The 118406-nt window shown below is 49.1% G+C and overlaps 2 protein-coding genes across 3 annotated transcripts; both read right to left on the bottom strand.

Moving 5' to 3' along the window:
* Window positions 1-11469: 11469 nt before the first annotated feature.
* Window positions 11470-24789, bottom strand: TRIM8 (tripartite motif containing 8). Its single transcript, XM_081157576.1, has 6 exons — window positions 23565-24789; window positions 14755-14850; window positions 14201-14434; window positions 13383-13414; window positions 13134-13249; window positions 11470-12789 (listed from the first exon to the last, which is right to left on the bottom strand). Exons 1-6 carry the CDS (start codon window positions 24132-24134, stop codon window positions 12182-12184), a joined length of 1656 nt encoding a protein of 551 aa, XP_081013702.1. The 5' UTR covers window positions 24135-24789; the 3' UTR covers window positions 11470-12181.
* A 6556-nt stretch (window positions 24790-31345) lies between these two features.
* SUFU (SUFU negative regulator of hedgehog signaling) lies at window positions 31346-118189 on the bottom strand. Of its 2 annotated transcripts, none has more exons than XM_081158849.1 (12): window positions 117803-118189; window positions 113243-113377; window positions 94257-94393; window positions 69073-69215; window positions 68090-68175; window positions 67762-67834; window positions 64769-64922; window positions 62843-62954; window positions 48185-48319; window positions 46361-46499; window positions 37032-37100; window positions 31346-34573 (listed from the first exon to the last, which is right to left on the bottom strand). In XM_081158849.1, exons 1-12 carry the CDS (start codon window positions 117982-117984, stop codon window positions 34484-34486), a joined length of 1455 nt encoding a protein of 484 aa, XP_081014975.1. In that variant the 5' UTR covers window positions 117985-118189; the 3' UTR covers window positions 31346-34483. The 2 variants fall into 2 exon arrangements, with proteins under 2 accessions (XP_081014975.1, XP_081014974.1); XM_081158848.1 differs by having other exon boundaries at window positions 64769-64925; window positions 117803-118178.
* Between the last annotated feature and the right edge of the window lie 217 nt (window positions 118190-118406).

Below are 118406 nucleotides of genomic sequence, written 5' to 3'. Positions count from 1 at the left end.
GAACTCTCCCGGGGGCTCACGGGGTAGATGAGAGAAGCCTGAAAAATGCAGACTTTGAAAGCTCCCATTTGTAAAAACAAAATACTTCTAAAGTTCTCTTTCCTCTCCCCACCCCCACCCCCACCCCACCCCCTCCCCCTGTGGCCAAGACCAGAAGATAGAATTTGAAGCTAGAAAGGGGATACCGGGTTTTCCACCCTCCCGCCCCCGGCGCTGGGTGAGACTCGCTCCGGGTGCGACAGCCTGTGAAAGTGCGGGGGAGAGGGCGGGGCGGAGGCGGCAGGGCCCCGGCGGGCCCCAGGATGTGCGCTCGACCGGCGGTGAGAAAAACTCCCTTCCCCTCCCGCCGCCCTTCCCCGCGGCTCCTTCGGGTGGACCCCCGCGCCCAGGGCATCGCACCCTTTCCCCTTCACTCTCCCTTGGTTACTATGGAAACCAGGGTGTCATCGATGTGGGCTGAGCCGGGGAACACGTCGGCGGGCGCAGCTGAAAGTCAGCGATGCTGCCGGCGGGTAGCAACGTGCGGGGTGAAGTCCGCAGCCCCCGAAACTGCTGGAAGGACAGTCCCGCCCCCTCCCTTCCTCTCCGCTCCTCTCCCTCCTGGCTTTTGACAAATTTCTTTATTCCCCTCTGGGCTAAAGTGGTGGCTATTTTTGTGCCACTCTGTGCCCCACCCTCACTGTGGGCCGCTCCTTATCCGGGCCTGGCCTGGAGGGTGACACCATGTCACCCTCGCCAGGACTCGTCCCTTGATTCCCGTCAGAGTTTGCTTTGATTTCTCTTTCCTTCTCAGGGGCCAGTTCTTACTTCCTTTTATTTTTAGCTCTGCACTCCATGTGGTTTCAGGGTTCAGTCTGATCCATTGAAAGTTTCTTTTTTTATAGTCCCTTTTGAGAATGATAAAGAAATGGACATGGTATTTGGTCATGTGGAAAATTCAATGTATAATTTAGACGTCTGTCAAAAATCCAACAAATAAAATTTAGCTGAAATGAAAGCCGCCTGGAATGTGTTGTGCTTTTTGCTGGAGCTCCGAGAGGGCCTGAAATCCGTTTGTTATTTCACAGGTTAACATTCGTCAAGGTGCTCTTTTCCAGAAGGATGTAATATTAACATCACCAATAACAAAAATAAAAATAACCCTTTAGTAAGCTCCTCCTACCTACTAGGCAAACATCATGGGGCAGCATTAGCCCTACATTACAGTTGAGGAAACTGACGCCCTTCCCTGGGGTAAGGATTTTGCCCAAGATCACAGAGCCTTTAGTGCAGGAGGGGCCTGGAACCTGGGTCTGAATGCTACAGCTGCCACCTCTGGGGGATAAAGACAGTGACAGCCCATTTCCCAGTAGCCTGAGCCCCTGGCCTTCCAAGCACACACCATGGCTCTCCTCTGACCAGCACTGCTCCCTTGGCAGTTTCTGTCCCAGGTGTTGGGTATCCTCTGTCCTCACAGCAGCACAACCGTGTATTTTGTACCGTCCTTTGCATAGACGGGAAAAAGGGAGAAGACATTGGGAAAGTTAGGGCTAACGAGGATGTTTGCAATTACCTAGTACCTGATACCGGGCCTTCCTTTTAGAGAGGGTTAACAGGGGTTTCAGACTTGCCCAAAGTCACACAGTAGGTGGCAGGGTAGGCACTGGTCCAGGGTTCTGACCTCTGGAGCAGAGGAGCTTATCTTTCCCTCTGGCAGCCTCACTTCCTCGGTCTGGAGACACCAGCATGGCTGGTCCCAAGGGCCCACCTTTAAATGTAAGCTGTTGGCAAAATAGAGGGGAGGGAGCTTGAGGCAGGAGAAGAGAAGGTCTAGTGTTGCCAGATAAATGGCAGAACGTTCAGTTAAACTTCAGTTTCAAATCAACAAGGAATCATTTTTAGCATAAGTATATCCCAGGCAATATTTGGGATATACTTATAATACTAAAAAAAAAAAGTTATTGTTTATCTGAAATTCAAATTTTAACTGGCTATCCCTGTTTTGGGTTTTTGTTGTTTTGCTAAATCTGGCAACTCTATCCAGAATGCCCTGCTCTGCTACAATTTAAAAGTTCTCTGAAGTTAGACTCAGGGCTCAATCCTTGCTCATCTGTAAGTCAGCTCTGTGATCTTGGTTACCCTGCAAGTTGGTTACTCTCTTGGAGTCTTGACTCTCCATCTGTGGAATGGGACTTAAGTGGTAGAGAGATTGAAAAGAGATGAAATGTAAATAAAATACCTGGACCTGGGACAATAGCGAGAGTGTAGTAGGGACACTCTGGGCCTCCATTTCTTATCTGTAAAATGAGGTAATAGTCATCTACCTCATGGCATTCTCCAGAGGGTTAGGTGAAGTTATGGATGTCCAGAGTGTAGTAGGTGCTAAGTCACTGGCAGCTATTATAACTGGAAGAAATTCTGGAGTCTGGGCCTTCCCAGACCCTGAAGGCCTCTGCCCTGCCACCTCCCCTCCCACTTGGCTCACTTTCCAGGCAACAAGCAAGCTTGGGCCAGCAGCCTTCCCGGAGATGCTGGCAGCCCCCTCCTGCTGAGGCTCCCAGGGCCACCCCAGCCACACCTCCTGCAATTAGATTTGTAAGTGGGAACTTGCTCTTGTTAGAGGCTTCTGATTGGCTCGGGGCAAAAACACAGTTTAGCGCTCAGTCAAGCTGCATTTTAGGGCCTCTGTCTCCCTCTCCCCCTTTTCCCCCCTTAATTGCAATCTGTTCGGTAATTTCCTTTTCCAACACTGCAGAACACAGAGAAGCTTCAGCACCAGGAGCTGGGCAGGGAGGAAGGGAAGAGAAAGAGCTCCAGCTCCCTGCAGGGAATCTGCTGGTCCAGCACTGTGTCAGGGTGTGTGTGTGTGTGTGTCCCCAGAACCAGCCACACACGTGGGCATGTGGAGATATGACCAACCCCCCAGGGTCAGTCAGACCAGAGCCAATTGTAAAGGGGGCACCCACTTGTGACAAGGTACTTCACAGTTGTCATTTAATCCTTGCAACACCATTTCTTTTTTTAAATCCTGCTTTTCAAAGAGAGTGAAAGGGGAAGAGAGAGAGAGAGAGAGAGAGAGAGAGAGAGAGAGAGAAACTGGTTTCATACACACACACCTACCTGGGCTGAGGATCGAGCCTGCAACCCAGGTACGTGCCCTTGGCCAGAAACGAACCCGGGACCCTTCAGCCTGCAGGCCGATGCTCTAACCACTGAGAAACTGGCTAGGCCATTGCGACACTATTAACTGTACTACCTGCAGGTATTATCACTCACAGTTTGGAGATAGGGCTCACAGAATTTGATTCACTTGCTCAAGATCACACAGGAAGAACGAGGTAGAGCCAGGTTTTGAACCCAGGCCTGTTTGACTGCTGGGCTTCACGTTCATACCATGAAACCTTTTCCCCTTTAGGCTTCTAAGCCCAGAAAAGGAGCTAAGGAATCCTCCTGCACAAAGGAACATGGAGAGCTTCTGTTCCCAGAGTTAACAGCAGTGTCGTAGGGACAAAAAGCCTTTGCTAAAGAAATGAAATATTAATGACAGAATTGCAATGAGCACGCTGAGTCAAGGAGGGGCAGGGTTTACAGGAGAACTTGCTTGGCTACCTGAAGCTGAAAGCCAGAAGGGTTGGAGGCAGGACCCCCACTTAGCTAAGCAAACTGCTACTCCTGCTAGTCATTGGCTGGTGTGATCCTTCAATTGGCCCTACAGATAACCATTCAAGGCCCTCAAAGGTTGTCACTTGCTTGGAATCACACAGCTAGGAACTGGCTTGGCTGAGGCCACTTTTTTCTCTGGGGTGCCATCTTGACTAAACATGGCCATGAGCTTCTGGGAGAGGGGCTCCAGGAAACAGGGAGGGGGAATGGGTGAGCCATCCCCCTCTTCACGATCCACAGGACCCTTCCCAGAGGTGGCTGCTGCTCTGGAGGCCACCAGCAGAGGGGGCAGAGGGGTCTGGCCCCACCCTGACAACAAAGGAAAGAGGCTGGATGGCTTTTGCTCTTTGGGCCCTGACCTGGCTCCATCCAGCCCTTGGAGCCCACAGAGACTACTGCAGGGGAACGAGAAACAGCCCACCCTCAGTCTTTCATTGCCTTGTTAATGGTATTCACGTTCCTGAGACTAGACAGACCTGTCACCTGGGCCACTGCTGACCCATTAGAGAGGATGCCCACACCAGGGTACAAGGCTTGGCACTAGCCAAGGACCCCTCAGCAGCATGTCCCTGTGCAGGGCAAAAGCTGCACAGCCATACTTGGCACATCAGCCAGACCCCATCCTGGGCCTGGCTCTCAACACTCCCTGCCCCACCCCCCCAACCCAGTCCTCACTCTCACCTGGGTGACCTGCTCTAGGGAGTTGGAGCCCAGCGGTTGCTGCCAAGATGTCAGAATCACAGAAAATCATGCTGGCACCACCCCCTGCCCCCCATGCCCTTGGAATCTGTCCGGGGGCACAGATCTGATCTAAGGCTTTTGAACATGAATAGCGCCTCCCTGGAGCCTCCAGATGACAGGACCAAAACATTTTTCCTGCCTGGATGCTACAGATGGCTTTTAGAAAGAAGGGGATAAGGAGCTTTGGTTTGTAAGCAACATCCCATCCTGGGGCCAGGGGATGCAGTCTAGCCCAACTCTCCCTTCAACTCCTCCAGCTCCTGTAGGGATTCAGCCAACTCCCTAGGCCTTTTTCCCACCCTGAGACTCCCAGATCTGCCAGAGCGGTGAGTTGGAAGGAAGAAAAAGGGGGAGGAAGGGGCACTGAGGGGCTGGGATGCTGATCCAGGCAGGGGGGAGGTGTCTGCACAGCTGCAGGCAGTCCCCTACCCCCAGTCTGTGAATGGGCACATTACCCCCTCCCACCCGCCTGCCACTGCTCCTGAAACAGTTGGTCCTAATGAACGCAAAGCAGGCAGGGCAGCTGTGTGCATTATCCATATGCATGGGGAGGTGTATATTTATCCTCATGTCCCACCCTACCCTGCAGCTGCTATCAGCCCCTATGCCAGGAGGGTGAGTGGGCACAAGCACCCAGGCTGCTCCCAGCCCTGGGCCTCCTCTCCTTCCAGCCCTCCCTCCCCAGCCCACGCCCACAGCCTTCACTTGACCCATTTCGGAGGCAGAAGTGTGTGTGTGTGTGTGTGTGTTTGAGAGAGAAAGAGAGAGTGCACACTTCATTTCCCCAGTTGGTGCTTTTGATTTCCTCTGAAGTATCTTGATTGCGGACATACAATGGCATCTTGCTGCCAGTGCTCCCTCAGCAGCTTCTGGCTCTGAGCCGCCTCCTCCCCAGGGCCAGAGTTTTCTGCTGACTCCAGGGCCCATGGCTGGCTGGCAGGGAAGGAGAAGGCCTGATCTGGGCTTCCATCCCCTGGCCTGAGCAGCAGAACCTGCCACAGTCCTTCCTGGTCCTTGGGCTGGAGCCAGGCTGCCCCTGCACCCCTACCTCCTCCCGCACTTGGACCTACTGCTGCCTCCTAGCTGCCACTTTGTCCCCTCCTGCCTGGCCGCTCACCTCCTTTGTTCTGAAATGCAGTTCTCCCACTCAGATGCCTTCGGAGGCCCTGCTGTTATGGGACACTTAAGGCCAAACTGTTTATTCTGTCATTCAAGGTCCCTCTGATCTGACCCCAAACCTTTTTATAGACCTGTCAATCGTGGACTCTCATACATACCCTGAGCTTCACATCAGCTATCCTCACTGTCCCCCAACCTCACCCCACAATTTTATTTCCCCACCTGTGCTCATAGCCACATCCTCCCTGGGGTGTCTCCCTCCTCTTTTGTGCTTTTCTGACCCCTTCTTCAGGCCATGATTCAAGTTCTGTCTCCCCAGGAAGATGGCCTGGTATCCTCTAGCCCACAGGGCTCCCTATGAAGCTCCCAGAGCCCTGACAGCCTAGGCATTCGGCATTCATTCATTGTTCATTCACTCATTTATTCAGCAAATCTCTCTTGAGCAGAGACAAAGCACTTGCAATGCCTATGTCCTGGCCCAGTTCCCTCATGCCTTTCTGACCTCATCACTTACTGCTCTGCCCCTTACTCACCTTTTCCATCCACACCCACCGTCTTGCTGTTCCTGAAACAAGCATCATCTGCCTCAGGCAACACTTGTTCCCTCTTCCTGGAACACTCCTGCTCCAAAGAGCCCTAGCCCTTGCCTCTTCTCATTCTGGAGTCTCTGCTTAATACCACTTCCCTGACCACTTCCCTATAGAAAAACTGCCATGCCCCCTCTCTCCTACTGACATGCCCTAGCCCCCCTTGCTGTACTTTCCTCCATAGTATTATGGCCAACTCGCATTTATTGATTTATTGTTTGTCATCTGTCTCTTCCTCACTAAATTATCAGCCCCAAGAAGGCAGAGAATTTGTCATTTTGTTCACCAAAGTATCCCCAACTTTGAACACTGCCCAGCATTAGATGGACCTCAATAATTATTTGTCAAATGAATGGCTGAGCAAATGAATGAAGTGGGCACTGTGCTAGGCTCTAAAAAAATCAAAGATGACTAACATTTCATGTCCTTCAGGGACACACAGGCTAGCTGGACATGTAAGCTCTGCAGTTAGTTTAAGCAGTTAGTTAAGAACATTATGTACATGGGAGTGTGGTTGGCTCAGAAGAACATAAATATTGTGATAACTATCAATGCCTGAAAGCAGACCATGCCAGCACCAGACCTGGCCCTTTATATGTTCATTTCATTACTCCTCACTCTGGAGAGGTTGGAGAGGGGTGCACAGGGGAGGCGAGACAGTCTAGGTAGACAACCAGGCAGAGGGATCAGAAGAGCCAGGGGGCCTGAAACCACAGGGGCTGCTGGAGGACTGACTGTAAGCACACAATTTTGATGGGTGGAGCCCAGGGATCTGCAGCGGGTAGGGGTGACATTTGGTGTGGCCGGAGAGTTCCTATCTGTTAGGCCTTGAGCTGCCCTTTTGCATCCATGCTCCCTCCCACCTCAGTGCCCAGCAACATGGAGAGTGTCTGATGACAACACCCAGTTCACAATCAGGGAGCCAGTGCATCCATATGTCAAGTGACTCACTGCCACTTGTTCGAGGTACACCAGAAGTCCACACACCCTTAACACACAATTTTTGGAAGCCTGCTCCCTAGTTTCACTTTGTACCTGAAGTTTTGAGATGTTACCTGTGCCACCTCTAACCCTCCATCCTACAAGCTGTTAAAAACTATACCACACACCACTTCACACATCACCCTCTTCTTGCCTGAATGTAAGTAATAAAAAATAACTTATGGCATTGAGCAGATGGGTTTTCTCTCAAGAAATATCCAATTATTAAAGATCTAGTGCAAGGAGAAATAAATATCCCAGTTGAGAGAAATTAACCACAAAGCATTTTTTAAAAACGGTCACCCATGGAGGCAACATTCAGACTCCCAGTGCAGAACTCTGGGTAAAGTCCATTGCCAAGTCCCTGCATCACAGACACCAAGGACAGGGGGTTTTAGGGAAGAGGCCCTGGGCTTTTGAAGGCTTCCTTCACTCAGGGGTATGATTCCCATACATCATGGAAATTATGGTAGAGGCCAAAGCTCTATCCACCGGATTTCTGTTTGTTATTTGTCAAAGCTTTCGCTGTAGAAAGAGCGCCTTGAGGTTGTAAGTTCTCTGTCACTGGAGGAATTGAAGCAGAGGGTGAACACATCTTCCCCTCGAGGGAAGAAAGCCTTTGGGGTGCCGGTGGAAAGAGCGGAGTGTTGGGAGCAGAAATAGGGAAGCTGAAGGAAGAAGCCGAAGTTCCTAAGGCCGGCCCCTGCTGGGCCAGGTCTCTGACCTCTCCCTATGAGCCTCCCAACCCTCACAGCCTCTGCCCCACACTCTGATCTGTTTCCCATCCCCGCAGCCTCCAGTGAAGTTTCTGGGATCTCAGCCTGAATCCCAGGTCCTTGCCTCAGCACTTTTTCACAGAGTAGGGAAGGGGCAATCCAAGCGTGCCCTTGATTTCATTCCTTGCCCCTTTAACTCACAGGAAAAGGACTCCCAGGGTTCTAGAACCAGCACCACGACCCCAGTTTCTAGAGACCACTGTTTCTAAGCAACTCCAAGTAAGGGTTTTCCAAAGCCCTACAGGGAGACTCTCGCTTTAGAAGAGGGCCTAAGATGCGGTGGGGTCTGCCCGGGGGCACCCAGGAATCATTTCCCACTTCCCTTTACCCCCGCAACCCTAGTAAGAGCAACATGTCCCCTTTCTTTGTAGGCCTAGAGCTGGGTCGAGTAAGGACATGACATGACCTAGACACCCCACCACCACCCTGGAATTTACACGCTGAAGAGGTGGGGTAGGGAATCCCCCTAGGAGCCAGGTCTGGTCCTGAAAGTGTTCATCGGTTCTTCCCCACCCTCAGATGGGAGAAAATGAAGGTGTCTGAGGAAAGGGCATGGTGACAACATAGGGGCTGAGTGGGTGGGTGTGAATAGGGCCTGGAAGAATCCAGAAGTGAGGTTAGAACGTGGGGTCTCGGCTCGGAGAGGGGGCCCGGGGCACTGACTCAGCGGCTTCACTGCTCAGGGTGTTCCCGGCCGCCCCGCCCGCCGCCGCTGCCCCCAGGGTGCCCTTTGAAGCCGGGAGGGGCTTTGATCTGGGGCCTGCCCGGCTCTCAGCTGGCCCGGCCAGATGCGCTGGGGGAGGGGAGGAGACGACCAGCCCCCAGGCCTTGCCCTCCCCTGGCCCCCTGCACCGCGTCCTGGGCACGGAGACCGTTTCCGGCTGTTGCAGGGGGCACCCGAGTACCCCCCCCCCCCCCCGGGCCTTGCAGCTGTTCCTCAGCTGCCCAGCCCCACCCCAAAGACAGCTGGGAGAGAGGCTGGGGGCGGGGAGCGGGGTGCAGCTGCTCCGCTCGGGGCTGGGACCGGGGAGGGCAGCGACATGAAAGAGCTGGGGCTGGCGGGGGTGGCTGGCTCAGGAAACCCCCCGGTGGTCGCCTCCCCGCGGGCCCCCGCACATCTGGGCCACAGGAGTCGGCCCCCCAACCCCCCCTCGGTGGGGTGGGGTAGACACGCTCCCAACACCCAGCCCTTCCGGGAAAGGCTCCTCTCCGGGGAAGGCGGGAGGGCACCGCCGGGGGTGTGAAAGCGGGTGTCTTTGAGTCGTCAGCGGAGAGAGGCACAGGGTGTGCCTGTGGGTGCAAGAGGTGCCTGAGAGTGCACACCAGTGCAGGGTGTGGAAGTCCCCCCAACACACACACATACCTTCTCCAGCAGGCCCTGTGTCGCCGGGCAGCTCCAGCTCTTTCTGGGCCTCCTCTGCCCCTGACCCTTTTGGGAGGTGGGTGACAGCTGCTCCTACAAAGCCAGGGCCAGCTGGGTAGTTGGAGACAGCTGGATGGGGTTAGCTCTCCCTGCTTCCCTGGCTGCCCAGGCACCCCCAGGCCGCACTCCAGGCAGCTGGCTGTTTTGCTTGCCCACAGCCTGGGTAACTGTGTGGGGTAGGCTTTCAGAGCTGGGACACAGGTGGGGGGGCTCAAGCCCATCCCACAGCCACCTGAGTTTCCTTCTATATCCTAACCTGATTGATGTACCTGGAGAAAGGACCCTCCCATCATCTAAAACAAAACCAGGCCAAGCAGGAAAGAAACTGGGCAGCTTTCTGTCTTGGCTTCCAGCTCTTGGCACAGAAGATGTCCCAGGGTTCCTGACAACTAGAGAAAGGCACAGGGAGACAGGAACAGATGTGAGTGGAGTTAAACCTCTATCTGTCCACCACCACCTGCCCTCAGGCATCCTTCTACCCTTGGCTGGAGGGGTACTGTGCTCCAGCCATCTGCCCCCTCTCTTTAGCCCTAAACAGGTGCAGGGGAAGAGAAGGGGGCAGGCCAGCTGTTGTCAGCCTGCTCCTGGCTCTGGCTCTCTGCCAAAGTAGAAAAGGGGGAGCAATGAAACAGTGTACACCCACTCCACACTGAGTCATCTTCTACTCCCACAGGGCAGGAGGACCGAGGTACTTAGCAGGACCAAGACTGGTTTGGTTTGGCCAGCCCAACTGGCCTGACCATGTCCACCAATCCAGGTCTTTTTTTTTCTAAGAGGAGTGACTAGAGGCTCATGAGGCTCAGACCCCCGGCACAGGACTTACACACGGCTTGCTCCAGGCTTCCTGGGCAGGGGGCACTCAGGCCCTGATTCTACCCCAGAACTATATGGAAGGGTACAGGCTGCTTTACAACATTTGAGGGCCCTGATTCTACCCCGGAAACTCTATGGAAGGGTATAGGCTGCTTTACAACATAAACAGATCCATGTATTAGGCAACAAACCAGAGATCCTTTTTAAATAGGTCAGCTCCCCTGCAAAGGATGAAGACCTTTGGTGTGTCCCACCACCCCCTTCCACCCCAGGGGTCACTGTGACAAGCAGGACCCTGGACAGTCCCTCATGGCTGCACTTTTGAAACCTGGGGATGTGTCAGAATTACTGGAGTTAAAAGTGCAGATTCTTGGCATCTCAGTGATTCCCACTGAGTCTAAACGGTGCTCCAGGAATCAGCCCTTTCAATAGGCTCCCAATACATGCTAGAGACTTTGAGAAGCTCTTCCAAAGGGGATAGAAGTAGGATGTATTTTTCACTTTGCTACCCTAATTCCATGCCTCCCAGAGCCGGTTTTTCCTGCCTGCCCTTCTTCCATGCTCAGAGGCCAAAGCCCCTCACCAAAGCATGGAGTGGCTCCACCTTCCCAATGGGGGGCAAGGCCGGTACACTAAACTCCAAGACAGGGTCTTGCTCTGCTTATGCTGTGCCTAGCACTTAGCATGTGCTCAGTATTTGTGGACTAAAGGAGGTAAAGGTTGCAGGACTCATAGAAAGGTGTTTCTTCCTTTGTCTGTCCTAGCTAAGAGCATGTTAGCAGAACCTCAAAGAGATGCCAGGGTCCATGCATCAGGGCTCTGGGCCTGGGAAACCCTCAGCAAATATTTCCAAATGAACCCAAGGCCGAGGGCAGATGTAGTTAGTGCCTTACGGGTTAACATTCACAGGCCTGGAACAGGCTAGACCCACAAGAGAATCAAGGCAAGGAGGGCAGGGGCTGCCATTTCTAGAGGGCCCATCCCCACACCAATGCCTGACCCCTGCCAGCCAGCATTGTGGGGAAAGGAGTCTCTGAAGTAAATTTCTGAAGAAAAAGTCTAAAAACCAGAATGTAGAGGGAGGAAACCTGGCCCCCAGGCCTGAGGGAGTTGGGGGTAAGAGGCGAGGCAGGGAGTGGGACTGCGCCATTATGTTTATTAGAAGTTGGATTTCGATGTGTGCTCTAGACAGATTACAGAATAAATACCTGCGCCTTGAGAACAGGAAGTCCACAATTCATACAAAGTGCTCACTACAGGAAGTTGCTGTGTCAAAATCCAGGCAAGGACCCAACTCAGGGCAGCCCCTCCTCCCCCGCTGACCTCAACAAGGGCTGTGCTATGGTTTTTTATTTAATTATTTTTTTTATTTCTCTTTATTATTATTAATATTATTATTATTTGCTTTTGCTGTGGTCACTATTATTGGCAAAGTTCCTTTTTCCCTTTCCTGGACATGGGGTTCCTGTCTGTAAGATTCCACTCTGAGGCTGAAGGTGCCAAAAGCTGTTTGAGAAGTGGCCTTTGAACTCCGTCTGGGAGGATGGTGAGAAGAAAGAAGCAGGAGAAATCATTCTTGGTTTTAAAAAAATTAAAAAACAAAAGCCCCACAATCTAAGGTCATTCCTTACTCAGTCAGTGATCAAACTGCCCAAAAGGAAAACAAGAGAAGCAGGCCAGTGGGCACTGGTCCTTCCTCCCAGGGCCAGGTGAGGAGGGTTGCCCTCCACCGAGGCTTTAGGGAAAGCTGAGGCTCCTTCCAGCCGTGGGGTGGGAAGGAGAAGGAGTGGAAGAAAAAAGGAGAGACAGAGAGAGAGCTCAGCGCCTTGAGGTAGACGCTTTTCCAACTTCCAGGGCCACCTGCGGCCCCAGCCCAGCCCAGCTCCCACTGTCACCTCCGCGTCCAGAGATTCATAATAAAAAAAAAATCAAAAACAAAGCCCAAAACAAAACAAAATCCAAAAGGACAAGACTTGGGGGAATGAAGGAGGAAGGGAGGGAGGACAGAAAGGTAGAAGGGCAGGTCTCTGGATGCATAATTCCCGAGCCACTGGGGGCTGGGGGGGAAGATTCCCCAGCACCCCGCCGCCCGCGTGGCGTTAGCTCGTCACGTAGTGTTTGGTGGACGGCTGCCCATACACCCTGTAGAAATCCTGGTGGCCAGGCTGCTGGGAGGCGTCGAGCCAGTCTCTGACCGCCAGGCCAGGAAGGGACTGGGGGACGGAGGGTGTGGGTGGGAGCGGGTGTGAGTACTCCTGCGAGGGCACTGTCCAGGGAAAGTGGCCGGAGCGGGGGTAGGGCTGGTGGCCGCCATGGTTGGCCACGGAAGAGCAGTAACAGTTGTCCACAGAACAGACGAGAATCTTGCGGCCGCCATACTGGGGGAGCATGGGCTGCTGGGCGGCGGAGCCATTGGGATACTGCGATGGGGGGAACACAGGACTTGAGTGCACTGGCTGGGCGCCACCTGGCAGGGCCACCAAGTGCTGTGTGGAGCTGCAGGGCCCCAGGGGCTGCCCTGACTGGCCCTCGCCGCTGGCTGTGCCTGCTGCCCCATACTGGCTGCCCACGGGGCCCGACGACGTCTCTAGGAAACTGGCCTCAGGGAAGGCCATTGAGTGCTTGCGCTTTTCCGCCCCAGAGCTGCTCACGCCACAAGGGTACAGGGGGACGCTTTGCAGGAAGGGCACCGGTGTGCTGAAGGGGCCTGTGGAGAGTTTGGGACAAAAGACACTGAAGTTCACATCCCAAACAACCATACCTCCTCTCCCCCTGGGGGCTTGCTCATCTATAGGACCAAGCACACTCCATCACCCATCACCTTGGTCAATGCTCACTACTCCATTAGCACACAGATACTATTCTTCTTCCCATTTTACAGCTGAAGAAACTGAGGCTCAGGGAGGTAATATGGCTTGCCCAAAGCTCCACAGCTAGAAGTGGCAAAGCCAGGACGTGAAGAAAGGTCCACCTAACTAGGCCAGGCTGCCTCTCAGAGGGAAGGCTCTGCCCAAAGGGCTCTCTCCCTTCCATTGAGGACCCCACCCTCACCTTCTAGCATCTTTCGCAGCTGCTTCTCCTTCTTGGCCACCTCGTTCAGGAAGAGCTTGGAGTTCAGGTGGCCGATCTTAGGGGGAGAGAGGCTGCTGCCCGTGCAGGTCTGGGTCCTGGGGGCAGTGGACGGGGCATCTGCTGTGAGGAGGTATCACCGGTGAGCCCGCCCTACCTCCCACCCGTGGGCCTGGCCCTCCCTGCCCTCCCAAGATGTGTTCCCCTGAGGGCCAATGACCATCTGCTCACCTGTCCATTAGGATTTTCACAGACTTGGTGTTCTAGGGAGAGAGAAAAGGTTTAGTCAGTGGAAAAGGCAGCATGAGAGAAGGGAAGACAAAAGCCACCCCATGCCCCTCTCCCCAGGCAGGGCTGACCTTGGCTACAGTGCGGCCGGGTAGTGGGGGGACAGTGGTGGTGTCTCCATTTTTAGAAGAGAGGCATAGCTAACATTTATTGAGCACTTACTATGTGACAGACAACACTGTAAGTGCTTCCTATATATCCACCATTTTATCCACACAACTACCCTAGGAGGAAGGTTCTGCAGGCACTCAATCCTCTATCTGAAATCTTTGGGACCAGATGAGTTTTGGAATGTGGAATTATTTGGATTTCAGAAGGGAAATACGGTACCTGTACCATATATTACATACCACTCCCAAAAGGCACCATAATCCAATACATCAATGTTTCTGTAGCAAAATGTTTGAATATTTATACCAGGTGAGATAAATAAGGACCATAAATTGCCAACATCAGTTCAGCTCAATTTCTGCTGCTAAATGAGTTGCCAGAATTTTCTTCTTTGAGTTTGCAGAGATTCTTAAAATTTGGAACTGAGGATTAAGGATAGATTTGTATTATCAACCTCATTTTACAGGTGAGGGAACTGAGGCATAGGGAACTTATATGACTTGCCCAAGATCACAAAGCTAGAAAGAACAGGGTGGCCCCAAAACCCTGTGAGCACACTGGCAGAGGAAATTGGCTGGGGAACAAAGAATTGCAGACTCCAGTTTAGGAATGCCCCTGGGTCCCACCATCCGGTCCTGGGCCCAGCCCACCTTCATGAAACTGACATCCTCTGTCTTGTCGAAAAGCAGCTGCAGGGAGCCCAGCAGCTTCTTGGCCTCCTGCATGCGCTCCCCAAGGTGCAGCGCCTGCGCTGCGTTCTCGCTGCAGAACTTGGCCTGGGCCTTGTCCAGAACCTCCACCGTCTGCCCCAGGTCCTCATCCAGCAGCTGGTGCAGCTTTTCATACTGCAGCCGCACTTCTTCCTTCAGTTGGCTCACCTTCTCCTGCAGGCCCCGGGGGCAAGAGTGGGCAGGCAGGTGAGCACTGGGGAATCTCTGGCTGCCACTTCTGTCCGTCTCACATTCTGGATGGTGTGGGACCCCAACCCCCAGGCTGCCCAGGGTTCCCGAGGGCAAGGTCTGACCTGCTGGTAGCACAGGGCTCTGTGCCAGCTACCCCTGGCACCAGTAGGGCTCATCCACTAACAGTTCACTGAATGACAGACCAAAGGGTTCTGGCACAGAGCCGACCACGCAACAGATCCTAGCCCAAGGCCCTGCACCCAAGCAGCCTCCACCCATACCATGAGCTTGGGCTTAGCTACCTCCACCAGGCGCTTGTCTGACTCGAGTTTGTACAGCTGGTCCTCAATGTCCTGCTCTCGCTCCTCCAGCCGGTCCTGCTGCTTCATCAGCATCTTCTGCAGGGACAGTTGAGGCAGGGGCATCAGAGGGGGCTGCAGCTCCACCCCTTACCAAGGATGGGTGAGCACCAACATCCCCTCTATAGAACAGACTCATCCTATAGATCCATTGACCCAGATGACCTAAAATTTCTGCCATTCAACCTCTTCTGGCCCTCATGCAATCCCAGGGGACTGGCTGGTGACAGCTGCCTGGCCAGCCTGTTCCCAGGAAAAAAAAGCCTGGAATAGCTTCTCACACATATCTAAACATGAGCTTTCTGAGGGCAGGGGCAGGCCAGTCTCTGTTCTAAGCACCTCCTCCCCCACCTCAGACAAACCTAATCATCCCAGTAATGCTATGAGATTTATTATTGCTCTGAGTACTATTATTATCCTCATTTCAGGGAAAAGGAAACCAGAGAGGTTAAGTAATTCATCCAAAGTACACAGCTAGGAAGCAGCAGAACTGGAATACAAACCTAGGTGATCTGGCAGTAGGGTCTGTTCTTATCCAACTTATGCTGCCTCTCTCTGGGAGCCCTATTTCAGGGATGAGCACCCTAAGGCACAGAGGTCAAACAACCTTACACTTGGGAGCATCAAGCCAGCCACCCCCACCCTTGACGCTGAGAACTAGATCTCTGAAGTCCTTGCCAGCTGCCTCAGCCCCTCAGTTGGACCCAGGTGGAAAGGAGACACTGGTTCTCTTAAGACCTGAGGCCAGTCTGCTGGAAGGTACTGGACCAAGCTGCTCATCTCAGCCCTTAATGTCCTATCTCTACAACCCCTAACCTCCCAGCCCTGCCCCTCCCAGCTGCTCCAACCATCCTGTCATCTCCCTCTTCAAACAGAGTCTTGCTCCTGCTCAAGAACCTTCAATGACTCTCTTCTTTCCAAATATTTTAGCATGGTAATGAAGGCTCTCTTAAGACCTGATAGTATCCTGTGCCCAACACTCTGCACATTTGAACTCCCTGCACCCCGTTGATGGTTTTCTGCAGTCCACAGTGCCTCTTCCCTCTCATTGTCTATCTTCAAGGCTCAACCTAAGGTCCTGCTCCTCTAGGAAACATTTCATGGCTACCATATTTAAGTGCTCGATAGCTGCATGGAGCTACTGGCTAATGTATTGAACATTAAAGATACAAAACATGCCATCATCCCAGAAAGATCTACAGGATACACTATCCTATATTTTGTCTCACCATGGTTTGATCTCCCTACAAAACTCAAGGCCTCTTGAAACGAGGGCTTTGCTGCTATCTTTTTCCACCTCCCTTCTGAGATAGGCCCCAGCACCCTATAATGCATAACATGTTTACTGAATAAACCCATGGGTTTTACACATAAAATAAGGTTTGCAAAGCAAACTGCATAGAGCCTAGCTCACTTACAGTGAGTGTCTACTCTACAAGGAATGATTCTTTTCCTTCCTCTGTGTGGGCCTCAGAGTGACTCTCAAGTTTGACCCCATGACTCCCACACCCAGCTGGCTTCCCAAGCTGCTACCAACCCCTTTCACACACACACACACACACACACACACACACACACACACACACGCACGCGTGTGCCCTGCCAACCCATTTTACATGTAGTAAGGAGTGCAGTGACCCCCTTTTGTGTTGGTGGCTAAACAAAACAGCAGGACCCTGAGAAGAGGAGGTCGTGGGCGTGAGGCTCTTAGCTAAGCTGGGGAAATCGCCCCCAACAACTTGATCTTTCAAGAACCCAGGGCAGGACCTCTAAGAACCAGCCCCAGGAGACCTTGCCTTGCCCCCAGTACCTTGCCCTTCCGGCAGGCTCCCACCCCAGTCCAACATGCTCAGGTATCTGTTGCCAACCTGAGATTCAGCACCTGTTTAGAAACACCCCCGGGGGGCAGGAATACAGGTAGGTAGTCATGGGTCCTCCCCAGCTGTGAAACTGCCCACAGCTATGTGAAGAGGGCAGGCAGCACCTCACAGCATTGACCAGATACATGCATACAACACACACACAGGCACACATTGCCACTGGGGCCTTGCTAATACCTCATACACAGTGTACCAGCTGTACATGTACTTGCATCCAACCCCATGCAGGTTGAAGGCTGGACCTCCTGAAGGCCCCGGACAATTGAGGGAGGCCTGCCATAAGGGCAAGGTGGCCAGGACACCCTCTCAGGACATTATGCCTTTTTAACTCCCCTGTAGCAACAGGCCCTCGGATTTTTTGATTTTTTTATTGTTAATCCTCACCCAAGGATATTTTTTCCATTGATTTTTAGAGAGAGTAGAAGGGCGGGGGGAGAAACATTGATGTGAGAGACACACATTGACTGGTTGCCTCCCACACACGCCCGGACAGACCGAATAGGGGATCCAACCAGCAACCCAGATATGTGCCCTTGACCAGGAAGAGAACCTGAGACCCCTTGGTGCGCGGGGCCCACACTCTAACCACTGAGCTACAGCAGCCAGGGCGACCCTCCGATTTTCACCTGCTGGATACCTTGTACCCACACTTGGGAGGACAGCCCCCTGCCCCCCGATGCACCTCAGACTTCAGGCCACTCTTGCTTTCTCAGTGCCCTGGATAGCTGAAAGCCCAGGTCCCATGCACCCATCCCCCATCTGTGCACCATGGACTCCCTGCTCAGACTCAACAGTATCCCATTAGGGGTGTACCTGGGGCTGAGTCCCAAATGAGGGGCAGGAAAGGGCAGCCCCAGGTGGGTTCCCAGCCCTGTTTCCCTCAGAGGATTGGAATGGGGCTGTTCACTCCAACCACCCAGACCAGTGTGAGGCCCCTCTCCTGCCCCCCTGAAGCCCCTTCAGGGAGTTAGTTCATGGCTGACCCCTCAGGGTAGAGCCAAGGGAGGCACCTCCTGTCCATCCTGGGGGGACTCAGCCCCTTCCCTCTTCTTCTAGGCTTTGCTCAGAGCCTTTCCTGGCAGCACTTCTACCCTGGAACCGTGCAGCATCTTCCCTTAGTTTCACCAGTCCCAGGTCCTGGATCCTGCCTACCCAGAACCCTCTGAGGTGGGAGCCCAGTCCAGGCCTAGCAAAGGCAGTGCCACACTCCCTAACAGGTGGCCAGGTTTTTCATTTTCCCTCCTCCAGCTCAGAGGCCCTTGGGCTCCTGTCTCTGCTGCAGGGGTAGGGGCCAGGGCCCATGCTGGCCAGCTCACCTTTGCAGGGATTGCCCTCCCTGGGGCCAGGTGATCTTAATCCTGCCACAGACAACACCTGGGAGATGCAGGGGGTTAGGAGGACTACTGCCACCTCAAGCGCTGGGAAATTAGGGGGATGGAGGAAAATATCCACTTGCTGCCCCTTCATCACCCCTCACCTCGGTTATACCAAATGACTGATTCAAGCTGCTGAGAAGCTAGAAGATGGGGAGCAGAGGAAGCAAGGCCTGGACTCCTCTCCACTACCAGCAGCCTCCTTTCCATCCCAACCCCAACCTCAGCAGCCCCCTGGCCCAGATGGGACCTGCTCACTCCTGTCCCTGTCCCTGAGGATCTAAGGCTTTCCATGGTCTGCTCCTGGGTCTGTGAGGGCAGAAGCATCAGGAAGGCTTGAGGGCACTTCATTCTCATTTCTCCAAGGCCTCAAAACATCCTGCTTCTCATACCTGTCACCCAGTGTTCTAGACTCTGCCTTGAGCTGCTCCCTCTGACGCCTCTCCCAACCTGGAGAGGGGGTAATCGTAAGCCCCTTACATTCCTGCCCTGGGAAAGCCGCATGTCCCTGTAGAGCCTGACTGGCCAGGCCCAGCTGGCATTTTTGGTGCCAGACTGGACTGGGCAGACGGGTGAGGCCGTGGGACTCTAGGCTGTATAAAAGTTAATAAATAATAACAAAACCCACAAGTCAACCTTGAAGAGAAGCAAGGTCAGGAGGAAACAGGGCCCCAGGGGCTGGGCCAGAGGCAGGCTAGAAGTTTTCAGACAAGGCCAGGGCTGGGTCCAGCAGCCCCTGTGGTGGGAGGGTGGGGGGCAGGAAGAGGGAGCTAAGCCACTCAGACCCCTGCCCAGATGACTCTAATGCCAGCTCCAGCTCAGGCTGCAACCACTGCTCCAGAGCTACCCTTTCCTAACCTCCTCCCCAGCTGCCCACCCCCGCAACACACTTAAGACCTCATCCCAGGAATACATTAGCCTCCTCTCTTCCTGGGCCACAGCGCTCTCCCCTTGCCTCAGAGCAGCTTCTGCCTGTCCTAGATGCCCTTTTCTGTGCCTCAGCTCCTGCTTGGCCTACCTTGTGAACCCCCAGGCTGGGGCAACCACAGACCCAGAGAGCAGAGGTTACAGGGCAGGAGCCAGGGCAAGGAGAGAGGCAGCACCTGGGAGGCAAGCCCCGGCAGACCCCAGAGAGGGTTTCCCAGCTGCAGAGTCAAATTAGCTTTTGCCATGCAGAGAGCAGCACTCTGGGGCAGCAGAACAAAGAGGAGAGAGAGAAAGCCCCCCTTTGTCTGGGTTTGAATGCCAGGCCAGCCGGGAAGGAAGGCTTTCCCAGAGCCAGGGGTGAGGCCAGCCCGGCCTGTCTGCTCAGTCCAGGGCAGAGGACAAGCCGGGTTCACCTTCGTCCTACGCCCACCCAGGCTGCCCCCAACACAGCACCGCAGGATCCATCCAGGCTGCTACCTCTGATACTGCCACAGGCAACAAGCTCACCCGAAGGTGAATCCCATCTTCCCCTTCCTTCCCCAGTTTCCACCCCACCAGGTGAGAAAGTCGCACAAGACTCACAACCACCAACCACAGCCTGAGCAGGCAGTCACACTAGCTCGGTCATGCTGATAGTCATGCGTGCACACTCAACTTCACCTCACAGGTGTGCAGCATGCTTGCTCTCTCTCTCTCTCTCTCTCTCTCTCTCACACACACACACACACACACACACACACACACACCTTTCTCACTTCACCTCACACCACACATACACAATTATATAACTACATAATTAAGCCAGTCACTCATATCATACCTTCTCAGAGATACACACATGAGGTACAAAAAATTCATCACATGTGAGTGAGATACACAACCAGACATGCTGGCTAGCATACACAACACACACCTGCAGACTGACATGGATGCACTGCCACCCAGAGCACAGGAGGCAGAGGAATCAATAGGGCGTGCATGATAGGCACCCTGCTGTGTCAGCAGTATCTTGGGGTGGAGGTGGGGGGCTGGGCCTCTGCCTGGGGCCCATGGAGGAAGACCAAACCAGGCCCCCTCTGTGCAGACTCCGGATGTCAAGGAAGGGGCAGTTATATGACCCTCACTTTGATACATACGGCCTCCCCACCCCAGCTCCCACCCTGCCATGGGAGTATGGTGGGGGAAGAGGCAGCGGTGGGCTCTGCACTGCCTGAGTGGGCTAGAATGTGAGCAGCAGGGTAAACTCATCCTGAGCAGCTGTAAACCCCCAACTGGCCCAAGCAGTGGGATCCCCTCCATAAAGATCATCTCAACTATAAACCTCTGAGAATGCAAGGGACATTTCCAGGCTTCTTCTAGGATCCTAGGAATGACACAGAGGCATAAAACTATGACCTGAAAACACACACACACACCTTGCATAGCCCCTCCCACACATAACTAGGCCTTATCTTGAGTCATCTTTCCATGCTGAAGGGGGTCATGAGACAGAGGTGCTCCCAGCTCATACCAGTCCCCTGTTGCTCAGATGAATCCCTAAACCTAGGAGCTGGAAGAGTGTTTGAACACCAAGGCTGCCAGGTCTGAGTGCATTTAAATGTCCTAATCTTAGCCCTTAGACTCACATATGCCCAAGCGTGAACATATTTAGGGTCTAGACATGTCCCAGAGAGTGGTCTCTGGGGCCCATGCAGTGGGCATCCAGGCCTCTGCAGTGTGTAGGCCACATTGCTCATCCAGGGCAATGTGGCCTACACACTGGCTTCCCAAGGGCAGGATGGTGCCACAGACTTCAGAGGCCTGACTCTGAGATCCCCTGCTAGTCCCTGCCACTGAATGGAGGCCCTGCTTGCCTTCCTGCTGGGCCCCTGGCTCATGCACATGTGAATGCTTTTGAGTAAGCAAGTAGGGGCCAACAGGGAGAGGTTGATCAGGGTTTTCTATTTCTAGCCAATAGGGCATTTCAGCAGCCGCCCCCTCCCCTCTCCCAGGAGGACAGAAGAGGAAGCACAAGCAGCAGAGCTACACTTTTAAGGCATGTGCCAGGCCTCCATGCTTCTGCTCCTGTATCTGGGAGAATTCTGTTGCCCTCATCCACGGTACCAGCAGAGGTCCTTTAGGACTGGCTTCCAAGGCAAAAGAGGCCCATGGAAAGGCCCCTCCCTCTGAAGCCCAGAGAGGATAGAGTGAAATGGGTTCTTCCATTCAGGTTCCCCAAAGCTCTCCCCTCCCCCAGGGTCGGCCCTCCTTCCTCCATATTCAATAAGTGAGTGGTGCTGGGCTATTGAAGGGTTTCCAACTTCAGTACCCTGGGGCACCAGAGAGAATCCTGAGGCCTAGAGTGGTGGAGTTGGAGGGGAATGAGACTCAGGCTGGGGGGCACAGATGCTGAGCAAACAGAACTACACATCTGGCCCTGATGCAACCCACTTCTAAGCCTGCACACACCAGGGACAGGAGCTCTCTCTCTCTCTCTCTCTTTCTCTCTCTCTCACACACACTCACACACACACACACAGACACAGCTGCTGACAAAGTTCAGGGCCTGATGGTGGGAACCCAAGGGTGCACTCTGCATGGATGTGCCACCCCTCCTGCACCCCAACTGCACAACCAGGAGACAGGTGCAACTGAGGGCAAGACAGAGTTTCGAAGACCCTAGCAAACACAGGCACACACTAGAGATACCCTCCTACTACCAAGTTAGGTACAATTACGTTTTCTTCCCCACCCAAATGAAAGACACCCCTAGCACTCAGACATAGCTAAGAGCAAAACCAAGGGCGCAGGCACATGCACTCATCACCCTGGTTGCCGCCCCCTCCTCTGTTCCTTTCAGCCACATCTCAGTCTTTCCCCTCCTCTCACTTTCCACTGCCAATCCCAGGACTGAGAACTGGACAGCCCCCTTTCTCCTGCCTCTGCCCTTTCCCAGCCTCCTCCCCCAAGCCCTTCCATCTTTATTAATAGCAGCAGCTTCCCAATACTGGGGAAAGTCTGGGCTCTGTCTGCCCTGGGGCTCATCTGCTTCCCCTAGGCTTCTGCCTTTTCTAACCCTAGTGGGGAGGGAGGGGGAAATGGCTCCTCTCTCCACCCCCCACACTTCCTTTAAGAAACCAGAGGCTGTGTACTGGCACAAAAACCCAGAGCTAGCCCATCGGATTGGAAACTAATTATACAGCAAATTTTATTTGTTGTCCCTGCCCTCAGCCAGTGGCAGCCCTCCTGCCTTTTGTTAGTTGTCTGTGTACGTTTTTTAATGGCTAAACAGTGACTCATTCTGACTGGTCCCTCCAAAGGAAACAGCCCCCGTCTAAAACCGTCCCTTGCTCACTGCTTCCTCATACCCAAGCTCCCCACTGGCTTCTACTAGCCTCCAGGGGCCCCCACCCAGAAACACTCTCAGTCCTACCAAAGCCCAACCTCACCCCCAGGTCCCAAGCTGGGGCTTCTGAAATGGCTCATACAGTCCCAGGCCAACCCCCTTCCTCTGGTATGACTCAACACTGAAAGTCAGGGGACCAGGGAGGGACCTAGGAGGAGCCCCCCTCCATGGAAGGGGACGGAAGTATTGCCTCAGTCCAGCTCCAAAGCCAGGCCCAGAGGCCTGAGGGGGAAGGCAGTTTTGACATTGGCCGCTGCTGCAGGGTGTATACAATGGGAGGGGATGTGGTTCCGTAATCACTCAGCCGGCAGCCCAGGGGAGCCAGCTGCCTGAAACCAGATTGTAAGGCGGCTCAACCTTAAACCCACAGGATTCTTTTTCCGTCTTCCACTTCCCCTCCCCAAATGTGGGAGGGCTGTGATATAGGGCTGGGCTGGGAGCAAAGGGCTCAGGGTGATGAAGACACATACTTTAAGGTTTGTTCATGCAGGAGCGTTCAACACACAGGCACACAGAGGGAGCGATTCTCACACATGGAGAGTGGCTGTCTGGAGTAATCCGAACGGTTGAGACACTGTCCGGTGATACGACTGGCTGTCCAGGCCTTGTCCACATAGATACCCGAGTTCTGCTCTCCCTCCGGAAGCTTCCCTCCACCCCCCAATGTGTTTCCAGTAGGGCTTGAAACTAACATGGCTGCTTTTGTTTACTTCCTCATTGGTATGCCAACATCATGGATCATGTCAGCCACAGCAGCGGCACCAGGACACTCATTACATAAACAGCAGCTGGAGATGCAGAACCTGGGTCACTGCCTTGGTGACTTCCTGTAGGGCCTACAGAAACAAGGCTGGGGGAGGGAGCTGTGCGGAAAAACGGAAAAGCAACACCCAAACTCTACCCCTGACAGCTCCACACCTCAGTTCTACAAATGACTCACAAGATGGGCTCTCTGAGCACAGGTGCAGGAATGTATTAAGTAACCATGGGGAACAGTTCTTCCTAGAACCTTGCCCCCAAACTTTCAGAGTATTAGAGTTTGGAAGGGGGCCTCTGGCCTGATGTCACAAAAGCCAGCCTGTCTAGATGGGTGGTCCCCAGGTAGTAGGGAGTGAGAATGTGTGTGTGTGTGTGTGTGTGTGTGTGTGTGTGTGTGTGTGTGTGTGTGTGTGTGTGTAGGGTACTTGCCCGGATCTCATTCCTCCGGATCTCCACGTCGCACACCGAGTGTCCCTGATGCGCACCGCTGTAGTAGCAGCAATACTGGCACACGGCCACCTGCTCGGCCTCGCAGTGGTAGAGGCGGTAGGCGTTGTGCTGCGGGCAGCTCCAGGCCCGCACGTCGTCCGCCTCCACCAGGAGGTGCCCGCGGGCGGTGGAGGGCTGCTGCAGGTGCGTCTGCACGTGGGACTGGCAGCAGGGCGCCTCGCAGCGCAGGCAGACCTTCTGTGCGGGCAGCGGGGGGCCGCGGCGGCAGAACACGCAGTGCAGCGCCGTGGGCGGTTTCTCCACGTGCAGGGCGTTGAACTTCTCCACGATGTTGGTGAGCTTCAGATTCTTCTCCAGGCCCGGCTTCTGGTTGTAGGCCTGGTTGCACTCCGGGCAGCGCACCAGGCCGCTGTCCTTGGCCCATGCCTCGCCGATGCATCCCCGGCAGAAGTTGTGTTTGCACGGCAATTGCACCGGCTCCACGAAGACATGCAGGCAGATGGGACAGATGAGTTCCTCCTCGAAGCAGTTCTTCCAATTCTCAGCCATGGCGGCTGCGGGGAGAGGGCCCGGGCAGGCCTTCCCTACTCCCCCACCCTGGGGGTCCGGCCGGTACCGCTGCAGGCCCACCGAGCCCCGAGCTCCGGCCCCAGGAGGCCCCGACAGTCGCTCAGTCACCAGCGCCTTCCGCGCGCCCGCCCCCCAGAGGGAGCCTTGGTCCTCACGTCGCGCGCGCAGCCGGTTGCGTCTTCTCCTCCTCCGGAGCGGCTAGCGGGAGGTGGCGGACTGCGCCAGGGCCGCAGCCGGGGCACCAGCCCTGGAGGGGAGCGCCGGAGTCCAAATTCCATATAAGAGGCCGCCTCCCCGTCTGTGCGGCTAGGGCAGCAACGGCCCGCGGCCTGCACTCGGCCCCGCAGCTGACATTGGGGCGCGCCCCACGGCAGACTGAGTCCGGGAACCGCACACTTCCTCTAGCGACGACGGCGGCGGCAATGGTGGCTCCCTCCCGGTTCGCCCGCCCCGCTCTTCCCTAGCCTCGTCCAGGGTCCGAGAGCCGGGGAAGCAAGTGCGGCCGTGCCAAGGGCTGCTAGATCCGGACAGGGCGGGCGAGGCGAGCCGGCGGTCCCCGGGCGGCGGCGCGGACGCCCCTCCGCTCGCCGGCCGTCTGCGGGTATGGGCTGCTGGGCGCAGGCGGGCCGACTCCGGGGCGCTGCGTGCGCGCAGGGGCAGTCATTCAGATGAAATTCCAGTCCCCGGCCAGAGACACCAGCCCGCCTCTGCCTTCCTCCTCCCTTCACAAATAGAAACGGAAGGGGGAGGGAGAGAAGTGGAAAAAAAAAAAGCCAACAAGAAAGGGAGGGAGGAGAAGCCCCGGCGGTGCTCCGGCCTGACCTCCTCGTCGCTACTTCAGCGCTCCCCCGAGGCCCGGCGCCGGGCGCCCCGGCCGCGGAAAGACCCCGCTCTCGGTCTCCGCGCTGGGCGGGCGCCTCGGCTCTGCCGAGGAAAACAAGGATTGATCAAACTAGAAAGGAATTTTTCTCAACTGCTAATGAACAGGAGGCTCGGCTCCCGTCCCTCCCCTCCCCCCGGCCCTCCCCCTTCGCCCCCCCACCCCCCCACTTTCTTTTCTTCTCGGCCTCTGCTCTGGTCTGGAAGGCTCCGGGCTGCGGTGCAGTCGGAGCCAGCCCGCGGCGGCGGGGCCGGGCCGAGCCTTCCGGGCCGGGCTGCCTCTCTCAGCACCCAGCCATCTTGGGCTCCTGCGGCCGCGGCCGCGGCGGCAGGGGGTCCGGGCGCGCTCACTCGAGGGTCCTGCAGCGTTTTCTATCTTTCTGTCTTTCTTTTTCCTTTTCCTTTTTTTTTTTTTTTTTCAAGGGGAGAGCTGGCGGCCTCCCTCAAATTAGGAGAGACAGAGGGGAGAAAATGCCAAGTCCCGATTTCTCTCCACCTCTGCTCCACCCACCCGGGTCCTTTCCAAAAAATAAAAAAAGATTAGAATTGGAAGAAGTCGGCAGAAAGGCGAGCGCCGGCGGGCCCCCGACTGCTGCCCAGGCGACGCGTCCGGGGCGGGCCTGCGCCAGTCGCTCCGACGGTGGGTCCGTTTGTCCGCCCACAGCTTCTCAACTGAGGGGAGGGCACTCCGGGCAGGGTCTCCGCAGCGGCTGTCGCCTCAGAGCTTTATCCTCAGATCAAAAAAAAAAGAAGAAAAAAAACCCAACTAACACTCTCATCACAGCCACCTTCAGCCATCTTGCGCGTATTATTATTTTAGGAATAATTTGTTTAATAAAAATAGCTGAATCTCTAACCCCCTCCCCCACATTCTGGGCTCCCCGCCCCCTTTAATAATAATCTCGATAATAAAAATGATTTGCGGGTCGGGCAGTCCGCGGCAGCCTTTTCCTGCCTCGGCTCGCTCGGGCTCCGGCTCTCCTTCCCCCAGGAAGGGGGCGCGGTGGGGGGATTCGCCGCTGGGGCTCGGGAAGGGGTGCGTCCCTGTTGCCCGCCAGTTGGCCTCCGCCTCCGCTGGGAGGAAAGGGCGCCCAGGCTGCTACCGCGCTGTAGCAAGGGGGGCAGGAGAGGGAGGGGCTCCGGCTCGCGGGACCGGCTTGAGGGGCGCCCAGGGGTCCCGGATCTTCCCACGACGGCGCGGCCTCGGAGTCGGCCTGCAGCGGGGGGGGCCAGATACAATGGGCTCCCTCCGCCGCAGAGTGCGGCTGGCAGGGTGGGGACGCTGGCGGGCAGGGGGCTGCGGTGAGCTGGACTCCTGAGCTAGGGCGGAGAGAGGCGGAGGGTGGTGTTCCTTCATCAAGGCCGGTCCCGCTACTCGGGAAGGGGCGGGGAGACCGGGAGGGGGAGGCGAGGCAAAAGCGGCAGCGCAACCCCGGCGCCTTTAATCAGCACCCGCTAGTTCGGCCCACCCAGCACACGAGAAATAAATGGACAGGGGAGGGAGGGGCGGGGCGGGGCGTTTTGTCCGGAAGTGCTGTTACAGCTGCCGAGGAGACCGGCTCCTCCTCTTTTCCCTGTCTGGAGTTGGAGGCTGTTTCGGAGGTTGCTCCTGCTATTGGGCCCCAAGCTAAGGCTCCGCCTCTTTAAGGCGGGGCAAACCAGAGGTCCTCACGTGACTTGTGCTAATTTGGATACATTAAACATTAGGATGGGAGGGGCGTTCCGCGCTTCTTAAAAGGGCGATGATGGCCACCTCTTCCTGGGCTTCTCCGGTAGCTCTTCCTACCTGAGAGGGAAAGGAGGGTTGTTAGCTAAGCCGTCTGATGGAATGAGCAGGGAATTGCGAAGGTTCATTGTGGGGCAAACAATTTTTTTATGTTCTCATTACCCCCCATTTCTCACATAAAACTACTAAGCAAGATAGGAATTATTATATCTTTAATATTAATAAAAAACCGGATACTTAAAGAACTGAAGTAATCTACCAGAGGTGGATCAGTCAGTCATCAAATATTTAACAAAAGCCTTTACATGCCAGGCATCTTTCTAGGCTCTGGGGATTCCTCAGAGAACATGTACAAAAAAATTTTTTTTAATTAAATATGTAAGATAATTTCTCTGATAGTTAGGGGCTCACACACAGCTCTCCAAAAAAGTGACATTTGAACTGAAACCTGCATGTTCAGGAGGAGTCAGGCAAGTGACAACTTGGGGGAAGAGTGCTTTAGTTAGAGGAAAAACAAAGGCAAAAGCAATAGATTAGGTATTTTCTAGGGCAGAATGAAGGCTGTGTGGTGAGGGGGAATGCAGGTAGGGGCTGGAACACACAGGGCCTTCCTTATAGATCATGGTAAGGAGTTTGGACTTGAAGCTGGTTATGAGAAACTGTCAGATTTGGGGTATATTTTGGAAGCAGAGCCAACAGGACTAGGTAAGGGTTAGATATGGGGTAGAGAGGAATCAACACATAATAGTTATAGGGTAGGAGTGGGATCAAGATGTGCTTATCACTGTATATAGTATATCTTTCTGAACTTTAAAAACATTCTATATATATGCATATATGTGTGTGTCATATGTGATGTGTGTGTGCTTCCTCAAAAATATTTAAAATGATTCCTAAGAGTCCTAGGATTTGGGCCTCAACAAGAGGCTGAATGGCATTGCCATTTACTGAGAAGGAGAAAATTAAAGAGGTTTAGGTAGGTTTGGGTGGGGAGATTTTTAGTATTTCTAAGTTAAGTATGAATTGGCTCAGATATCCCAGTGGAAATGTCGAGGAAGCAATGATACATATAGACTCACGGGGGAGGTTTGTGCTAGAGATTATGATGGATTTCGGAGTCATAGGTGATTACATTCTAAATGGTAGAACAAATTCAAAATTCAGTTCAGCATGGCCTGTGGGGTGCTGATCCTTCCATAAAACCAGAGGGCCTCTCTGCTCTAGAACCTCTATCTCCTTATTCCTGATGTGAGGGCTAATGCGGGCCCTTCAAGGACAGAGCCCGTGTCTGTAGCACTTTGCATCCCCTCACATGTTGAACACATGAAAAATGAATGCATGCATGTATGTCTCAACAAACATGGAGAAAATAGTTCTCAAACCCCGCTCCGTAATTCCATACTCTAAAGATGGTGCAAGAAATAACAAGGTCTGGCCCTGGCCAGGTTTATCAGTTGGTTGGTGCATTGTCCCAAGGCGCCAGGGGTTGCAGGCTGGATCCCCAGGTTGGGGCACATGCAGGAATCAAGCAATGGGTGCATGGATAGGTGGAACAACTAATTGATCTCTCTCTCTCTCTAATCAATAATAAAAAAACCAACAACAAACAAGGTCTAGCTTGGAGCAGAGGGTCCTTTTGTGGCCTCCTCACCAATGATCTCCAGGATAGTAAATCTAAAGGATTCTTCTCATTTCTCGCCATTCTAGACTGCTCCCCTTGACTTGTAAGACATCATACTCTTCTGGTTTTATCTTTCTAACCACAAACTTCTCTAATTTCCATCTCATAAATGCCGGTGGTCTTCAGAATCCTGCCCTCCATTTTCTTCTCTAACTAATCTATACCTGCTTCCTGGGGAATCACATTTACTCCTAAGGTTTTATTACTGTCTATATACTGATGGCTACCCAGGCAGTATCTCCACTCCTTTAATAAAGGGTTAACACTAACTGAGCAATTACTATGTGCTGGGCATCTTGTGTGCATTATCTCATATAATCCTTGCAAAAACTCTATGAAGCAAGTATCCATTTGCAGATGAAAAACTGAGGCACAAGTTAGCCTGTCTTAGTCACACTAACAATACTTGGTGAGGCTGGGGTAGGACAAAAAGCAGCTTACACCTTCCCCTTTATGGCTCTTCCTTGTGATTGTTCCGTCTGTTTTCCCTCACTGTGCCAGCTCCTTAAGGCCAGGCCTGTGTCCACCCTCCCAGCATATAGCAGAGTGTCTGTTACAGGTTTGTTGAAAGAACGAGTGAACATATTTTCTAGTTCTTAGCCTTTCCACAGTGGTATTGTAGAGGCTCAACAATGCACAGGTGGTCTTCCCCATCTTATAAAGGCTGTGACCCAGAAGGCCCATTCTCCTTCCTTTCAGGGCTCCCAGGATTGAGGTGGGGTACGGGCTGGCAGTGGGTGAAATTGGAAAAACAAAGGAACAGGGGTGCTTCCCTTAGTTCTCTGGCCCTAATAAGGCCATAACTCTCATCACAACCTTTAATGTCTCCCTTGCCCCTCAAGTTACTCAGGAGCTATGTCACACATACCATGGACACCCACCAGCGTGACCTTGCTCCTTCATCCATCCTGCCCTTAGCTCTCCCAAAGGCTTCCTGACACTAAGGAGAAGAGGAGGGACTGGGTCAGTCCCACCATGCCTCCGTAGAAGGGGCCTGGAGATGATTGTCCCTCCCAGATCACATCCTGACCTACTGCTGCAGTCTTGGGAACATCTCCCGCCAGCAAATCACTCCTCTAACCCCACCCCATCCTCCCCACCTGTTCCCCCTCTGCAGCCTGTAGCTGCCTCAGTGCGTGTCAGGCTGGGTTGAGTCACTTCCAGCATGCATTCTCTTTCTGGTCAGGCCAGTTTGGCAAATCTCTCAGGCTCCCCAGCCCCTGGAGCCTATGGGCAATCCCCCCCCCCCCCAGCAGGGCTCCTTATCCCCCCAAGCCTCCAGGAGCTCTTCTCTTTCCAGAAACCACCCCAGCCTAGTCCTATCTCCTGCAATCACCTAAGCACAGGATTTTGCTATTCTGTACTCTTTGGAGCAAGAACCTCACACTGACCCTGGTCCTTCTAGGCCAGTCAGATGAGGAGGATTAGATAATCACTCTACCCCGGTCTCCAAGGAGAAAGGGGAAGGGTATGGCCTGGGCCATCTGGGGTTGTTAGCCTGGCTCTAGACCCTCCCAGTTCCCTTGCTTTGACTGCCAGAGGGACTGAGGGCTCCAGACAGGAACTGCTCCACTGCTCCAGGGGCAGCCACAGTTCAGCAGGAGGTCACAGGCCCAAGGAGGAGCGCTGACCTCCTCTCGAGCACCCAGGTCAGGCTAGTTCTCACAAAACACAGGGAAGGGAGCGAATAGTCCCTTTACAGGAGCTCACTCCCTTCCTGCTCCCCTCTTGTGATGCCCCCAGGACCTCTGCCACCTGCCCCAGCAGAACCCCCTGGGTGCTACAGCTCCATCCCATCCCAAGGAACAAGAGAAAAAGGCCCTGCTACTCCCCAGGACAGCCAGGCCTAGCAGGAAGGGAAAGAATGCGTGAGGACCCAGAGCAGTACTGCAGGTTCCAGGAACCCTGTCTCAGTGCAGACCCCCACCTGCCTATCTGTAAATTCCCAGGCTGTTGCTGTCTCCCTCACAGGCATTGAACTGTTTTTCCACACTATGCCCTGGAGAGACAGGAGCTGGGCAATCCAGGAAAGGAAGAGCTACCCACCTCCTCACCCAGACCTGGCTGAGAGAAGTCGATAGGAAGGGTGGGCTGGCCTCAGTGTCACCCAGTGGGTGTGCCCGTCCTGAGGCCGCTCCTCCATCCCGCCCCAGGCTCTGGATTAGGAGGTTGACTTTAGAAGCCTAGTGAGGGGAGTGGCTGTCTCTTGGCCCTAGCTGGAAGGGGGAGCAAGGACTCCAAACTGGAGGTGAGGAAGGCCCATCTTCCCAAGGGGAAAGGGTTTTCTGGTGAGAGGAAGCTACAAGAGGAATGAAGGGTTGTTACCCACCCATTCAGCTCCCCAGACTGTTCCATGCTCCTACCTCTTGACCTTAGAGGAATTCAGTAAAAGAGAGACTGTCCCTGCAGTCATTTCTGCATGACTGAAGCCACCAGTGCATGATCCTGTTTCTTGGCGCCCCCTCCACTCCCAGCAAGTTTTCAGGACCTTTCCCCACCCCAACTGCTTCTTTAAAAAAATTTTTTTTTTAATTCTGAGAGTATGTTTATTAAAGCTGGGGACAGTGAAACAACAAAGGGCTTAGGATAGAAGGAGCAACAGGAAAGACTTGGTGGGACTGCTCTGGCTCACTAAGTCAGAGAAAAGGGGGCCTTGGAGACAGGCTTAGGGGGTTAGCCTGGGAGGAGCTGCCACTGCCCATTGCTACCCTGGTTGCAAGTTTCATGGGGTCCATCTGTTAGAGTTTAGGAAATGAGTGCCTAAGGGAAGAAGAGGGGGATGGGAAAGGTGCGGGAGTGCCCCCCTTCTTCTAAATGGCCAAGTACAATCTACCCCCTCTGCCTGGGCCCCAGGCTTCCTGCTTCCCCCCCTCCCCAGCCAGAAAGGAGCATAAGACCCAGTAGTTCTGCAAAGATGTTTAATGCACTTAGATTACACAGAGGAAGAGGGGGCAAGAAGGAAACGACATCTAAGTGAGTCACCCAAAATTCTTACAAAAGTTCCTGGCTGGCTGCAGCCCCTAGGAACTGAGTTGCCATTGACATTAGAAACTAATAAAAATTTTTACAAAAGTCTGCTCATTGCAGCATTCAGGTACTTGTACAAAAGAGGGGCTCTCTCTACAGGGCTCCTGATTTGTAACAGGGACCTAGGGACCTCACCTGGCACGGAGGACCTGGAAGCCAGAGAGGAAAGACAACCAAATAAAAAAATAGTCAAGGGATTTCTTTACTGGCCTGCCCCATAGGGGCACCACCTTTCAGGTTTTTCCCTGCTTTCAACTCAATCTCAAAACCAGTCCCAAGACCCTATTTTTAAAATGCTCTAGCCTTTTCAGAATCTCCCCAAGGGTTCCCAGTCCCTGTCCTGGAGCCTGGCCTTTGGAAGCAGAAGAGAAGGGCAGGAAAAAGTACCAGCTCCCTGGCCAGACCTGAGACCTTGCATGAGCCTCTCCATCTCCCCGCAATGGCAGCTGGGTCTGTGGTCCTCTTGCAGCCCATACAGGACCTGAGGAGCCACAGGAGTCTGCCTTACATAGCAGGCAAATAGCATAGGGGAGCCCCTTCCGAGCACCAGGGACTTGAAGGGTGGGGTAGTACCCGGCAAACCTCAAGAAAGCCCGTGGAAGAGGCAGATGAGGGAGGAAAGCTTCTCACCTCCCCACTCACTAAGAGGTCAGGGCTCCCGAAGGGCTGCAGGGAGGGAAAGAAGGGATGCATTTAGTGAGTAACCCCACATTTTAGGTGCTGTGCTAAGCACAGTACGTGGTCAGTTTTGCTTGTTCCCCAGTGAGGTCCCTTCTCACCAGCCAGCTCAATGGAGAGTCACTCCCAGAAAAACCTCTGGGAAGGCATCACTGCACAAGGAAAGGAGGTCTAGTCAGAGACAGCAGCTGCCCAGCCACTGCCCAGAGCCCATGCACTGTAGGGAAAGGAAGTGGAAGCCTGGCTCCAGCACGACCTTGGAGGTTTCTGACATGGTGGGGCAGGAAGGGGCTCCATGGGCTCACCATCTCAGAGCTTACCTACTTCCCTCCGGCCTCTCATACTGATGACAAAGCTTAGAAAAATACCTCCCTCCCTGCCGTCAAACCAGGCAGGTGGAGGCACGGTCCCAGAAAGGAAATTGGTGGAGAGGCAGGTCAGAGTGGCAGGGAAAGGAGGAAAGGTGATGGCACGTCCCTGCCATGAAAGGTCAGAAGACAAGAGCTTCAGAGGCAGGGATGCTGTGGTGGGTGAAGGCCAGGAAACGTCCTTTTGGAAAGTTCTCAGAGAAGGCACAGCTGCTGCCAAAATCAGGTCCAGAGCGTCCCACCTTGGCTGCTGGGAGCCTAGAGTCCATCGTTCCCAATACTCCAGGTTGATCTGCCTTGAAGCTCTGAGTTTGATGGAGTTAACCAGGTAGCCCTGAGGGTGTGTGCAGAGAAGGGGCCAGGCCCCTTGGAAGTCCAACTGCTGCTCCCTGGAGAGCCTGGTCACTGCCTTCATGGCCCCTGGAGGCAGCTTTGTCTCGATCTCTCATCAGTGGGGGCCTGTACCCGTGGGTCTCCTGTGGCACTCCTGGTGGTGGTGGTACCTGCGAGTGGTGGTGCACACACAGGCAGAGCATGGTCCTGTGTGGTCCCTGACAGACAAAATGGCTTTGCTTTGGACACGCTGAAGGGTGATCTTGAAACAGCACTCCCTAGAGTTGGGGGTAAGAGAGCATGAAAGGGGTTTATGATTCCAGGGCAGAAGTGGGAGATAGCCCAAGAGGAACCCCAAAACACAGGCCAGAGATAGGCTGGATTCTGGGAGGATGACCATGAGAACTGCAGTATTGGGGCAAAGGACCAAGGATCAAGAGAGGCCAGAAGCAGGACAGGAATGGGGAATGAAAGATGAGAAATGAATGGATGCAGGGAGGAAGGGAAGGTGGCAGAGTGCAGTGTTTGCAAAATCAGAGTGAAAGACTTGTTGAGAGGGTTAATTTTTCCATTTTAAATAAGCCAGAATCCTGCAGCCTGGAGGCTGGGAGGCCCAGGGGATGGGGAAATGAGACAGGAGTGGTCAAAGAGCTGGACACCCAGGCCCTGAGTGGCGGTGGGGATGGTCTGAGAGGTGCTGGGCCTTCCCCTGTCCCAGGCAAGCGTGGTTGGGTGAAAAAGGCCTGGAAGATGAGGCTGAGGCCACCAAGACTCTGAGACCCTGATGGTTCTTGAACTTTGTGGGGCTGCCTACTTGGGAACCAGCAGCATCTCTTCTTGGCTCCAGCTAAACTGGGCTCAAGGCTTCATGGGGAAGTGTCTCAGTTCTCTCCTTCCCCAGGCTCCACTGAGCCTATCTGGGAAGAAAAGCCTCTCTCTGAAGCTGGCTCCTCTGGGCCCTGGACTGGCAGGCGAACACCGGCACCTTCTCTGGTTGGTGGCACCTTCTCTGGTGGCGGCTCAGGGGGAGACAGCCCCAGGCCCTTGTCTGAGAGAATGAAAAAGTTCATCTGGGAATAAAGTTCTGTTTAAAAAACATTATATACACAGCTTCTGGACATCTTTGAAAAGCAATAAAATACTATTGGTTTCTACAAAATAAAATAGAGGAAAAAACCAAATACTATCAGAGAAATTGTTCCATGGCGTGGGGGGCTTGACTACCAAAGGCTTCCCAGAGTTGAGCTGGGCAGTGAACCCACCGGGCCACTCCACCTCCTTCCTGCTGGGCTGCGCAGCAGGGGGTAGGTTAGGAGGAGGCCTGCGACCTAGGGGCACATCAAAGGTCCAGAGTCACTTCTCAAACCAGAACTTGTGGCGGCAGCAGGAAAGGAAGGTTTGCATTTGCCAGCCCAGTGCCCGGTGGGATCTGGGCCTGGTCATGAGGGCTTGGCACTGCAGGTGAGGTGGAGGTCAGCTGCCCATGCCCAGCATCCCATTGAGCTGTAGGTGCGTGACTGCTCGGTCATCCTCACAATTGTCCTTTTATTGGTGGGACTCTCTTACACAGTTGTTACACCGAAGTCACCGGGGAGCAGCTGGGCTCTCCTCTGGCCCCTGCAGGGCCCAGCCCAGGCTAGTGCAGTGGACTGTCGAATACCACATCAGGTAGGATGGAGACTTTCAGCTTCTTTTCTGGCCAGCTGTACTCTTTGGGAAGTTTGAACTGTGGAGGGAGCAAGCACAGAGCCAGAGTGCACACGTTAGCAGAACCCACTGCTTTTTTCCCAGGTTGCCTAGAGAGTGGCCAGGACCCCCACCCAGGCCAGTCCCTGGGTGCTGGGGCAAGACAGGCCACGGTTGCCTGGCTTCAATCTCAAATGCTAGACCCAGGTGGGTGGCTGAAGTCAAGCTGCTGTAGTTAGGTGGCCCCTTCTTTCCCACTCTGGCTGGGCCAATAATTAACCCCAGGTTGGAGGAGGCACGCTTTCTAACTTTCTTGACTGTGCTGACCTCCCTCCAGCTCACTTCCTTGGTTCTGCCTCTGGCCACAAGCATGTAAGGAATCTGTTCCCTGAGGCCCTGGGGCTGGAGAATGGGAGACAGGGGGAGGGTGCGGATGATACAGAAAAAGGCTTGAGGTCTAAAACTGCAGACCTGTCCCTGCCATGGCTTCTCTTTTGAAGGCTGGTGCAGAAGGATTCTGGAACCTGCCCTCTGCAGCCTTTGCCAAAGGGTCCAAGAGAAGGAGGCCCTGACGGCCTCAGAGGGAGCAGAGGAGCAGAGTAAGTATGGCTGGAGGTGGTTTCTTGGGTCTGGTCATCCCTGGGAGGAACAAACCTTCCACCCTGCTCCCCCTTGCTCACTCTCATCTGCTTCCCAGGGTTACCAGCCTGAGAGCAGTCCCAGTGGTGGCCAAGGAGAGTCCAAGGTCTTTGCACCACCCGGAATCACTGATTTGCTTACAGTTTTGTTCCTACAGTTTTATTTCTAGAGCTTCCGGTGGCAGTAGGGGGAAGAGACTGGCATATCTTATTCCCTCTATATTCTAGTATACTGAATGTGCTCTGCACACAGCTGGCGCCCAACAGATGTACACTGACTTGGAAATAGGGACCACATTTCATGACTCCCACTGTCCTGGGGCTAGGCGAGGAGTCAGGCCAGGCTGGACAGGAGGAAAGAGTAGGCTCTCAGCCTGCCTAGAGCTGGGGCTGGAAGTGAATAGGCCTGATACTTCCTGGCTGGCTCCCTGACCCTCCCTGATGGGGGACTGTCCAAGCCAGGACTAAAGTGGAGAGTGGGGCAGGGTATAGGGACAGCCTCTGGACAGGAAAGAAAAAAAAAGTCATTTTGAGTGACCTACTTTCCTAAGCTTCCACTGGCTCCTGTCCCTCCTGCCTGGACTGTCCCCCTCCCACCCCCTCAACATCCAAGCTCAAAGCAGCAGCCTGGCGCAGAGCCATCCCAGTGCTACATGGCCTCTCCGGAAGCGCTTCTGGGCAGCTGGCTCTGGTCTGACTGAATGGGAGCTGGGCCTCAGGGACCAGTGGCTTGTGGGGGTTGATTGGCTGGCACAGACTGGGTGCTTGGTGACTTCTGAATGTACAAATGAGTTAATTTATCAAGCTGTATCCCAGAGGACAGAGAAGACACTATCCTACTAGGGGTGACCTCAGGCACCTGGAAACCTGGACAGGAAGTCCCGCCCTGTGCACTCTCCTTCACCCATGGACGCTGGAGGCCATTGTGCACTGTCTGATGTGGCCCTAGGAGCCTTGGCAGCTGGGACTTCTGTCTGAAAGCTAGCTCCTACCTGGCCTCTCTGGCTTGAAAGCTTGGCTCCCTGGAGGTGAAGGAGCTCTCCCCCAAACACACTTCCCCGCAGAAAGGGCAAAGGAAGGGCCTGTCTCTGCCACAGGCAGGGCCTAGAAGAACTCTCCAGAGGCTGGAGGCCAGCTTGCTAATGTTCTACTAACCTATCGGGCATCAAGGCCAGGAAGGCTCAGATCCCACTGGGGTGCTGCTTAGTAGGAGGCCAGGGGAGGGGAAGGGACTTTCCAGGATGAGGTAAGTCCCTGCAAATGAGAATGCCGGGAACAAGGAAGAAAAACAAAGGGGATTATGGGCTCCAGTCCTGTACCCCCGAGGAGTAGCCAAGGAAAGCACAAGTCCTCACCTGGCCTGCCAGCTCCTCAGGCTCTGGGCTAGGGTTGGAAGAGGCAGACCAAGAGGAGAGAGCTTATGGCTAAAAAAAGGGAGTTAGGAGAGTGGCTCCTGGGTGGCCTGAGGCGAAAGCAGGAGTCCCTTGCTGCCCACCAGAACTCCCCAGTGGAATGTTCTCTGGCAGCAGGCATGAGCTTTCTGTTCAGAACCTGCCAGGAAACAGCAGGGGCTGGGGAGAACTCGTACTAGCCTGAAGGCCCTGGCTGCCTCTTCAATGAGGTTCTCAGGAGCTGGCAATTCAGTTTGCTGGGTGTCCTTACGAGGGCTGGGGGAGGTGGGAAGACAGAGAGAAATAATGCTATTAAACATCTCTCTTCAGGGTCTCCTTTCCAGCCTATCCCGACACCTGAGAGAGAGAGAGAGAGAGAGAGAGAAGAGGGAGGGAGAGGGAGGGACACACACGCAAGCACCCACGCTCCTGGAGACCCAAGCCCTCTGTCAGAATCAAACAGGCTTACTTCCTCTGGAGACGTCAAATCTTCTAAGTCCTCCAACATTTTCTCTACAAACTCTTCAGTCAACAGAATCTGGGAAGAAAGCACAAGACAGCCTTTTATTTTTTTAAACAGTCTTTTTGCCAAATGTCAAGCTATGGACCTTCTCCTGTCCAAGGAGGAGATCCATGAGCCCGTGGTGAACTGTTCTAGGAACAGAGGGAAGTGCTTGAAGACTATCCCAACTGTCATTTGCCGTCATCTCCCGCCTGCAATATCAGAGGAACTAGGGTAGAGAAGGAAGGGCATCAAAGGACAGTGGGAAGCAAGGTGGGGACATCGGGAGAGACAGTAGTGTTGGTCCCAGAAGGGATATAGAAATGGGGGGGAAAACAGTTTTCAGCAGTTCGGGCCTCCTGCATGTTTCAGTGTAGTACAGGGGAAACAAAAGCTGAGGGGCAGAGAAGAACGATTGCCAACATCCTTCTTGCCCAACCAGGTCACATGTTCCCCCTCGCCCTCGCTTGGTAGGACAAAAAGAATCTGTTTGGATTTGGAATACAAGCCCTGTCTGGAATCTGGAAATGCCCCGGAAGGTACATCCAAGAATGTGCTGGAGAATTTGTGGAGACTGTGCACCAATCTCTCATTTTACAAATGGGAAAGGGACTCTCAACTCCCATTTCCATCTGAGGGATCCACATTCTCTCAGGCTGGAAGTTCCCAAAACTCCTGTCGTGCTGGCCCCATTCAGCCTGAGTTCTTCAAAACTTCCTTTGAGAAACCTCTTTTCCAGGTCGCCTCCCAGCTGTCCGTCCCACTTTGCTGCTCCAGTCTGATGCCTTGACACTTTATGCGTTGATGTCTAGGACAGCCTGGCCCCACTATTCAGCTGGCACAACCACAACCCTCACCCCCTAAAGAAGTTTCACAGCTCACGGGAATGTCCAAGGGCACTCAGGCCTTCCTCAACCTGATGGGCCATTTTCCCAGCCAGCTCCTCTGCTCAGATGGGCTCTGCAGAGCCAGGCCAACCTCGCCACAGGCCTGCACCACACCAGGCCCAGGCTAAGAGTGTCTTTCCTCTTCCCCAGCTGGCCCCCTTCTCTGCCCTTTCCTCCCTGTGCTGGTTCAGGGGGCCTCCTGGCATCTGCACCAGACCCTTCTGCGCCCCCAGGCTGTGGCTCTACCTGCCACTGCTTTGCCTCCTCCAGCAAACTTTGAATGCCCTGGGTGCGGGAGAGGAAGAAAAACAATGGGTGAAGACCAAGGCGAAGGGCTCCTCTGGGGGAAAACACCTATGAGAAGATGGGGATCAAAACGTGAGAAAATACCCATCAGGTTTCCCCTGGGAGTTGTACACAAGACCAGAAGTTTCAACATTTAGAATATAGTCAGCTTGTGAGACAAAGTAACACGGCAGAGAAAAGCTGCATGTCACTAGGGACCTCAAAGGATGGAGGACTCCAAAGGAAGCTGATGGGTGGAGGTAGGAACAAGGAACGAGAGAAAACTACCCCAAGTGAACACACCAGTTACCACAACCAGGCGTCCTGCTAAATGCTCATAATCTTATCTCCTCAGTCTCCTTACAGGTGAGGAACGTAAGGCACAGACAGGTTATGTAATTTGCCCAACGCCACACAGCCTGTGAGTGGCTGAGACAAGACCATATACCCTAGTCATGTCTGGACTCTGAAGTTAGTGCCTGAAGTCCTGCTTCATTTCAAATCCTGAACTCTTACCCACATGACGTTTCATGCACTGTTCATCCTTCCACTCATCTGCCCAGCAGTCTACACGATTCCACAGCATTCCCTGGTGTCTCTGCTAGGCCCAGCCTTGGGTGGAGCCCCAGGGACACAGGAATGAAGACAGTCCATTCCCCACCTGGACATGCCCCACCCTTGGTTGACAGGGAGCCAAAGGACATCTCCTTCCCAGGCTGCAAGCCCACAGTCAGGAACGAAACAGCTCTGGCCACTGGCCCACATCTCCTCACTAAAGCTTCTGTTTGAGGAGCTCAAGCCTCAAGTGAGGACAGAGACAAGGTTCTGACAGGCAAAGCTGGTCTAGGGAAATGCCCACCCTGGGTGCCCCTTCTGCCCTGCTCTCCCCCACACTGGACTGGCTGACTTCCTCTCAGACGACGGGGACCAGTTCCCAGTCACACACTGATCCTGCCACAGGGGTTTGTTCCTCGCTCCTCCTCTTCTTATTCCAGCCCCCCAGCCCCCCCCCCCCCCCCCCGGTCCAGAGTTTCTCTACCAGTTATCACCAGTCTGCTTGAGTAGTACAAAAGTCACATTCATATTTTTGGCATTTCCGGGACTTGTTGCCATCTCCTCAAATGCTAGCACAAACACAAGCATACCTAAAACCCAATTATACTACAATGGCTCCAGTCTGGGGCAGGCTGGGCTGATTTCTAACCCACAAATAACTTGGAGGGAGAGACTTTTCTGCCAGAGAGGTAAATAGGCCTGGGACCGTAACTAGTTCAGGGGGTGAGATGAAGTGGGGGAGGGCTCACAGGGACTGTGGCCACCTAATGGGACTCCAAAGAACTGTTTTTCAACAACATTAAAGATAACCCCGTCAATGCTGAGTTCAGTAATAAGCCAGTTCCTCTGACAAAGGTCTGGAACTGGTGGTGGAGAGAGGGTGCGTTATGGTGGCTTTTAGTAGAACAACTACCAAGGGTGGAGGGTACAATCTGCCTGTGGACTCATTCTGTACTCAGCTGGGGGAGAGGATGGCAGGACCAAAAAAGGGGACCAACCCTAATCGCTGGTCAATTTTCACTTCTGGCGGTTTGCTGGTTCCTGTTGGAAAGTTCAAATTATTTTAAAGAAACTAAACGGGGTGAAATTATACATGAGATCTGCATGATATTAAGGGTGACATTCCCTGCAAAGAAACACGACAGACTGTCATAGCTCCAGGCACCTAATTTAATTTCCTTTGGGAGTTAAACCTTAGACGCTTGAATTCAACAAAGACCCTGTTCTTTGTATATTTCAGACCTGGAGCTGAGAATGTTAACAGATCTTATCAACAGGACACTGGAGATAGACAGCTATGATGGAGCACTCTCACGAGTAACAGACTCCCCGTTGTGATACAACTGTGGGAAAAGCCTGTGCAATTCTGGGGCTTGGGGTTCTTAAAGCTCACTGGGTCCCCATGGAGCTGCCTGGCTCTGCCACAAATAATAACAGGAATAGTTATGACAATGACAATAGGAATGACAACACCGCTAATAGCAGGAGCAGTGCCACCTCTGAGTGCCAGGCATTGGGCTTAGTGCTTGACCTGTATCGTTTCACTGAATCTTTATGGCAGTCCTGCAAGGGAGGAAACTATCATCTCCATTTTGTAGACAAGCAGGTCAAGAGGAGAGGAGTCTCCTGGACTTTAAAAGAACAGTGATCTGTCCTGGCCAGTGTTTCCCAGTGGCTAGAGCATCTGCCTGTGCATCGAAGGGCTGCGGGTTTGATTTCTGGTCAAGGGCACTGTACCTGGGTTGCAGGTTCAATCCCCAGCCCCGGTCAGGGCATGTGTGGAAGGCAACCAATCGATGTTTCTTTCTTTCTCTCTCCCCACCCCACCCCACCCTTCCACTCTCTCTCTCTCTAAAACAAAAACAAAAAAATCAATGGAAAAAAATATTCTTGGGTGAGGATTAACATAAAAGAACAGTGATCTGACCTTGGATGGGTAGCTCAGTTGGTTAGAGTATCGTCCTGAGGCACCAAGGTTGTGGGTATGACCCCCGGTTAGGGCACATACAAGAAGCAAATAATGAATACATAAATAAGTGGAATCACAAATCAGGCTCTCTCCCCCCGCCCCCCATCTCTAAAATTAATTAAAAACAAAACAAAACAAAAACAGTGATCTGACTTCATGGTAGTAGAGGCTCTTTTCCTATCTGGGGAAGGTACCCTGATTCTAGAAGCCATGCATACTCAATGCTGACTTCTCTCTCTCCTGTGGGGAGATAAAGATGACTTTGGCTTTGACCAATGGCCTGGAAAACCAACAACCCCAATCCCAACCAGCCACATATCTCCTGGCCAGTTGCTCAGCTCAAAAGGGCTGGAATCCTAAAGGTCACAGACATGCAGCTGCTCAAAAACCAGGTTGGCAATTAGAAAGGAAGGCAAACCATGCCCAAAGATGGTTTCTAACTGGAGACAGGAGGGCAAATTGGAAATTATAATAGCACTCATGTCTGCACTAACCAAGTGCTGGGCATAAAATACTTATTGTTGTGCACAAACAGCCCTGGGAGGGAAGAGACTCTCCAGTGAGAGGGAAAGTGCCCCAACCAAACACCCCCAGGAAGTTTTTTAAAATATGAAGACCAGGCCCCATCCGGACCTCTGGGATCAGAATATCCTGGGCATGTGCATTTAAAAAGGCACCCCAGGATGCCCGGCTGGGCATGGCTCAGCAGTTGAACATCTACCAGGATCCAGGAGATCGGGGTTTGATTCCTGGTCAGGGCACCTGCCCAGGTTGCAGGCTTGATCCCCAGTCGGGGTGTGCAGGAGGCAGCGGATCAATGACAACTCTCTTATCATTGATGTTTCTATCTCTCTCTCTCCCTTCCTCTCTCTGAAATCAATAAAAATACATTAAAAAAAAAAAAAAAAAGAGCTGATACTTTATATATTAAAAAAAAAAAAAAAAAAAAAAAAGGTGCCCCAGGAGATCATGGTAGGGAGAGTGCTGGGAAATACTCAGGTTCACAGGGGAAAGGAGTTTGGAGACAGGCTTAACCAATAGGGGTGAGTTGGTGGCTGCAGCTTCCTGCCCCCATCACACACCACCTTGATCAGGGAGGGGGCCTGGAATCTAGACCAGCAACTTAGTCCATGTTGCTCACACTAGGTGCCTTAGGACAGCCTGGCTGGTTGGTGATGAGGGAGGGTTGTCAACAACTGCCCAATTTCCCAGGCCCCAGCAAGTTCCAAAAGGAACTAAAAAAGTGATCTTTTGTCAATGCCTGCCTGCCCTGGGCAGGTCTGGCTATGCTGCAGGCAGAAGCCCAGATGCTGCAGATCTGATTCAAATGTCTGTGGTCAATGATATTTCTGAGTCTGCAATAGCGCTGACAATGCCCACTCTTTCCCCTTGGTATGACAATCCACACTTTGTCTGGGGCCTTGTTTGCATTTCGTGTTGACACGTTGTTCTTGCTTCCCAACAAGTTTGGCATTCTCTTTCCCTCTCCTTCCTTCTCTGAGGGAAGGAAATGTATTGTTTACAGGGTAGGGCTTGCCAAGGAACTGCTCTGGCATCCACAATGGCAGTGGAGGAGGCAGGGACGAGGAAGTAGTCCAGTCTGTGTCCCCCTCACCCCAACAGGCCAGACACCAGCCAGAAAACAGCCTGGACACTCTCCAGGCCCAGGAGAGGGGTGTGGCAGGTGGGGCTGCAGTGGTGGTAGCACAGGAGGCCTCACTCACTTCCTGTTCTCGGTGGGTGGTGAGAAGTCGGCTTTGGTGGCCAGGCTCAGGCTCAGACTTCTCCTGCTCTGGCTGCTGGCTGGTAAGGGCACAGCGGGCCATCAAAGTCATCTCTCGAAAGGGAGGGTGGTGTACTTCCCCAGGCACAGTGCTGGGATTTAAACCCTCCTGGGTGGACCCCTGGACAATGATGTCACCATTACAGCCCAAGCAAAGGCTTCCAGGGAGAACAGGCTGTGGCCAGTTCAGTGGAAGGAGAAAGAGCAGAGGCCCTGAAGAGGAGCTTCCCAGGGCCTGGGCCAGGGATTACCAAGTGTCTTTCACACTACGTCCAAGTGGGTGGATAGGGATGGGAGAGGGCAGGGGCTTTTCCTGAGGACAGTGATGAGTCAGAGGAGGAGAGCTCAGCAGTGAGTCCCCAAACCTGGCCTGGAGTGTGGAGCCCACTCGGAACAGCTGCCGGGTGTCTTCTCCCAAGCCTGGGGCCTCCCACCAGGGCTGGTAGGGAATGGCTGGGAATGGGAGCACCACCTGGGTGAGCTGTCAAACACCACACAGCTGAGAAAGCATTGCAGGGCTTTAAAAAATATTCTGATATTTGGTGGTGTGACCCCTATATAACCTCTGGGCGGACTTCTCCCCCTTCAGATCAATCCTGGCTGGGGACGGATGGATGAACAACTTAGCTCTGGGCCGAGCTCCCATTCACAGCACTAACAATAAGGTGATGACAGACTCCAGGGAGAGGGCTTGTTAAAGCCACTGGGATGAGGAATGCTGGGGGAAGGTATGCAGGAGAGGATGCCGGCAGGCCTCCCCCAGGGTCTGAAGACCTGCCTGCAAAGCTCTGGAGTTGGCTGATAGGCTTTGCCACCTCATTGAGGATGAAAACGGCAGATGGTAGGGCAGAGGGAGTCAAAGTGTCGACCTCTGGAAATTGAGGAGCCCATGGAACTGGAGCAGGATTCCTGCCTCTCCAGCCCCTCAAGGAAGCAAGGAACATCCACTGTGCTCACTCTGGGGTTGCCAAAGGCCCTGCCTTTCTGTGTGCTGGGGCCTTGACTTTCCTGGGGCTAGAGAGACATGGAGAAAAGAAACATGAAGAAAAGGTGCAGGCCCAGGAATAGGTGAGTGTGGAGACCTGTCTGGGGACACTCCACAAGCTCCAGAAAGGGCCCAGATTCCCTCACTTTCTGCCTTTTTCTCTCAGCCTCTCTTTTGTCACTCTCCTCCCATGTGGGGTGTCTTTGCCATGCCTTTCCCCCAAGAGATAACAGGCCTGGGCTGGTAGCCAGCACAAGGTGCCAAGGCTGGGAATGAGGGCTTCCAAGACTGTCGAAGGCTGATGCAAGAAAAGTCATCCCAGCCCCTCCCAATTCAGCTGGGACCAACAGGGAGGTTCAAGTAGCAGCCAAGAAAACAGAAGTCTAGGTCTCTTGCCCTCACTGGTGACAAACCTAATCCCAGGCCTCTAAGAGGTCCTGCAGACTCCCAGGGAGACAGCCAGCCCCAGAAGGAGACCTAAAGGCCCACAAGTAATTACAGGCCCAGGTTCCCACAAGCTAGGGAGCTGCCTGTGACCACAGTGGCAAGACCCTAAAGGGAAAGCAGGCTGGCAGTCAGATGCCGAAAATGCTGACTGCTTTGGGGGTGGGGAGGAGGGCTGGTGTGGGTGTGGGTTCTACAGCTGAGGACTCGCTGGGGGCAGGGCAGAGGGTTTCCCAGGACTTCTTGGAAAGGGCCTGAGAAACCCCTTGGTAAGTGAGGGTGCGTGCTTGGGGAGTGGGGCCCCAGCCAGCTTTCCTGGGAGCTCCCCTGGGAGTTGGCCCCTGTGGTGGACCACATTAATGAGCCCATAACACAGGCCTTTGATTAAGCAGCTCCCAGCACAGCAACTTTATTGAAACATGCCGAAGCCAGCAGCTGGTTCCCACTGCTACCGGTTCCCCAGGCAACAGTGCATGGGAGGGGACCGTGTGCATGGGAGTCGGCAGTGCCCTAGTGTTCAAGCTCACTGAGGGGCTGCTGGCGAGGCAAGGGGGAGCGGAGGTGGACTAGAATGCCAGCAGCCAGGGATCAGAAGCTTGGGAACTAGGGCTGGGTCCAGAACTTTGGGGGAACTGAGGGGCAACATGGTATCTGCTGAGTCCTTGGGGGGCCAAGGTACCCAGGCTTCTGAAAATTGGAGATGCTGACCACCCCCCCTCAGGGCAAGAAGATGTTCCAAGGGGGAAGTGGGACTCCAAAAATAGGTTCAGAGTTGAGGATGTAAAATGTAACTGGGGGGAATTTCTTCTTGAGCTTTGGGAGACCCCAGTCCCTACTTTTCCAAGAAAATGTGTTTGAGCCTTCAATATACACAAATGTTACCCAAGGACACTGCTGCCGAGACCTGTCAGCACTCGGTCATCTACTGGGAATAATGCCCTGTGAACTCTCAGGGGCTGGGGTCTCCTGCATGGTCCCCACCTTCCCCCTCTTGACTAGTTCTGCCCAGGCAAAAGGTCTGCTCCCTACCTGCTGTCCACAGAGACAGCCTGGTGGCCTGGGAAACCGCTGGGGTTGGGTGTGGAGGCCCTTTCCACTTATACTAAGCTAATTTCAAATGTTACACTTCAGAGCTTTTGCTACAGTAACTATCAACACCACATGGACAGAAATCTAATGTTACCAAGAGGGACTTTTAAAATGTATTTATAACTTTATGGCTCAAAGTAATTTTGTTATGAAACAATGTAATAACAACAGTGGAAAAAGGCAGGATAATTTATGGAACACAATATCCCTACAGCACCAGCTTCCATTTCTACCTTGGCTGAGTCTGGGGAGTGTGGTTGGTGTCCTTTGTTTGCTGTTTGTTTTAATTAAGGGTTAGTATTTTCAGGGGAGGGGGAGGAGGTGCTGGCCTAAAGGAAGAGAAATTCAGCTGCAAGACGATACACACATGCAGACGAAAAACATGCCCACATTAATATATATGCTTCACAGACCCCTCCCCACACCAGACCCTGTTAAGCCCACAGAACCCACACAACTCTCTTCCCCTCTCCTGTAATCTCCCGTCCCCACCCACACGCTACAAACAAGTCACCTTTGGATTAGGGTCAGACACCCTTTCTTGATATTCCTGAGAGAGGCAAATTAGAGTGTCCCTCCTCCCACACCCCCAACAAACAACAAACAAGGATGTTGTTCCTCTAATACATCTGGGAGTGTCCTGGACAGCCAAGCACCTATGAGGCCTGAAGCAGAGTGGGGGCCCGAAGGAGGCCTATGGCTTTTGGGCCCCAGCCCCTGGCTTGGCAGTGGCTCTGAAGCTGTGCTCCAGCCTGAAGAGCAAAGGACAAAGCATTCTGGAAAAGCCAGCAGGTTTCTGTGCAGAGAAGCTGGGTTTCCATCAGGAGGAATGGGAGGCCATTAGATGAGGGGAGGGCGAGGCTCTGCCTTCCGAGGCCTGCCTATCCTAGCCCCAGGTCCACATGCCCCTTTCTAGGACTTCTGGTGGCACTTCCATAGGCACTCGAGAATGGCTTCCACACATCCTCCCATTCTGCTTCACCCTTGGTGTCCTCCTGTACCTTGGTTTCCCCAGGGTGCAGAACGTGACACACCCCTCAAACCTGAATTTCTATGGCAAATAAAACTATCAATGGCCAGAGCTTAGAAGTTATCACTCATGTCTCAAGTGATAGGGGAGAGGCCAGGAAGTGTTCCTGGAGCTGATGGCATAGACAGCAGCAGCCACACTCCACTTGGCTTCTCATAACCAGCCCTCAGGAAGGGAGCCACCAAGAGCTGCCAAAGGAGGAGAGGGAGGGAACGATGCGGGAAGAGCCCATGGGAAGGGGTTGGGGAGAAGAAAAAGAGCCTTCTCACTTGTAACCAGGGTCCATGAGCTGCGTAAGGGTGCTCCTCAGTGGCAAAGGCTCCTTCCACTCCCGTGGAGACGAATGTGATAGCCATGTCACCTGTGATACTTTTATATGTAAAGTGCCGTCCATGCAGGAGTCTGCCCCTGGGGGTGGGAACATGGAGACAGTGAACAGCAGGCCTGGCCAAGGCTCAGGGACTGTGGGGGCTATGCTCCCTGGAACAGGAAGCCTGACACATGCCCTCCTGACTGCCCACCGGTCCACTAACAGGGGGCTGTAACTAAACATGTTCATTTCAACACCTTCCAAGAGAAGTCTCTCACGATTTCTCTCCTGGAATTCTTCCAAAGTGCTCAAAGCTAGCAGAGACACTAGATCAGCATTCAAAGGGTCTGCAGGGGTAGTTGAGTCCACCTCCTTCATGTCCTGGTGAGGCCAGAGAGGGCAGTTAGCAATGCGCCCACGGTCATGCCCAGAGCTAAGGCAGGGGGTCATGGCCCCTTTGTTTAGGGGAGGGGGGTGAAGTAGTTCTTAATTTCCCATGCTCCTGGATGGTGGTAGAGTGCCTACCTTCACAGCCCAAGCCCTGTGCCCAGAATCTTCCACCTGCTCATGCACCCTTTCACAAGACATAAATGACTAACCCCAAGGCAATAAGCAAATCTTTTAAAAAAAAGAAAAGAAAAGCTGAAGCGAAGTGGGGTCACTCTGAGGGAGTCACAAGAAGTTACTGTTAATCCCCAGTCTGGAAATACATCTGGGGGAAGGGCAGGCAGGAGCAGCCAGTGGGGCAGAGATGCCAGTCAGCAAAGGAAGCAGAGCTGCTCTTTGCTTTCTCAGACTGCCCCAGATTAACCCTTTACTGGTCTAAAGGCCCTGAGCCTGGCTCAGAGAGGGAGCTGGGGAAGAAATGGCTGGCTGGGGTCCTGGTGGTTGCGGGTGCTGCCAGCTGCCATTCATCCTGCCTGCTAGCTATCTTTGCCCTGCTAACCAGGGTAGCTGGCCAAGGCTGGTCACCATCCAAGCTCCTTCCCCAAGATACAGGGACAGTGTGAAGGGTCCAAAGCAGTGCATATCTGGTTCTAAAGCCCACATCTTCAGCCAACACACTATATAAATGTTTATGTCACAGTGACTTGTTCTAGCAGCAGGAGCTTCTGGGGTCCTTCCTCCCCTGCCCTTTCTTCCTTGCCCCTGTTGTCTGAGTTTCAAGTTATTCTTGTTGCCTCCCCTGCAATAAAATGAGGGTGGAACCCCTGAGGGCTATGGAGGAAGCCATATGCAACAGATTCAGCCCAGTACAGCAGCCCCAAGCAGAGAGCTGAATTCTGGACACAGGGTTGGGTTTCTGGCACTGTGGACAGTAGCAGAAGGGACACAGCTGGGCTTCCTTGTCCCTCAAGGAGTCTGCTAGGCTGGCCACTGGTTTGAAGAACTGAGTGTTTTGCCTGGGAAAAGCAGCAAGCAGGAGAAAGCAAAGCCCAATCCACCAGAGCCCCTGCCCTACTACTACAGTGCTATGCGGACTCTGCCACCCCACTTCTGGGACTGGGGGAGGGCAGGGGCATCTGAGACACCCTAGGTCACTGAATCTCCCCCTGAGGGGTCAGGGCTAAAGGACACTTCTCTGGACAAAGGAGAGCTCTTCAGCACGGTGGGGGCTCCTGGCTGGCTCAGAGTCCACAGGCTCCCCCACAGGCTCCCATGGAGCTGCCCAACTAGTTCTCCTCCCTCCCGGGGCACCGGACTCTAACTAGGTGTGGGGGGAGATGGCAAGCACAGGCATGGGGGCTCCCTGAGGCCAAGCTGGGTGCTGTGGGGCTCTCACCTTAGGCAGAGAGGAATGAGAGCTCCTGACTCTTGGTTGAATTTCAGGTGCACACTCTCCAGTTGCCGTGTGCGGATCAGCTCATGGGGAATGACGGCCGTGGAGCTGTCACTTTCCAGGCTGTCTTTGCGGCTCCTGTGAAGCAAGCACAGGGACAGGTTCTGTCCACAGGGAGGAGCAAGATGGGAGTCTCCCAGGCTGGGATGCTGAGCAATGACAATGACAGTGATTGATGATAATGATAACAACAGTCGCCATTCAATAGGAACTAGCTAAGCTTACAACAGCCAAGATTTGGAAGCAGACCGTGTCCATCAGTAAATGAGTGGATAAAACAGCTATGGCACATTTACACAATGGAATACTACTCAGCCATAAAAAGGAAGAAAACTTTACCCTTTGCGGCAGCATAGATGGACCTGGAGAACATTACGCCAAGTGAAATAAGCCAGTCAGAGAAAGGCAAGTACTGTATGATTTCACTCATATGGGGAAGTTAACGAACAAACTGAACTACCAAGCAAAATAGAGACAGACTCTTAGATAGAGCAGGCAGGTAGCTCTGGTGGGCAGGGGTGTTCGGGTGTGTGTGTATGTGGAGGGATTGAGCAAAAAAGAAAAAAAAAGAGAACTCAAGGACATGGACAACAGTGTGGTGACTGCAGGGGAGCGGCGGGGTGGGGAGAGGTAAAAGAGGGTATGGAGGGGGGTAAATGGTGATAGATAAAATTTTAAAAATAAATTAGGGGGGAAAAAAGAACTTGCCAAGCAACCTTACAATATCCCCATGAGGTGGCCAGTATTATTCTAATCCTATTACAGGTAAGGAACTGAGGATGAGGGAGGGTAAGTAACTTGTCCAGGCTGCACAGCCAGGACTGTGAAGCTGAGATGTGGTCGCAGGGAGATCTGGTTCTAACGCATCTTCGGCCAACACATTTTATAAATGTTTATGTCACAGTGACTTGTTCTTCCCTGTGATAGCAGCAGAGGCTTCTGGGGTCCCTCCTCCCCTGCCCTGGAGCCTCAGACTCGGAGTTTTCCATGGCTGGGGTACTAGAAAACCAGGAGACATGGCTCTAAGAGCTTCCTTCCAGCTAACCTTGAAAAGGCTGTGACATCAGAGCAGACTCTAACTTGCATACCCCTGCTAATGGCCAGGAGCTGGAGTGACATACACACCCTTCGTCTAACCAGGAAATGATATAATCCCCAGTGACGGGGTGGAAGCCAGGCTCTCAGGAGTCAGATCAGTGAGCCTGGATGGTCACAGAGCCTGTACCAGTCTTTCTGACTGTGGCCTTGCCCACAGTGAGCCGTCACTGCTGCCTCATACTCCCTCCTGTCCTGCTTCCCACCAACAGCTGTCCCACAGCTAGGCCACAGGAGCCCTTTGCAATCTAAGATTTGCTCTTTTAAATTCAGCTGCCCCCACTGAAACATCTCAAATCTGCCTCAGCCAGAAATTAGGGTTACCCACTGATCCCATTCAAAAGGCCGGATCCTGGTTTGGGCTGTGAATCTCAGAACAATCCCCCAGTGTCCATCAAAACACTGGGTGAGAAGCTCTAGTTATTTATAATTCAAGTGGCCAAAGCCACCCAGGATGTCTGGGCCCCACAGGAAGTCAGTCAGTGAGGGGCAGGCCCAGCCTCTTCACACACTGGAAAGCTAAGCGCTGGGGCCTGTGGCCAACGAGGCACCTTGAGAGGCAGAGAACTTCCCCAGAGGGAAGGTGTGAGGTCAGCAGGCAAGAGGACAGAGAGTGACCAGGGTGACGAGGGTTACACTGGTTTATAAAAGCCCCTGAGTTAATGGGGACCCTTCCCACTAGCTGGGCGAATCCACCCCCAGATGTGTGTGGCTGCTCTTTCACAAAGCGTTCCCTTCCTCTGGTTTCCCAAAGCCAGTTCTGAAACTGCCCTTTGCTCTAGCTTCTCCTTTGACAAACCCTTTCACAAGACCTGAGAAGGAGACAAATGCTCTGGCCAACAGGGTCACAGAATTTCAGCACTGGAAGGAAACTCAGGTTGTTTAATCTACTTCGTTCCTTTACAAAATAGATCCAGTCATGCATCTGAGGACACAGAGCTGGTCTGTGGCAGACCAGGGTGGGAGCCTAGGACCTCTGACCAGCTCTTTTTCCCTTATACCTGGCTGGCTGCTAGGCCCTCCTGCCTCCCTTCCCAGAAAAGGTGAGCAACACCAAATACTGCCTCTCAGTGGGCACCCAGACAAGAGCAGAGCTCGGGAGACAGCAGCTCTCCTTTGGTGAGCCCCTACTCTGCTCCAGAGTAAGGAGTCCATAGATTTTCTGAGTCCTCACATCAAGCTCCCCAGGTAGATTCTATGATTAACTCTTCTTTTACAGATGAAGAAACTGAGGCTCAGAGAGGTGAGGTGACAAGCCTAAGGTCACAGAGTGAGTTTAAGTGGAAGAGCCAGGGTGTGACTCTTACAATTACTTCCCTGTGCCATCCCTGACAATGGTCCACACAGACATACACCATCATGCTCCCGAGAGGGACAGAGGCCTGGATGCCCGGCAGGGCCCCTGAGCATGCAGGGCCTGCTAGAAGGAGGATCCCAGCCTCGGGCACAGGCAAAAATGCTGCTGAATAGCAACTGGGGGTGGGGGTGGGGGTGGGGGTGGGGGAGGGGGGCTGGGAGAAAAGAATCAACAGCACACAGGACTAGAGACATCTCAAGCTGGAGGGAAAAATAAATTGTTGAAAGTCAGCTAAAGTCACCTTGGTAACTGCTACAACACACTCACCCTGAATGAGGACATCAAACCCCACTGCAAACAGCTTTAAAGAGACGGAAAAGAGCTTAATCATCTGAGGAATTAATGTGACAAGTGCCCACACTTACACCTCCCACCAACCTTCAATCATTTGAAAACGTACTTTAATCTTTTAAGAGAAAAAAAATTTGCAAAATGCTGGATCTGCAGTCCTGGAGCTTGGGTATTTCCGGCATGCTGCTTCAATGGAAATGCGGCTGCTCCACACACACGCAGGAGCCCAGCTTTTTGCTGATTTGTTTTTTCTGGACATCGATGCAGAAGCATGAATTATTTGTGTGGGCTGGGTGAGGTATTAAATCTGCAGCCGACACAGGTTTGCAATGTTTTGCATGGTTGTCAGCTTAATCTTAGTCATAAAAAAATAAGTAGTGTGCTCGCCAGCATGGCCTAATTTTTCAGCTCGGCTGTTTTCTCCCCGAGTTCCCAGTGGAGGGGAAGGCAGAGGTTGGGGGTTGGAGGAAGGGCTCCCAGGGAGGCACGGTCCACACCCACTGGGACTGCTAGGGATATGAAGCCAGGAGATGAAGGATGACCAACTGCCCCAGGAGGCAGAGTGGCTAATAGCATTGGTTCAGGCAAATGGCTTACCCTCTCCCTAAGCTTCCGTATCCTCTTGATGGAAATAAATAACAATACTCCTTCTTTATGGGATTAAATGAGATGACCCAAGCTAAGCATCTAACAGTGTCTGGGATGTATTCAGTGCTCAAAATATATCTGGAATGCATTATCAGGATGTTAGCTGGCTGCCTCTAGAAGTCTATCTGCTCCTCCTGTAAGAATGTTGACAGCTTAATACAGACTTGTTCGCCTTTACCCTGGGCCCATAATCCAACTGCCTCTGATCAAGTCAGTCCCCCTTTCTGAGCAAAGGTCCTTGCGCTGAGCTTGGGAGCGGGGATTTCTGAGATGGGGCTTGAAAAGGCTCCTGGCTCCCTGACCAGACACTGCGGGCCTGGGAAGGTCAGACTACGAAAACCCTCGAGGCCTCTCTTCTCCTGATGGAGGCACAGGCAGGGCCATCTTCCTTCCACACAGCACAATCGGCCTTCCTGTAAGTCTCATCTACTGATCGTCAAGCTGCCCAGAAGTAGTTTAATCCACCCTCCATGACAGCCTTTCAAATCCCTGAAGCTACTCGCACTGCCCATCAATAGTTTCTCTTTTCCGGAATTTGTGGCCCCAACTTTCAACTTTGAAGTGCTATTTTTAAGACAAGATTCTGGAATCTTCTATCCATCCACGTTGCTCTCCTATGAATTCACTCTAGCTTGTAAAGCCAGAGTGTCGTGTCCAGAAGTGAAAGGTCATGTGTGGAAATAAATATACGATGTGGCCTAACCAGTGCAGATCACTGAGGGACTATGAGCTTTCTTGTTTGGGAAATTTCATTTCTATTAAAACTGTCATCAAATTGTCTATTCCCTGTAACCTTACTGTACTACCAACTCGCACTGCACTCCCCGTCAAGAGCTCTCCCTCAGGCTTTCTCTCATGGGCTGCATTTAGACCTCTCCGCCCCCATCTTATAGGTCCTGTGGATTATTTGGAGCTAAGAGCAGAACTCGGTATTATCTGGTTAGTGTTTTAAGCAGTTTGGATATTTCTGAAACCTGACTCTGGCATTCATCATATCAGCTTTCCCTTCTGACTTCACATCGCTGACAAAACTAATAAACTGCCATCGATGTTCTCATCTCAGGCTTTGAATAGACAGTGAGCAGGACAGGGCCAGGCAAACAGGCTGCTAGACCGACATTAGTACTCCCTGGGTATGCTCACCCAACCAATTACAAATCAACCCAACCATCCCATCACCAAGCCCCTCACCCTCCAGGATGCTCTGTGGACATTTCTTTGTCTTGCCAACAATGATATCAGAAGACATTCTCAAAATGTCTTACTAAACCTCACCTATATAAAGTCTATAGTATTTCCTTTGTCTACCAGGTAGAAATAGGTAACGTTTCTTTTTCTTTTTTTATTAAATATATCTTTATTGATTTCGGGGAGGGGAGGGGAGGGGAGGGGAGGGGAGGGGAGGGGAGGGGAGGGGAGGGGAGGGGAGGGGAGGGGAGGGGAGGGGAGGGGAGGGGAGGGGAGGGGAGGGGAGGGGAGGGGAGGGGAGGGGAGGGGAGGGGAGGGGAGGGGAGGGGAGGGGAGGGGAGGGGAGGGGAGGGGAGGGGAGGAGAGGAGAGGAGAGGAGAGGAGAGGAGAGGAGAGGAGAGGAGAGGAGAGGAGAGGAGAGGAGAGGAGAGGAGAGGAGAGGAGAGGAGAGGAGAGGAGAGGAGAGGAGAGGAGAGGAGAGGAGAGGAGAGGAGAGGAGAGGAGAGGAGAGGAGAGGAGAGGAGAGGAGAGGAGAGGAGAGGGAGAAACATCAATGATGAGAGAGTCATTGTTCGGCTGCAGCCCGCAACCCGGGCATGTGCCCTGACCAGGAATCAAACCCTGATTGCCTGGATCCTAGGTCGACGCTTAACCACTGAGCCAAGCCCGGCCGGACAAGGTAACGTTTCTAAAAAGGCAGTAAGGATGGCCTGTCAGGTATGACTGTTCATGAGTCCATGCTGATTCTCGGGGCTGTTTTCCCTTAAGAAGTGTTCACAGCCTACATCCTAAATAATCTAGTCCAGAATCTTCCCCAAGAGTTGACACCAAGCTCACTTGTCTAGAGAGTCAAGATGCTTTCTGCATCTTGAAACTTCTGAGTGCTTTCAGTCTGCCAATACCTCTCTCCTATTCCCTCAAAGATTTCTGACCTCAGCCTTCTGAATCTAATCTGCCAATTTGCCTGGGATTCTGGGGCACAATCCATGAGGTCCAGGAGATCTGAAATCATGGCTTCAATCCTCTTATGCCTGTATGATAAACTTCCTGCTCTGATAACCATTCTTTTTGAGATGTGTAACAGAACTCAAGTAAATTTTGCTTTCTCTCTGCCACTGATTCACTTTACTCTGTCCAAAAAGGTGGCCTAGGTTTTTCTTTTTCTTGTTGTTCCAAACAAAAGTACAAAACTAAAGTCCTTTTTGCTGGTCAAATCACTTTTTCACAAGACTCAGTTCTTGAATTTCAGCTTTCCTTCACCCTGTTCCTTAAAGTCTGTACTGGTAGAACATACTTCTTCTTCCGGCTTTTGCTCAAATCTTTTAAAAAATCTGAGTTATGTAAAGGAGTTTTTACACATTTATACTGGTCCCTAGAAGTATTACACCTCCTTTTAATTTTCAGGGGACTATTTACACTAATACTAAGAGGTATCTTTTATTGAGTGCAGACTATGGTGCAGGTCCTATGCTAAACCCTTTAAAAACTTTGATTTCCATAACCACCCTATTTTTCCAGATGAACTGAAACTCAGGGACTTAAATAACTACCCCAGGGTCACACAATGAGCAAATAAAGGGCTGAGGCAAAATCCCCAGGTCTTCCTGCCACCAGCTGAAAACGTAACCACAGTATTTCTCCTTAAGAACCTCCTATCCCTTCTAGTGGTCTTTCTTCTGGGGGTCTCAAGGCCATGTAGACACATCTATTTTTTCCCTGAACTCTTAAAAGAACTGCTTCCTAGAAGCCAGGGCAGGGCTTCCCAAAGGGTATTTGATGGAATTTTAAAAGCTTCTAGAAAGCAGATGTGGCAAGGGCTGAATGTAATATGCTGCCTCTCAGATTAGAGACTCATAAAATGTTGGCATTTTGAAGACTGAGGAGGGATATAGAAGGCAAACAAACTGGTTTCATTTTGTGTAAGTTAGCGTCTTCTAGAACCCCCTTTCCACTTAACACCCAGCAAACCCCCCTAAAAAGGCTGTGGGGGTGGGGGCCTTCCCTCTGGAGACCACTGATTGGCCAGGCACTACTCTGACAGGGCACAGGGCTTTCCCTCCCATACTCAGCTCTGCCCAAGATGCTTTCTCCCAAAGCCCTGTCACTTCTACTCCACCCACCTCTTTGCCAGTCAGAATTAGGTGCACAGTTGAGTGTCTTTCACCATTCCCTTTACCCCAAGACAGACACCCTTAGAAGGCCAGGTGGATGGTTATATACTACTTTCAGCTCCTAGCCTGATGCCAGGGAAGCTGGAGTTCCTCTACGTGACCAGAGCTTGCCTTGGTGTCAACTTTGTGATTTTTTCCCCCTGAAAAGTGCCATCCTTTCTTTTTCCTGGGTAGGGCAAGCTATAACAGCTGCTATAATAACATTTCTTTGACTTTTTTTTTTTACTATTTTTTGTGAAGTTTAGAGTCAAATAGTTCTATAAGGTTCATTACAATAGTCAGCAGTCTTCCCACTACCCTCTCCTTAGAAACAACCACTTTCATCTCTGTTTGCTGGTTCTTTTGGTATTTTCCTTAATATTTCTAATATACTTTATTTCTACTTCTGGGCATTCCCTTTTCAGGCTTTACCTATTGACTTCCCACTAAGAAGACGAGCTTTTAATACCCTTCCATCCCCAACCCCCCACCTTCTCAAGGTAAGTGTATTATAATTTTGTTTAAATCATTATTAAGTGTTTACATTATGATACTATACCAAGTGCTATTTACAACTGAGCCATGTAGTATTCTATGATTACTCTTCCTTTCTGTGTAAATTTTCTACTTTTCTTGGATTTACTATCTTGGTTTTCGATGTGTTTATCATTAATTCAATCCTAAACTAACTACCAATGGCCTACAGATTCTCCCAAGACATTCAAATACATCAAGTATTTACCAATATTATCTTCTTACAGACATTTCTCCAGAGGATCCTCCCAAGCTACTACAGTCCACGCTGGCTGGCTGCCTTCCATTCTTGCGGCACAGCTGTCATCATGGGACCTCACTTCACTTCACCCTGGTGACTCCTCTTGTCTCTTTTAAGTTGGATCCCATTTCCTGTACCCCACATGTCTTCCCCACTCATTTTGATGGAGCATATACTCTAGCAGATTTTACTTTATTTTTTTTTTACTATATCTTTATTGATTTCAGAGAGAGGAAGGGAGAGGTAGAGAAAGAAACATCAATGATGAGAGAGTCATTGATCGGCTGCCTCTTGCACGCCCCCACCTGGGGATCGAGTCCGCAACCCAGTCATGTGCCCCGACTGGGAATCGAACCGCGATCTCCTGGATCCTAGGCCGATGCTCAACTGCTGAGCCACGCTCGGCCGGGCTACTTTATTTTTTAGTATGTTTCTCTCAGCCAAATGGTCCCCTCTAACTTGCCACCCCCTTGGTTTGCAGGCAAACTGAACGACAGATTTACTCTGTGCACTGGCATGTGGACTTCACAGGCCTTCCTCCACTCCCTGTCCCCCGGGAGCTGGCAGCACCTGCTCCCCTTCCATCCTCTTTTACAGGCAGCGTCCAGCGGGGCAGGGCCTGGATCTGCAGTCAAACCACCCGAGGTTCAAATCTTGGCTCTGACACTTATTCCCAATTTATTGACCCTAGATGAGTCATATAATGTATCTAAGCCTCCAAGGTCTAATTTGTAAAATGGGGGAAATAGTAGCTCACAACACAGGGCCTGGCACAGGGCGATGCTCAATAAAAACTGCCTGCTTGGCCACAAAGACCAGTCTAGCCTAGGATTCCTCCTGTACTAGGAGCACCAAAGGGTTTATGAGATAGCTTAGAGGCACACCTTGGTAATTCAGGAATTGATCTAAGTCTTCCCAATTACTTCTTTACCACCTGTCTACATAACACATTCTATATTTACACTTCCCACTGCATAAGGTGACTTTTTATGTATCCAAAAATACCGTCTCCTTCCAGTGTCAAGACTCCTGATTTCTAGTACTGTATAGTTTATAGTACATGCCTCTTTCACCCTACCCACACTCTACAGACTGACAGAACCTTATCCATTTTCCTCTCCACCATGGTCTCTCAGATCAAAAAATCTTAATTTTTCCACTTTAGCCCAAGGGTATTGGCTATATTCTATCAATAGCAGCAGGCATGGAAAGGAGAGGAGCCTAACCACCAAGGCTCCTTTTAGCCACAATCCCAGTCCTGTGACATTGGTGACGTATGCACCAGCCACACGACTTAGGGCCTTCTCCTTGGGGACTCCCAGGAGCTGGAACCAGGGCATCAGGGTTGGCAACTATTCAGAAGTGAAGTGGGTTTGGCCAGCAGAGCCCAGCACAACCTCTGGATTCTGCCTCTAGCCTGGGAGATTATTCCTTTTGCTTTCAGATTGCTGACGAAAGCCCTGAACTTTCCAGAGAAAGAATTGCTTGTAGGTCTGCCTCCAGGGCGGGGCTGGGACAGGGTTTGGGTGGGGATGAAGGCACCAGCTCACTTCCACAATTACTGTTAAGCAAAAGGCTCAATCACCGGTCATTCTAAAAAATTCTCTGATGGGACAATACCAGGAGTAAAAGGGTATTGGTAAACCAATAACCAAATTATTAAAAGGTTATTCGTAAACCAATAGCCAAATGATAAAAAGCAGTATTTTCATTGTGAATATTCCAAGGGTGGAATGTGATGACGAAATAGTGGAATAGTGTGGCTGAAGTAGATAGAGTGAAAAAATTTACGTTAAGATTAAGGGATTCCTTAACTAACAATTAACTCCTCTGGGCACTAAGGACCTCCACCCTCAGCCTGCGCTCTGACTTGGGTGGGCAAAGAGGACCCCTGCTCTCCTGAGCCCACTCTAGCCAGAGCCCCTGGATTTCCGTTTTGTGAGACACTGAGTCACTTCCTCTCTCCAGGTCTCACCTCTGAGCCTTCCTTTTCCCTTCTCTGGAGAAGTGACTCACTGCTGAAGGGTTGGGTGACAATGAATATCAAGGATGGGTGATAAAAATACTCCTGATTGTGCAACTCGAGGATAAGGGGATGTATTCTGGATGGGGAATTCAACACGCTGGCCACGAACTCCGAGGCTGGGGTGTTAACAATGGCCGTGGCTTCATCTCTTTGGGGAAGTGGAGCAGAGAAGGCAGTTCAAACAGAAATTCACCGAGCCAGATGTGCTGTGGAGCCCCTTGTTTTGCCTTTCAAACATGTATTTCTGAGATAGGCACATAAAGGCAGGCACTCAGCATGTGGATCACAGAGGCCTGGGTCCTTCCTCCACAACTCTGCAGGGCCTGGCTGAGGCCCTGACAACAGGCCTGTTTCTTTCTGGGTTTTCTCTCCAGTGAAAACAAGCATACTTCCCCAGCGTGGGAGGGTGAGGGAAGCCAATGTGACAGATGCAGGCTCCGGGCTGACTGCTGCACTGACGCCGCAGACCCCTTAGAACAGGGTCACTGAAGATCTCCCTGCATGAGAGCAGTGATAGCAACAGCCCAGCTGTTTCCCCAGATGGAAACTCACCTTCCTTCACCCAACTCACTGGATGCAAACTAGATATTTTCTTCTCCTAATTAACATTCATGGGCTTCTAAGATGAGCAAAACAAAACACAATTTACCCTAAACCATGACTCCCTAGCCAGGTCACAAGCTATTCAAGATTCAGGAAGAGAGGCATCAAAGTCACCCCATCCAAGAGGTCAAACAAATGGAAGCAGAGACACTCATAAAAGTGAAATCTGTGTGTGTACATGGGTGCGTGCTGGAGGGAGGGTACAGCTGAGATTGTCACAGCAGAATTCAAAACTTCAATTCTCTGGGCAATTAAGGCAAAAAGAAAAAAACACACCTTAAGAGCTATTGGTGCAATTCCAGAAGACCAAGAAACTTGGATCAGCAAGGTTGGTTAGTCTGCTTTTTAAAGGTGCCTCAACTACAAAGATCTTTTCCCACAGTCAGGAACCTTCCCGCCAACACGTGTCTACACACACATCTGAGCCCTGCCTTCTGTAGGAAAGTATCGGCCCATAGAGCTGCCAAAAGGTCCCCAACTTCAGTCAATGAATCACTGGCAGAGGGAGGAGGAGGTCCTGGGACATTGCTACAGGTTCCCAGCACCAGAGTAACAGTTTATAGAAATGCAAACCTCCCCACATGATGCACTGGGCAATTACATCCTCCAATTCACTGTAAAGAGGCTAGGAGCAGACTCCACAGAACATTATATGTTTACCCAAGCAGCCTTGGACAGAGAAGACACCCAGTGACTTTCCCCCCAGGTCCGTACAAGTGTTGGCAGGCACAGTCTCTAAGCCAGGCTCTCCTCAGTGGCACAAAGGAGCTGCTTCCCAAACTCATCTGGGCAGGCAGTGGGAAGAAAGGCGCCAGCCAAGCCCAAGGAGGCTTTTCTCAACTGATCATCTTGGGAAAAGCCAGATATAAATTTCACGGCTGGAATGCAAGGGTTGTGAAATGCTGGAAGAAGCCCCAAAGAGGGCCAAGGACTCTCCTTCCAGGAAGGCGGTGGGTGGAAGGCTGGCCAGGGCTAGTGGAGAGGAGCAGGTTGCTCAGAGGAGTCTGCCTTTCTGGGACGCAGGAAACAGGCCTCAAGGAAGAAAGAAAGAAATCCCTCACCTCTGACTCTGAGGTGGTGGAGGGGCCAGAGATAGGGTTGGTTTTGTTTCTGAATATGAAGAAAACAAGGCTCTGTGTCAAAAAGTGGTTCTGATATAAAAGAGCCAGTTATGACAAACACAGCTCGTTATTTCTGGGAGCTGGAGTCATGAGGCTGACAGCATGTCTTCCTAGGGTTAAATATACACAGTAAGCTTCTAACACCCAGCTTTAGCCTTATCCTTGATGTCACGTGAAAGGTCTCTATTCATGCTCCAACTAGTTAGATAAGACCCACCAGTGAGGGTTATTACCACCTCAGAGACAGTCTTGTGTGTCCCTCATGGGGTCCATAGCCATGGGGCAAGGAAGATCACACTGTGTTAATGACTAATAGACTGTCATAAGCGCCACCCTTCTCTAACCTTGAGCGAGTTGCTCATTAGCCTCTCTGTACCTCAGTTTCCTCATCTATAAGATTATCTACTTTATAGAGTGACTATGAGGATCAGCTAAATTCACATGCTATAAAGCACTTGGAACATCACTTGGCACATATTAGGTGTGGTTGCAGTGTCAGTTGCTTTTGAGGTATGAAAAGAGCAAGTACCTGCCCGGCTGGGCGTGGCTCAGCGGTTGAGTGTCGACCTAGGATCCAGGCGATCGGGGTTCGATTCCTGGTCAGGGCACACACTCAGGTTGCGGGCTGGATCCCCAGTCGGGGGCGTGCAGGAGGCAGCCGATCAATGACTCTCTCATCATTGATGTTTCTATCTCTCTCTCTCTCCCTCCCTCTCCTTTGCTCTCTCTATAATCAATAAAGATATATTAAAAAAGAAAAAAAAGAAAAAAAAGAAAAAAAAGAAAAAAAAGAAAAGAGCAAGTACCTGACTCCCCAAGTAGCCCAGAGCCTAGCTGCTAACGTCGAGACTCCACTGGCTCCTCTGAACTGCAGCTTCCTCAGGCCACATTCAGACCCACGAAGCCCCATGCATATGAGTGTCCCAGGCCAGAAAGCCTGGCTAAAGGAAAATCAGACGTGTAGACACAATAATGCCCATGCTGGTTGCCCGCCCCCACCAAGAAAGGAGCAAACACTGGTGCCAGCACATTTGGGGTTGACTTTCTCAGTCGCAATCCATGTGGTTTATCTGAAATGGGGTCAAGTCCCAGAGAGGGAAGCACAGATATTACAACTGTGCTTGCTTATCTGAACTGAGCCCATCGTCATCGATCCTGAGATAATAGGGAACTAGAGTCTTGAGAGACTTGAGGGGTGTATTGGAAAATGTTCTTGGCAAAGGAGGAAGAACCATTTCTCAACCAATTGCTAACAAGTTAGTTAGTAATCAGCATACTGAGAACCTCAGAGGAAATGTTCCAATTCCCTCCAAACTGCAGATTCCAGCACTTGGGAGACCTGACTGGGTACTTGAACTGCAGGGAAGGGAGATACCCCAGAGGGCTGGCACCTCTGGTCTATTCCCACTCATCTCTCTGTAGCTCAGCCAAGTCAGGCCAAAAGGTGGAGGCTGCAGCCTCTGCCTTGTGTCTACAGACAGCCCTCAGACCAGACCTGATGTCCACTGCCCAGTCAGAAAGCGCTATATGTGTGCATCCAGAAACTTAGAGCCTTGTGCCTCTTTGCAATGTCATGGGGGCATAGCAGCTGGAAGTATGCCCAAGACAGGGAGTGAGAGCTCAGACCTACATCAGATTATACAAGAGAAGCAAGTGGGGTGTGTCTCCACGAGAGTCCCTGCCCTTTTGCCCAGAAAGCCGGACCTTCCGGAGCTGGATGGGCCATCTGGACTAAAACTGTCTGAAAGTTATAGGCAATCTGCTTGAGCCTTTAAGCCTTCAACTACCTCCCAGCCTATCACCAGTGCTAACAGGGCCTAGAGGGAGAAGCCAAGCTCAGGGCACAAGAAGAAGTGTGGCCCTGGGACAGGGTCCAGATCCACAGGTGGAGAGTCTCCAGATGCCTCATGACCCAGCCTGGCCATCTGCTGCTGCCAAGGGAAGATCACGGTGCCTTAAGCCAGCTACTTCAGGGTAGCTGGCTAGAGAAACCCACTGGCTGGAGTTGAAAACTGCTCTGAGGCGGCAGTGGAGTCTTCTCCTGGCTCTTGCCAAAGAGCTCGATTCTCATGGCTTCTGCATGGTGAGCCCTCTTAGGCAGGCATATCCCCAGAGTAATTCTCCTATTCCACAATCTGCTCCCAGGTTGCATTTTAAACCAGCTACGCCTCCCTGTACCATCCTGGCCAGGTCTTTTCTCTGCTTGTTACAATTCCAGGGTGCCTTCAGGGTCCATATCTCATGCTCTTCCTCCTCTGAGAAGCCCTCCCTAACTACTCCTGATCATGCTGACTTGTCTTTTCTGCAGTGTATTAAATCACTACCACTTCTGGGGCTTGTGGATCAGCATTTGGAGCTAGAATTGAAAGAAGTGGCTATTTCCAAAATATTGCACCTATAGCCAGACTGACACCAATTAATTAATTAGTTAAGTGGTTCATGTGCCCCCCCCAAAGAGCCTACACCCTAGGTGGATCCCTGGGTCCTGAGCCTGCCACACAACAAGTGTGTAATAAAGACTTTTTAGAAGAAGGACGGATTACACTGGTCTTACAGTGAGCTGCTTCCTTTTTAGTCCAGAGCACAGCAACTTCCTCCCTGGCAGGCAAGGTTCCTGCTCTGGCCTGCCAGCTCCCAGGTATCCCCTGCCAGCAGCTATTCCCTAGAGCTGCCCTGGGACTAAGAGCAAAGAGGGGGGTGCCCAGCTCCAGCCCTGCCCACCATTTGGCCCCTATCAGAGGAAAAGAGGTTAGCAGGAAACGGATCTGACCTTAGGGTGGCCACAGTCTCTTCCAAGGGCTATGGAGGCCCCTGGACAGGCAAAAGAGGCCTGCAAGGAACTTCCCTTCCCTGCCCTGGGGCCCATGGAAGGGAGGCAGGAAGAAGGGCCTCAGCAGCAGGCGTCCAGTATGAGGCTGGCCAGACAGTGAGGCCCCTGGGGTTGCAGCTATCAGCCGGAGACCAGGCTCCAGGAAGGAAGGAAGGGCAACTCTGGTCGAGGCCGAGATAAGGGCGAGCCGTGCTCAGCACAATGGGCTCCCACAAGGCTAGGAGGCCCCAACTCAGATTTTGCCCCAATTTGGCCTCCCGTCTGCTCACACAGCCCATGTAAATATTTACTTATGTTTATATTCCTGCTCCGCTGGGTCCCCTCTGAGGCCTTTTCCTATCTATGACCCACAGATCTGTGTTCCCCAGACCCTGGGCCCAGCCAGCAAGGGCTATCAGCATTGTTTTCTCAGCAAGCCACAGAAACAGGCCCTTCAGAAAAAACTGTCCCCTTGTCCCAGTCCTGGGACATTGCTGTCAGGTAGCTGTACTAACCCCTCTGTTGGCAGGGAACTTACGGGGCTCGGTCATGGGTAAGGCCATTCTGCCGCTGAGGGTTGATTGGTGGAAGGACGGGCTTGCTGTTGATCTCAAGTCCTCTCCTCAGGGTCTCCCGGATCTGCTCCGTATCTGCAACAACATCACTAAGTTGTCTGGTGGCCCCTTGGACTCCCAGCATCCCCCAACCCTGCTCCTGGAACCTGGTTCTGCAGACATGCTGGGGAAAGGCCCCCATGAAGGCCCTGAGCCTGCTCTAGGCACCAGCAGTGAGATCTGAGTGAGCATGAGGACACAGGGCTGATAGGCACCATGTTCTCAAGAAACTTTTGGTCTGAAGAGGCCATTCGTGTAGAAGACAAGGGGTGGCCTCTGGACTTCAGATGGGCACCCTCAAGACAGGGCTCTTCTTCACTGTACTTCCCCTTCCTGAATTACAGCCCCAGCTTTAACTTTAACATAGTTCCAGACAGTGACTGCCAAGGCCTATGCCACTGCCCAAGACCATCCACAGCTTTTGCCCACTGGAATGGGTGCCAGTAAGGGCTGCAAGTGCCCTGCCATGAATGGTCAGGTGTCTCTTACACAAGCTTCTGGATTCTGGGTGGCCAGCTGGTATCTGGTCCTGCCACTCCTTCCCTGTGGGTTGGGTCAGTGAGATGCTGAGGTCATCTCCCCACCCTGACCCAGGGTACCCTGCCTCTCCAGGAGTCTGGCAAGGGCCAAGAGACGAGAGAGGAGTCCCTGGATGGGATTATTTCTTTGCAAGGTGCTTTGCTGGTCTTTGGGTGAAGCCTACTAGCCTGGTCCCCTATACTGAGATTTTGGTCTAAGACTTAACAATTAACACTAGCTGCTCAAAGGATGGGCTCAGAGTGGATGACAGAGGTGATTATTAATTTTTCTAACTGTTTGACTTGTTACAGTAGCATGGGTTACTTTTATAATTAAAAAAATATCCAATAATGGTGAAATTTTGGAATTCCTCCTTAAATTACCTCTTTTGTCAAAAGCAACTGAATGATTCCAATAACTGTATATGTTCTCTTGGAACTCCCATGGGCTTGGCACACCATTAAAACAGCAGGAAGAAAAGAAAGAGGTCAGCTATTTGTGCTAGGGGTTTAAGTTGTTCTTCATGGAACGAGAAAACCTTTCACAAGTGCAATCACATATGCAGGCATTTTATTCAGGAGTGTGGGTAAATTACTTTTAAAAAATGAGAAAAGGTGGAAGAATAGACAAAGGAAGAAAAAGAAGCTATAAATACATATATTTTTAAATGGCTGCTTTTCTTTCGGAGTTAGTTATGGATGCCCTTTGCTAAAAACCACAATTGCTTCTATAGCCAAGACCAACATGATGAGCTTCCAACAAAAGAGCCATATCCTCCTTCTCTAAGACCTCACCCAGAATGCAATGGGTACAGGGTCCCCGGCTCACAGCCCCTAACACTGTATCTGCAGGACAGCAGGACAGGGAAGTTTGCAAGCTGGCCTCACACTCAGGCCTCTCTTGTCTAAGGCCTGGGAGGGCCTGAGGCCAGAGTGATCCTTGGGTCTGGCATGGCTTTCAGGCCAGAGCTGGGCCCTGTGTCAATTCTGTGGGTGGCCGATGCTTGTTCTCTTGTACTTGGGTGGACTGTGGCCTTTTCCTGTAACTGTTCTATGGCTTCCACTCACCTCCGTGACCTCAGATTGCAAGGGATAAATCTAAAACACAATGGTCACTGCTGATGGTGTATTTGAAATACACACAGGAAACACAGGAGAAATGGGTCAGTAAAGCTCCCTTAATTCCACCCTGCTGGAAGACTCCACATGCTGTTTAAATCCTGCCAGGAAAGAAACTATTGAATGGGCTATTTGTGTTAGAGACCCATCCTATAGAGCCTGAAAACCAGGCCTGGGGAAAGGGGAAGAGGAAGGCTGGGTGAGGGCTCCTACCTTTGCCAGAGAGCCGTCGGGGCTGTGTGCCTATGCAGATGCTCCGGCTGTCTTCGTCATCCTCAGGGGGCCGGCTCAGGTCATCCCAGGCACACTTGGCACTGACACCGCTTAGATTGGAGCCATCCGTCTCGATGCCTTTGTCAACTCTCTCCTGCTTAGAAAGAACCAAAGAGCCAGAGTTCCTTCAGCTAACCGGTGGCCCAAGGTCAACACCACCTTTCCAGTATTTACTGAGCCCTTGTAGATACTGTGCACGGGACTTGTGCTAAACAAGCAAGATCTCTGATTTTGTTCTGCCCTGGTTATTAATGTGTGATGGTCTCTGCCAGCCACCAGACTCCTCCAGGGGAACCAGGGATTAGGGGAAGCCAGGAAGAAGGAAAATCCCAAGGGAAGCTTCTCCTCTATCATCAATCTTCCAGTAAAATGACCTTCACACCTGTTTCGAAGCCTCGACTCTGCTCATCCCATGCAGGCCTGTGTTGCTGACGTAGCAGAGCCAGGAACTACTTCCCAGAGGAAAGAGACACTCCTTCCTCTCCTCCCAGCACCCAGGAAGAACCTCCCCAGCTGCTGCTACAGAGGAAGGGTGGGAGCTTGCCAGGACTCAGGTGGGAGAGGCCAGGACTCAGACCAACTTCTCCCTGGCTCCAAGTCTGCAGTTACCTCTTCTAACAGCAGGGGGTGTGATCACACAGTGAAGCGCCACCAGAGAGCAGCAGGGCAGGACTTCCTGCACTACTAACTTGTTTGGCAAAGGACTCTGGATGGAGTTTCTTTTCCATTTCTTGGAATGAAATGGGGGCCTGGAGGGCAGTGACCATCTGAAGGCCCCATCTGAGGTCCTGTCTTCATGCAGGCCTTGGCACTGTTGAGTCCAAACACTCTCCAAATGGCCTCACCAAATGGCCTTGAGGAAGAGTTGTACCTAAACATCCTGGGGTTTCTGGTAAAACCTAGTTCTGTGATGTTGGGCTTTGGATTAAAGGTCATCTGGAAGGCTCTAGTAACCTTGCTCATAAACAATCATGTGGGCCAAACAAAGCTCCTGAGTAAGCACCTCAATAAGAGTCTGCACACCTTCTCTGCAGGCCTCCACAGGCACCAACTGGCTGCTGGTGGGCCAGGGAGCCTATCTGGGGAAGCACAAGGTAATCTTACATAAAGTCCTTATTTCTTGAGACCAGGCCTTGCCCTGGATGCCTCCCTTTCATCAATCACACTTTCCTCCTTTCCAGTGCTACCATTACCCTGGGCAAAGCTGGGCTTCTGAGCAGTGACAGGGACAGGCTGATGAAAGGGAGAAGCTCTGTGCTCCAGGCAGGAGCATGTGGGCCCTAGTTTTCTCAGGGTAGAGTCTGAACTCTTCCCTCTTTACTGGCCATCTGAGGCCCCTCACTGAAGCAAAGAGCTAAGAACACCTCTTGGCTCAACTAGCTAAAACCACTTACTTTATAAGTAAAAAAGAAACAGTTAAGACCCAGAGAAGTTAAGGGACTTGTTTAGGCATATGGCTAGCCAGTGGTAGAGCCTGGAGTAAAGGAACAGGAGCCAGCTCTAAAATGAACAGCTTGCAAGCAGGCCCCAGACTGGCGCACGTGAGCACAAGAGTTCCACTTGGCGCACAGAGCCACCAGGAAAGAGAGCTGGACTTTCTCACCAAGGTCTGCCTGCTTGCTTTTAAGGACCACTAGGTGCTCTTGGTACTGCTGGGTGCTCTGGGGGAAGCCTAAAGATTAGGAAGAGAACTATTCTTGGCATGCAGAGAAAAGACAGGCTGCTTACCCTACTAGTTCAAAGGACCAGGTTCTTTCTCAATACTTGGCACTTATGACAGGGGCAAAACAACTGCCCATAGTGTCCCATGCTGGATCCCAGTGTGGCTGTAGAACAAGGGCTTAGGGAAACATACCCTTGGTGGTTCCTGGTTCTTGCATAAGTAGAAGCTACAAGGAAACCAAGTTTAAAGTAGAGATAACAGAGGATCCTGGCAGTAATTTGAAAACTTCAGTGTTAAAGGCACTAGGAAAATAGAGGCGCATCATTTGTGAAAGAGTAGGGTTTCCCCAAGAACTCACAGATCTGAGGTAAGGAACGCAGGACTGCTGGCTATGTGTCTCCCTGCTACCTCTTCCCTGCCATCCCTTGTCCCTCTAGAGGCCACGTAACTCCTCGCAGCTGCCTGTGTCCTACCAGATTTTTAGAGGCATAAATAGTTCAGAGATGGCAATGACCTGCAATTGGCAGGGGGAAAGGAGAGGCAAACACGTGACAGGAACATTATTAGCATCTGCTGCTCCTGCTTCCTAAGCAGCCCATAAGAAAGGAAGTTACGTTCTATTTGGCTTTCAAAATTCATCTGCATGCAAAAAGAGTGCTTCTTCTAAAAAAACCAAAGACGACACTGAAACTATACAGCTGGGCCACGTGAGTGGGCAACTGCAGGCCTGTGTGTATAAAGACTTCCTTTACACATCAAGAAATGCCCACCTACCCAGGGAAGGAGCTTGGTGCCTGACTGTTCAAGATGAAAATGTATCTAAAAAGGGGATAAGATCATTAGACCAATCAGGGCTCCCCACTGCAGCTGGGCTGTGGGGTCATCACCTACTCTATTGTAGGGTGGTGGTGGTGGCAGTGTTCTTTACAAAAAGGGGAAGTGGGAGGGTGAATACTGGGAAAGCAATATCCATTATGTTGATTTAGTTGCTGATCTTATTTTTTAAAGTCAGGTTTACTAATCATGGCTTGCATAAAATAAAATTATCCTTTTTAAACGCAAAAATACATGTGTTTGAGACCAGTTTTCCTGGCCTGAAATCTCTGCTCCCTTATGTGCTCTGCAGAATTCAGGGGACAAGTTCCAAATCATGCCGTATTTCTACTCACTTACAAATAAAGCTCCTCATTTTCCCAGGATGAAAGCCAGTGTTATTTGGAAGAGGCCTAGGCACAGTGTGCTAGAAAGGTTTTCCTCACTCAAGACATACTTGCAGGTGTGGATCGATCTCAAATATGGTCTCTCCCCTCCGCATGTCAGTTATCAGCCAGGGGCCGCCAGCGCTGTGGACAAAGAAAGGGGCAGGAGGGTCTGGGCTGGGCCTATAGCCTGCCCTGTTTGCTGCCCCAGGCCCAGAACAAAAGGGAATGGTTAGTGGTCAGGGGCCATCAGGGACCAAGATGTCAGGAAGCCCTGATGTGAAAAACCAGTGCCTGAACAGCAATGTAAGGGAAAGCCCACATGTGGGGGAAGGAGGGAGTCCCACCCCCAGGCCTGGGAAGCCAGGCACCCACCTTGTAAGGAGGGGGTATACTCACATGGGCACCGTCCGCAGCAGCTCCAGGATGCCCTGCCCGTTCCACTGCTGGGCTGCATGGAGCTCCTCAGTGCAGACACCAACAATCTGAGACCAAGGGAAAAGATGCCATAGTGCGTTAATGGCCATTCCTCCCACCCATCCAAAGGTCAGCCACCCAGGCTCTGTCACTGTCACTGTCACCTAAAGTGATGGGACTACAGGCAAGATCTGTGCTCAGGGGTTGGTGCATCCAAAATGGGATGGTTCCCTTAGACGGAAACAGTTGCCTGGCCAGGATATGGATGGACCCATAGATGTGGCATTGAGGCCTGATTCTTGTCCTGCTGTGATAGGTCAGGTGTCTGGTGACACAAAGTCTAGCCCTAGAGTGCGGAGGAGAAAATCAGGGCCCTGCCAACTCAGAATGGGTCCCCAGCCTGTGTCCCTAGAAGTAAGGGAGGTCCAGGGAGATGTTCCTGTTTCACCTAGGATCATGGGGAATGTAAACAGATTTGGAGGCTCTTCAAGCTCAAAACAACAACCAAAGGGCCTAGCAGCTGGTGGAAGAGCTCCCTTCCTTATCAGGGACCTTTAGTAAATCTCAAGGGAAATGATTGAATCTTCACACAGAACCCATCAGAATCACAAGGAGGCCCCTCTGCAGATGGGATGGACGCATACCCCAAAGCTGCATTCCTGCTGGGAGTTACTGTGCCTGAGGCTGCCTGGGTCTTAACTAGTTAACAGAAACACCCTTCCTGGAACGCCTGTCAGATACACCCATTCTCTCCTACCCAAATGCCCCTTCCCTTTCCCCCTTCTCCCATCTCAGCAGGTTAAATCAGACCATCTGAATAGGCCTGACTAACAATCTGAGGCAGGAGAAAATGGAAGACGAAGAAAATCTCCTGTTCCTTTCACCTCCCCCCTACCCAAGCCCTCTGTCCTTCCAGGACTTTTCCTACAGGGAAGGCTCAAGCCCATGTCCAACCTGTGCCTCACCTGGAGGAAGGTAACTACCCCAAAGGGTGTCTGCACGGGCTGCATCTGCGGATCTTCTGTCAGCAGCATGTGCTGGATTCTTGACTCACTGTTATCCAAAGGGCTGTGCCAAGACACATGGTCCCCACTGCAGAAGGTGTTCTCTGTGGAAGAGACAGGAGGATCCTTAGTGTTTGAGGCCCTGCATCAGGCCTAGAACTCAACCTGGGATCTGAGAAGCCCAGGCTGGAAGGCTACCCAGGCTCCTGAGGTAGCCTCTGTGAAGGAGGAGAAACAGTCACGCAGATGAGAGCAAAGAGTGTAGACGTTTCCCCCAAGCCAAATGCGGTCCTGCAGGCCAATTCTGCCAGCCTTTGACAGAAAAGGACAGGCTGCTAGTGTGCACGCTCACTTGTCCTGGCAAGTCCAAAGCCTTCTCGCATCTATTCCACTTCCCTAGCACCTTCACTTATTTGGCAGGGGGTGGGGGTGGAGGGACAGTCATAATTGGACCTATCAAGAAAGAATAATGTGCTTTATTGTGGGGCCACCTGAACAGAAGTCCACAGGGAGACTGGAGGGCAGTGAAAGCCCTTCACCTTGGAAAAGCAGGCCAGGGTTTATGTGCTGCTGAAACTGCTCAGAGGAGAACACCTAACCTTGCAGGGCCTTTGATATCTGTCAGCAGTTTCCCCCAGGTAGATGGATTTAGGGAACAGTTCCTCAGGGAGGAACACTGGAGGCTTGAACTAAATGGAGGTCAGAATTGTGCCTCACACTCCTCGGCAAAGACATACAGCCTGGTGGGGTGTCTGCTTCCATGAGGACACAGACATTGCATCCAGGTTGCCCAACAGAAACATGTGCAAACATGGCCGGTCACCTCACAACCTTATCAATGAACTTCACACAGGCCCATTACTTAAAAAAATTTGAGGTAGTATTAACCACAGGCAGAAAACCACCCACGTAGTATGAAGTCTTCCACCACCCCTGACTCTTACCTTGGGTGCCCTTCCAAAGGAACTCTGCATTTACCAGCCTCTCTATTTTTCTTCTTCTAATACATATGGCAGCTCCCCATTTTGTACATTCCATATATCCTGGAATCATTGCACATCAGCACACAGAAAGCTACCACATTCTTTAAATGGCTGTATGGCAGTTCACTGTGGTCTATCACATATGATCTGGGAATCTCAACTGCTGGGGCCCCTTCACTTTTTATCAGTATTTGAAGCAAGGCAGAAAACACGCACACACACACCCCTCAGCCTGAAGGCCTCAGAGAGCTTCTGCTCTCATCTGTCTTGGTCTAAATATTAACTCCCTCCTGAGTCAGGTGAAGTTACACACCACTTTTTCTAGGAGACAGGCTCAGGTTATTGGTCCTAACCTCAAAAGCATTCATTCAGGAGGGAGAAGAAAGACGTCTTCCTCTAAGAGACATGGAATAATAAAGGGGAGAGAGGGCTTGGCTCTAGCCTCCAAATTTCCAAACTCCTGCTGGACCCACTCTTCCCAGATTCCCTCTCCTTTCACAGAAGTGCATGTCTATAAGTAGCTTGCACTATCTACAAATTAGAGACAATATAACAAGTGAAAAGATTGACTTAGTAATTAAAAGTTTCTTCCACAATTAAAGGTCCTGGCCCAGATGGCTTCACTGGTAAATTCTATCAAACATTTAGGGAAGAATTAATAGCAATTCTTCAAAAACTATTCCAAGAAATAAAAAAAGAGGCAACACTTCATAATTAATTCTATGAAACCCATATTACCCTGATACCAAAATCAGACAAAGGCACTAGAAAAAAAGAAAGCCATAAATCAATATCCCTGATGCATAGCCACAAAAATCCTCAACAAAAATACAGGCAAACTGAACACAGCAACATACAAAAAGGACTACACACAATAACCAAGTGGGATTGAACCCCAAAATGCAAGGTTGGTGTAATATAAGAAAATCAGTGTAATATTGATATAGTATTATCAATAGAATAAAGGTTTAAAAAAACACATATCATCTCAATATACACAGAAAAAGCATTCGACAAAATCCAGTACTCTTTCATGATAAAAACACTTGAACCAGGAATAGACAGGAACTTCCTCAATCTGTTAAAGGGCATCTACAAAAAACCTGTAGCTAACATCATACGTGATGGTAAAGACTGAATTATTTCCCTCTAAGATCAGGAACAAGACAGAGATTCCCACTCTTACCACTTCTATTCAACACTGTACTTCATGAACCTTAAAAACATTACACTAACTGAAAGAAGCCAGTTATAAAAGGCCATATGTGATGCCATTTACATGGAACCTCCAGAAAGGCAAATCTATGTAGACAGATAGATCAGAGGTTGCTGAGGGCAGGGGTGGTTAGGGGGGAATGGGGAATGACTGGTATGAGTTTGCTTTTTGGGGTGATGAAAATGTTCTAGGGTTCATTGTGGTGAGGGTTTCACAACTGTGAATAACACGGTATGTGAATTATATCTCAATAAAGATGTTAAAAAGAAAGAAAGAAGGCAAAAGAGAGGAACCTGGCAGAGAGGCAAAGCGTATGAAGCAAGGCCAAGGCCCTGGATTCCTTGTTACCACCTCCTCAGGGTAAACAACCCCGCCTGGGAGAAGACTGACTCATAATGGCCAGACATCACAGCATATTACAGGTCTACATGTCCTGGACAATCACCTAGTCCAACATGTTCATTTTCTACAAATGAGAAAAGGATCCTCGAGACTGCTCAAGGTCATGGGGCAAGACAGTGACAATGGGCACACTGTAACATTTCCCAAACTCCTGAGTCATCCATAACACCGTCAGAACTTTTAATGTATCTGTGTACCACCTGTACTATTATCTACCTGTGTTTCCCCCCCTAAAATCGACTCACTTTTAAAACCTAAACAAACTTAATTTAAACGGAAAAACTCCCTATCAAAACACGAAATAGGGAAAATCAGTGTTGCTTACTGTAGAGAAGATAATTTGATAGCTTCAAAATAACTGAATGAAAACAAAATATTTTAAATCTCCAACAAATACTGTCGCTTACCTGACACTGTTAAAAGTGAAATGAATAAGGGTAAAGAGCTGTTAAAGGGTTAAAGAGTAAGTCATATCAAACTGACAAAATCAGCAAGACTGAGTCAGAGATCTGAAGAGGGAAGAGAGTCCTCACTCATGTTATTGAATGCCCTGTCCAATTACCACTTAAATCTGCTGGCTTTGGCAAATCAGGGCATCATGGTTAATTCTGCAGCTGGGAAAGCCTTGTTCTTATTTGCCTCTGCCCCTTACTATTTGTGACCCTGGGCAACCTGTACAATCACAACTTCTAAGCCTGTTTCCTCATCTGTAAACAGGAAATAGTGCACCTACTCCGGGTGCTCTCCGCTGCTGCATGTTATTACTCGCGTCCTGGAATACAGTACAGCTATTCCCACCAGGTCCTCGTCCCTTTATCAGAAAACAGGACCAGCCACAGAGCCTGTAGCTAACAGCAAGTACCAGTAGGTGGCACCATGACTCCTGGTTTAAGAAAGAGCTGGGCCAGTTCCCTCCAATGCCTCAGGTCCAGCTGACGTCTGGTGTGTAGAAATATACCCAAACCTGAAAGGGACTTAGGCTGGAAACAGGGAAAAGACTGAAAAGGTTTGGAGCCATGACCTTTTATTAACCAGAACTGGCATTTATTTAAAAATAAATGTGCAAACCTAAACTGTTTAAATGAAGAATGACTAAAAGGTACACTTAATTTGGGAAGGAGTGCAATTTAGGCAGCTGGGAGTGGAGACCCTAAAGCAGGAAAGGGAGACAGACCCAATTGCTACTCTAAGATCAACACACCTCCCTGAGCGTGTGTAATCAAGATCTGGCAAAATGAGTTAAAGCGGGGCAGGTGAGGAGAAAGCATAACCACCCACAGAAAGGTTTAGAGAGCAGGAGGTGAACAACCTTCCAGCCGGGGGCAGGGTTTTCTTCCCTAGCCCTGCCCGATGGAGAACTAGACTTATTAGCTCTGCTGTGGCCAAGAAACAGTCTTTCTTAACAATGAAAGAGCCTCGGTCACAGTTTTCAAGCCTGGGACAAAGCCACAAAGGGCTCATTCTTGAGTCCAGTCTGGTCTTTATTTCTGGATGCTCGGCCCCATTCTGTGTGGAGCCACCACAGTCTTAGCACTCAGGCCCCAGCGCCATCCCAGAAAGCTCTCAGCCCCCTTCAAAGGGTTTTCAAATGCTAATGATGCCTCCGTCAGAGGCCCAGCTGTTCAGCCCAGTGGTTAGAGGAGCTCCCCCCTCTCCCTTCCTCTCTGGCTTCCTGAAGAATCCTAACCAAGAAATTAGGATGTAAATCTGTGGGACCCCAACTCAAACCACATAGCAGAGGGGCCTCTGGGGTCCGAAGGCAAGCCATTTCAAGTGGGGCCATTTTCTCCTTCCTCTGAGCTCTGCCTCCAAGTACCATGAATAACCTCCCTCGCTGCTGCCTGTTTGGTAAATTCACCAGAGGGGAAATACCACTTCAGAGTGGTAAAAGGGTCCAGAAACTGCTAGGTACAGTTCCGCCTTTGCTTAGTTGACAGAAAGGTCTTGTTACTCTATCTCTCTTTCCCCTTAACAAACAACTCCCTGGCAAGAACTCTTTAAAAAGTTGGGGGTGGGGGTTATGGGTGTACAGATTCTAACTGGCCCCTAAACTGACCTTACCCCCATCTCCCAAACATCCGGCCTTAGTCACGGTGGTCTGAAGTTGGACTATGCCAGATATAATAAGTTAGTAAAATCTAGGGAAATGGGTTGCAGAAGAAAACAGCTATTGTTTGCAAAATAATTAGTGCTGCCTTTGAAATAATGAGAAACAAATACATTCTTCAAGAATTCTTAATTCATCCCAACTCTGGACAATGACTGTCTCCGTTCTATGTAAAAGTCCAGTCCCAGTGATGTTCTACACAGCAGCTCAAAAAGCAATGCTCCCCACCCCCACTGCTCATTCCCTACCCCAGTGCTCAAAATTAATATGCTTGGTCCAAGGAGAACAGGTTAATGTTGTCTTCTGGAGTCCAAAAGAGTAGATTTCTCATGGCTGAAGCTGGGAGCCCGGGAGTAAAAGCCCCTTTGAGTGTTCTGAGGTATTATATGCTTCTGAGGACAGAGGGCAGGGGCAGGAATTCTAGCTGAATTGTGTCAGGTATCAAATAAGTGGCTGGTCTGCAAGAGGTGTTTCAGAAAGGCCAGGAAAACAGGAGGTGGCCCAAAGTAGGCTGGCAGATTAGAGGTCAACTTTGAGGTCAAACTTCTGACCAATGGGATGGCCATCATGGTCTCTCAAGAAACAGTCTCCTTCTTCCTTGCCTTCTTGGTACTCACAAATTACAATGACAACCAGGGCCCAAGTGTCCTATATGAAGACAGAGCTGGTTCCTAGGAGGGCTTAGCAGTACTCTAAAATGCCAGATATGCCTGAGACACCCTCAGCAATACAGACTGCTGATAGGGAAGGTCACATAGCCTGCCCTCCTGTCTCCAAAAAGTTCCAGGATGAAACCAACACACATGGGGAGAATCTGGCAACTGCCTAACCCCACCCTCCTTCCTGAGAGGGTTCAAGCTGCTGCTGCAGCCACTGTGGGCTGCTTGGTGGACCTGGGCCCAGAGAAGGCTTCCTCTAAGATTGGAAGAGAACCCCTTAAAGTCAACTGAAGGCCCACAAACTAAAATACATTTATGGGAGCAGAAACACAAGTCTGCACAGGCACAGGCAGCCTCATGTCCCCAAAGTGAGACAAGGAGACAACCTGGAGGTTTTGCCAAATGAACCAGCTCTGGCCTAGGCATGGAGGAGGTCAAGTTCAAAGTCAGATCCCTCACATAATCCTATTCTAATTTCTAAACCCCACACACAGGCTTTCTCCTTGCTCTAAGCCAAGCTGGGAGGAAGGGAGTAAGGATGTGTGTGCCTAATCTATTTGTTTCTTAGTATATTTCCAGAAATGAGGAGGTGATAGGATGTAATGACATTTCTGAAGTCCTTAACACAACCATGAGATACTAGGCTCATGGGGGGGAGGGGGGGCAGGCCCGACCCCAGGCACTACAAAGGGCACTGCCCTCAATGCCTTTAGCACCCTAAGACCCAGAGCCTGCTCCAGGCCTCTACCTCCACCTGACAGCACCCACCAAAGGCTGACCACAGACCCTCTTCTTGCTGGGGAAGATCAGCACTCATCTTTTCCTGGTAACACTGACTCTCCTCCCTCCAGGGATCCAAATAAAGCTTTGAGTGAGTGCTTCCCTGCCTACCCACCCCTCCTCCCCATCCCATCCCCAAGCCAAGGCTAAGAGCTCACTTCAGAGCCTTGCAGCAGTGGTGAGGTGAGGCCTGCCCTAGAAACTCTGATAGCAGTTAAGAGCAGTGATATATGCACATCACATGTGAACAAAAAATAATTATGTCCGGGGTAATGCACCTTTAACATGTGAGTGCTGCAAGGAGAGGATAAGAGTGGGATACTCTGGAGCTTAAAGGCTTCAACTGTACAAACCAATGGAATTTGGCACCCCTGCTCCTCTCCACACACATGCACAGCAGACAAGATGCTTGTAGGGAAGGAGATCCTAGGAGCATAACTACACAACAGCCCCACTGCAGGGTTTCAAGTCAAACTCCTCCTAAGAAAGGCCAACAGAGGAGCCCTTCTTTAAGAAAGAAAAAAAATAACAATAAAACAAACCATGTATGGGAGAGGGAGAGAAACAGATTCTCTGTACATGCTATGAGCTTTTGTGGCTAGCGGCAAAGTTCTTCAGAGCTGGATGGTGGCCAATTATAAAGTTTTTCCAACTGGTCAAGTGGTGGAAGCAAGAACTAACATCCTCCCACCTTTTTAAGCTTCTGAATGCAGTTTTGTGACTTGAAAAGTTAATTTGAATGTTTGGTTAGAGTCCCTCCCTCAACTAATTCTGTCTGATATTAATTTGGCTAAATGTGGTTGCAAGACACTGTGAGGGAAATGGATGTGCTGTACCGCTTGATTAAATAAGAAAGAGAGGAGACATGTTTGTTCTTACAAAACTAAAAGGAAACATAAAGGATATTCCTTCTAGGTTTTGCCTAGAATCAAAGGAATCACCAAGGATTAGAAAGCTAGTCAGAGGAGACTCAAAATTGTTTCCCTATGTATTTTCTCAAAACCTCTGGCTCTCCAGCTTCCTTCCTCTCCCTCAAAGGCACAATCAAAAAGGCAAATAGTGAAGTATAAGGAAAATCCCTTTTATAAGCAGAGAAACTCAGCAAACTGAAATACAGTTACAGCAAGGGAGGTAGGAGGCTGCTGCAGCCCCAGGGAGCCTCAACCAAAAGTGAGTCTCTGGGGGCTGCAGACTTTTCAAAACTGGCTCACTACTCGGCAATGGTGTGCTTTCCCCAGGAGTGGACCATCACTCCCAGACACTCACCTTGTGTCCACACACACACAGGGCCATGGCAGGACAACCTCACTGTTATGGAGGTGAGGGTGAGTACCTCAATGGAAAACAGCTCAGCAGGGGTTTACCCACCACAGCTTGTAGCTGTCACCAGTCAAATCCTATTCATTCATCCACTATGTGCCATGCCCTTCTGTAAGGAACACAGGTCCTTGCTCACCACTTCAAGAGAGCCTTGCACACTAAGCTGGCAGGTGCTTTCACTTTTCTTTTAAAGCAGCTCCATCTGTTTAGACACTTGTCAGTATGGGGAGGAAGAGTCTTCTGCCCAGAGGCTTGTAACTGGGCCAAACCCGCCCTTGCTGCTCTCACTTTCCTTAACCGGCACAGAGGGCCACCACCTACTCAAAGGTCAGATCCCAAGCCCCTTTGTTCTTAAAGTCAAAGTGACTGAAGGGGTTTTAAACCTGTAGTTAGTTCCCTTATACATTTCACTACCACCCCTTCCGGCCCCAAATGTCAGGAGATCCTTTGAAGCTTTAAAATCAAGCATATGCTTCTACTCCTTTCATCTTTTTCCTGAAGAGACTAGTTAAAAATCTACAATGAAAATCCATGTAGTTGCCAGACACATGTAAACTAGCACAGTCACTTTGGAGGGCCACATGGCAGACTCTATTAACATAAAAGATACATTCCCTTTGACCTACTCATTCGACTTAATGTCCAGTCTAGAGCAAAATACATAGGCAAGGAGGAATGAAAAAGGAGCTCACAGCATCTGGGCACTGTTGGCAAAAGTGGGAAAATGGAAACAACCTGAATGTGCACCCCAGAAGTATGGTTAAATTATGGCTTATCCATACTACAAAATCATAGGTAGCAGCAAAAAGCATTAGATAAATCTTCATATATTGACATGAAAAGATCTCTAAGACATACTGCAGGGGAGGTAGGAGGCTGGTAGGCTGCTGGAACTAATTTTAAATATCCAATTGGGAAGAGTGGTACAGTGTCACTTACATTAGAGAAGGGAAAAAGAACCCGAACATTTCTACAGGTACCTAGAAGAAGGCGAATACACAGAAGAGCAGCCTGGACAGTTGCAAGAACCCACACTGAAGGATGAAGTGGTTCCCTCAGGAAACGGCCTGGTACTGGGTTGAACGGCATGGAGAACTTTATCTGTGGAGTTTGAATTTTTAACGTCAAAAATGTATTTATGTATTACTTGTATACTTAAAAAATTAGGAGAACCCCTCCTTGATATCTCTGAAGGGCAGCAGGAACCCCTTTAGCAGCTCCCACAGCCATCACACTGGTCACTACACCATTCACTCTGAGAGCAGTGGTATAGACCTGAACGGGCCAAGTATCTAGGGGACCATACTTGGCTCACATCTAAAATGTCACCAGTGGAACTTCCACCAGCTTAGCTTTTAAGTCCTTTTTTTGAAAAATATTTTTTATTGATTTGAGAGAGAGGAAGGAAGAGAGAGAGATAGAAACATCAATGATGAGAGAGTAATTGATTGGCTGCCTCCTGCACACTCCCTACTGGAGACTGAGCACACAACCCAGGCATGTGCCCTGACCAGAAATCGAACTGTGACCTCCTGGTTCATAGGTTGATGCTCAACCACCGAGCCACGCCAGCTGGGCAGCCTTTAAGTACTTGACAAACGCCCCACCTTCTCCTAAATTAACCAGACTAATGATCTGGTCCTCTTGCCACAGACTTCAAACTTTTTCCGTTTCTTTATTTTTCTTCTCTTGGTGGTTATGGTCAGTTACATAAAAACAATCCCCTTTCTCTCCCTTGCAATTTTTGTTTAGTCCTATTTCTGTATACCGCATACTGTTTCTGACTAGCACTTGGAGCATTTTTACTGCTTTGCAGCTCAGGGTTAACACTGCTCTTACAACATCTAAAATCTAAGCTCAAAATGGTAAATACATCTATAGACCAACAACCAGACAGGCCAGGTGAAGATACTGCACCTATCTGCTATTCCCATTTGTTGGGGGGAGGGGGTAGAGCTGATGCACTTTTGCTGAGGAGCAAAGCTGCAATTGTATCTATGAACATTCCCAAGTCAAAGAACTTCAGCACAGCCCTCATTCTGCCTAAATTCCAAAGAGGAAGGGCATCTTGCCCCACAGAAGTCTGGTATCAGGAGGGACACACCGCCCTAGGGTAAACTTTCCTGCTTTGTTGTTGTTTTGCATTTGTTTGGGGAGTGGACAAAATTGTGTTCTTGGCACTGTTAGGCTAGAGAGGTGCAGACAAAACAAGCATCTTTGTTTTTCCTTCAGGAGAGTGGATGAGGTGGCCAGAATGTGGCTCTAAACTTTTCAGGAGAAGAACCTGACTCTGCCCTGGCTCTATGTACATAAAGCATTTGGTTTCCAATTAACATGAAGAGAAACTTTCTGGAGCCAGTAAGGAGTTAAGTAGATCAAAAAATAAATTCTTCGCTCAAATGCTGTCCTCATTACAGAAAACATGTCTAGCTTCATCTAGACTACAAGTTCAAATATAACCAAGAGTGGAACTGGGCAGGCCTGGTGTGGAGCTCAAAGTTTCCCCCCAGAATTCTCAGGAAGAAGCCACTGCTAAGCCAGCCACTGATTCAATTTGGCAGCAGAGAAAACTGGATGAATCAAACCAAACCAACAAATCCCCATCCCTCATCCCCACCACACTGGAAGAGTCTGAGGGGGAAGGAAAGCACATGCTTTGGCCCAGCCAGTGTGGCTCAGTGGTTCAGTGTCAACCTATGAACCAGGAGGTCACCGTTCCCTCAGGCACATGCCCGGGTTGTAGGCTGGATCCCCTGCAGGGGGCGTGCAAGAGACAGCCGATCAGTGACTCTCATCATTGATGTTTCAATCTCTCTCTGAAATCAATAAAAACAAAAGAAAGAAAGAAAGAAAGAAAGAAGAGAGAGAGAGAGAGAGAGAGAGAGAGAGAGAGAGAGAGAGAGAGAGAGAGAGAGAGAGAGAGAGAGAGGAAGGAAGGAAGGAAGGAAGGAAGGAAGGAAGGAAGGAAGGAAGGAAGGAAGGAAGGAAGGAAGGAAGGAAAGAACATGGTATGGAGGGGCATGAGCACCAGAGAACCTGGTTTCCAAAGAACTCTTTTTCCACTAGGCCTTGGCCAGTCCACCATAGAGCACTGTACTTCAAACTTCTCCAAAGTACGTTTTTTAAAAATCCTTTTTTTGTTCCTGGTCTGAAGTTTAGGCCTCAGAAAGAAACAAACAAAACAAATAACTTGTTACTGGTGACTTTTAAACCAAAGTAAAGAAAATAATACAATGAACTCCCATATACCCATCACTTGCCTTCAATAACCATCAACTCATGGACAATCCTGAGTCATCTATAACCACCACCACCACACAACTTCCCAAATAGTCACTCCAAATATACATATTGTGTTCACCCTCAAGTCCAAGGTAAAAACAGACCCTCAAGTGAAAAGTCTTCACATAATGGCACTTCTCTCTGCTTTATTCTCTGATGTACTTTCCTTTGCTGTATGACTTTAAAACAAGTCATTTAACTCCTCTGCACCTGTTCTTTGTGTATAAAAACATGATGATGTGATGATGCTACTGTCTACCTTGAAGGGTAGTTTTAGAATCAAATAAAAGAATTAAAATATGTAAAAATGACTTTGTGTGCTGAAAATACTATACAAATTAAGCAACTGTTATTTGAAAGATTCTACCACTGGAAAGCACAGTCGCTCTTCATAGGAAAGAATGAAGGCAGAAGGGCGCAGTGGGAGGTAAGACACACAAAGTCCATCCACAGTGGCAGAGTAGACAGCTTCCACAGGGAGCCAGGATTCTAATTTTTTACTTAGGAAACTAACCCCACCTCTTCCTGCCTTAATTTACATCAAGAAACACATCGATAGTATTAATGGGTGTTCTCAAAGATCTCCCACCTGAGTCAGACCTGGAAGGGCCTGGGAGAGAGAGCAACAAGAAGGGGAAGGAGGCAAGCTGCTTGCAGGAAGCCAGGCTGGAACCCAGCAGAAGGATTCTGGTAAGCATGCTGGATTCGAAGAAAAATGACCATGTATTAGGTGGCCTCTGGGTTCAGTGGGCTGAGCTCCTAGATCACCAACCCCACACCTAGCACTTAAAGCCCCTCTACAAAGGCCTGGGCTAGCAGCTGCCCAGACTTTACTAGACCAACCTCAGAGGTAGGGAGTATACTGTCTCATGAGGCCTAGCCATGTTAAGAAGTGCTTCCACATCCCAAAGAACAGTTAACAGCTTTCTAGTTCTCTGCTGGGTAACAAAGAAAAAGTCAAATCCCTCTTCCATATGGCAAGACCTCAAATATTTTTAAAACACCTGTTGTGCGTCATAGTTTACCACTCCTCACACCTCATCCCAAAGTCTTTTCTTCTTCAGACGAAAATGTTTCCAGTTTCCCCCATTTTAAAGCCATTCCTTCCAGACTACAGTTTAAAGAACTTTTGCCAGTCTGAAAGCCACTTTTCTCTGGACATGCCCTGAGCTGTCAATGCTCCTCAGAATGTGGCACCCGGGAGGGGCTGTTGGGTTGGAGATGGAACATGAAGCAGACACTTACTTCTGAGTATATGCGTAAAGACCAAACCCCCAGCTGTCTATGTGTCTGCCCATGTACTTCCAAAGTTCCTATCTGATCAGACACAGGAAGGGGTTTAGAGATAACCAATTTTGGGTGATATGGTTATAAGAAGAAACAGCAGTAAGTTATGAGTAATAACATTTTGGTGTTTAGGCAAGACTCCTTGCCAGGACACTTCTTCCTGTTTAGAGGGATGGAGTAGGGGCTGAATTGTGAGGGTAAGCTTGGAAGTGCATTTTGCTGGGCTTTCTGAGAACCATGCAGTCGACTTAGCTTATAGCCCTCCAGTCTCAAAGAACTTCCTCAACATTGGAGTAAACCCAGTCTTAAATTTACCCAAAGCTAGAAGATTCCTGTGACTCATTCTGTGGACTTCAAAGGCTACACAGTGCTTCCTCGGTGCCTGGGCTGCAAATGGCCACTACATGTGACAGCACTGTGGCTGTCATGGCCAGGGGCTGCCTCTGGAATCCCCTTCATGTAGGAGAACTGGGCATATATACCAAACTGCAAAAGATACAGACCTTGTGATCCTGCAATCCCACTCTAGAAATTTATTCTGAGATCACTGAACCTGGTTGCCAAGATGTACATACATGGAATTCCTTAGAGTGTTGTTCAAATTGGGGAAAACTGGAAACAATCTGAAAGCTCATCAAGAAGGGCCTGTTTATCCTGGGAGGTCTGTTATCTTGCTATCTGTAGCACTGATATAATAAGAAATATGTATTTTGGTCTTAACCCCCAGCTCCTGGCCAGAGCTCCCAAAACCTTTGTAATTTCCTAAATGATAATGGTGCTAGGAACATTTTTTGTTCTTGGTCTTTGACCCTGGATCCTGACACAGAGCTTTTAAATCCCTTTGAATTTCCTGGATGATGGGAACATCTTTTGAGGAAACAGCTTCAGGATGGCTTCAGGATAGGGGCTGGTCACCAGGAAGACTAAGCCATAATTAGAAGTTGAAACATTCAGCCTCTCCCCATCCTCCAGGGAGGGGAGAGGGGCTGGAGACTGAGTTAATAATCAATCATGCCTAGGGAATGAAGAAGCCACCATAAGGATCCCTAAAGTATGGAGTTCAGAGTGTTTCTGGGTTGGTGAAGACAAGGTGTTGGGAAGGTGCACCTGTAGAAGACATGGAAACTCCACACCCCTCCCGACATGCCTGACCCTATGCATCTCTTCCATCTGGTTGTTCCTGAGTTGTATCCTTTTATAATAAACCAGTAATCTAGTAAGTAAACTGTCTGAGTTCTGTGAGCTGTTCTAACAAACTGTCAAACCTGAGGAGAACCCGCATTTATAGTTGGTTGGTCAGAAGTACAGGTGACAACTTGGGACTTGCAATTTGCTACTGAAGTGCAGACAGTCTTGTGGGACTGAGCCTTGTGAAATCTGATGCTAACTTGAGGTAGATAGTACCATAACTGAATTAAATTGTAGAACACCCAGTTGATGTCTGCAAAGGATTGGAGAATTGCTAAGAATGGAAAAATCCATACCTCTGGTCACATAAGAGAGTAAAGTAGTAGAGGAACATAGTTCATTTTCCTTTCACCATCACACAATGCAACACCTTACAACCATTACACACATTGCTATTGGTCTCTATTTCCTTGGCTAGAAAGACTTCCATGACATGATGCTGGGTGAAGAGAACATGCTAATATGTACAATATTGAATTAGTAAAATTGTCTAATTATTTTATGCACAGAGACATGTCTAAAAGGATGGTAACAAAATGTTAACAGTGGCTGTCTTAGGGGCAGGATTTAGATAACGTTTATTTTTATTTTTCAGTTATATAGTTATTTAAGTTATGAAGTAAAACAGGCTTATTATAAGAAATTCAAACAACAGACAAGTGTATAAAGTAAAAAATAAAACTTTTTTCACACCAGCCCATTTTTCAGATATAACCATTGTTAATGTCTGACAAGCATTCTTCAAGATTTTCTTGTTGTTTGCCTCGTTTATGTGCATTATGAGAGGATTATTAAGATGATAGTCACACAGCTTCAACTGCAATCTGCCAAGGATTACATGGTTTCATTAGCGATGTCTAAAGTCCAGATGCTTTTAGTAATAAAAGCAGATTTTTTTGAAACTTGAGTACAAAGCAGGCTTATTGGCATAATCTATAATTCGAACAATAAAATCTTACCTTGAAAAAAGAAAAGATTTTCTTGTAAGCATATATAATCAAATTCATATTTTTTCTTATTTTTTAAAGTAAAAACGCATACCCACACCTTGCTGTTGTTACTTGCTTTTTCCATGTTTTCACCATAGCTTAGACTTTTTTTAAACCATCTTTTTTTTTTTTTAACAGGAAAAACAAATTACTTTTGTTGGGGGGAATAAAAGGATATCAGGACAGAATGCAATGCATGTGTGATCTGAGTGGCCCAGTGAAGAGAGGCATAGGACAAAGGCTTCTAGTGTTGAGGTCACCATGCTGGTGGGGATCCAGACATGCCCAGCCAGCCCAGAAAGTTGGTAAGTACTCTGTTCTCCCTAAATCTTCAAACCCAAAGAGGGACTGCCAGAGCTGAACCCAGAGCTCAGCAAGGCTGGGACAGGGTTGCAGCCTGAGCCAGAGATGCCTCCCTGCCCATACAGTACCCCAAGTATGCAGCTTCCACTGGGCCAAGCAGGCCAAGGCCAAGGAAGGCAACCCAACTGCTGTTTCGGAGGAGCCCTACAACCTGTCAGCAAAACCACCTCCCATTGCCCGGGCTTGCTGCAATCCCTCTTGGAGAGCACCTGAGTTCCTTTGTCCTTTCCTTTTCTGGTTCTAGCTGCATCTGTCATTCCTGGAACAGGGGCTCTATAAAGAGCCCCACTGCCAGGGGAGCCAGAGCAGAGCTGTGTCTGGCTTAGGGGAGCCATTCATTTCCCACTGAGAGCTATGAAGAATCAGAGCAAGAAAGCAGCACCCCTTGCACTGGCAGATCACGGCATGGTTTTCAAAGCTGCTCTAATAGCTGCACCAGAGAGCACACCTTGAGGTGTGATTTGTTCTGTGGTAATGGCCTGGGGCTGCTACTCAAGGCTCACTGTCCTGTCCTCTGGGAAGTTCTCTGAATAACTCAGTCATGGTTATTCTTTTGGTTTTTCTTTTGTAACAATAAAACCCATGTTCTGTATAGAAAAATTTTAAATGGCAGTAAACTATCAATAGGAAAGCAATAATAACTCTAACTCCATTACCCTACAAGGGCCTCTGTGAATATCTTCATGTGTCACTTCCAGCCTTTTATGTGGAGGCATAATATTGTTAACAGTATTACGACCCAACTTTATACAGTGTTGTAATATGCTTCTCTTTTTTCTTTTAAGCCTGTTTCCTTTTTTCTGCATTATGCTTTTAAGTGACAACATAAATAATGTTAATTGCTTCCATGTATTATGCTACACTAGGGGCATTAAATATATTACTAGTAGATATTACTATTGCTCCATTTCATAGATGAAGTAGTAACCAAGTCTTGGAGATGTTTAGTTTTGACCCTGGGGCCCAACAGGTCCCCCACAGCCAAACTGAGATTTGAATTCAAGCAACCTGTCTCAAGCTTCTGAGACAGCAGTTGTCCAGCCGTCTTCACTGAACATTCTATCTTGAGCCATTTCAGGTTACCAAAGGGCTTTACCTCCTGCAGAGGGGCTGTGTCTATCTACCCCTAACTTTCCGGGGACTCAGCTAGGCTTGCACCACCCCCTGCAGGGAGCATTCCTGAAATGCAGGTGCTAGAGACAAAGGAGTCACTGAAAGAGCCAACCAATTATGACTCCACAGGGGGCCAGAGATGAGCAAACTAGCCTGAAGGTGAATTATTCTAGCTTAATGCCTGTATAGAATAGCCCCTTTCTACTAAAAAGCATTTCCTGCAATACTCCAAGTTGAGATACAGACCCATGGAAGCTAAAGAAATCTGCCTTAAATCAAGCAGCAGCTCAACAGGAGATGCATTCACCCTTCCTCCAAGAACAAACCTCTCCCAGTATGATCCCTCTATCTGGGCTAGGGCACAGGCTCCAGTTAAGGCAATTAATTCCCCAAGGCCTCTGGATATCTCACAGATTTAAAGATGGCCACCTCTGAACACAGGTAGTTATTCAGAAGTGGGAAATAGTCTCTAGGTCAGGGGTTGGCAGATTCTTTCACTAAAAGGCCAGATATCAAATATTTTAGGCTTTGAGGGCCATATAGTCTGTCATAACTACTCAAGGCTACTGTTGTAGCACAAAAGAAGCCACAGATAACATGTAATGTGCATGGCTATGTCCAACAAAGTGTTATTTACAAAAACATCAAGATTTGGTCTGCAGGCTGTACTTTGTCAACCTCTGCTCTTAGGGTTGAAGTCTTCCCTAAAAACACCCAGATTTAGATACTGGCTAGACTCTAATTTACATGCAAACCACTTAGGGCATAAGCTCACTTCTGAGGGGTTGAGCTGTTCTTTTTCAGTGGAGTAGGAACACGATCTTTCAACTATTAACCTAAAATCTTGGGAGAGTGCAGAGAAATCAGGGATTGTTCTGCTTTATAGATGTGGTCAGTATTACTAACAGATGAAAGGAAAAATATTTTACAGATCCATAGCAACCAATAAAGAAGATAAATCAGGCTGAGGGAAAGAGAATGTCAAGAAAATCAAAAAGAGTATGAGGAAGAAAAATGATATTAATATACTCAGGCAGCTCCATTTGGCTTCAGTTAGCTGACTGGAGGAGCAATGGGCAGCTTATCCAAACCAGGAAACGAGAGAACTCGACAGCTCTCATTGGAATGATGGAGCATCTCCTTTTAGAAAACTTTACTTGAGGCAAAGATATTAAGATCACATACACTTGGGACTAGAGAAAAAAGCCAGGTAAGCTGCTGATGAGAAGCTGCACTGCAGCCCAGCTGTAACTCACACCTCGGGATATGCCCTCAGCTCCTTACTCAGTCTCTCTGACTTCCCTCGCTCACCTGCTGAGCAGGGATGAGGAAGCGGACCCATCCCACCCCCTGGATTTGGAAAGAGAAGCCGGTGGTGGTACGCTGTTGGAGGTATGGGGAGGCTAACGCCTCCAAGAGAGAAGAGGGGTCCCTCTCTAGACTAGAGAGCCTCAGGGGAGGCAGGTTGGGGGCAGAACTGTACAGAGTTATGGCCCCAAGGATCAGAATGACAAGAGAAAAATCTATGACTCTGATGGCTATGCTCCAAGTGCTTCAACAGCTCCAGCATCTTCTGGGGAAGAGCCAATCTTAAAATGCACACAGGAAAGTCTCAACAGCTCAAATCCAAGTACATCTTAATATACATATTTCTTTAAAGGTTTTACACTCCCCAATCTGGTCATTTCACCTTCCTCCTTAAAATGTTTTCACAGCTCTCCACTGCCCTCAGATTCAAGTCCAGACTCTTCATCAGGACTCTGAGTGCAAGTGCAAGGCCCAGCACTTTCCCATGCCTGCTAGGCCTCCAGCTTTCCCGGAGCTCTTTCCTCTACCTCACCTCTCTCCAGCCACATGAGCCTTCTGCCAGTTCCTCATATTCCTCAAGCTCTTTCCCTCCTCAGGGGCCTCCACATGCTGTTCCCTCTGCCAAAAACATTCTTCTCTTTGCTTTCAGTCCTGTCCTTGCTCAACTCTACAATCCAAAAACAAGTCCACCACCTTATGCTTCTGGCACACCCTGATCTTTCCTTCTCAGTGATCTATGGAATCAAATATGTATTTGCCTGTGTTTTCAGTGTCTCTCTCCACTGCCTAGGGCAGGAATCAGGTCTATGTGACAGAGTTCTTGGCATGTAGCAGGCACTTAAATAAAAAATAAAACTAATGCAAAGAGCTCCTTCACACCAAGTTCTCTCTTCATTTAAAATGGATCCTTAGAGGCTCAGAGCATGCAAACCGATGCTGGATAGAGTGTCCGGAGGCTCACTCCTGACACTCGCCAGCTGCAGGCCACCACCTCTCCGAGCCTATTTCCTCATCTGAAAAGTGGCAAGGTTGAGGGTTCAATCCCTGGTCAGGGCACATACAAGAATCAACCAATGAATGCATAAATAAGTGGAACAACAAATCAGTGTTTCTCTCTCTCTCAAAAAAATAAATAATAAATAAATAAATAAAGGCCTCAACAGATAAAAACTGAAATGCATGTGTAATTTCACTTTAAAAAAGGTAGGAGGAGGCAAGACTCAAGAAAACTCCACAATTCATTGAGATCCTTTATATAAAACATGACCTGCTGTCAATATCTGGAAAAGTCTCTGACCTGAGGCAGTAGGCTGTGTCACTCACCACTTTCAACTTCAGAGACAGGCAGCCTGATGGATGGGTTCCTGTGCTAAATCTAAACTGTGCGAGACACTGTACAAGGGCTTCCTGTCTTTCCTGATGCCAAATGTATGCCATTTAACATGAACTGACCATCTCTCAGGCCAAGTAACCTAAGAAAGGAGACCAATTCTCAAGGACTCAGAGAGGACTTTGTTGCCATAATTTTATATAACAATCATTCTGTTTGTTTGTTTGTTGAAAACAATTATAACTTTTACTGAATGATTACAACAGTATTATTATAATAAATAAGCATTCATATGCAGCGGCTATTAATATGTAAAATGTTCATTTCCCTTACCCTAGATATCCTATTTTTGGAAATTTATTCCATAGAAATACTTAGGCAGGAGTGCAAAGACACATATACAAGGATGCTCACTGCAGATTTGTGGTAGGGAAAAACTGGAAATCACCCAAATGCCCCAAACAGGGGACTGGTTAAATAAAGCATAATACATCTTAATAATAAAAAAGTGTATAGTTAGAAAAAACATATTGACATGGGAAGATGTCTAAAAGATATGAAGTAAAAAAAAAAAAAAAAAGCTAGCTGAAAATCAGTATGAAAAGCATGGTCCATTTTTATAAAATATTAATTCTATATAGATAATTGCACTGAAAAGAAAATCTGGAAATAGAAACATTAGCCCTTTCCCAGTGAGGGAATGAATTATGAAGGTTTTTCACTTTTTGTGTCATATAGTTCAATGTTTCAGTTTTTATAGTGAGCAAGTATTTCTTTTATAAATGAGATAAGTAAAAAAATGTAAAATAAAATTTCTGTTCATGTTAGTCTGTCCGTACCACAGAGTTTAATCAGCCACCAGCTCTGATGGCTCAGAATGCTCATGAAGTGCCGCCCATCTCCCTTCTTGGGCCTGAATCACAAATTGAGCTGACTCAGCACATGTCATGAGGTTGCCATTAAACAGCAGCAAGCAAAGCCACTTGAATTTCCAGTGTCAGTTACAAGGTTGGGGGGCCATGTTTCTCCTAAAACTCTAGTGAAATTGCCTTGGAATTTGTGGTTAAGGCCTACCAATGGCAGACTGGAGAGCAGACAGCTTCTCTAGCAGAACTCTAAAGCACAGCTAAGAAATCAAGTCCTGCTGAGTTGGGGAATGGTTTCTTTCTAATGAAACCCAGAGAGTGGGGGCAGGGGAGCAGTCACTGGCAATCTGAGAAGAAAGAATAAACTGATCATAAAATTAAAAGGGAATGGGGAAATAAGAGAAACTGGCTTCAAGGTAGGAAGGAAAGAAGCTGGGTACCTACTGGTAAAGTCACTGATGTATTTACTGCAAAACTTTCCAAATGATTCATGCAGAGGCTGGATTTGGTTCTAAATCTGCTGTAGCAGGTGAAACAATGACAGCCACTCTGTCCTCATGACTGGAACATTCTCTTTCCGCATGACACTTTTGTACTGGCCTAGCTCCTGATCAATATGCAAGGATCCTCTGACTCCAGGTAGGGCTGGGGCTTCTTGGGTGGGAGTAGATACTGTTTTGCCCACCTGGTGATCATTCCCCTCCTTATTAACAGAATCCCAACTATTTTCCTCTGCCTTTTGTTGGCCATGACCTTCAGGGAACCAGGGCCCATCCCCAGCCCTAGGAAATGAATACTGATAGTAAACCAACAAGGCTGTCTCACTTTCCTGACATAATTCTAACCAATGAGATGCAAGGGGAGATCAATGAGGGCAGTTCTGTGGAGTTTTGTGGGTTTTTTTAAATTTTTATTTATTGCTTTGGGGGGGGAGATTTGTTGTTCCACATATTTATACATTCATTGGTTGATTCTTATATGTGCCCTGACTAGGGATCGAACCCATAACCTTGGCATATCAGGATGATGCTCTAACCAACTGAGCTATCTAGCCAGGGCCTCTGTGGAGGTTTTGATTGGTCTTTAAAAGAGACAAAGTACAGTGTCTCTTTTACTGCTGGTAGACTGTCAAGTGTGATCCCAGAATACTATGGATTATGGCAGTCATCTTTGGAATATGAGGGAACCACTTTAAAAAGACAGTTTAAAAAGACAAGCCAAAATGCTGAGGAAGGCAGAGCAGGAAGTTAGAAAGAACTCAGGTCCTTAACAACATTATTGAACAGATGACAACCAACTCTGGAACTGTCCCACCTCCAGATGATTTGCTATGTAAGATAAGTGTCCTTACTGTTAGGCCATTTTAGTCAGGGTATTCTGTTACTTGGGGGTCAAAACCATCTCAGCATATACAAGACAGAACAAAAGATGCCTGCTGTCTATGCAATCTCTAATAATTCAACTTCCAAGCATAACTGCACAGCTGGATTACTGAAGCATTAGATTCCCCTTGGGCCCTGTGAGAGCAACTGATTTTGCCTACCCAGAACCATACCTGTTCTTTTTCTGCCAGTAGTTACCCTTTGCTTGAGAGGACTTCTCTCCTATTCCTTGTGGTTAGAAGTGAGGAGTGGGGGAGAACTTTAAACATGCATCCTGGTGCTCCATCTGGACTGTCACCACCAACCGGGGTGGTCACATGATCCAGGCAGAACTAATCTGAGTCCTTCCCCAGGATTAATGTAGGAATGTTGGAAGAAGAAGCCTTCTGCCTGCTGGGACTACAAAATGAGAGAACCAGAAACTCTGACTGGGGGCGTTCATCCTTCCTGGCACATGGGGAGAGTCAGGCTAAAGTTCATGACCAAGCACATAAGTCAGAGCTCCGAGGACACGGTTTGAACACATAGATCAAGCCATGCCTGAAATCCTGCACATCCCAGTTACCTGAGCCAAAAAAGTCTTATTAAGGTAGTTTGAGTTAGGTTTCTGTCACTTTCTTATAACGAGAAGCGTCTCAACTAAAATAAATACTACCCTGCCCCGCCCCACCTCTTGAACCCTTCACCTTCTCTGGACATCTGTCTTTCCCAGGCCTCTCTCATTCCCACTTCCTTTTCTCTGCAGCCAGCTTCCCACCTCTGAGCAAAGCAACCAAAAGTTATCTGTCTTCTGGCAGGTTGGGCTAAGTTATAGGACCCTTCTGAGTCATTCCTCAGAGCAGCCTTCAAAGGCAGCCTCACAAAGGCCCACAGCTGGGTCTGGGCATCCCACATCCCACCCCCACCCCCAGAGTCTCATGGTCCTCTTTCCCTTGCCTACCACTTCCCTGATGTTATTTCTGAGTCTGGATGATAAAGCTGCAGATGCCTTTTAGATCTGGAAAAGCAGGTCTAAGCATTCCACTTACTTGATAACAATGCTCAGCATGTTCTCACATGCAAAGGGGTAGGGTGCACCACATAAAAAAACTGAGTTGAAGGTGGACAGCACAAATGAGGCAAGACCATCAAACAGAACTACACTGCTAGTTACATATGTAGGTATATCTACGTACACATCAAACATAAAATACATGTTCTGTATAACATCTGTGCAAATCTTGTAGACTATAACCAATCAGGGGGCAGACCAATGCCTACACGTCACAAGGGAGGTTCTGTGCAGCATCAGGGGTGTGCCCTGCTCCGAGAAAACCTGAAACGCCTAAGCCCAGTCTTACAAAACAGTTACAAGGGGCAAATATTCACACTATATAAAGATTCTTCACCTTAGCTGCAACATTAGAGTCACCATAAAAGGGCCACTGGTGAAGAAGAGAAGACAGAACACACATCAGTCACAGAACAGCCACAACTTTTCATTCTGAAAATTTGGAAGGTTAGAAGGACAGTACAATATGCTCTTCACCTAGATCCACCAGCTGTTAACATTTTACCACATTTGCTCTCTCTTCTCTCTCTCTCCACACACAGATACTTTATTTTGCTGAATTGTTAGAAAATTAAGTTGCAGCCCTGGCCAGGCAGCTCAGTTGGTCAGAATATTATTCTAATATGCCAAGGTAGCAGGTTCAATTCCTGGTCAGGGCACATTCAAGGATCAACCAATGAATGCATACATAAGTGGAACAACAGATCGATGTTTCTTTCTCTCCCTAAAATCAATGGATTAAGAAAAAAAAAATTTTTTTTTAAAAGGAAGACTCAAAGGAGCCTAGAAAAGTTTCTTATTTTTTTTTTCAAAGTAAGTTGCAGACATCATGTCATTGTACTTATAAATACTTCAGCTTTTATCTCCTAAGAACAAGGACATTAACCATAATACTGTATGTATCATACCCAAGGAATTTCACAGCTGCACAATACAATTATCTAACACAGTCTATATATTTTTCCAATTGCCCTAAAAATGATCTTATTTTTTCAATTTAGGATCTAATCAAGGATCATAAGTGCATTTAAACTGTCATGTTTCCTTTAATTTAGGACAGCCCCCACCCCTTGCCTTTTTATATCTTTCATAGCACTGACATTTTCTGAAGAGTCTAGACAGTTGTCTTATAAAATGTCCCACAATCTGGATTTGTCTATTTGCTCAGGATTCAATTTGGGTGCAACATTTTTGGAAAAGTGCTACATAGTTGATATTTTATACTTTACACCACAACACACTAAGTAGTACCAAATAATAATTTGTTCCATTATTGGTGTTGCTACATTTGATCATTGCGCTAAAGTGATGTCCGCCCAAATCTTTTCATTGTAATGGGATTATTTTTCTCTCTGTAATAAATAAGTAATCTGTAGAGGGATCTTTTGAGTCCTTGTGAATGAATATCTTGTTTCCCAACCATCTTTTTATCCAATGGTTATAGCATCTGTTGATAACCTGCCTGAATCAACGATCACATTAGTATTACAAAATGGTCACTGGTGATGTTTACGGTGTGGGTGAAATGAACCCTTGCAAATCAAATCCCTTTTTTTTTCACTCACCTACCTTATTATTTCATAACTATAATATCAGAACTATTTCGGAAGTTCATCTGCTGGACTCTGCCTGACAGTGATGCACAACACCCACCTGTCTTCCATTTCTCTGATCTCTATCCACCTGAGCAAGTACATTAAGTAGAAACAAACATATAAATACACTGGATTAAGCAGTGGGCAAGGAGATACCTGTCTATACAAGCAAGAGGTTGCCTAATCTTTAGAGCCCCCTTTCCTATAGCAGATTAAATTCCACACCAAGAAAAATCTATTTTTCCAAAGATAGTTCTATATCAAAGTCAGTTTAGGCCTCCAAAGAATGGAGAGAAGAGACACAAAGTGTTCGGGCAATAGATTCTTGGCACAATTTTAAGAGTCTTCAAACCATACTAGGGTAATAGCAAATCACATACACCAGCTGCTCCAGGCAGCCTGCTTCCCTGACCCTGTGAAGGTTACTTCTTCTTGGTCAACAGTTCTTTAAGCCCAAACACCATCCCCAGACCAGCTGCATTAGAATCTCCTAAGAAATTGTTTAAGAAACAGATGCCATAGTCCCACCTCTGATCAACTGAATCAGAGCCCCGTGGAAGACTTTGGGAATAAGTGTGTTGATAAGCTTCTCAGGGGATCTCATGAGCAGCCAGGTTTGGGACTCTTGCTTAGAGAAGACCCACTGTAGCCTCCACAATGGGACTATCCCATAGTACACACAATGGTAGATGATAGTATCAGTCCCCTTATGTGACAGCTACCCTGCCAACAACTGACTCCTAGGAGTCTGGAATGAGCAGAGGAGTTCAACCCAGAGGCTCTATTGCACCCTAATTTATAACCTACTAGAGGCTGGAAAAAAAAAGTCACTGTTCTTAAGAGAAGCTACCAGATTTATGGTTCTCCAAATTTAGTCTCTACCAGAAGCATCTGGGAATATCACCCCCATCTGAGCCAGTGGTCTCCTATGGGGCCCAGGAATGTATGTTTGCAACAAATCTCTAGGTGCTTCTGATGCAGGGGTTCTAAGGACCACATTTTGAGGGCCCCTGGCCTTGATGCTGCTCTGCCCTTATCTATAAGCAAAGAGCAAAAGACCTGAATAAAGTGTCTGGGCATATATTTGAGGCTACTTACCAAACCCAAGAAGCAAAATCTGAGGTGATATGGGAAATGTTTCTGAGCAATTAGCCACACAGAAACATTCAGATGATATGAAACCCTCCATAAAAGGTACTAAATTTCACTCCAACATTTCATGCCACTGGAGGACTATAGGCAGGCTGAGCCAAGAGTGGGAGACCAAGGTTCCCAGCACAAAGTCCCACCTCAGGTTCCACATTAGCAGTCTCCAAAGGGGCAACAGGAGCATAGGATCATCCCCTGGAAGGCACTTGAATCAAACAATCTTTCTGACTATTAAGGTCCTACCTGATTCCAGCTTCCCCTTCACACAGTGAGAGAGCAAGCTCCTGGCAATTCCTTCTCTCTCTCTGCCTCATCCTCTACTGTTAACCCAATCCTTAGTCAAGATTAACGTGTGCTTGTGGCCCCAGAAACAGAGATGGTTTAGGCCACTGACAGGAGGGAGCAAGGACCATGCTAATTATGGAAAACAGGGCAGACAGAAAAGAGCTGGTCAGTTCCATGCCAAGTCGGCCTTTGGCTCACTGGGATTCAGAAGCACGACTGGCAGGCTGTAACAAGGGCTCAGGGTGTCAGGACAGCAGCACAGACTCTCACTTGCTGCCAGAGGTCATAGTGACATATCCTTCTCCTCCATGGCCCAGCTAGCTTTCCACCCCAAAAGACCAGGCAAAACAAACCATCCTCATGGTACAAATGGGGTACAGTGCTCCCAGGAAAGGTCACTCTGCAGACATCAAAATGCCTGTGAGTTCTCAAAGCCAACCAAACTCATGACAATAAAACCACCACACCAGCCAGTTCTTGGGGCTCTTACCTGACTGGAACACGTATCTGGCCAGGCCCTGCATCAGCTCTGCTGGCCATGTTGGGGGAGCAGACTCCCCTGTTTCTCTCTTCAGACGAAATGTCAACTCAAAGCCAAAACCACTAGGTCCATCTGTTCCTGTAAATCTGAAAGGAATAAAAAGCAAATGTTTTTCGTTCAACTACCTTAGGAAAAAGAAAACGCTGTTTTGAAAGTCTACTTAAAGTTCTCCCTTATTCTTGGCGGCCTTAGCATCCAAACCCTAGAGGAATCCCCCAGGGTGCAAGCCTCGAGGGCAGAAAGGACCTCAACAGCCCATAAGGAACCAGAGCTCTAGCCTTGCCCTCCAGCCAGCTTTAGTACTTGTGTGTGACCTTGGCCCAGCCAATCAAACTCCCCTACCGGCACCCTGAATTATGAGTCCCACATGTTGTGGCTCTGGTAAATTCTTTTCTGTGTGACTGAGAGTCAATACTGAAAACTGTCCTTATTCAAGCTCCATATCCCTTCAGGTTGTTAATAAGCACATACTACGCTTGCTAAGGATGCAAGTCCTGCTGTATGTTCTGTGAGGATGAGGCCCTTTTCCTGCTCCCACCTCCACCCTGGCCCACAAGGGTGCAAGCCTCTGGCCACGCTGGCTGGCCTCCAAACTCAGCATTTGCAGACAGTTCCCAGGGCAGATTCCAAATACTGAGAGGGCCTGTATTTTTCCTGAAAGCCCCTCGTGCATTCATCAATCAGTACATATGATTCCTGAAATCTGGCATCCTGTGTGCACTCCTCAATCACTGGAACCTTGAGGAAGCAAGGTTTGCCCTCCCTTCCCATCCCCAGGTAGCCCAGACAATAAGAGTTACTACCTCTGTAGCCACACTCATTACAGTGATGACAAGGCAAGGAATGCCTGCCTCCTTGTCTGCTAGGAAACGCTCAGGAGCCCCAAATCTCCAGGGTGAAGTCCCTGGAATCGACTTTTGCCAGGGAAAGGATATGGATTAGAAAGCAAGGCCTGGTTGGGAGAGTGACACACCTCCCCAGGTGAGGGGCACATCTGGGAGAGTTCCTGAGAGCTCAGGAGGCCTGCCAGCATGGGAAGGGTTAAAAGCTAAAATATGTTGATGATATAATTTTCAGTAATTATATCTTGTACAAACATGAGCCATAATGATTATACATATGTAAGCTCCTCAGCATACAAATACAAACCATAACCTAAGATGACAGCCCACATCTCCTTGCCAGCCAAGCTACTGGAATAGACAATTGGTCAGAGGGGAGAATTCTGAAGGGATAGTGATGCAGTCAATGCCCAACCCTATAATTTCATGAGGCCTCTTTCCTTCTTCATCGTCATCTTCATCTTCATCATCACCATCACCATCACCAATCCCAAGAGACTAGACAGAAAGATATTCAAAGTCTCAGGAGCTCTGACACCAGTCCTAGCCCTGCTGTGTGCCTGGGTGAACACAGGCTTTCTGCACTTGCTATGGTGGGGAGATCACCTCTCATAGCTAAGTTATCTAAAGGATGAAAAGGAATCCATCCTTAAAGTCACCATGGTCATACCCACTTATATTCAAAGGAGGTGTCCACAGTTTGCATTTCCTCTGAGCACCTAACTATGTGGGGGGGGATCAATTTTGAGGGTACACACCTAGAATTTTGGAGACCATACTAGAAGATGCTTGGCAGCACGCAGTGTAAACTATTTTCTTTCCTTGCTGAACTGCCCTGTTTTGGGGTAATTCCATGCAGGGATGCTGAGGAAATAGCTAAGCAAACTGAGGGTAGAAGAGCTGCCTCCCCAGGGCTGCAGGTATGATAGGAGTGTGAAAACCTGGGGTAATGCAAGACTGACTGGGAGCTAAAACGCTACAAAAGGAGATGGGTCACTAGGTCAAAAGGAAGATTTCAAGCAGCCACCAATTAAAGGCAGCTTTGTAAAATATATTAGACTATTATTCCAGGGCTTTCATCCTGGGCCAAGAAAAATACATGATTTCTAACCACAAAAACTTGAGAAACAGACTAAAAGAAACACGTTCCTCAGGATGCGCAATGGGGGAACCCTTGGATGTAGAGAGAAAAAAATCATACATATCGAAGCAGAACCACCTTTCTGAGGAGCGCTGTGCACACATGCACACGTATGTGTGAGTGTACATGCACACACATGCACATGTGCACCATCTGCCTCCACACAGGGTGCTTTCTAGGCCAGTTCTGTGGTGGGCAGGCCAGCCCTCATCTGGGAGGGGCAGGCCCAGCCAGATGGTCTCCACCTGTGTTTGATTACCACCCACCAGGCTTGCTGGACACAACCTCTAAACTCTGAAACATGAGTTTGGAATGGCCCACCAGCAGGATAAACACACAACCTGGAGCCTGTCAGGTCTCTTTCAAAGCAGACTGCTCAGGCAATAGCCAAGTGACAGGGTCATTTAGTCTTTAAAGTCCCCTGGAGGGGCCTGGCTTGGTCTGGACTTCCTCACATGAGAGCTTCTCCAGCCAAAGCGGTTTTGTCTGACCAGAGATGAAGCCCCTTCTAGGGAGCAGCTGACTCTCACATCTTCTGAGAAAGAAAAACACAAGAGGAAACTGGCATGCATGGCAGAAGGTGGGATCTGGGTTAGAGCAAAGATTTTTTTCTAACACAGAAGGCTGCTAAAATACTGGCTGGTGGAAAAGGGAACCACTGGGATTTCTTCCAACAGGACTTTTTAAAAAAATACATTACAGATTCTCCCCAGTCTGGTAGGGAGGGGGGAGGGGCTCTATTAGTCTTATTGCAGAAGGATGAATGAGATGGCTTCTCAAAATTGTTTCCAGCTCAAGAACTTCTGATCCTACTAATTGAGGTGCCCAGGGGAGAGGCTGGCTTTGTCCCAACAATTTGGTGAGCCTAGGTATGGCTGTGCGGCCTTAAGAATAGCATCAAACCCGCTGACAGGAAGAACACATGCCTTGAGTCCTGGACACAGTTGTCTGACCCCTGGAACCTGCCCAAAGGTCTGTCTCAAAGCGTCTGACTAAGGTTATCACTCGGCCTCCCATAGGCCAAAATGACTGCTAACTTCAGACACAATATGAGTAGAAGGGGTTTTACTGACCTTGGACTCCTCCCAGAACCCTCAAACCAGGCCTGGGGTTCTTCCTGACTGCTACCATGCTTTGAGTGACAGCCATTACAACAGAATTCAGTAAACAATTGCTAAACAAGCATTTGCAAAGATGTTTTATTTCGAACAATTCACAATTACTCAAACTTCATTAGATGTTTTGAAATGGTGTTTAGTAACTACCAAAGCACTATACACTATGTGAAAAACTTTGTAAAATTCTTTTGAAATATGTTTATATGGTAATATTCTGACATAGCTAAGATTTTTAAAAAATTTCCAGCTATATTATATTAATTTTGTACAATCTTAAAAAAAGAAGGAACATGTCCTGGCCAGTGTGGCTCAGTTGGTTGGTGCATCATCCTGTACACTGAAAGGTGGCGGTTCGATCCCAGTCAAGGCACATACTCAGGTTATGGGTTCAATCCCCGGTCAGGGCACATTTGGGAGGCAACTGATCAATGTTTCTCTCTCACACTGATCTCTCTCTCTCTTCCTCTCTCTAAAATCTTTTTTTTTTTTAAAGAATGAGGTGGGAAGCGGGTTGGGGGAGTGGGGGAAAAGGTGAAGGGATTAAAAAGTACAAATTAGCAGTTAAAAATAGTCACAGGGATAAGTTAAGCATGGGAAATATAGTCAATAATATTGTAATAACTATGTATAGTGTCAGGTGGATACCAGACCTATCAGGGGATCATTTCATAAGTAATATAAATGTCTAACCACTATCTGTACACCTGAAACTAATATAACATTGAATGTCAACTATAATTGAAAAATTGTTAAAGAAATTAAGAAACAAGAAAGAAAAAAAAGAAGAATGAATAAGAAAACCCCCACCAGCTAAGACTCTGCACTCTCACAATGAGCTGGGAGTCCGGGGAGGTTGCGGTGCAGGGCATCCACCTTCAAGTTTAACTCTGAGTAGCACATGCTCTTTCCACTACACGCCATCCGACCAGATTCAGGGAAAGCATTTGCCTCACTCAAGTAGATGTCTCCTGAGATCCCTTGCTGGGAGTCAAGGAGCACATTCCCACAGCATTCCTCAAGGTTAAAAAGAGTAGCTCCCAGGACTGATTCAGCTGAGAATCCAGACAAACAAACTTACCTGACTCCCAACACTTAGGGTGGCTTACCTCCATCCCAGTGAGCAAAGAGCTTCCCAGACTGAGACACTAAATTGAACAAAAGCACCAAGCCTAGAGCAGCAGACCCTCTCTCTACAGGGTGGAGAAAACACAACAGTTCACTCTCCCCTACTGGAGACCTAATGTACATTCTTCCCTCTACTCCCAACCACCACCAAAGAACTGAAAGGTCAGACAGTCCCCTGAGGGATTCCAAGCCAGCCTGACACTCTCTAGGAATTCTGGGTCAAGGAAGAGCCTGGTACCTGTGTTTCTTGGCATCATTATGACAGCTGCCACTCTTGGCACTGGTGTAAAGCAACATCTATACAAAGATTTTTTTTAATTTTTTTTAAAGTTATCTTTATTGATTTCAGAGAGAGGAAGGGAGAGGGAGAGAGAGATAGAAACATCAATGATGAGAGAGTCATTGATTGGCTACCACCTGCATGCCCCATACTGGGGGATCAACCCCACAACCTGGGCATGTACCCTGACCAGAAATAGAACCGTGATCTTCTGGATCATAGGTGGATGCTCAACCACTAAGCCATGACAGCTGGGTCAAAGATCTTTTTTAAAATAAAAAAAGACAGGCTAGGCCAATGGCAGCAAGATCAAAGTCTGACTTGGGAAGTGAGGTGCCATCTGCATACAGGTGTACAGCTTGGGGGCTTCCTGCATACCCAAGAGTCAGGCATTCTGCCCAAGGGCCATTTATCCACCCACTATCCTCCAGGACTCTGGGAAGCCATCTGCTCCAGAAGATTAAGATATATGAATGAGGGTAGTGGAAAGAAACAAATCTTTGCAGCATCTCAGTTCCCCAAGGGCTGTACTTTTACATGTTCTGTACATGGGCACATCATGTCACAGCTGAGCAAATACTAAATGGTAATAATATTCCCATTGCCGTCCAAAAAGATAATCAGGCTGAGACATTCAAACACAAGCAAGATAAGACAGTATTAAAAAGCAATGAGTATTCCTTTCAGTCACTATCAAAGTAAGATTCAAATATCTTAATGGCATTTCCTTTGAGCCACTTTTGTTGCTGTTTCCTTTTTAGGGAAATAAAACCATCACTCAACTCTGTTCTCTTGCCTTTGTACCAGTGCTGAGGTCCCAAATCACTGCAAAAGTTTCCTAAAGCCCCACTCCTGTACCACATTGCATCATCCCTTTGCTTCCCTCCCATCAACAGATAACTTGTTAAATATCACATTCTTTATATTGCCTTCAAACTCTCCAGCCTCATCTTGCTCCACTGCTCTTCTCTCTTACCCAGCCCCAAACATACTGGCCTTCTTTCTGTTCTTTGGACTCCTTCCTACCTCAGGGACTCTGCACTAGCTATTTTCACTAACTACAATCTTCACATGGTTGAGTGATCAGGGCATTGTACAACTTCAGGGAGCACCAACTGCACAGAAAGCCAATGGATGGTCTGAGCAGAGGAGTGACATGCATGAGATGCTATGGACACTGCCCCCGGCTACAGAGCTAGCACAGAACTAAGAGACCCACATCAGCAATGTTCCTGCAATGCTCCAATCCCAAAGGCTCCCTGAGCAGCTACTGCCATCTTTCTGGGTCCTTTCTCTATGCAAAACTTCTCTGGCTACAGGAATGAGAAATTGCCACACTAGCTTTAAGAGGGCAGGAATCCAACATGTCTTCAACCCAATATATTGGAAAAACTACAGCAAGAAGGGGTTAGGGCAAGCCACAGTGTCATCTGTCAGTTTCCATTATGTTTTTTCCTCTAACCACCAAGTTTTTCAGAAGCGTTTAGGAGTCAAATCCATCACAGGCACAAAGCGCAGCCAGCCAGCTTGACCCCCTGGGATCAGGAGCCTGGGCCAGGCCCCATTCTCTAGTACTTACCCCTCCCCACAGGCATGGCTCCTGAGTTCCTGACCTCATGTTGAAAAGCCTGAGATCAGAGTAAGGGAAACTGGTGGTCAGAGGCAGGGCTCCAAGCGCTCGTAGGGTCAGTACTGGAAAAACAAAACATCTCCTTGATTGGCCTTCTTGTGGCAAAGCTGGTTCTATGACCCGGGACTCAAGAAGCCTGAATAACATGGGAGGGAACAGGAAGGTAAGGGATCTTTGAAGGCCATTCGCTTTTACTAACATACTACAAAGGGCCTGGAGCCCAGTGAACCACATCTCTCTGAGAAGCTGCTATAAGCCCATACTCTCATCAACAAATGGGAAACTGGCCTAGCCCCACAGTCCTGACCACGGTTCTGGTCCTGAGCCTCAGAACTTCTGCTCGAAAAGAGCCCTCTACCAGGCCTCAAGACATGGACTGCAGAAAAGGAGGCAAGGAGTTCTGCATGGTGACCTAAGGCCCCAAGGCTGTATCAGGCCCACCTCCCCACAACGTTTTCCAGTTAAAGGGCCCTTCAGCCAAAAAGATTGGAGGCTCCATGAAGTCCAGGACAGGAGAATGCTGTTCGTTACTATATACCTCATGTCCAGAACTGTCTCAACAATGACTATCACTGTAATGAATGAATGGCTGACCATCCAAATGAAGAAGAGAGGCCAGTGATTAACGCTGAATGGGAACCAAATGTACCACTCAATATCCAGTAGACCCAGTGCCAGGAGAGGACAGTGGGCCATCCTTTTTCCTAGATCCATTGACCAGATCCTGTAGCATACATACAGTATTAGTATATTATTTGATTCCTATATATGGCAGAAAGCCTCACAAGCCCGAAATGGTAGCCATTTATTTTAGGCAATTGCCTGAAAAGTATCTCATCCATCTCTTGGCATTTGTGCTTATACTGTGAATCTTCTGTATACTTGGGTACCAGGAGCCCGGGGCACTCTATAAGCCCAGTCTCACCGTCTTCTGTATCCACACACCCAAGAAAGGAAGAAGCAAGGAGGCTCATGGTATTCACTTCCAGGTGACAATGACCACCAAATCTAAACACTGATCACCTTTCTAAGGGGACGTCAACAATGGGAACAGCACACAGCTTCAGGCTATCACCACCAGGCATGGTAATCTGTAGTTAAAGAATCACAGTATGAAATGAGAGGTGGGCAGCTGCACAGTTGGTACATACACTACCTAAACTGCTCATCACTTCTATGAGAAGTCAAGCAGCAAAAAAATGGATGTAGTTAATGCAACATGGCAATGGGTAGGAGCCATCTTCCCAAACAAATGTGCTGTTTTCAGTATCTGGAAACCCTAGCAGCCATGAGCCAGCTGAATTTAGAAAACAGTGTTAGCCATGTAGAAGGGCAGCCTTGGAAGATGTTAAGTCCTAAACTGAGAGGACTTACACAAGACAAAAGCCCTACACACACCTGGGAAGGCATCACTCATGATTGTTTACAGAAACCATCATGAGGACATGCAGGATTTCGAACAAAAGGTGATAGGATTAGGAATGATTTTTTTTCTTCACCCTTCTCCAATTTCCAACATTTCTGGTAAAATGGGTCAACTGTCTTTATAGCGAAAAATGCAAATTTAGCCCTGGTCGGGTAGCTCCGTTGGTTAGAACGTCATTCCAATTCGCCAAGGTTGCAAGTTTGATCTCCAGTCAGGGCACACACAAGAAGCAACCAATGATTGCATAAATAAGTGGAACAATAAATCAATGCCTGTCTGTCTCTCTCCCCCCCTTCCTCTCTCTCTTTAAAATCGAGTGGGGGATAAGTAAATTTATAACTAAAAAGTGACCACAATAATGGATAGAACAGAAAAAGTCCAGGCCAGGAAAGTTTTGAATTTTGGAAAATCCTCTTGATCTCGTTCAACCAAGACAGAGAGTTTGAGGTTTGGCTGGGGCCTCAAGGAGCCTGATGTACTCATTTCTCATCTAAGGCAAGGTTAAGCTTGCCAGAGTCTGCAGTTGACAAGTTTGCACAGCAGTCTTTCTATAGTCTGTTTGGAGGACACAATCGTGAACCTTGGGAATGAGGTTGTAGGCCTCAGTACCAGCCACAGACTTTACAGAAGATACCATCATTGGGGAAAAGAAGGTACAGAACTCGTGAGCCAGCCTCAGTTAAAACCAACAGAGATGGAGGAATTCAGATGTGGACCTAGCACCTACTCAGGGGAACTAACTTACTTAGTGGCTTGAAAAGTGACCAAAAGGAAAATATGCCAGAAAACATAATTAGCCCCACTGTCTGAACTCATGATGTAAGAAAAAGAAGTATATGTGGTCAGGGGTGGAGTATGTGTGGGAGGAGGAAAGAAACAAAAACAAAGATATGTCACCAAAGAATAGATATAGACAGCAGACAAGCATATGAAAAGATGTTCAACATCTCATCATTAGGGAACTGCAAATTAATACAACAATAAGATACCACTCCACCCCTATTAGAATAGCTAAAATCCAAAATACTGACAATACCAAATGCTAGTGAGGACACACAATGAGAGGAACTCATTCACTGCTGGTAGGAACACAAAAGGTACAGTCACTTTTGAAGACAGTTTGGCAGTTTCTTACAAAGCTAAACATAGTCTTATCACATGACCCAGAAACTTAACCCTGATGAATTGAAAATTTATGTCCATACAAAAACATATATATAAATATTTATGACAGCTTTATTCAAAATTGCCCAAAACTGGAACTAATCGCCCTAGCCGGTTTCCTCAGTGGTTAGAGCATCGGCCTGAGGACTGAAGGGTCCTAGGTTTGATTCAGTCAAGGGCACGTACCTCAGTTGCAGGCTCAATCCCTGGCCCTGGTCGGGGTACATGTGGGAGGCAACCAACAAATCGATGTGCCTCTCTCACATCAATGTTTCTCTCTCTCTCCTCCTCTCCGTCTCTTCCTCCCATCAGTGGAAAAAATATCCTCGGATAAGGATTAACAATAACAACAACAAAATGATATGAAAATCTGTGTTGATATGAGGACACAGGGGAAAAACACCCTCTACAGGGTGAAAAGGCATCTTTTTTTGTTTTGTTTAAGAAATAGAGGAAGAGAGAAAGAGAAGCATTGTTTTAAGAGTGAAACATCAATCAGCTGCCCCCTGCGTGCCTGCTACTAGGGGATCAAGCCCACAACCCAAGGATGTGCCTTGACCAGGAATCAAACCCAGAACCTTTCAGTGCATGGGACAACGCCCAATTGAGCCACACCGGCCAGGGCAGACATCTTTTTATCAGAAGAAAAATCCTTCACAGACTGGCACCGCAGATGCCTCAACTAGATGGTGTGAGTACTCCCTACTTCTAAGTGTTCCTCATTTCTACACCCTCTCCCCAGAGAGAATGATCCAATACTCCACACATCTTGGTCAAGATATGTTCTTGGGGCCTCACTAGAAGCATACCGAACACACAAGAAGCATGACTATGTGAACTTGACATCTAAGCAAGAAGCACCATCTTTGTTCTTCTAAGAGTTGCAGGCTTTCCTGGCCTTGACTTAGATGACACAGGATTCTGTCACCTACTCTCCAATTCTACCCTTTTGCCATTACCCAGCAGGACTTTTTCTTCTCTACAAAGCTGCTTCAACATCCAGCTCAACATTTCCCCTACAAAGCACTTCCTGCTTAACTATTCACACTCCATTAACCCAAGATACCTTTGAACTTAGGTGCATAATTGTAATAGTAGTCTCCAGCCCCAGCCCTCTTTGCACAGGCAGAAGGGAAGGATGAAGACTGCTAGAGCAGGACTGCCTGGGTTGATAGCCCAGTTCCAGCATTCACTGGCTTGGTACATAAGTTCCTCAACATCTCTGAGCCTCAATTTCCTTATAAAATAAAATTAATAATCCCTACCCCATAGAGCTGTTGTGAGGATTAAATGAGTTTATACAAAGCACTTAGAATAGTGCTTGAACACAGTAAGAACTATGTGTTTGCAATTATTATTACATTTTTTAAGTATCTTAAAGCACTGAAGATCACAGGGTGAGAGGAGACAGCTTCAAAGCCACAGAAGTCAGATAAAGCCAAAAGCTATTCCCAGCCCCAATCCTCACTATCTTCTTTTCCAGTGTCTTTGTCATTTCTTACCAAGCAGATGTTGGGTTTCTCAAAGTTAGAAGTTAGGTATGACTTCTCATTGTTCCCCAACCCCAACACATCATCTTCTCCAATGTTCTGCCTGTATCAGGGACTTGACATAGTTTTACTGGTGGGGTGTGCTGTACAGCCCAATGCTCTGTGTAAGAGAGCTCAGCAGGCAGGTTAGCAAGCTGTAAAAGTGTGTGCAGGGGTGAAAAGACCATTCCTATGGGGCTCAGGTCAGAGGATAAGATCTCTCCACACATATTTTAGGACCAGACATTAGAATTGAGGTACTGAAACAAAAACATAGCTGAGTGGGACACCCCAGAGGCAGGATAGAGGAATGAATGTAGGAGTAAAAGGTCAAAGTCCAGAGTCAGGATCTCTGAGTCGGAAAGCTGGGCAAGGGAGATGCTGACAAAACCAGATCTAGAAAATGGCAGGTGTGAGGACCAAAATTCAATATGAAAAAAGCCAAGGTGTGAAAGATGGAAGTCTAGAAGGATGGGCTGAACAAGAAAGAATCCTAGGACGAAGATATCTGATCAAGTCAAACCCGTAAAGGCTACCGAATCTGCCTCTCTCTGCAGGAAGAGAAGGAAATTCCCCAGTGCCGACCAGCCCAGGGCACCACTCTGACATGGCAGTCACTCCCCAGTAGTCAGGCCTCTTGGACTTCTTTTAAAAAATTACAACTGACATATAGTATTATGTTAGTTTCAGGAGTACAACCCAGTCTTTTTTTTTTACTTTATCTTTATTGTTGAGACCATTATAGATGTCCCCCTTCTAACCCTACTGATCCCCTCCACCCCACATCCATCCCACCCCCAGGCCCTCCCCATACCAATGTTCACATCCATGGGACATGCCCATAAACATACAAGTTCCCTAATTAATCTCTCCCCACCCCACCCCTCCCCACCTTCCCTCTGAGATCCCTCAGTTTGTTCCAAGCTTCTAGGTTACTGGATCCACTTTGTTCATCAGTTTATTTTGTTTATTATATTCCACATATAAGTGAGATCATTTGGTACTTGTCCTTCTCCGAATGGCTCATTTCACTTAGCATAATACTCTCCAGTTCCCTCCATGCTGTGCCAAAGGCCAAAAGGTCCTTCCTCTTCACAGCCGCATAGTACTCCATGGTGTAAATGTGCCACAGCTTTTTTATCCACTCATCTACTGATGGGCACTTGGGCTGCTTCCAAATCTTAGCTATAGTGAATTGCGCTGCTATGAACATAGGGGTGCATAAGTTCTTTGCGACTAGTGTTTGAGGTTCTTTAGGATATATTCCTAGAAGTGGGATCACTGGGTCAAATGGCAGGTCAATTTTTAATCTTTTGAGGAAACTCCATACTGTTTTCCATAGTGGCTGCACCAGTCTGCACTCCCACCAGCAATGTACTAGGGTGCCCTTTTCTCCACACCCTCGCCAGCACTTGTAGTTCGTTGACTTGTTGATGGTGCCATTCTGACAGGTGTGAAGTGATACCTCATTGTGGTTTTAATTTGCATCTCTATGATGATTAGAGATGTTGAGCATTTTTTCATATGTCTCTTAGCCATTTGTATGTCCTCTTTGGAGAAGTGTCTATTTAGGTCCATTGCCCACAACCCAGTCTTTCAACATTTATATACTTTACCAAGTAGTCACCACAATAAGTCTAGTAATCATCTCCTCTCGGCCTTTTTAAAGTGAGTTTGAGCCAGCTCAAGGTACTTCTTCCCACTGTCCCCTTACTGCTGAGGGGCTCTCTGAATTGGACAATTTAGAATCCCTACCCCATGGAGGAAGAGCTAATCCATGCTGCAAATGAAATGCTTTACAAAGGATGAAACCACACACCTGCACAGATCTGCTGGGAGTCCCACAATGCCTTAGGTGTTCCTGTGGTTACAGAAGAAAAATTCTCAACATTTCAAAATTCAGAGACCTGGGGCCTGAAATCCAACCCAGAGTGGTGGTTTCAGCTTCAGGAGGAGCTCTAGCCCCACTGCTGGCCCCTATTCCCACCCTGAGCTAAAATCAAGGAAGCCCTGGCTCTTTCTAGGTAGCCCAGATCCCCTGCCCTTAGCAGAGAGCAGTCACCATGTCATACCAACAGTCATCTTGAAACTACGCACCTCTGAGATGAAAGGCAGTGGGACCAAAGCTTCAGAGAGCCCTGCCCTCCAAAGAGCCTACACAGCACTTCCTCAGCCTGCTGTGCCCAGCTTGGGTAGGGTGGGGACTTGCCTTCAGTGTGTGGCTTACAAAGCATTCCAGTTATTAGCCTCACGACAGCTTTGGTACGAAAGCAAACGCGCAACCAGAGAGGGAACCATGCTCCCAGGACAGGTGTGTTAGGGGAAAGGCAGGATTTCCACTGGAAACCCCAGGGGATGAAATGGCACAAAAAGTTCCTGAAAACTAAGCTTCGAAGAGGGAAAATTAGCATTTCCCATCTGTAGTAACCAAGACCACAGAAAACAACAAGTGGAAAAGTTAATCTGTATCCAGTGTTTTAATAAATAACTCATTCCATGCAGAGCATGGCTGAAACGGACCTGGAGAGAAAAGTAGTTTCTCCACCAACCCAGCAGAGGCGGCCACAGAAAACCAGTCACCAGCAGTTCTAGCCCCAAACTCCATGGACATACCTGCAGAGAAGCCAGCGTTTGTTGGGGAGAGCCCACACTGATGATGCAGTAGAGGTGGTGTGGGCTCTCCCCTGTGGAGCTGCCACCCTTTGGGCCAACACCACACAGAGGCTGTCTTTGGAACCAGCCCGGCATGTACAGCAGATGACCTGCCCAGCGGAATCTCATCAGGGAAGTCTGCCTGAGATCACAAACACTTAGCCAGCTGCTCACATAGTGGTTAGGCCTGGTGTAATATGGGTCCAGCCAGGGCTGCTGGCAGCACCACGGGCAGCCCAAAATCCTCACAGAGAGCCACCTCTTGCACAGCCCCACAAATCCCTACATTCCAGTCCACAGCTGCCTGGCCACAAAGGAAGAGCCAGAGCTGCAGGCTTCCGACAAGCACTTGGCAGCTGACGCTCAGCTGTCTCACACCTCCCAAGTCCAGGCAAGAGCAACAAGACAGTCTCTGCTGCTGAAGTCAGTTGGGAGTAGCCTTAGGGTTCGTAGAAAAGCACCAAATTCTCCCCTGTGGCTGCCCCAGGCTGGAACTTGTTCCATCTCTCCGACTTCAGAAACAGCCTCTTAACAACCTTTTAGTTCAAACAAGTGCTCTCTTGTCCTGTTTCCTTTCGTGAATGTAAATAGGGGGAAAATTTGGATGGAACTGGCCATCCCAGGGCTCATCCAATCAGTTTACTCTTTACCCTTTTTAGCGCTACTAGGATGGGGCTCCCCTCCTGCCCCCAAAGCAAGCCTGCCAGAGGCAAGAAGAAATGCAGGGAAACCCTAGGCTTCTGCTTGTCCCTATCCTCAACAAGCTGTAAGAAGATTTTTTTTTTTTAATTTATCTTTATTGTTGAAAGTATTACAGATGTCTGAGAAGGAAAGATCTTAAAGGGCGGAGGTATCCAAAAGGCATTTTAATAAATACTGTGGACTAATTAAAATAGAAAGGCAATACAGCACAGTGGCTAAGAATGCACGCTTTGGGACTTGGCTAGGTGGCTCGGTTGGTTGGTGCGTCAACCCATACACCAAAAAGGCTGTGGGTTCAATCCACGGTCAGCAGCCTACCGATGTTTCTCACATCAATGTTTCTCTCTCTCTCTCTTTTAAAAATCAATAAAAACATATCCTCAGGTGAGGATTAAAAAAAATATATAGGCTTCGGGGTCACTAGACCTGGCCTCTAATTTACCACCTGTGCAGTAAGTTCTCTAAGGCTAAATTTCTGTATCTATAAACAAGAGATAATAAGCATTCCTTATGTCATAGAATTACTTTGAGGATAACATAATATGATAAATTTATATTAAGAACTTAGCACTAACCTGGAATATGGTAAAAACTAAGAAAGTTTGCTCATATTATCATCTTAAAGACAAACAGTGCTCCATACACTCCTTTCTCCCCAATCATAAGTGAGAGCATAGAACAGCAGGGATGCAGGAGATCCTGCTGCTCTCCTTAACTTGCTCTATGGCCTTTGGAAGGCTGCTGGGCTTTCCTCAATTACAATTAAGGGAGATGGGCTAGATCAGTGTTTCCTATTTATCTATGACAATAACACTGAATCATACTTACAAAAAAAGTTCCCTTTTAAATTCTCTTTCAGTTTTTCTAATCATGTCTAGGGTCAGGTTCTATTTGGTGCTAGCGTATCTTTTTAATGCCTTTCTCATACTTCTTACTAATCTCTTAAACAAAGAGAAAGGTGTCCTCGGGCTTAGAATCTTCTTTGACACACAACAGTATTAAGCTAAAATTTAATAACATTGCTTTGTTATTACTTTATGTCCATAATTACCTTTAAATTACAGCAAGTGATATTGGTTTCCATATATGATAGTGATTTAACTTTTAAAAATTTATATCAGTTTTTTAAAGGAGGGTTAATTAATTAATTTATTTATTTATTTTTAATATAGCTTTATTGATTTCCAAGAGAGGAAAGGAGAGGGGGGAAGAGAGATAGAAACATCAATGATGACAGAGTCATTGATCGAGCCCGAAGCCCGGGCATGTGCCCTGACCGGAAATCGAACCCCGATCACCTGGATCCCAGGTCGATGCTCAACCTCTGAGCCACGCCCGGCCGGGCAGGAGGGTTAATTTAAAGAGAACTCACAGTAGATAATATGCTATAGGTGGCAGAAATTATGCAGGCAGCACTAGAAGTTTTGGAAACACAGGGCTAGAAGATTTTATCCCAGCCGGCCGTGGCTCAGCAGTTGAGCGTCAACCTAGGATCCAGGCGATCGGGGTTCGATTCCCGGTCCAGGCACATGCCCGGGTTGAGGGCTCTATCTCCAATGACTCTCTCATCATTGATGTTTCTATCTGTCTCCCTCTCCTTTCCTCTCTCTGAAATCAATAAAGATATATTTAAAAAAAAAAAAAGATTTTAAAGCCTCTCTCAGTACTAAAAGTGAATGTTGGTGTCCTACAGTGTTAGGCACAGATCTCACCCTAGCCCTCTTCTTACAAGAATCCTCTCAAACTTCACCTCCCTGGAGCTTCTTCTGACCCAGCAGCCTGACAAACAGTCACTCGCTCCTCTCTGCTCCCAGAACATGTTCTGCATCCATGGCCTGTAGCATTTATTACTCAGTACTATAACCATCTCTTTAAGCTTATTTCCCCTCAAGAACATGAGCTCGAGACAGGAGTTATGTCTTGGCTTATATTCCCAACACATCTATTATGATATTCTGTGTCTGTTATAAAATAGGTGCTTGATGAATAAATGAATCAATATTTCTGGCCTCTTTTCACTGAATGAGGAGACAAAAGACAGTGGAGCCCGGCTGGGCGTGGCTCAGCAGTTGAGCATCAACCTGGGATCCAGGCAATCAGGGTTCGATTTCCAGTCAGGGCACATGCCCAGGTTGCAGGTTTGATGAATGACTCTCTCATCATTGATGTTTCTGTCTCTCTCTCTCTCCCTCTCCTTTCCTCTCTCTGAAATCAATAAAGATATATTTAAAAAAAAAAAAAAAAAAAATGCTGCCTTCACTAAATTGGTTAAATCAGAAACCCTTTAAAAAAAAAAAAAAAAGACAGTGGAAAAAGAAGTTGCCAGAAATTTACTTGCCATAATTCTAATTTAACACCTCTTAGCACTTATCCTAGAAGATGCAACACTCACCTTTCTGATCTCAGCTTCAAGCAATGAATTAAATAAGAATCCATGAATCTGTCTCAAAGAGGCCTCACCACATGAAATATTTGGAAAAAGCAAACTTTTCTTCAAGAAACTTACCAGGATTGAGAAGAGACCAGTCATACCAGCACAAGGCCAATTACAAAGGTACTTTCTTTTTTTTCTTTCTTTTTTTTTGAAGAAAGTCTTTGTTTTTTGTGGTTGTTTTTTTAAATATATCTTTACTGATTTCAGAGAGAGGAAAGGAGAAGGAGAGAGAGACAGAAACATCAACGATGAGAGAGTCATTGGGGATCGAGCCTGCAGCCCAGGCATGTGCCCTGACCAGGAATCGAACCTCGATCTCCTGGATCCTAGGTTGATGCTCAACCACTGAGCCACACCCGGCTGCACCAAAGGTACTTTCAACCTCTGCAATACAGACCAGAACTGGGTAAATATCCAAGTACATTCCACCCATGTCCTTCTAGTGGAAGGACGTAATATCAGAAAACACTAGGTTTGACTGGTGAGGTGAAAGCTCAATGAAGGTCTCATTACTGTCATAAATGACATGAATATCAAAGTGCTTTAGAAATTTAGAAATGACACATATATACAAGGGTTCTGTTAAACTAGGGAAAACAGTAAGGAAGACCCTCTTTCAAATTGAGCTTGCCTCTTCTGAAATATGGAGCTTTCTCAATTATGTTCTTCATGTCATTTTGGTCCTTGGATCCCTACCTGATAAGTAGGGAGACTGTAAGAATATTTAAGCCACACAGGAAATGGCATTCTTTTAAGTATTATAAATCTGTCAACAAAAAGGTATAGGTTAGCTGCACTAAATACCCTCTGCAGGTTCTTATTAAGAATATAAATTTAAATTCAGCACAGTCCCTTTACTCCCCGCATCTGTTTGCTATTCTATCTCCATTATTAATACTGTACTGCAGGGTCCCCGTTCAGGCAAGATTAATTCCCTGTTCCCAAAGCCTTCTGCTGACATTGCAATGGATCCATTTAGAAGGCTGCAAAGGCAGGTCCAGGCACTGCTCCTAACTTGTACCGAGTGAGGAGATGAGGCCTGGGCCTCTGAGCTTAACAAGAGAAAAGAGGAAGTTGGGTTGGGCCTATGATCAGAGAAGTGGTATAGCCCAATGGTTAAGAGCTCAGACTGTGGGCTCAAAGCTCAATTCAATCCTAACTTTTACAGCTTAGATGTATGATTTTAGGCAATTCATTTAACTCCTCAAGAACTCAGCTTCTTCATCCATAAAATGGAGATAACTAAAGAACCTGATAAAATTGTAAAGCATTTGACACATATGAAACATAGTAAGAAGTAAAACAATGGAAAAAAAAAAGACTATTATCATCTTCTTCATCATATCATCATCTCCAGAATCAGCCTCTTATACTGAGGCATAAAGAGTCCCGCTATTCTATTTTTTTTTTTTTTTTTTTAAACCCTCACCTGAGGATATTTTTACCATTGCTTTTCAGAGAGAGTGGAAGGCGGGGAGAGAGAGAGAAAAAAACAATCAATGTGAGAGAGACACATCGATTGGTTGCCTCCCGCACCCCGACCGGGGCTGGGGATCAAACCCATAACCAAGGTACGTGCCCTTGGCTGGAACCGAACCTGGGACCCATCAGTCTGCAGGTCGATCCTCCAACCACTGAGCCAAACCAGCCAGGGCGAGTCCTGCTATTCTTTCTTTTTTGCCCTGCTATTCTTTCAATCTATACACACTAATCAGTCACCACCAAGATACTAAAAAAGATGGTGTAAGAGGCAAAAAAAAGTATGAAAATAAAAAAAAGAGAATATGATAATAAAAATAAAATCAGCTCTTGATTAACCATGATAATGGAGGAAAGACAGCATTTAAACTGAAAAGAATCCCTCCCTCAAAAGAATATAGATGGAAATAAATGTTTTTCAAAATTATAGATAGTAGCTTATTAGAGTAAGTGATATCATTGTTTTAAGAGGCAATAGAGCACAGTCATAAGAGTATGGACTCTGGAGCCAGACTGCCTGCGTCAGAGTAACTAGTTCCACCACGTCCAAGCTGAGGGACCTTAAGCAAGTTATGGTGCAAACGTCAGTACCTATGCCAGCATTATACAGGTGTGGCAAAAATAGTCAATATATGTACATATAAAGTGACCAGAAGAATGACTGGCTCATAATCAATGCTTAATAAATGCTACTTTTTATTTTTATTACTGTTTTTGTTTTAACTGATTTAATACTAAGTTGATTATGTTCAACTTAATGTTTAAATTTGGTGATTATAGAGGGAAATAAGAGAGGCAAGTAGGATTTAGAAGTATACAGGGCAGCAAATGGAAGACAGGCCAGGATTAAAAATGTACTATGGCTAATCTAAGCACAGATAACTGCAGGTTAAGAGAAAGTAGATGGACGGAAAAACAGAGATGGCTACAGAGGTGGATAAATTCGTGATAAAGCAAGTAGAGTAAAATGTCAATGGTAGAATCTAGGTAGCAGGTATATGAGTGTTCATTTAAAAATTCTTTCAACTTTGCTTTATACTTAACATTTTTCATAATAAGATAGTGAAGGGGGGAGTGGACTTAAAAGCATCAGCACAAGTTCTGGGTCATAGCTATGCTTCCTATCCTCTGAGCTCAAACACCAGAGCAGGCGTGGGAAAGCCCGATGGTTTTAGAACTCTTGTTCACCATCGATACTTTCCTGCACCAGATAAGCAGAGCTCAAGTGCTGACCGGGACCACGCTGGCACAAGTAGATACAGGCAGAGGACAGAAACCCAGAGATTCTACCTGAGAAGTGCCAAGCCCAAAGGACTATGACATCATCATCCCTGCTCAGGAAAAACCTCAGGAACAAAAGGCTCAAGGCTAAGGAACAGGCAGGTGAAGGATGAACAAGTGGCACACACTCACTCATGGACTCTGCTATCACCATAGAGATCGCTCAGGCCGAAGCTGATGTAGTGCCAGTGCTCGGGGATGTTGGCAGAAGGGCTCCCCACATTCCTGTACATGCTAACATAGTCCAAGGGGTCTGGGCCGCCCAACCTGCAAAAGACAAAACACAGGGGTGTCAGTGTGAGCCTGAAAACAGACCGTGTGACGCTAAGGGACTCTGTCTCATAAACCTAAAGGGCCCCAAACTGGAAGACCCTGGGGTGAAAGGTAACTAAAAAGAAGCCACACTTCTCTGGGGTAAGACCAAGGGGTAAGTGGCTAGAGGCTGCCCAATTCCACAAACATGACAGACTCCCTTCTCCTATCCCCAAGAGGTAGGACCTCTTTAAAAATAAAACAGACTGGATGGGTGCCCCTTTTGCTTCCTCCTGTTTCAAATTACCAATCCCAAATGAGACTGGCAGGGATCTTCTCTCTTCCATAGTGCCTGTAAACATGCTTCAAGGCAAGAGGTATATCAGTCAATCCAATTGGCCCCTGTTGACAGACCATCCTGAGCATCCGCAATGGGTACTGTTCCTAGAAGCAGAGGCTCAGCTCTGCTCTTGCCTCTTAGACAGCTAATTCCTGAAAGACTATATTGTACCTTATGTTAATTAAAGTTTGCTCTAAACAAACCCAGTGCCTCCAGACCCATGCCCACACCCCACAGACCAAAGCTGGTGTTTTGTTTTTTTTAATCCTTACTCTGAGGACATTTTCATTGATTTCTAGAAAGAGGGGAAGGGGGAGAGGGGAAGAGGGATAGAGAGAGAGACATCAATGTGAGAGAGAAACATCGATCAGTTGCCTCCCACACATGCCCTGACTGGGGCTGGAGATCAAACCCACAGTCTAGGCATGTGCCCTCATCTCAAAGGTAGAGCTGGAACATTGAATTATTTGGGGTGTCTGAGAACCACATTAAGCTTCCCACATACTTCCAACAGAAAGGTAGTTGAGGAAGACATTCAGTCATTACCTCACTCTGAGGATTTAATTCAATAAGGGCTCCCTTTAGTAATCAGTGCTCTTTAAAAAAAAATCTTGCTGCCTGGCTGGCGTGGCTCAGCAGTTGAGCGTTGACCTAGGATCCAGGCAATCGGGATTCGATTCCCGGTCAGGGCACATGCCCGGGTTGCAGGCTCAATCCCCAGTCCCTGGCATGCAGGAGGCAGCCGATCAATGACTCTCTCATCATTGATGTTTCTGTCTCTCTCCCTTCCTCTCTCTGAAATCAATAAATATATATATTTTTAAATCCTGCTTTTCTTCAGAATGGATAGGGAAACTGGTAGACTTGAGAAACAGACGAAATGGAAACCATCAGTGGAAGGAAGGAAGTCTGCATTTAGCCCACAAACACTGCATTTGAGCTGCCTCGGACATCTGACTGTTCCACAGACTGCAAAAACTTTGCTGCTCCTGGGACATTGATGGAGTGCACTTTGCAGTTGGGATCGTATGCTAAAGGAACACTAACAACCAAATAAAAGGCATGTTACATGTGATCCCAGCAAGCATGCCAGCACCATGCAATTAAAACACTATTTAAAACCAGTAGGTCTGGTTTCATCCTCTTTGCCAGGATATTATTTGCTTTTGTAAAAATCCTTATTCTCTGCTAGGAAATGCTAAGTTATTTACAGAGCTTGTAAGAAAGTCACTACAAATAGCTTAGAATCTCAACTGAGTGGGTTAGGAAAAGGGACAAATCTCCATGTCTTTCCTCAACTCAGATTTTGCCAAATCATTTGACTAATTCCATAACCAGTTGGATTTAGGAAAGCTTGTCAGGGAAGGGAGGAAAGAAAAGGGTAGCTCTCTCTGAAAGGACCCCATGATAGCTGCAGAGCCCACGAATAGATGGGAGTGACTACAGGCTCCATGTCTGTTCCAGTGCCCTGCTGCAAATTCCCAGTCCTGCCCCTCCTTCAGCCTTGGTCCACCCAGCAACAAGCAGCAAAATTGCATCCACCGTTCTGTGCTACATCTGCCACTCCACTGCAACCCTCTTTCTAGCAAAGTCTCCCAGGAAGTACTGCATCAAGGAGAGAGACTTTACCTTAAAACTCCAACTCCAGGGAATGACCAAAAGTTAGACCAAATAAACCTCATCCCTGAGCACAGAGAGTTCTGTTCTACTTACTCAGAAACCTGATGGGAAGCAGATGAGTATGTAGAAAATTTTCATATTTTGCACTTAGAAAAAGATGTTATCCAAGGACCCAGAGCATCCCTCAGTTTAATTTCTTGAACACCTGACTTCACTCCCCAGGGAAGCTGCAAGAATGGAGTGGCCCCAGAGCATAGGTTCTGCCTCTCTGCTTCTGATCCCTGCTCACTTAAACTCAGCTTTCGGCCAGCGTGTCCTTACTGACCAGGGTGTCCACTAGCCAAAGAGCCACCCTTCTGTCGCAAGAAAAGGAATCTCAAGGTATATTGGGCCACAGTGAGACCCAGGCAGCCTCGGTGAGTCATCCTGCTATAAGAACTGAAGAGGCCTTGTGGAATCCCAAATGTGAGAGACACTGATGAATTAATTTTGGGGTCTTAATCATGCAAAGTCCTCCAAATCTTAGAAAGGACTAGTTTCTCAGCTGTTCCCTCTTATATTTTTCTGCATATAGAAAACATTACTAATTTCAAAGAGTTCTGTACAATTGCCTTTATTCGTCATTACATGATAGTCCATCTCTGAAATAAGTCCTGCCTGGTTAACAAGCTTGCAGCAGAAAGAAAAAAAAGTTGCCCAAACTAGTCTTAGTCCTTTGCCTGTGCTTCAATACCTTTTACACACAACTCTATTCTTCATGGCCGCTTGGTAACAAAAACAGGTGCCCAAGTCTGTTGTAGAAATTTCTCCTTACACTCAAATGAGGCCTGAACAAACAGCATGGCAGAGCCAGGCCCACTTTTCTCATGACACAATCCAATAGAGTTCATCACAATACATATTTAAATATAGAGATGCAATTAGAATGGAGATTAAGTTATCAAGAGCTGCTTTTCACTCAGAAGCTCTCTTCACAAACTCCTCTCAACCAAAGAACAGCTTGCTTGCCCAAGAGAATTGTACAACTGGCCACACCTCCTGGCTACCAGACTGCTCCCCATGGCCCTCCCTAAGGAGCAGGTGGCTGGTCCTCCACAGTGTCAGCCTCTTCACATGCTCCCGTCCACACAAGGAGCTGGTCTCAGTCCCATAGAGCCTAGGTCCTGCCATTTCTGGAGGAAATAAAACATTGTCCTGGAGGAGAAAGACTCAGTCCTAAAGGGAGAGGTAACCAGAAAAGACATCCACTCACTTCCCCATTCAAGTCTGCCTGCCCCTTTGGCCACACCCCAAGCAGCTGCCCGAACAGTCTTTCAGGATTCAGTGAAGGGGTCATCTAACACAGTGCCTGCAAGAAAGTGGTTCTGGACAGATTCAACCAATTCCTCAGTCAACTTTTGGTCCAGGAAGACCACGAAAATAGGTTCTTTCTTTTCCACAGTCCCCGTAACACCAGTTTTGCCCAGAGGCTGCAGGATGAAACAGGTTGCAAACAGGAATGGGAAACTAGAAAAGACCATTCCTACCCCATGGACAGCCCATCTGTAAACAGGTCTGATCCTTCACAGAGATACTTGAGGGTTACTCTCAGCTTCCCTGAGAACTGCTGCCTAAATCCTGAAGCTTGTGGCCAGGAAGCTCCTCAACATTGCACTGCCTTCTTTCCACCCTGTCCAAGTCCCAGGTCTTCAATATTTACTGTGGTCCCCTTCAATCCTCAGCCAACCCATGGATCTCCCTGACCCTGCCTCTGTTCTAGCCAATGTCTTAAAGCAAAGCAGCTGCAAAACTAGAGAAAGCTCTGCATGAAGAGAACTGTGCAGAGTAAGCAGAAAGTTTATCAGGAAAAGTTGTTTCGTGAAACTTCCAACACAAAAGCATTGCACTGATATGATGTCTGAGTGCATTAGGAAAGTATCAAAAAGGTGATCCATCCCCTCATCTCTTCCCAAGCGCAACACTCACAACTTGCTCCCCTCCTAACCCAAAGCGGAGCCCGGGTCCCCAGACCCGCCTCTACCCAGTGCAGTCTCTTGCCCTCAAAGCTCCTCCAAGTCGCGCTCCTCCAAAGCCCTCTCAAAACGCTCCCCAGCCCCGCCTCGCCTCCCCCGTCCCAGTTCAGCCGCACCCCCCTCCTGGCTTCCCCTCGCCCACTAATGACCCCCTACAGGCGCCCCCTCCTTTCACCACGTTTACAGTTCCCCCGCTCCTATCGATCCCAATTCACTCGATTCTCTTAATCCCAGTTAACCCTTCAACCTCCCAACCCTCCTTAACCCTTCGCTACCCACAGTCTTCGTTAACCCCTTTGTCCCCATTCCCAACTTGAGCCTTAACTCCTTCCCTCGCAGCAGGAAGCCCTCCTTTCGACTGCTTTAACCATTCTCCTTTTCCTCCTCCTCTCCTGCAAAATACTTCGCCCCGGGTGCTTAAACTCTTCCCAGCCCGCCGCGTCGGTCTCCGCGCGGCCCAGGGCATACCAGTACTTGACGATAGCCGTAACCTGGAGTGGATTCGGCTGGTCAGGGTAAAGGCGGCGGCACTCTCCGTAGATGGCGTGCAGTCCCGGGGGGAAGAGTGAGGCGAAGGCCGGCGGGGCAGTAGGGCCAGGGGCCGGGGGCGCAGTGGGGCCGGGGGCGCCGCTAGGCCGCAGCTCCGCCATCCCGGCGCGTAGGGCGCTGGGAGGACCCGGGAGGGCGGACGAGCGGGAGAGCACTGACGCGCCAGCGGGCGGACCCCGTAGGTGCAACTCCCCCAGGCGTAGGGGGCTGCAGCGGGGTCTAAGATCCGCGCCTGCGCACGGCGAACCGTCCGCCCAGGCCGTCGCGGCTGCGGAGCGGGCCAGAGGGTGCCTCGGGGGCCGCGGGCCGCTCAAGGGGGCGGGGCACCGGCGCGCCCTACCCCGGATTCCATTGGCTAAAGTCTGTGCCAGTCACATAAATGGCGTGCCTTGGCAATAGGTTCCGCCTCCCTCTCCTTGTGGTGGAGGCGTCCCAAAGCTCTTGGCCTCCCCCTAGTGTTAGGAGGAACCCAGGTTTAAACGGAGATGTGTAAGCATCCTTCTGAGGTGCTAGGGTCCCGCGA

Source organism: Miniopterus schreibersii, assembly GCF_964146895.1.
Source record: "Miniopterus schreibersii genome assembly, chromosome: 14".
Lineage (NCBI taxonomy): Eukaryota > Metazoa > Chordata > Mammalia > Chiroptera > Miniopteridae > Miniopterus > Miniopterus schreibersii.
Note: the sequence above shows the minus strand (reverse complement) of the source record. Positions and strands in the feature narration are given on the sequence as shown.

Excerpts from the sequence above, each read along its gene's own strand:
- TRIM8 (XM_081157576.1), bottom strand. The coding sequence starts at position 24,134 with ATGGCTGAGAATTGGAAGAACTGCTTCGAGGAGGAACTCATCTGTCCC. Across the intron at positions 14,851-23,564 it reads TCCGGAGGAATGAGATCCGG|AAGATGCTGATGAAGCAGCA; the intron begins GCAAGTACCCTA and ends CTGTCCCTGCAG. Across the intron at positions 14,435-14,754 it reads CAGACAAGCGCCTGGTGGAG|GAGAAGGTGAGCCAACTGAA; the intron begins GTAGCTAAGCCC and ends CGGGGCCTGCAG.
- SUFU (XM_081158848.1), bottom strand. The coding sequence starts at position 117,984 with ATGGCGGAGCTGCGGCCTAGCGGCGCCCCCGGCCCCACTGCGCCCCCG. Across the intron at positions 62,955-64,768 it reads CCGACGGCTCTCTGGCAAAG|ATACGGAGCAGATCCGGGAG; the intron begins GTAGGAGCCCTC and ends ATGTTGTTGCAG. Across the intron at positions 34,574-37,031 it reads ATTTGACGTCTCCAGAGGAA|TTCAAACTTCCCAAAGAGTA; the intron begins GTAAGCCTGTTT and ends CTCCCTCCACAG.